Here is a 144,179-nt window from a genome sequence, read left to right on the forward strand (position 1 = left end):
TGACAGGAAACTTATACTTCTTCAACATACGGTGATAAAAATTTTGAAAGAAGTTTCTTGTCTTAAATAACTGAAAGATTATTCCTCAGTAGAAAGACAGATTATACTACATCCCAATAAGATCAACTCAAAGAAGTCAGAGGAAAGAGTTGATAATCGCTTCTGGAAAAAGGTTCCTCCGCACCCATATCAAAACAATTTTGGTTTTAATGAGGAACGACTTCAGAAGGAAGGGAAAGAGTGAATCTCTGCCAAAAGAAACAATCAGGATTTTCCGATAGTTGTTTCAGATGATCACACTAATGTGAATAACAAGGAAGTCCTTAGAATGAGAAAAACTTATGAAAATCTCACTGAAAGAATTAAGAGAGATCTAGCTATCTCCGAGAATTCTCACATTAGTACATTTTCTCCACATGATCACATCTCTAGAGCTGGAAAAGATCATCGTCTTGGGAGAAAATATTTTGGGCAGAAATTCCCTAAAAGGAACATGAACTATGTTTCTGATGTTCACTGTAAGCTGGAAAAAGCTTGCTCCGATGCAACTTAGTTGTATCATATGTTGTGCTTTCTCATCCTTTTGTGCTCATAATCTTGGATGGGAAAGGCACAATAAAACATGAGCACATGTACCTTGTGTAGTTGTTCATAAGAAAAACTCTGTGATAGTATATGGGTTGCTGCAAATCCATGGTAGTCAAAACTGTTCATGTTTATCATGACTTTCCAAAATAGGTGATTATTTAGAATTTTCGGATTTTTAACAATCCTTCCATCTTGAGAATTTCGGACTATGGAAACAAAATATATTCTTTTATATTTTTGGATTTTTCAGAGGTCTTTTGGTCCGAAAGTTGACTCTTTTAAGAGGAGAAACTTTCTCTTGTTTGTATTCAAAACCCTGAGAAATCCTTTTATATATTTATAACCGAGAATGGCCCCAGTAACTCGCAGTGTCTCAAAGACTAATAAGGAGGAAGCTCAGAAGGTTAAGGATTGTCAAGGAATTAATACAGAGAGAATGAAAAAAGGCATTATGTCTAATTATGACTCTGATAGTTTTGTTGGATCACAAGATGAGTCATGTCTGTTGGCTTACAACCTTCAAGATCCAACCAAAACCATCTGGATTCGTTCTGATAGTATGATTGACTATATTCAAGGTTTTGAGGAACTAAGAACCAATCTCATTATAACAGTTCGAAATCAAGATTCGCTCAAGGATAAGATTGAGGAAACAAAAGTTGTTTTAGCTGATATGAAAATTCAAGTTGAAAGACTTGAAAAACAAGAAGTGGTTGCGGACAAGTCCCTGGAGACATGCTTTAAGAGTTTGAACACTGAAGAGACCTCAGTGAACAACAAGAGCACCACTAGAGATTAAGTTATTTGTTGTAATACTTAATCTAGTATAATAGACATCAATTTTTTATTTCTTTCATGGATTGTATTGGTCTATTATGAATAAAACTATTATGAATAAAGTTTGTGATAGTTTTCTGTTTACATAGCATGTACTTAATTGCTTTTATCTTATTGCTATGTATGTTTATGGGATGTTTGATTTCGGTTTTACTACCTTAATATTCGATCTCATATATTGTATGAACCCTCATGGTTTGGGTGACTTTTTGATTTAGCGGGATTAAGTTCTACCCCTAGTAGGTAGGATTTATCAAAGGATTATGAGGGGTTCTAATAGAAACATTATGTGAAAAAGTCACAATATGTTGAATCAGTTTTGGTTTAGCATAAAAGCATATGTGTTTCGATGGTTTTCAACTTTTGCTTGCAATTGTTAAAACCGGTTTTCAACCTTTCTCTGGTAAAGGTTGAGGTGTGTTGTTATTCTTTTGTTCACTCATAAAGATGACAACGTGGTGATATTTCGATATCAATTCTCCTTGGACGAAGATGCAATCATATTGGAGAAGTGGATGCGAAATTTGAGGTAACAATCTTGTTAGTTAATTGGTTTCCCGTTTAAGAAAAGCCTGATTTTATATTATATATATTTGTTGCTTTTGCTTAACAAAATTTTCGGTTCAATTGATATTTATTCCATGATGTATGTGTGGATGTGTGTTTCAATTGGTTCCGGTTAAGAAAAACTATTGTTATCTTGCTTTATTGTGTGGTATCAATTGTTTAGGCTTACAAAATTTCGGTACAATTGATGTGTGTGTGTGTGTGATTCAATTGGTTCCGGTTAAGAAAAACTATTGTTATCTTGCTTTTGTATGGTATCAATCATTTAGGCTTACAAAATTACGGTGCAATTGCGGTGCTTATAATGTCTATGTTGTTTCAATTGTTTCCGGTTGAGGTGAATAATTATGCAAGTTGAATTATTTTGGTTTCTATGAATTATTTATGGCTTAACGAAATAATATGTGTACGGGATGAGTTGTTTAGTCCAATTCGATTCCGGATAAGAAACTAAGTTAATTTTGATCTTAGTTAGACTTATCGAAGTGAGGTTTCGGTTATTCAAGTCTAATCGAATGCCTAAACAAGGAAATGCTAGTTAACTAACCTAGTATTTGGCTTGTTTAAAATTGAAAGGTCTAAGTTTATGGATAATTAGAACCTGATGAGAAAAATGGAGTTTATCTTTATTTTGGTCTTATCGAATTAAGCGGTTGTTTTTAAACAATCGGTTTAGCAAAGGAACTAATATGCTTAGTTGTTTTTGGTTTGCTAAACTAAATTGGAAAAATTGTTTCGGACAATTGTTTACTTGGTAACATATCAAAATAAGACTACTTGTAGTTTCGGTTTTGATATTGGTTATCAGAACATGATATGTGGAACCCTCGTGCCTAACTCTACAGGTTTGCAAGTCTATTCTGAGATTTGTAAGATTCTTTTCGTGTTGTCCTTTATTTTTTTCGTTTCTTTGTCATTTTTGTGACAAAAAGGGGGAGATATATATAGAGTAAGCAGGTGATGCTGGCATTGATATTTTATATTGATTGGCATCGCTAGGGAAAAGAACATTGGTACTTGAATGTTTTTATCTAACGAAATAGTGAAAGCACAGACTAAGGGGGAGTAACATGTCATATGATTGGTATAACAAAGACGTGCGGATTGAATATCTACCTATCTTACTTAGGGGGAGTAATAGCTTTGTTATTATAATGTCAACAACGGCATTTTCAAGGATTGAATGTAAGCAGTTTCACTGTGTTGTTGAATCGGGAATCAAGAGGATTGTAATGAATTATTGTAATTTGTTTATCCATATGATGTAAGAGTTTTGTCACTAAAATTGACAAAGGGGGATATTGTTAGAGCATGGCTCGGTTGAACCCACCAAGCGTTAGTATGTCAAGTTTGGTTGTCATGTTTTAGTGAACCAAAACTCATGTTATGAGTCGCTTGATTATGTACCAGAGTTAAACTTCGTATATCTTAGCTTGAAAGTATTAGGATATGAGACATTACAAGTATTGCGAAGACTTGAAGATGGGAAGAAGCAAGGAGATACAACGACAACAATCATCCTTCCACTTGAGGTTAGTGATATTTGACTTGAACTGTTTCATTCCCTAACGTATCTTTCAAGTCGTGCATATTGAAAACATAACTACGAAGCATATTTGAACTCTAGATAGACATAGTATTAAGGGATATAATACGAGGTTTATTGCTTAACCATTAAACTTTGTAGATAAGACATCGCCATAATCATTTGAATGTTATTGTGATTATGTATGGGTATGAGGTGAGGATTTCATCCTAGGGAACAATGTTTACATGTGTTCTAAGGAAGTAAGTTCATAAACTTGTTTGTGAACCGAAAAGGAAATTGCCAGGTGTTATTGGTTTTGTTATTCATTGCATATCTTATGAACAACCAATATGTGCGATAGAGTATAACCGCTCACAACTTGTTGTGTTCTTGGTAGAACTGTTCACAAAGGCCTGACTTATGTATTGGTATAACTTTTATTAGTAAAACCAATCTTAATTAATCACCTGTGGTATGATCGGATTTTGTATGTCTGACCTTGTAAGGAAAAGGGAACCGATCCTTGTAAGGGAAAGGGAACCGATCCTAGTAAGGGGTGCACTACATCAAAGGGAACCGATCCTTGTATGGGGTGCAACAAAGTTTATAGCAGAAAGGGGAACTGATCCTATGGACATGTGCAACACATATAAGTTAGATACCAATATATATGAGGAACCGATCCTAGTACCTAGTCAACCGATCTTTTGGAAAGCTAGTGTGACTATGCACAGTACTCACATGGAGGTAGAACCGAAACTTGTTTTGGTAGAACCGTAAGCCCATGATTGTGATTGAATGTTGGTTTGATCAATCACATAGTTCTTGAAAGTCAGATGAACCAATTTTAAACTTGTTTGGAAGTGTGGCAAATCGGTTTCAAGGTTGTAAGTGTCAAAGAGAACTTACAAAGTTAAGATGTCGACAAACTTTGAACACATGCTATGAATGTTTATTTCTATAATTGTTCAAAGATATTCCTTAACGGATAAGGGAAGAGAATCCCAGGATCGAAACATAAGTAAGTTAAGAATATTTTAATTAAGGTTATTAATTTCATTTAGGGAAATTACAGAATTAGTAATTTGCATTTACTAATTATATTTTCCGAGAGATTTCGATCATTATTTTTGGACAGAGCATTTCCAGGAATTATGGAAACAGAATTTGTGCTTTAATGAAAATCTTGAGAATATTTTCGGTTTTGGAAATTCTTTGGTGTCAAAACTTCCTTGTCTATAAATACACGAAGTTTTCCTTTCTAGCAAACTAATCCTTCGTAACAACAGACTTCCTCTTTTATCTTTGTTACTGGTGTAGCCACCTATCGGAGAGGAGAGTAATCTAATTAGGTGAAATCTCTTACGGACGCTCGTTTTAAAGTCTTCTTTGGGATTGAGAATCTCTAGCGCGACCCGTTGGTGGGAAACTAGATAATTGCGGTTTATCTTTGTTTTCGATTGATTTGATTGACTAACAGTGGTTGAAATCTGATTGCACCTAGTTTTTTTATTCTTGAGAATCTTCTCTTTTGATATAAGATTCACTCAAACTAGTTCAGAGTTTCGACAAGGATCTTTAGATTATTGTGAGTTCTAAAGACGATCTTGTGATAATCCATTGTTAACAGACTTCGTTCTGTGCGTGATTGATCACAAGAGATTCAAGTGATTGTGTGCAGGTTTTTATTGAAGATTTAAGAAGATTTGAAGACAAAGAAGATATTGAAGATCTGACTTGGGTTTTATAATCTTTGGTGTGCACAATACTTGTTTCGGTAAAAGAGGATCCAATTAATAATCGGTTTATCCTTGTGGTAGATTGGATTGATTAATTGAGTAGATCGGCATCAACACGGTTCTTCGGATTAAAGGTGTTGTTGGCTTAATCTTAAACGATTACCTTTGGGTGATTGAACATAAGATAGATCTAAGGACCTGACGAAGGAGGTTATGTTAAGATAAACGGAAGAGCATTTGTCTGACTCATATCACTTGGTTGAATAGAGTTGATACCAAACAGATTTGTTGTTCCTTTATTGTTTGGAATACGAACCAAAGGAATTGTTCCAATTACGTGACTTATTCATAAGTTGGAGGCGTGGGAATACAGATGGAACTAAGTGAACTATAGGGTTAGTTACTTGGTATCAACTATACGAAGTTAGGTGTAATTTTGTGGAGCGGCTTAATCCTGAGAGTATTCAATTATGGACTAGGTCGCGGGGTTTTTCTGCATTTGCGGTATCCTCGTTAACAAAATCTTGTTGTGTCATTTACTTTTATTTTCCGTATTATAATTGTTTTATTATAATTAAAGTAAATCACACAAACGTTAATTCCTATTTACTTGATAAGCAATCCTATTGTGTTTGGTTAAGTCCGAACTTTTGTATCAAGTAAACATACTTCATTGTTGTATTGTCTCGATCTCGTATCCATAGATGATCACATGAAGTGTGAACCGATTAATTGTATTGTCTTGACTCAGTCCATAGACAATCACTTTCGGAGAAAGGACTTATAGGTAGGAAAAGTTTTAGCTTGAGGTATATTTGGGTACCCTCGCCTTTTCAACCTGGAAATCTCATTTCTCGGGACAAAGCAATTGTTAATGCATTTCCACGAAAAGTGTTCAACTTTCGAAGGATGTTTAACCTTCCAGAAGGCTTTCCAGTTAAAACTATCCTGGATATTGCCTTGCATCATATCTTCTACCATTTTATATGCAGTTTTGACAATGAACTCAACATTTTGAGTAGGGTTCCATCTCATATCATCCTTATTATCCATAAATATTCTATTTTACAAATTCCCTAACTGTTTCTATATCAAAAATGGCAGTAAGCATATTAACATTCCAACCACTAGAGTTTTGGTCAATTAACTGATCCACAGTTTTGACATTGGTTGAATCAAAATCAGACCTCAAAAGATAGTTTTCTATTGGTACCCATCTATCCTTCTGTATATGAACATCACTACCATTCCCAACCTCGCAATAATAGTTATCTCTTATAACATTTAACCCTCTACAGATTCCTTTCCAAACCCATGAACCAGGCTTATCATTAGCAGAATGCACTGGATTACTATCAGGGAAGTTTTTAGGTTTTAGAATTTGAGCCCAAAGAGCATTTGGCTCCTTTATTGTTCTTCGAGCTAACTTAGCTAAAAGGGCAGTATTAAGATGTTTAGTCTTTTTTTTTTATATTAAGACCGCCTTGAACTATGGGTTTAGTGACATTATCCCAACCTTTAAAGTACATTCCCTTAGTATTACCTTTATTATTCTCGAAAAATTTCCTCTAGATTGAATCCAGCCTATCTGTCAGCTTTTTAGGCATTGGAAAAACTGCAAAATGATGACTAGCTAAAGTCCCTTAGAGTGGTTGAACCAAAACAATTCTACCAGGATGGTTCAAATGTTTGCTTTTCCAAGTTGCAAGTCTATTTTCGAAACTAGTTTCTAAGTGCCCAAAAGTTCCATTGAGTCTCTATGAATCACGAGAGGTACATCTAAATACTTTTCGTAAACACTTAACCTTCTTATCTTCAATATACTAACCATAATGTTCTTGACACCACTATCTATTGTTAGACTAAAAGAAACCTCTGGTTTGTCATAATTTATAGACTGGCCTGAATATTTGCTAAATTGTTGCAGAATGGAATCCAGACTCCTAGTACATTTCACATTTTTCTTGGTAAAAACCAAGCAGTTATCTGCAAAAAAAAAAAAAAAAAACAAGTGGCTAACAGAATGAGCAATTTTCGTTACTTTAATACCATGGGTATCACCTTTTGATTCAGCTTGAATTAAAATTTTAGATAAAAATCCATGTAAATGATAAACATATAAGGAGACAAGGGATTTCCCTGTCTAACACCATTTGTTAGGAAGAGCTCTCCTGGAGAACCATTAAGAAGAATTGAAATAGTAACAGTAGTGGAACATTGTTCTATCATAGTGCACCAGTGATCATGGAAGCCCAGTTGCCTAAGGATAGCAATTAGGAAAGGCCGCTCAATTCTATAGAAATCCGTCGACATATTGAGAGCCATAAGTCCTGACTTAGTCATATTTTTCTTAAGAGTATCCACTACTTCATGCACAATAATTATATTATCAGTTATTTGCCTAGAAGATAGAAATGCATCTTGATAGGGGCTTAAAATTTATCTATAACAGTTTTTAGCCTACTGGCCAAGAATTTGGAAATGATTTTATAACTTATATTACTAAGAGTAATGGGCCTAAAGTCCGCATAGCTCTTCGGAGAACTAGTCTTAGGTATTAAAGTAGTAAAACTATGGTTCATTTGTTTTAAGAGATGACCATAAAAAAAAATCTTTAATCATACTTATAGTGTTTGCCCCACCACATCCCACATTTTCTAGTAAAGACCAGGTGGGTAACCATCTGAACCTGGAGAGATCCATGGTTGCATCTTCCAGACAGTATTTTGTATCTCTTCATCACTAGGTATGCTAATCAAATAGATATTTTCTTCCTCAGTTATACATGGATTTAAAACATTAAGCTACACACTTGCATTAGGAGGGTTGGTAGATCTAGTAATCTTAGCAAAATGGTCTTTGAGTTCAGAAGCAATCATACTCCTATCCATTGATCAAATCCCTAAGTTTTTTTGAATGCACTTTGAGTTCTCTTTTTTCTAAACTTCACTTTATCATGAAAATACTTGGTGTTTTGGTCATCAAAGGGCAGCACATCATCCTTAGACTTTTGCATATAGTAGTCCTATTGGACTTTATACCAATGCTTTAGACTATTTTCTAGTCCTTCAATTTGGTCTCTAGGTCTTTTGGCTTGTTGAACATCATATATTTTTCCTTCCAGAGTCTTAATATGAGATTGAATATTACCAAAAATATTTATATTCCACTTTCTAAAGGAAACTTTACATTTCTAGAGAAAGGGCATGCTTATAAGCAAAAGATCCATTCACATCAGTGGACCAGTTATTAGCTCTAAATGCTTCTATATGAATTATCAAACAACTAACATTTGTTAAATCTCATAAATCTCATAGTTTACCATGAGAATTGGAATATGATCGCTTCCTAGACCAACTAAGTGATAAACAATAGCATTAGGAAAGTAGTTTGACCATTCATCATTAACAAGAGCCATATCCAACCTCTATAGAATTAGTGAATTACCACTTCTGCTATTAGACCAAGTATAAATACTTCCTACAAAGTTGATATTAGTTAAGCCTGAAGATTTTTTATGGTCTTTAACGTTATCTAGATGAGTTTGAGACAATGTATTCCCTTCATATTTCTTCTCTCTTCTAATAATGAAATTTAAGTCACCCAATATCATCCAAGGGCAGGGAAACCTAGTTGCTAAGTTATCCAAATAATTATTTTGATTATCCCACCCACTATGAGTTAATGCTCCATACATACAATTCAACAAGTTCTGGCCACTCCCAACATCCATTTTAACAAGCATAATAATGAAATTAAATTTCATATTAATAAAAGATGTATCAATAACATTTTTCCAAAGAGGATATAGACCTCCTGACAAGCCCACGGGGTCAACATAAACAAAATTGGGATAATTGAGACTTCTAGAGTAATTGGTCATTTTCTGACTTTTAATTTTAGACTCAAAGAGAAATATTAAGTCTAATTAGAATATTATTAACTCCCTTAAATGTTGTCTATTAGTCTCATTACCAAAACCATGAACGTTCCAAGCTAGAATCTTCATCCTTGTGCAGTTATACAATTTCTTATTCTTTGTTTAAGAAAATTACAAAATGTAATCAGTGGGCCTAATATAAACTCTTGTTTTTCCTGAATTGAGATAAGCAATACAATGAAAACCAAGGCTTATCTGAGCGGAATCAACTATATGCAAATTCAAATTCAGTCTATAATTAAGAGATAATTGACAAAACAAATACAAATAAGCCATAAATCCAAGTTTTAAGCAAAAGTTATCAGAGAGTTTTACCACCAATTTCTAACGAAGACACTGAAACCATAAAAATAATTTTAGAGATAGAAGCTGAGAAAACTAACAAATTAAAGTGTAAGTAAAGTTTAAATTTAAAGATGGTTATGGGAGAAACCCTAATTTGTTGTACTTACGTATGATTCAATAGCAGGAAGATGGTCAACGGTTCCATTTGGTCCTCTACCCCCATTCTCGACATCTTCCATGTTCAAGTCGCCATCTCCAAGGCTTGTATCACTGATCTCTTGGTAATCACCTCTACCATTAGCAATCACATGAGTTATCTCGCTGATATTTGGTTTATGGTTTTGAGATGAGTTTTGGGAATTGATTTCAAGAAGAATATAGTTATCTTCACGACCTTCGTCTCTGCTCTTTTTATTTTTTTTCTCGGAACTGACCTGTCCTCATCCACTTCATCCAGCCCATTATCCCTTAAGATCTCAGACCCACAGCTTCCTTCAGCTGCATTCTTTTTATTGAGCATTTTTTCTATCATATGGTAGTTTTTAGCATAATACTTCTCAAATGCCGAATTTGTCATCCCAAAAACAAAAATATCTCATGCACGCTCCTCACACATTGCATCATCATGATCAATTACAAAGCAATCTGGGAAAATTTCCGTTGGCTGCCTCAAAATGATACTTGATTCAGACATTTGCTTTGCCGCAGTGAGCAACCAATTCCCCCTTTTAAGTGGTTGACTAAACTCAACCTCAACTTTTGCAGTAACCACTCTTCCTATGATAACAGGCCCTCCTCCACCTTTGTTGACTATTTTCCTCCCAGTGTCTTGACATAATTTATGAATAATACCAATGTCCAAGTGCTCCAGAGATATCCCTTTGAACATAACTGAGAAGACCTGGTGAGTAAACTCATAGTTTTCAACAGGAATCGAGTTATCATATGGTTTCAGAATTACCAAGTGTCCATGGAACTTTTCCATAATAACATTCAAATTATCAGCATTCTTGAATTTGAAGACATATAAATTCCTCCCCATAATATTGGTTACCATTCTCCTATGCCTCCTCTAAATGATTTCACATCTTTTTGAACATTTCCATACTCTACATAATCTTTTGAGATAATCTTTCCTAGAGGCAGTTGAAGTATTTGGTTGCAGCTTCATCTATCTTATCTCCATATATCAAACACCTTCTTATACGTTTAGGTTGTTCCATTCCTAAAGTTAACTCCTTCAGCCTCTTTATAAGAGCTGCCATTTGGAATCTTGAGCTTTCTGACATTCTTGTAGAAAGCACCGCCTCTTTTAAATAAAAGTTGTAAATTTCTTGGGTATATGATATTAGCCTCCATATACCCAAGAATGTGCACCTTTTCAACATGGAACATGTTTGTGACATTAAAAGGTGCCATATTAAACTTCTTGTGCACCTTTTCAACATGCTTCAAATAATTTCTCAGTTGTAAACTTCTTGGCTATATGATATTAGCCTCCAATATGGTTTAAACAATTTCTCGTCTTTATATGGAACGCGCAATTGGGGAATATCAAAACTAATTGGGGATAGATGAAAAAGACGGAAACTGGATCCAAATATCAAATCAGGGTCATCCTAAATCCTAATCTACCCCTCACTAATCAGGTTTAGTGATTAGTAATAATTAGTAAAAATCTTAAGTATTTGTTAAATGATTAGTATGTATTTGTATTTGTATTTGGATGAGTGAGATGAGAGTAGAAAGATGGAAAAAAATTTAAGAGGGAGTTTTTTTTGTTGAATGTGGAGGATGATTGTGCAGAGAGAATTGCTGCTAAGACGTTGAAAATTTGATTTTTTTTTTCTTTGAATCCACCATTGTTGCAGCTGAAATATCTCGGTGTCGGCATTGTATTCAACCGAAAAAACCATGCTGGCATTTGTTGGAAATTTTCATAAATGTTTGTCATTATCCGGGGGGGTAAATTTTCTGGTTTTGATCTTCAAAACTTACTTTTTTTGGTTTTAATCAATCCACTGCCGGCACAATCAGTTAATTCTCGAGCATGCCGGTACCTATGACGGCATAGTATTTTGCTTAAATTTCTATGCCGTCACATGATGAAAAGTATCCAGAAAATTGATTTTTTTCACTTGACTACCGCCATTGATAGGATGTTCTCGAGCATGCCGACATTTAGTTCCGGCATTGAATTCATCAATTCCGGCATGGTCTTCATCACTTCCGGCATGACCTTCATCATTTCCGACATGGTCTTCATGACTTCCGGCATGGCCTTCATCAGTACCGGCATGGTCTTCATCACTTCCGAATGTGAAAAAAGATAAATCGTTTTCAAAGTGAGGAACCGGCAGAGAAGGAGAAGAGAATTTGAAAGAGAGTGGGGAAATTTTAGAATTTGAAAGGGAATGGGGAACATTTGTGTTTCAAAGCTTTAACTCTAAAAGAGATTAATAAGAAGTGGAGATGGAAATGGGGATATGATTTTGTTTTTTGATTTTTATTTTGAGGGAAGGGTACTTTAGTATTTTTGCTCCCAAAAACACCCCTTAACAGACATTATTGATTGGGGAAGTAATTCATATCCCCTAATTAATTTTCATATCCTAATTTCTCCATGCCATATAAACAATTTCTCCATGGCCTTCCGGCATGGCCTTCATCGGTACCTCAACATGTCGTATAAACAATATCTCCATTAGGGTTTTGAAGGGAGTTTCCCATTTTGTTGTGGAAGAAGTAACTTTCATGTTTTGATTTTTTTTTTCTTTTTTGCTAAAAGTTAAAAAAAAAAACTACTTAAATGGAACCAAAACATATTACAATTAACTTCTGGTATTTTTGCTTCCAAAAATCAAAAGATAACAATTTATGCGGAATACAAACAGGCTGTTAGACTTGAGCCCTTTTACTTCGAAAAGCCATTTTGACATGTGATCTTAGGAGTTTGGCCAAGTTTGGTACCCCTCGTACATTGGATGGTCTCCCATTAGAAACTTATCAACATAAAAGTGTAAACTTATCTTGAAACAAACGGCTACAGATATGACACGTTTATCAGGATGAGATATTATTAGGTACAGTATCTAACGGATATGGCATTCTTCTCCTAAATTTGTGCTGCAAGTTCAAGATCAATTAAAACTGCAAACTCCTCTGTTCTGCTTTCATGGCGGATTCAGACAATGAGTCTGGTGGTGACGGTGGTGGTAACAATGAATTTTCTCAGAGGGAACAAGACAGATTCTTGCCTATAGCAAACGTGAGTAGAATAATGAAGAAAGCATTACCAGCAAATGCAAAAATATCAAAAGATGCTAAAGAAACAGTACAAGAATGTGTATCAGAATTTATTAGTTTCATTACAGGTGAAGCATCTGATAAATGTCAAAGAGAGAAAAGAAAAACCATCAATGGTGATGATCTTTTGTGGGCTATGACTACTCTTGGGTTTGAAGAATATGTTGAACCACTCAAAATATACCTTCAGAAATTTCGTGAAATGGAAGGTGAGAAAACTTCTTCTACCACGGGTAGTAGACCTGACAGAGATGGGGGGTCAGGTGGTGGTGGTGGTGGTGGTGGTGGTAATGCTAGTGGGAATTCTATGGGTGGTTTTGATGGAAGTGGTGGAGTTTATGGTGGCGGAAATCAACCAGGTGGTAATAATATGTTGATGATGATGGGTCATCAAGGACAAGTGTATGGTACTGGTTCAATCTATCAAAGTGGCGGCGGAGGTGGCGGCGGCGGCGGCGGTGGGTCCGGGAAAGGAAGATGATTTTCTTCTTTTTTTTTCTTGTTTAGGAGGGGAGAATGCTTCTGAATATATATTTAACTTTAGAGTTAAAACTGTCTAAAGCAGGCTTTTCTTTTCTCTTTGTCCATGAAGCATTTGTTATTTATTTGTAAAATCGTTAAGAAAAGATTGAAGAAAATGAAACATCTGGGAATTTTATATGAAGTGTGAAAATATTGCGGAAGAACAAAATTTTGCAGCTTATGGTTCCACGAAACTAAATGTTTTCATTTGGTTTCTAAGTCATTGCTAATTTTATTTTTGCTAAGGTGGAATAGAAGTAACCATACTTTTGAGGGCGAGGAGTGCAAAGTACAAACAATAAGCTTTTCAACTCACTGCATCCTAAATCCTGGATATACGCTCTCCCTATGGGGAAAGTTCATACCACATTCTTCCCAACTTTCAATACTACAACAACATGGTAGTGTAAAAAGTGGAAATCTAACCAAAACATTGTGATCAGCAATATAAGCATCTGAAGATAGATAGTGTTCTCCAGGTACACTCATTATGTTGTTTTTAATACATCTACTGCTTTCTTTAACTTACTATAGAACCACCGCCCAACCCACCATAACCTGGAGAAGGATCCGTGAAACCCTTCTACAGTTCAAAAGCAGGTCCAAAAAAGAATGGAAAATTAAAACCTCCATAGACAAGGATGAAAACTAAATTTATAAGTTTTAATCTTCAAGCTCAATGATCTTGACCACGGACGAATCACCAACTTTCTGGCAAACAACAACCCGATCATGTGACTTGATAACACCGGAAGCCTTTCCATGATCAAGAGCAACCTTCAAAACTGACTCGTTTGTGGAATTCGTTGACTCAGCCTGCCAATACCAGAATTAAATCATCAGAAGATGGAATGCTAACAAAAAAACGATATTATGTCTGGTTGCAAAGACAACAATAGAAGTCGGAAAAAAAGAACTTACTGGGTGACGAGGATCGGCGAGCATGGGGAAAAGACCTCTTACAATAAGTGATTGTCTTGCCTGCACATCAAGAAAAAGATAACTGATTAGCTTCATCAAAATATTATACTACATGATGTAGCTTGGGTGTTAAAAAATCCTAAGGCTAAACGATAGAGCAAACTAGAAACTAAACTAATTACGAATGATTACCGTGGGTCCTACCTCAAAGGCACCAGTGAAACTCCAACGAAGTTGATTCGTTTTGAGTCGAGGAATAACAACTGACAGCACGGGCATTGTTGGCCTATACTTAGCAATCAATCTGCACTCGCACAAAAAATTCTGCCCTTATGAGTGAAAATTTAACATTAAGAAGAGAAAGAAGCATCACATTACATGAATAAACATGCACTTAAAAGCATTGCCGCACCTAGCAGCCCTTCCAGATGAAGTGAAGCAGATTATAATAGATGCCTTCACCTTAATTGCTGCACGCACCTGAAAAAGAGGTCATAATTTTTGGTCAAACACAAAACCTGCTACAGCCTACAAGCAACTTCCCAAGTAAAACAAAAAAAAGGTTTGCGTTTGCTTCCATATTTGTTTAAGTGAAAGGAGAAATTGCCCAAAAAAAAAATACCGCTGAGGAAGCAATAGACTCCAAGTGGCTCATTGGTTCTCCAACATATTTCACAGTCTTCTTGAAGTATAAGTCCTGGTTGAAAACTTTTTCAGCCTGTAAGTTTAAAGTATTTGCGTCAGTGGCATGTAGTTGATAATAACAAGAGACGAAACCTTTTAAGTGTATGACTATATAGAGGCAATGTAACAGCCGGATTTGAATGATATATATGCAGGTTAGATAGAATAGTGCACAGAATTTTATTGATACATATGCAGGTTAGATAGAATAGTGCATACGACAGAAAATACCGAGAATCAAGTATGTGTACCCCGTATAATAGGTGGAGATGTACAAAATCCTTCAAACTCTATTGGGGTTCCATCAAAAATAAAAAACTCTATTGGGGTTGACTGTTTCAAATGTAAAAACAGTCAAACATGCCAACACATGATCGTAGTGGAGAAACATGAGCAAGGGCTAAACAAGATCAAGCAGAAATAGTTGGCAAGTCAATGCTTTCAAAGTTCAAAAGATAACGAAAAGATAATGAAGAATGTACCTCGGCACAAATTTTTCCAACAATAGAGATGGTCTCAACGGGGTAAAATCCTCGAAGAGTCTCAGCACCAAGAAGGATAGCATCAGTTCCTGCATAAGTAAAAAATAAAAACACAAATTAAGAATAAGTTATGTACTACGAATCAAAGATAGAGGTCCTCGTGTCAAAAAAATAATAATAATGCCAGAGAGCAACTAATAATTTGAAGAAACTCTTTCAGTACAGAGCTATCAAACTCAGACCATCAATTAACTGAGGCTGAATGGTATCATAAATAAAATTTAAAAACTTAGTCAAGACATGCATACGCACCGTCTAATACTGCATTAGCCACATCAGTTGCCTCTGCACGAGTTGGTCTAAGATTGTCCGTCATACTGTCCACAACACGGGTAACCACAGCAGGTTTACCAGCCATATTACACTTGTAAACAGCAGCCTTTTGGAATAAGAACACCTACAAAATGAGAGAACGATTACCATCAATAAGTTAACGGGCAACAACAACTACAAGGGAATCCATGAGAGCTGATTTATTTCTTTCATGTTCAGGTTAAGACTATACCTTCTCTGGTGGTAAATCGATTCCAAGGTTTCCACGCGAAAGGATAATGCCATCAGCTTCTTGGAGGATTTCATCGAAATGAGTTAATCCCTGAAAACATACCATCAAAAACACAGTAAGTTCACATTATGGTGTAATAAAATTTGGTGACATAGGAACTTAATAACGGAACATGTGAGATATAAATAAAAATATAAAATTACGCAAGCAAAAAAAAGATCAACTAACTCACCTCGATGTTTTCGATCTTAGCGAAAATCTGAGTTTGACCGATGTCACCTAAGGTGGAAAGAAACTGGCGAGCCTGCATATTGAAGCAAACATGGTGTCATTCTTTCATAAAGCTCTGGTGCATAAAGGACATGATTAACTAAACCACTCATAGTAGAGACGTGGTTGGTTGACAAACATAGTAAGACAGAATGCAACCTCCATGAAGTCCATGAAGAATTAGAATAAAGTATAAGAATTACTTACTTCACGGACATCTTCAGCATGTCGAGTATATGATAGTGAGAGAAAGTCAATACTGTTTTTGACACCCCATGTGCGTATGACCTGAAATAGTTAAAAATGATGAATTATCATAAAAGATATCTAAAGGATGCAGAAGCATTCACTTAAAAATAGCACAGTATGCCCATAGGAAAAGTTCATGTAATGTGATATATCTAATGAACAAAGTTAAAACATCAGGAAGTGTCACTAATGTTTAACAATGATTTTGCATGTAGCAGAACCTCTCTACATCCTTTGCTATCTACACGAACACAAAATAATTGCAGATAGAATAACACTCACTTCTTTATCTTTCTCAGTCAAGGTTGGCAAATCAATGTGAACCTGAGAGACATGTAAGGTGAACAATGCCCCAGATAAAGTAGCTGAGTTCTTTACGACACAAACAACGTCTGCCCCCTTCACCTCAGATACCTGCCAAAATATAATGATTGATAACCACATTAAGAAAATGATAGAAACAATGTTGAAAAGTATCAAAAAGAAGTTGGCGCCTTGGCTTATTCTTACACTCAACTTGAAAATTTGTACATTACAACTTAAAAAGGTAAGACAGAACCAAGGAAGCAAACATTTAAACTTAGTGCCCAATATAGCCAGGTAACCATTTTTCCAAGTTCTACCTAGCACCTCAGACTTGAAAACCCAAAAATTATCCTCTTAACAAGAACCAACCAATGTCTTACCTCAAGCCAGACAGAAGTAGTTTCACTTCCGGTAAACAGGTATTGACCCATGAAAATTGTGTCTCCTTTCTTCACAGCCTGCATAAAATCCATTTTTTCGTCAAAATACTTTGTAAATACAGAAGATGGTTGCAAGCAAAAAGGGAATGGCAACTAATCATTGTATCTAAAGAGTTGAAAGAAGTGAATTTCCAAAAAGATCTACCTTTGCTAGTCCATCAAAACTGATGGGTAGTATCTCTGAATTGGCTTCTTGATCTTGATTTGGAGTCAAAACAACAAGTCCATCAGCTTTGAGCGAAATGGAACTCTCACTCTTATTAATGACTTGTAACTCTGCCCCAACAGTATCTAACATTACCTGGAAAGAGTAACAAATCCAATAAATGCTCAGACAACAAATTCATTCTAAACCAGTGTTAGGGGAAAAAATCCAACTAACAAGTAAACAACAGAAATATGAACTAAAATCTTACGGCGCAAAGTTTCTTAGTAGCCTTGACAGCAATTTTCAAATTCTCCAAAGTCTCTTGATGGTATTCAGCATCTCCTAAAGAGAAATCGAACCGAGCAACTACAACAATCCAAACACAAAACACCATCAAAATCACATTCGGAAATCCAGCCAACATTAGACCTATAAATTTCATTAATCTAAACTAAAATCTTGGAAAAGACACATGAAATCAGTACTTGATCTTAAAAACAAATTAAACGTACCAGACATTCCAGCTTTGAGACAACCAGAGAGAACTTCAACAGATCTCGATTTCGAACCTAATGTTCCAACGATCCTCGTCATTGCAGAGTAAAAATTCTACAGAAACAAAATTTACATCATTATAAATCTCAAAAAATCAACACAACAACAAAAATAAAAAGCAAGCAAAACCTAATCAAACATTCTACACTGCCGGAAACACCACGGATATAGACAAAAAGGACATCAAGTAAAGTGAAAAACGAAGGATCTCAATACAACGATGATTTCGAACTTACAGTTTTGGATGGTTCAAGGATTGAAGCCATCCTAATAGGTTCCTCGAGAAGTAAGTGTGTTGCATGCATTTTCGATGATTTAGGTTTTCACGAATGATAACTTTTGAAAATTCTGGATCCTAGAGATTGGATTCAGAAAGAGCTGAAGAAAAAGAAGAACTCTGGAGATTTTCAGAGGGTTTTTTCTTTTAGGTTGTTACCACCAGCACCGCTGATATTTGTAGAATTAAGAAATACCAGGAACCAAAAAGAACAAGGAAGAATTGAAAACCGGGACACAACTTCTCGTACGAAATTACCTTTTTTATCTCGGTCGGGTAGACAATATCTTAAGGACCACGCAGAATATCTTGTTGGACAATTCCCGATCCCAGTATTCCTCACGTTTTTACAACCCTGACCCGCACCCCGACCCTAACCCTAGCTCTAACACCATTCTGGTGTGAAAAAAGAAAACAGAATTATGTCAATTCCCCAAAAATGATTGTATAAAGGGGCAGGATCCAATGACATGGTTATATTGATATATCATGACATGGTTTGGCCATTTTTTCCACAAAATCCAAACGACAACGAGTTTGAAGTTAATTTTGTTGGAAAACAATTAATAAAATATGATTTTTAAATTTTTAATAAAAATTATAATTTATTGTTTTCTTTTGTGAATGAAAAACTTATTAGTCCCACACCGTGAAGTTTCCACTTTTTAGTTGTTTTAAGAGACAATATAAGATTTTTAGTCCCACATCGGGGAGTTCTTCTTCTTAAGTTGTATTTGTCAATTATATAAACAAATTCACTACTTTCGTAAAATCCATGGGAAATGGGTTGCTCTATATTTTAGAGGGACCCCCAAGGGAAAATATTTTATATTGTTTTCTTATGCGTTCGCGATTTTCCTTAAGGATTTTTTCGGAGTTGCCAAGCTCCAGTTGAGCATCTACTACATATGCTACTAGTAGGTGTAGTAGGTTGTTTTATCCTGGAGATATCTGTATCACTCTTGAGTGTAGCCGGACGCTAATGTCTTAAGGGCAACGTGTTGAACACGTGACTCACTCTGTTTTTCCAAAGTTTTGCATTGTTGCTGTTGTGGAGATCTGGGGAGCTCGTCCGTTTCATCAAATCGATTACTTCCGTTATAAATGAGCTAAGTATCAATAATTTTTGCTTATTTGATTTTTTCCTTGTTTTGATTATTGCACCCAACAAATTTTTTGACGACATGTTCCACTTATATAGCTCTACATTCCTGCCAAAAACGAGAGTAAATTGTAATAATAGTATAACCATGTCATTGGATCCTACCCCTAAGTCATAAAACTTAAAAGGATGCTTCAAAATAATAATAGTAGCAATAATAATAATACTCAAAAGTATCGAAATTATCAATCTCTAATACTCGTATTACAATTTACTCCCTCCGTCCCGCTATTAGATGATCTAATTGGAGTTTGCACAATTTTTAAGGCAAGTAAGGGAAAAGAGTTTTTTTAATTATTTTTTACAATAATATCCTTATGGATAATAACTTGTAAAATTTAGAAATGAATTATCTCTCAAACTATACCGCGAATATTCGTAAATTTTGTACCATTGAAAAGCATTTTAAAACACCTACGTAACGAGTATAAACATGGATATGAAATTATACAAATTTTTCATACTAATGATTATCATCAAAAGGATAATTTTAGAAATATTCTCTTGTTTAAAGAGATAGGTCAACTAATAGTGGGACAAAAATCTAAACTAAGTAGGTCATCTAATAGCGGGACAGAAGGAGTATTATTTTATCAATTTAAATTTACGCTTGCAATAAAACAAGTGGCATCGAAGGATTTTATTCTAACACATAAATGATGCATGTTGTTCAGGAGACAATTATTATGAGGATAACTACAAGGTTCTTTTGTCAAATCTGGTTCAATTATAAATTTGAACAGAGATTTCTTCTTTTCAAGGGCTTGTTAGTAACGGTGGTTGGCAATTAACGATGTGTGACTCGAAAATTCTGGAGCTCTTGGATAAAAGAGCAAGAATGACCAACACGAATGACATAGTTTAAATTCATTCTTTTCAATCTTTACTCGGCTTGCGAGTGTACTAGCAAGGAGATATTTTTTGAAAGATGTAGCAGATATTGGGCATTGGTCTAATGATGCCTAACCTATTGGTGGCGACCGAAATACAGTCAAATCAAATAATTAATGGAATGGGGTCGTTGGTGATAATATGAATCAAGATACCCTTGATGATTTTAGTTTTAAACATGAAATGATTCACTTGCCATTAAACATGTTGTTCATCTTCTTTGTTATTTGGAGTGAATATTATTTTGCTCTTGTTTTGAAGCATTTCTGTTTGATGATATAGTGTAACATTTTTCATATGACATCAGTTGATTTATTTTTTACCACACTCCTTGTTTCTGGAGCTGACCATAGAGGTGTTTAGATTTTATTTTAAGGTCAAGAATTATCGGCTTTATCTCAATATTTAGTTGTAAGGAAGTACTTTGATATGATTTTTTGACATGTTTTTATCATGTATAAAAAACTTCAGAACTTGGAACTTTAGAAAAAAAAGAATAAAAATGGGACCTCCAGAGTTAGGAAATAAGAGAGACTTATGAATGATTGACATAAAATGCAGGCAAGATATGTATTCGTGATTAGTGCTAGACAAGAGTCCGATTACGAGCCATATTTAGTGCCCATATGGACTATGATGTTTCATCGGACTCATCGGGCCAGGATATTTCTGTTCTAACCCGCTAGCTAGCTCTAACAAGAGGTACAAGGCCAAGTACAGTGAGCCGGGGAGAGGTAGAGCTGTAGAGTTTCGCAGTGGGACCCGCACAAAGGCTTCAAAACCACTAACGCATGCTACCACGTGGGCCCACAGATGTGGAGTCAAGAAGCACACAACAACGTCTTTTGCTTACACCAAAGAAACAAAAGTATTTCTCGTCAAGATCTCAACTTAGGAAAAACTGAGATTCGACCACTTAATCAACCTAACTTTCTGCTCACGTGGTTTATTACGTCACTATTACGGTACCTTCTCATGCTGCTTCTAACTTGTTCAAGTAGGATTTTAGTGAGAATCACTGTTAGCTTAAGATTAAAGTCACTCCTAATTTATAATTAGAAAATCCGAAGTAATACTAACTGATCTGCACCGTTAAATAATAAAATGACCTTTCATAAAATGATGGTTAGGATTGACTTTAGTTACTTGACCCTTACGAATCTAGACCCTTACGAATCTAGGGTGACATATTCTTATGGCATATACTATACTCAACTTTGGCTTTCCATATTAAAAACATCGATCCCATACAGTGCTTGTTCCACCAACAAAAATACTGTTTTCCACGTAACTAGTATAAAAAGACACACAGTAGCATCTTCCATTTGATGTCAAAAAAAAAAATATTCTTGTTTAATTAAGGTTTGGCTGATCCATAGATTTGGAGACTTTTTTAAACTCAGGTAACAATAAACTACTCCAAAATGCATCATTGGTTCTAATCCGTCTCAGAAGTTCCAAAAAATCTACCTCATCAATTAAGAAAAAGACTATCACATTCACGGTTTCTATTCTTACCTTCTTTGTGAAAACAAGACACCGTCATTTAAATGCAAGAATGCAATTGCAAATGATTCTTTATTGGTGAACCAACAGTTTTTTTTTTGAAAATAATGTCATGATATTAAGTGTCATTTTAGATGGGGCGTCGGAAATTTTGCTCCGCTGAATAAAAGGGAAATCCCCCGTTTGTACATATCTTCTTCGTGCTGCCTTGCATGTCGCTTGTGTAGCGTAGTGTATCCCTGTTAGAATACGGGCATCCAACTCAAAACCAATTACCAATGAGTGGAGAGGCCCTAAGAGATTATAAACCTCAAGATCTTAGATAATCCAACCATGTGGGACTAATAATCTCAACACGCCCCTCACGTGTAGCCTCGTTGGGTCTAACACGTGGACAATAAATCGGGTGACGCGGAATAAAGGCGCGGTCAATGACTCGTCGCAAATAGCCTGCTCTGATACCATGTTAAAGAATACGGGCATCCAACTCAAAATCAATTGACAATAAGTGGAGAGGCCCGTAGAGTTGTAAACCGCATGATCATAGATTGCCCAAACAATGTGGGACTAATAACCTCAACAATGTTAGAATACGGGCATCCAACTCAAAACCAATTGGCAATAAGTGGAGAGGCCCATAAAGTTATAAACTGCATGATCATAGATTGCCCAAACAATGTGGGACTGATAACCTCAACATGCTCCCTCACGTGTAGCCTCGTTGGGTCTAACACGTGGACAATAAATCGAGTGACGCGGAGTAAAGGCACGGTCAAATCAAATGACTCGTCGCAAAATAGCCTGCTCTGATACCATGTTAGAATACGGGCATCCAACTCAAAACCAATTGACAATAAGTGGAGAGGCCCTAAGAGATTATAAACCGCAGGATCTTAAATAACTCAACCATGTGGGACTAATAATCTCAACAGTCCCATATATCTAGGTTTGTTGGGGGAACAAGGACCAGGTCCCCAGGATATATTCACACATATCAGGTGCCAGATCTGCACCTTGCTACAGTCGGGACGACATGGCTGGTCCATATTTGGAACATGACATGTCACAACCCTTAATGGTGAAGAGGGGAATGACTTTAGCATTGGGATTGGTAGTGGGGTGAAGATGGGAATGATCAACAATCTGAATTGATTGTCCTAGATCTGGTCCATATTAGTTGTCCCAGTTCTAGAGTTTTCCGCCAGATCTCTAAGTCTAATCATTATCCAGTTTTTGTTTTCTTTTTTCTTTGGGGATTTGATAAAGTATGTGAAATATATTAGATGAAAATATATATGTTTATGAAAAAAATTCTAAAATAGTTTTTCTTTTTACCGTTTTTTTTTAAATGACGGTTTCCATCCGGTTAGGTGATAGATGGCAGTTTTTTCACTTATAAAAAGTCATATTTATCCATGGAACATATCTCTTCAGTGGGAAGGGCGAATAATTCGGCGATCCTGAAAAAGGTGTGACTATCCTGAACCGAACTCGACGAACTTGAAAAGTGTCGTAGAAGATCGATTCTCCGCCGACCAAAAATTTCAAGACAGCTCGGAATGATGAGCCCTGGGAAGTACCTTGACCCCTTTATTAGCTGAATGTGACTGATTGATTAGTATTTATATCGTCATAAATCGGGACGTTCTTGATTGAAACGGGAAACCATTTGTGAAATCCTATTCCACATTTCCGAAACCTGAGATCATGTGATCTAACTGTGAAGATTTTAATGACAGATCCCTTTATGGGGAATGATATAAAGCCTGAAAACGGTGAAACGATCCTAAAGCGAGCTCGACGATTGAGATGATGTACAGTTAAATAACTTCGTTAATTAATCCTCGATAAATTAATAATTTTACAAAAATAATATTTTCTGTCAGTACCTATTTGGGCAAGGATGCTAAATTAATAACCCTGCTAAGAGTTGAAAATTTATAAGTTTCCGATGGGGCTTAACTAATAGCAAAAATTGATAATAATTTTCATAGTACTATACTATGGTGCCTTTTTTAAAATAGAGATCCAAAGTTGGTTGTTTTTTATTCATAATTGTATATTACTGGACTTTATTTTTATTTATTTTTTTGTAATCTCTTTAAAAGTCCTAAGTGATTTTGTTCTAATGTTCTTCATAATCTTATTGTTTTAATTTTAACATCAAAGTATGTACTTCTATACACATAACTAGGTATCACCGGGGCCTTACGGTCCCGGCTCAACCTCTCATTTTACTCGTAAGAATACATACTTTATCCGTAGGGTACACACTTTCAACGATACATTAAAAATGACTACAATTTGGTCAATTATAAAGCGGATAACTTACATCATATTCCAGGTTATTCATATATCAGCGGATAACATCTGTAAACACCTAGTAACATCGTACTAATTGAACCAGTCCATATTTAGGCGCACAGTTCCACCAAAAAATATCTTGAAAAAAATATCACTCATTTGATTTTATCCATCAATATTTATCCCTGGTTAGTTTTAAAACCAATCATCGTTTACTGAAGAACGAAATAGAGAAATCAAAGGAACATATGTATCCATGTTGTCAACTGTAAATTAGGATAGTTTAGTATGTAATTGTCATAACGATGAGAGAGCAACAAATTAGGTGACTTTTTTCTGTACCAAACCCATTTCAATATATTAGAGATGGTGCAGAGCAAAGGGGCTCAAATTCGGTCAACTCCATGAAAAGTTAAAATTTCGGTGCTTTACTTCGAAAGTACAGTATGGTATTACTTTTTAGCAAAACAAAAGTGATTTACTTAACATGTGATTGTTAGACTAATCTAGTCAACATATTTTTCATTCTATTTTTCATCACTATTTGCACAACGTCATATAATAGACTTAATCTTTGTAAACAAAATTTCATCTTTTCTTCCATCAATATTTGCATAATGACATAAAAGGCTTAACTTTTGTATTCAAAAGTTCATTATATCTTTTATCAATATTTTCATACTGACATATAATAGAGTTAACTTTTGAGCAAATATGGGACAGTCAAGGTTCACTGATGATGAGTGCTAAAAAGTGCATATTTTTATATATTTTTCTTGGCATTTAACTCATCTTTTGTGCATTAATTCTACATTTTATCCCATATTATGTGTTTTCGTTGTTTTCAAGAATAAATACTTTTCTTAATTAATTTTGCATTTTTAGGTACTAAATAAATCCTGGTTAACTCACGGAGCAAAAAGAGCAAAGAAACGACAAAAACTCTCGCTAGGAGGAAGCGAAGAATGATGTTTGCAAGAGCCGGATCAACTAGAAGTGGGCTTGAAGAGGAAGAATTGTTCTTAAAGAAGATATGGGATTGGCATACCCAAGACCCAAGACCCTTACCCAAATCCATTTCCATTATCCATACCCATTTCCATGAGAGCCGTCAGATTGGATCCATCTTGTCATCCGACGGTCGCCTCATCATTGTGCATCAAAATCCGAAGCTCCTGTCAAACACTATAGTACCTAACTCCATCTGAAGCCGTCATTTTTGCTGCATTTCCTCATCCTACGGTCGCTCCAATATCTTCCCATCTCACCGTTGGATCCACCTACCATCTTCACATCCGACGCGTTTCCTCGCAAATCATCACCCTTTGCCACACCCGCTCAACACCCTAACTTCCAAACCCATCGACCTCAAGCCAAACACTCCCTTCTCCCCAAACTGTCGACCTCTTCTTCTCTTCCCCAAACTTCCTCTCTTCCATCACCTGCAACCCCTTCACCACCACCATGCCCTGCCACTCCGTACGAACCACCTTCTTCCCCGACCATCACAGAGACGCTGTCTCAACCACCATCACCTCCCCTACCTCATACCCATCTCCCTAGCCTAGTTATTTTCCCCATATCACAACCACTGAAACCCTAGGTTTGGGGTGAGTAAAATAACTCGAACTAGGGAACAATTAGAGCAGCAGAGGCGTCAATTGAAGGCATAGAAGGACCAGAAGAGGCAGAGAAGAAATGGGTCGACCGTTTTGAGTGATTTGTCACATCAAATTAGGTAAAATATCTAACCCTAATTTTGAGAATTTGGGGGAAAACATTGTAAACCCTAATTTTGAATTCTGGGTATAAATAGAAGGTGTGGGTGTGTGTTGTAACCATGCCTGGATTAGCCAGAGCACCACCAAGAGGCCTGGAATAGCCAGGACCTCAACTGTTAATTTTGTTTTCAATATCAGTTCATTTTAATCTTCAGTTGTTTCATCAAATTCATCATGTTCTAGTTTATTTGCTAAGGGGGAGATGAAATCATGATGCTTCTGCTAATTTAATCCAAGCTAGATATTGTGCTTGTTGTGCTGAAATGTTTAGGATAGTCTTAATCAAAGCACTTTAGTTGTGATTAGAACATCCTTTAGGTTGTTAAAACACCTAAGTGGCTTCTCTGTGGGTAGTTGCAGTGTGAGAGCCCCAACTACTACTAGGATTAGAATTATCTTAGTGCCTTTAGCTTCCTTTCTAACCCAACCCTTTGATGAGCAGCAGGCATAGAACCTCCACTGCCATCTAGTTAGTCAGTTGAGCCAAGAAGCTCATTGATAACTTTAAAATGGACAAGAGCAGTATTGAACTGAGATTAACTTAGTCTAGGTGAAATGGTGGAATCTAATCCCTAGTCTTCACCCAAAATCCCTTTTTCCTTTACTGTTTCTTGTTTTTATTTGATTCCCTTTACTTCTTTGTTGTCACTTCACTGCCTTAGGCTCATTGCCTTTGTTTCATTAGCTCACTGCCACTGCTACACTTAGAGATCTAGCTTAGCTAGGAAAACTTCATAACACCCCAAGTCCCTGCGGATTCGACCCGTACTTGTGCACTCACTGCAACAACACCGTGCACTTGCGGTATCACTGTAGGCATCCATTTATTCATCTTATTTACACATCTATATAAGCCTACCAACTGACGTAAACATCATATCCCATAACAATTTTTGCAATATATAAAACCAATAAAGATTAATAATGCAAAATCAATCTTTGTCCTTAGAAGGTAGAATCAATATTTTTCGCACGTATTTACACCAAGAATAGCTACCAAAGGCGTATAAAAAGATTTTCTTAACAAAGAAAAACATATAAAGTCAACAAATACCATGCATCATAGTTCACATAAGATGATTGTGCACATTCAAGAATCTCATAGTAATGCGTACTACTTCCCATTCTTGAACTTCCTTCTTTGTGATTCACCAACAACATTCTTTTAAAAGCTACAAATGAGCTTAGAAGAGTAGTACTCCAAGAATCCAAGTGCCCAAGTCCAAGAGAAGTGGAACAAGTGCGACGAAACGGAGCACAACACTCAAAAACAAGAGACTGGATGAAGGAAAATCTTAACTCATCCAAATTCAGGAATTCTCATATCCATTTTGAAGAGAATTCAAAGAGGAAGAGAATGTAAAAAGAATGAGGTAATTCCGAGTTCGGACAAAGAAGTTACAGCAAAAACAAGTTTACCGAATATCGACGTCTACGGTCAAGTATGCATACCGGTTTGCACAACGAATTTTCATGACCTGAAGCAGTATGCGAACGGGTATGCATACTAAAATCCCTGGATTTTGATTTTAAATGATGGTATGCATACCTGGTATGCGTACCATGAAGTCCAGACATCCCGAACTACTATTTTCAAACTTAAACATTTAAGAACCTTAACCACATATCAAGTTAGGTAGAAATGAACTATAAGCAAGGTACATGGATCATTATAAGTGCTCTAAGCAAATAAAAGCACAAATCTTGCTCAAGTTTATAGACATACCTTTTTAGAAGAATCCAATCGAATTCTACAGCCTTACCGAACATAATTTGTGCGCCCCTATTCTCGTGCTTCCCTCACCGTATACATAGGAGAGCATTCCTTGGTGAGGATGCACTAACAACACACTCAAGTTTTGTTGAGGTGAGAAATGTCTTGCTCACCACAAGTGACTTTTGGATTATCATGAAAGAGATCGCTTTTAGAACCTTTCACATCCAAATCCATCTTTCCAAAGAACTTTTTAAGTTTCAACATCATGGATACTGCCTTCTCCATAGTCATGGAATTTTCTGGGAGATCATTCCTTTTCACACTCAAAACATCATTGACTTTCTTTAGTATCCACTTCTGAGTGCGTTTAGGAACAATCGAAACCTTCTTCCCATTATTCTCTTCTAGAATTCTTGGAAGAGAATTGGATTGACTATTCTTTTGCAAGTTAGTCTTTCTCCAATTGGGAGCATCGGATCTTTTCTTCGTCTTTACGAAGTTATCCTTTTGATAACCATTACGATTGTGAAAAGGATTAGTATGACGTTTATAGGAAAATCTAGGTTTATCACAACACTGATTCCTTTGCCTGAAGGTTGGACAGTTACAACCTGTAACGTTAAGGGGATTAGTCTTAACATATGATCTTGGTATCACAACTTGTTGTGATGACCAAACAAGAACATCATGAAGTTTTTCATTCCTTATATGGAAACGCCATCTCCTTTCCAGATGATCTTTATTTCCGCAATAGTGGAAAACATAAGGAATGTTCTTACCTCGATCAGTATGTGCTGACTTTGGAGGTTGATATACTTTGCTCTTTCGAACCTTAACAGCTGGTGAAGGTATTTCACTTTTTCCATCAGTAAAAACCTTTTGTTGAGAAGAATCACTAGCCTTGACAAATTTTACCTCTTTGCTAATACTTGGAGCATTTATTCCCTTACAGCCCAATCCTCGTGTATCACGATGATTGTTACTTGCTCCTAGCATTGTGGTTAATTTGCTTGAACTAGTATTGAACTTTTTCAAGTCATCTTTCAACATCTTGATTTTATCAAGAGCAGCAGTTAAATCAGCCTCAAGGCATTATCAAGCACGGCGTTCTAGCCTATTAGATTTTTTTTTTGGGTTATCATCTTCAAAGTATAATCTTGGGAATCGGATGTGTACTTCAATTTCCCTGTCTTTGATTTTAATCAGATGCGTACATGCAAGTCTAAACAATTTTTTTTTCTTTACAACATGGGTCTTTTCATTACATTCTATTTGATTCATCACCGTCCTTTTATAATTAGTTGATTCATTTTGTCCTTGTATAATTAGTTGATTAATATGCTTAATAATGATAGAGTGCATCATATAATTTACATGTCACCTGCTGTATCTGCACTTAGATGAATCATATGATGTTTTTCTAGATTTAGATGAAAAGTCATTGCTTTTGTGTTCATCTCTGAATCTATACCCAGTTGCTATGCACTATTGAATATTACTAGAATATGACGGCACGGTTTTGATTTGTCCTTGGTAATGCCGAACATTATAATTAACACCGTGGCTTATTCGTATATTTCATTTTTATTTTTGATACCGAGTTCAACAAATTAAGGCATGTTATCCCATCCATTGAGGACATAAAATACAGAAATAGAGAGTACATATTATTCGACTGTGATAGGTCCAATGGCAAAGCAAATATATGGTCTGCCTGATAGAAAGAATCAGCATGTTAGTGGGTCGATAATTGTGCCAGAAAAATAGGAAGGTTGTGTTGAACTAAGAAAAGTTCAATAGGAGAAGACCAACGCCCCGTCTACCCTTAGCTAAGCATCTATAAGCAGTTACGTATAAAGCAACCAATGTGAAGATCCCAAGGGAAACCCAGTTCGGCTTAAAATAGCCAAAACGGGGCCATAAAATTAAATTTCAATGATAGCATAAGAGACACAATTACATACTTCGTAAGCAATATCTTGCACGTAAGCAAGGTATCTTTTGTGCATCTATAGACAGTGGATGCGCATTTGTCAATTGGAATTGATATCTATACATACGTAAAAAGAAATTTATGTGCAAGTATAAAAACATCTCCGGATACTCTATACCAACTCAAGATAACATTGTATGTTTATTCCTATAAACTAGATGTTGCGCCCGTGCATTGCACGGGCCTAGATATCTTGTTTAGAAAAAACAGTAAAATGCTAAAAATGATAGTATATAATTTGTTTAGTAACTGTGTTCTAAATTAATAGTCATTTCTTAAGCTAATTAACCCCTCTCCTTTTCACAAACCGCATTCTATGAGATAACTGTACAACAGTATCTTCTTGGGAAGCTAAAAAATATACACTTGAGACCAAGGGATGATGAGCAATATTCACATACTACTGCACTACTGTGAACATACTCGCATACATGATAAAATTACTTCATAGATTCTACTAACAAACAGGATCTAATAAAAAAAGAAGCGAGAGACTTATCTTGGCAGTTGAACCCCAATTAGAACCCAAGTAAACTGTGAAACCATTTTTGTTATACTTTGAGCTTATCATACTACTTACCAAGGAATCAAGACGAAGTAACCAAACTACGCAAGTCGAAATGCAGTACGGGGATAAGACTCATCTTGACCTTTAAGCTTGAAGCTAGCGGAGTAGCAATATAAACTGAGAGACTAATATTAATTTTCATAGCTTGAATTAGGTTAGCATTAGTATATCTAACAGGATATGTTTTCTAACGTAGTGAACATTAGATGTACCAATTGTAACCAAATTCGTCTAGGAGCAGCATTCTCTCCTTTTGTAGCATGAAGAGTTGGACGCTTCCTCAACTTCACAAACTGCAATATACACAACAGTCACCAAACATTTACGCACACGGCTAAACTATTAAGAGAATTTTAAACTAATGGTGTATGTTAATATATGGATACTTGGACGGATAAAAGTATGTCACCGGATTCCGTTTAACGTACTTTAATTTTAATATGTTACCTAGCCACAACATGTGGACTTTTGAACCCGTGTAAATATTTTACATCTTATATGTGCGACATAGTTCTCCATCACTTCTTTAACATACTGACAACATGTTAATGGTAAGATCATAGTAATTTTCTGTGAGATTTTCACAAAATAGAAAGAGGGAAATGCATAATCAAATAAAAGAAAAGGATGAGTCAACCACACCAACATAAGAGAAGAGGCTACAATACCAACGCTGAAGAGAAGGAAGAGCCTACTGTATAGCATATCAATTTCAGTGAGTTTGTTGTATACCGTATATGATGCCCGTAAGATGCTTAATCAACTTTACAGGCTACTTTTCAGTGAGTTTGTTGTATACCGTTTTCAGTGAGCAAACTCTACAACAGATCCTATAAATGCTTTCCCCAAACCAAGGTTTAGAGAAACCCACCACCACCGTTCTGAATTAAGAATATTCATGAACCTCATACACGCCGACCATTAGAGAAGCTCACAGTTGGAAATACCTTTTGTGTTCATCGTGAAACCAGCCACTGCTTGTGACCTTGATTCCTATTCATGTTGAAAAATCAATCGCAGTCATGGATTTTATTATCTTATCAAAAACCTGAATCTAAAAGATTTCAAAATCACCAAAACTTCTTCCGTGTAACTGGGATTTTTCTTCCGTCTGCGTATACTTATACGTAAATACCGATTGTAACGTGCTTGATCTCTCGATGTAACGTGCTTGATCTCTCGCAGCACGGCTCCCACGACCACTACGTCACACCATTAGTGATTGTTGTTTAGTTGCAGAGGAAAGTCCTTTTTTTTAGGTTTTTTTTAATCGTTACGCTATCGTTGTCGATTGATTGAGAGGCAAGTTTATGTTTTTCAGGCATGTTTCCGGCTTTAGATTCGGTGGTGTTTTGTTTGCTGGTGTTTCCGGACGTAGTATTGGTGGTAAAATTTATGTTTTTCAGGTATGTTTCCAGTTTTAGATTCGTTGGTGTTTGGTGCCGGTTTTAGATTCGGTGGTGATCGGTGGTATGAAATAATACGAGAATCCTATTGGCTGAAATATCTCTCGATGGGGCCAGAAGCTCTCAAAAGAGAGCTTTGTTAAGCTTTTAACCACAACAGAGGAAAATCACCCGAAACAACCATATTATTAAAATGTAGAGCAGTGCCGCTAAATTTTTTATCTATTTATTTCCTAAAAATATAATCAATGAAAACCATAGGGTGCAATTCTTGAAATGGAATAGCTGGCTTGAAAAGACGTCACAATATCAACCTGCTTCGTACTGGAAAAGGCTACATCCCTTCGTGTTCCATTGGTGCCTGTATTAGCGTTCCCCCTTGTGGCAACAATCATTACTGATGTGCCTGACCCAATAACCAAGAGAGTATCGTCCTAAATGTATAAAGAAGCTTGTTATCAAGATATTAGCATACAAAACATATTTATAAATGCGTATTATTTACAGACCTGCTAATATATGTGAGGTAGTAAGACCTGGATGCATGGGTTCTTGTTGTCTCGCAACAAATATGATGCGCTGATCATTTGTTGTGTCGTATACTTTAATCCCAGGATTTTTAGCCCATGCAATAAGGCGTGTTCTCCACTTCATTGCATGTATTGGACCCTCACCCTGGTGTAAAAAAAAAACACTCATTTAGTGAGCTTATCAATTTTTTCGAACTTAAAATTAAAATGACACCCTATGGATTCAGACAGACCTGGTCACAGTACGTAGCCATTCTTTGTGAATCCACCGTCTACGTCAAAGCTGAGATCGTTCACAGTAAGGGAGAACCCGAACTCATTCACATGTACCTGGCTTCTTCAAACATCCTTAAAAAATTAACTAAACAACCTTACGTAAAAACTAAAGGAAAACAACCAACAAATGGGATTTAATCGAGAAAATTCAGAATCCAAATCAAGAATTTCCCATTTGATATCACCAAATTAAACCAGGGATCAAGATAGTTGGATGATCTATTCAGTCGAATGTTAATAAGAACCAAGTGTTCGAGAGGCGAAAGTTTCGAGACTCGACCCATTTCCTGCCAAACAAAAAAAAAAGACAGGAAGAAGTGAATTGCCATATAACGATTGGTTAGAACCTCCACTGATATTCATCAATGGAGGAGAAATTATACACAAATCAACGACTACAATTGACTGAATACCATCAAAGTTTTTCAATAGGGATGAAAACTGAAAAGCTAACATACTCTTAAGATTTTTTGATACAGATCACACTGAGATCAAAACTAACGTAAAGGCATAATGAAAACAAATGATGAAGAACTAACAAAGAACCATCATTTCTATAAATCCAATCAAGGTGATAGTGAAAATCTATATACAGATTATCATAATCAGAAACCCTCACACAAATTGATAACCCTAAAGATGAAAACCAATCTCCGATCCAAGAACCCCAAACACTCTATACAATCAAAATTCAATCATTTAAGTATCAATTAAAAGATGAATTGAATTAGAGAAAAATAAAAACTCAAAAAGGAAAATCTTTACCTGGATGATAGCTCCTATAAAAGCAATCGTGAGAGTAGAATCGCAACTTGGCAGGCCCGAACATAATTGATTGTGTAACTTGAGATTTGACTACTGGTGAAATCCTAGAAGTATAAACATCTGAGAAAGGAATAAAATAATCTTTGATAATCTAAAGAGAAAGGAGAAGAGAAACGGTTGTGGCATTGAATGGTAAAAACCATGACTTTTGCCGAGGAGAAGAAAAACGCCTCTGATATTGAATGCCAAGAAGAGCAAGAGTGAACAGATCAAAGACAGTATGACGGGTGTGGGGACGTGTAAGAATGGAAGGGTATACTTGCGGTTAAATCATGACCGTTCTTTATATGCTTAAAACACCAATATCCCTTATAATATAGATAATATATAAATTATTTACTACGTTTGATGTTGTAGCTAGATCTGATGTTTTGATGCTAGGTTAGATTATTTTTAGATTCAATTAAGGGATGTTTGAACGTTTTGATGATTGTTGTGTATGATGATATTATTGGTCGATCGTTTTTTTATTTAATTTTTCTTTTTCTGTTTCATATCTTCCATATTCCCCTAACATGTATATGTTGTAATCATCATTTTAAAATGTCTGATTAGTAATTCACATGTTATTTTCCTTTTCTGTCTAAAAACAAAAAATAATATAAAAATAAAATAAATAAATAAATAAATGGAATTCTCTTTGATATACCAATTTGTTTTTGTTTTTGTTTAAAATTGAAATATTGTCTTGGTATTGATCGTCAATGGGGATTACGGCTATCGGAAAAAGTTGTATCTAGTTTCTCGTATTCTTTTTCCTTTTCCTTTTCATCATGTTTTCCCTGTTTTTGGCATATGGGAAATCCCATAATCACAATTGAGTAATTACATTTCACAATATTCCTTCCAAGTTTTTAGTATAATGATTATATTTTAGTTTCATAGTTTATTCGTATGTTACAATTAATTAAAAATAATATATTGATTCATTCATATGGTGTATGGGGGTAAAACATGATTCGAATCTTCTGACCACAATTCACATTTTTTTTCCTCTGGGTCGGTCGATGATCTCCGCGGTTGTAATTCTCCGGAAAAGGAGAGAAGATGGAAAGCCAACCTGGTTCCAGTCCAACCTGGTTCCAGTCCGACCCGGTTCCGGTCCCGAACCAGGCCTGTTCTGTTCTGTTCCAGCCTGTTTTCTGGCCGTGCGCGATGAAAGTTGTTTCGGTTCTGTCTATGTACAACGGGAACCAAAGTTTGACGTATGTAACTAATGGAACATTTATTGGGCTTATTTATTTGTTTTTAGAACATTCTTTTCTCTTAGATAAGTCCATATTATATAAAGGGTCAATTTCAATTTTGAATATGATAATGGTTATAGTTGAATGATGTCTTTTGTTCAATTGGTTATACCAACTCGATTCCAATGTATTTATTTGAGGTTCAGAAGTACTTGGACCATTATTGCGTACTTGATATTGTCTCCCAAATTTGAATGTTCAGTGGGATGTAATCCACTTGCTCAACTATTAAAGAGTCGATATTTTCAAAATACATTGCAAATCAAATCACATGTATCCCAATTTTTGTGGAAGAACTCAAAAAGAGGTGATATGAGTCAGAAAATTTCCATTTATCTACTTCATCCATGATATTAGCGAACTAGTATACGTTGAAGTATAACAACAAGAAAACTATCTTAGTAATTTATTCAACCTAAAGTAAGTGGTTGACATGTGTTGTGAAATTCTCCCGGCCTGTTGAGATAAAGAAATTTCTCAAATTAAGCTAAATGTAGCAAAATTGAAAATGGGAAGAACCCCGAAGTAACGTGGGTTAGACGTACCGACTCATATAAAGCATGTGAAACGGGACATTATCATGAGACAAAGATGTATTTTTGTCTTCGGTAGTAATAACACCAATACACAAGTATCAACCGAGTATGGGATCTGCTAAAATGTAATTGTAGCTCCCATCATAAATGAAAGAGTTGGAAATGCACCTGGAGTTGGAAATGCACCTGGTCATAGGTGTTGGTATATACAATGTAATGTGTGTATCATAGTAGCAACCAATTTTCACATCAATGATAATGGCAACAAGAACTTTGCCATGCCAATTGACTATCTTATTGAGTTGACTAGATCCAATGTCTGCACTTATGGAATGAAAACACGAGACATAAATTCTCTAAAGCACTTGAGATATATTGGGTGACACGTAATATATATTCACTCTAAAGTACTTGAGTTGAATCCCACTTTTATTACGTAATAAGGCCACACCACTTATTAAAACTCTCAAGACCGAAGTGTCTAACTCATAATTGTTTTTCTTCCACTAACTTAAGGAATTTAAACTAGTTGTTGAACTATTTCCTTATAATGTGACTACGAGGATTGGATCATCGAGCACAACACTACTCAAAATTTATTTTCAAGATAGAACAAAGACGTCACAAAATATCTACATGTACCAAGAGATAATCACACCTTGTTAAATTCCAAAGAAACCCACGCAAATGGATGTCATGTGGAACCTCACAGTGATGAGAACGTAATTGAATGCATCTTTTATAGTATCTAATGTATTAGAGAAACTAGTGAGTCAATCTAGTGAAATGTAAATCATTATAGTATTTGGATTATTGAATCCATATAGACCCCGACGATGAAATGTTGGGAATTGACTCATACAGGCTTTGGGCATAACCATAAAGCCACTTTGGTTGTGACATGATGATCCTTTTGAAAGGACTCATACGAACATCAATTTATTTGAGTAAACAAAAACGAGAGAATGATTGATAGAATGCGAAATGACTACATATCTCTCAATAAGTGGTTTCTAAAGTACTAGATGAGTTTCAGTCTCTAGATACATTTTGTTGATGAAGTTCCACAAGCTCGCCTTAGTAGTTCTTCGTCTTCAATTGATGAACGTCGTGAAGTCTAATGCTCAACTACATAATCTATCCTAGTCCGAGAGACATCTATAAGTAGACTAGAAATCAAGAATTATGGTTTTGATCACTAACATTGACAAACAAGCTTGAGATAGCAACGTTTATGAGTTCGACCGAGCAGTGCTCTAACAATCTCCCCCTTTGTCAATTTTAGTGACAAAACTATCAATACATATGGATTACAAAATAAATAAACTTTGTATCTTCTCATCCAAATGCTTGATCTCCTTGGTTCTTCAATATTAATCGAAATCTTCGTCACTTCCAAGTACTCCAATGATTCCAAATGTGTTCAATTCCGCATCATTGTTGTTGAAGATCCGTAGCAATAACAATGAGAAAACAGTTGCTCTCAATCATTGTTATACAGGTCATAATATCATTATACAACATCAAGTTCCAATTGTATCACAACTTTGACAACAATACTATGGTGATATGTATCACTCCCCCTTAGTCAATACTTCATCTCAACATGAAAACCACTCCCCTTTACATAATGATTTGTAAACCATATGTATTTGTGGTGTGAACTACACATTACTTCTCCCCCTTTTTGTCAATATAAATTGGCAAAGGTACGAAAACTAGTGGGATCCTCATGAAATTTTCATAGAGATACTTCATGACCAAAAGAGAACAACGTACTACACCATATTCAGGTTTTTGCAACGTTTGCTTTTTTGGGTTTGCAATTACATGTTGCAGACGATTATACGTTGCACAAAACCAAACATACGTTGCACTAAATCCTAATTACCGAAAAATAAAAAAAAAACTAGGACACGCTAACCTTTATTGATGTAAGTGAGGGCTTAAATGTCTATTGCAACCATATTATCCTCTATTTCTCTTTTGTTTTCTTCTATTTTCATTTTCTTTATCTTATCTCTCAAAATTCTTATCGAGTTCTCCTCTCATTTTTTCTTCTCTTCTAACCCTAAACCTTGATTTCCGAAATCAAACCAAAGCTTTCAGAAATTCAAACCCATTTCTCCTAAACGCTAGTCTCATAAATCAAAACCCATATTTCGGAAATCAAATCCAATCTTTCAATTACCCAAACCCTAGAAATCGATTCTGTAAGACGTGCTTGGTTCCAACCTGAACTTTCCTTCTCTAGTGATGAACTAATAGATCGTGTAGGTATAACCCTAATCTGCTTACTTGTTTTTATTATTATTGCTTTATTTTGACCTAATTTTATGAACAACGTCTTTTGGTAGGGAATATTCTCTAAAGATTTTGCAATTTTCGTTTATGTTTACTGTATTCGGTGGAGTTTTAAAGTATGGGTTTTCTTTTGATTTCTGTTTTGTGGTCATGTGGTGTTCTAAAGATACTGTTTGTATGTGGAGTTGATGGTTTTGCTGGTGAAAGTGGCATGTGTTGTAGCTTTGAGTCCGTGGTATGCTTTATTTTGTAGATGTTGGTAGCAGGTGTTGGTGGTGGGGTTAGTGCTGCAGATTTTTTGCATTTAGTTGGAGGTGGTACCTCATTGCTTGGTGTTTGTGATGAAGCTATGAGTCTGCTATGAGGTTGGGTGGTGGTGGTGGGGATTTGGCAGTAGTTGGTGGTGATTTTTCATTCCTAGGTGTTTATTTCAATGGGTGGAGATTGTTGGTCGCAGTTGGCTGCAAGTGGTTTTTTTTTACTTGTTGTGGTTGTTAATGGTTGTTTTATGTTGAAGCTGGTGGTTCTGTAGCTTTCGGCATGTGGGAAGATATTGGTGTTGTTAATGGTAGCTTTGTGGTGGTGGATGACCGAGCTTCTCAGTGGTGCGGCTATTGCTACTGTAATCATAAAATTTTGCAACCGGCCTTAGAATTACTTTGGTTTCCTTTTCTACTGGTTTGATGTTGGCAGGGTTTTAAGAAAATGGTTGAATTCTTGATATTGTTACAGTAGGTAGTAGCTGCATCCCAAGAGTGCCTGATGTCATGTCAGTGATTTGTTTTATCATCTGTCTTTTCAATGCTGAGATGACTTTTATTGAATTACTGGAACGTCTCCATTGCTACACTGTACATACATTCATGTTATTAGTCTGGTTGTTTATAATATATGTTTTCAGCTTGGGTGCTCTATTCTTAGGTGCTGAAGTTGAACGTTTTACTTTGAACATACACCAAAATGCATGAAAGAACAGAAATCTGAGAGTTATTTTGGGATGTTTGGTATCAGCTATTGGCACTTTCCTCAACTTTGTTTCTTTTTATGATTTGTGGGCTCCTTCAGAAGCAGAGGTCGAATGTGCCGCACTTCGCAAAAATAGAAAAATATGCTTCTCGTGGAACCCTTACTTATTGTGATGGGACTTAGGCAAACTAAACGCATCTGTACTTAATTTCAAACTTTTAGTTTATTTGTTGTGATGTTTGATTTTGATAGTTTCACAGTAAGTCAGACTTTTATTGTTTTATGGATTGCAGGATTCCAAATGAGCATCCTAGCAGAATACATGAGAGAGCTGATCCAATTGATGAGGAGTCGAGTGCTGGGACTAAGGATTACGTTCACCTATGAATTGACATTTATTAAAGGCTTGAAAAGAACTCTAGTTACAACAAGATTATCAGAGACCCCAAGAAGAAATCCTGCGATGCTAGTATTGCTCTCCAGGTCTCAAAGTTAGGCCAGGTCATTCACTTTCCTAGTTCAGGTAAAATCAACTCCCTGCTTCATTCGACAGCTGATTGCCTTGATGTTATTTTATAAGATATTATATTAGATGATCTTGTGATTATTTGATTACTAGCCCCACAAGGTTATTTGCATCTTATGTTTATTTTTTGTTGGCTTGACTCTTAAGCCGGCTTACTGTTGTTTCCGTTTCATTCTATCGTCATGCAGACTTCTTCCACCAACATATTTGTGGTATGGCCGAAGAATATGCTTAAAATGATATGTTCTAGGATATAATGAAGTTCTATTTTTCGGTGGCTAGTGGGGATTTCCTTCATTTGGATTTAATCTCTTGTGATTCAGTGGCACAGTACAAATATATACTGGTGGTGAGTGACGCACAACTGAATGGAACACAAATATATACCCTGTAGTCTTAATTATATATCAAGTGTGCATGTTTTTTTCCCGTCACATGCTTGTTACTGTCGTATCTGGAGTACGGCATAGGAAGGCCTCTTGTTCCTCTGTAGACATCATACATTTTGGAGGTTGAGGTAAAATACTTTCTAAAGTTTTACTTGTTATCATTTCTTCCAACTCGTTATTACCATGATACTTTTGGGAGGGATCAGCTTTTAGAAATTGGGTGTCATAACTAGATCAATCACTTTGTTTATTAGTTTATATATACTATTGCCATGACTGGACAATTATTATGTTTTTACTATCCATACCTAATGGTTTTCATGGACTATAGGGACTAAATGAAACAAAAAGTCAAACGTGGAGATGAGGAATATCCTCATTTCTTTTTGGTGCAGGAAACTTTGGTATGTTTGTCCGTTAATAATCATTTGGAACTTACCAAGCAAACAGCATATTACGTTTATCCCTTAATGAAACAATCCCACCACCATTCTCCAAGATCAACACCATGGTTAGATAACGTAACTTACACTCATTTAATATCCATTTTCATTTATAAAAGAAGTGATATAATTTATTTCACTGTAAGAGTCGTGGTCTTACAGTGAAGTGTGACGTGCATGATGAAAATAAGCGATTCCAGTGGGTTGGGTTTGTAGTTAAGGAGTATGTTGATGATAACCTGACTCTGGTCCTGGGTTGTTCTTGGATTGTGTTTTTTCCTTGCTGTAATTTGTATGTGAAGGGACAAAAATAAATAAATTAACATTGGAAATTACTCTTTTGAATCGTCTCGAACCTGTATCTATAATCCTCTCGAAACTATTATAGATTTTCCTTTTGATTTTGACTGTCTATGTGTTTGAAGGTGACGATTTTTCAAGAGTGCAAGCTAAAAAATGGAAGCTCTTTGCTGAACCTTTTTCGGAAGCGAAGGATCAGCTCAGGGATTGTAGTTTTCAAAAGCGCAAGCTAATTTTAGAGGATTTCAGTCTTCAGGGTACTTCGCTACTTCTCAAACCACTTGCTCTTGTTAATGTTCTCGTTCTATTATTGGTGAATGCAATTCATCTGATTCATTGTCATCTTGATTGTATTTGTATCTATACGTTGGTGATGGAGTAACCTATGGACAAGAAGATCCTTCAATTACCTTGGTGATGGCGCAGCTTAAGGGTTTGTCACTATATCTGACCATAGGAAATGTTTCCCCTAAGAAGTGTTTACCCTAGTAGCTTTGGGGGAAGAAGTTAGTTTTGGCACGTTCTAAATCATAGTATCCCTGTCGGGAATCTTAGTTCTTATCATGATTTTATTTCTATCATTTTTGTTATTTGGTAATCTCATTAGCAATACATATTTTTTGGTAAAGAACCACCGCAGCTGAAATTGGAAATTGGAAATCTGAATACTTGTAAACAATGTGCTCTGTGATTCAGAATTCATAATTTCCTCTTAGAAAGTGTCTCATGACTTTGTTTTACATCTTCTTGCTTCTTGTTGTAGTCTCGATGGGATATTTTGGAAATTCACTCAAGAATAATGAACTTGATGTGTGGAATTAATTTAAAGAAGATATTGCAGAGAAGATGGGCAGAGCATCTGGAATGGAGCTAAAGGTTTGTTATCACCCCTTACTTCTCTTTTTTGATGAATTTGTTGTTGTTAACCCCTGTAAAAATTATTTGATTAATAGACAAACTAACAAGATTCATGAAACTTAACCAAGAATGATGTTCTTGTTGTGCCAATTGATTAAATGTGCTATTTCACTTGGTTGTTTCATTTCATCGGTGGCTTTTGTTCCTGTTTTCCTAAATGTTCGAAAGGGTCTGACTCTTGTTTTGTTTTTGAAATGAATGCAGAATGCTGAATACATGTTCTTGAAGTCGAGCAAAGGTGATATGTTAGGGGAGAGCATTATATATTGAACTTCACCACCAGACAACCAACGTCCGCCAAGTAATTACTCTGTTGAGTTCTTTTTGATTTTATCCTCTGAACCATAAATTAAATTAGTGTCAAGTCTTAGTTCTGTCGATAAACTGTTGAAATTTTATATCAACTCCAAGTAGCATTGTCCTGTACATGCTTCAGACCTTGTTATGAATATTGTAATTAACATGCAGGTTTAAGTATCTATATATCTAGAATGTTCAGAGAGGGTTCTGTAATACAGGATTTTGAAATATACAAATATTGTAATTTTTTTTTTAATTCACGTATTCTACAACGGATATAAGTGTTCTTCAAACCGTTGCTTTTAATTAATTAAGGAACGCTTACATCGGTTGCTTTAGGTCATCTAAGCAACGGATGCGTCAACGTTTCAGAAGTTGCTTAAATAAGCTAAAGCAACGTATATCAACGTTGCCTAAAATTTGTGACGCCGTTTGGGCAACGTACGTAACCGGTGCTGAAATTATTTGCAACGAATATAAACGTGGTAAATCAGGGATTTTGGTGTAGTTAACATATCAACTTGTTTAGATGCAATCATATAGCCGAAACTAAATGCATTCCTCAAGGAGTTTATAAAGATACCAGATAACCCCTACAATATTCCACAACCGCACTCCCCACAAAGATTTGGCAATTAAGCACAAGTTCAATTAAGAACTCTCCCCCATAAAATGTCATTCCCGAAAGAACAACAAGAGTGACCTTACTTTTACAAGAAAAGAAGGATTTATTTGGATATTAACAAATTACATGAAACATGAATTTGTATCCAAAAATCACAATTTAATTAACCACAAGGAAAATGATCAATTCAATTGGCCATGCTCAACATAAGAGAACTTACGGAGCAACACAGTATATACACAAAGATGTAGATAAGGGAAGGACCAATATTGCGGAATAATCAAAGATTCATTCTATTTTTCATCACTATTTGCACAATGACATATAATAGACTTAATCTTTGTAAACAAAAGTTCATCTTTTCTTCCCAATATTTGCATAATGACATAAAAGGCTTAACTTTTGTATTCAAAAGTTCATTCTATCTTTTATCAATATTTTCATACTGACATATAATAAATTTAACTTTTGATCATGAGAAAATATGGGACAGTCAAGGTTCACGGACGTAAACAACATATCCCATAACAATTTTTGCAATATATAAAACCAATAAAGATTAATACTGTAAAATCAATCTTTGTCCTTAGAAGGTAGAATCAATCTTTTTCGCACGTATTTACACCAAGAATAGCTACCAAAGGCGTATAAAAAGATTTTCTTAACAAAGAAAAACATACAAAGTCAACAAATACCATGCATCATAGTTCACATAAGATGATTGTGCACATTCAAGAATCTCAGAGTAATGCGTACTACTTCCCATTCTTGAACTTCCTTCTTTGTGATTCACCAAAAACATTCTTGTAAAAGCTACAAATGAGCTTAGAAGATTAGTACTCAAGAATCCAAGTGCCCAAGTCCAAGAGAAGCGGAACAAGTGCGACGAAACGGAGCACAACACTCAAAAATAAGAGACGGGATAAATACCAATCTTAACTCATCCAAATTCAGGAATTCTCATATCCATTTTGAAGAGAATTCAAATAGGAATAGATTGCAAAAAGAATGAGGTAATTTCGAGTTCGGACGAAGAAGTTACGGCCAAAACAAGTTTACCGAATATCGACGTCTACGGCCAAGTATGCATACCGCTTTGCACAACGAATTTTCATGACCTGGAGCAGTGTGCAAACGGATATGCATACTGAAATCCCTGGATTTTAATTTTAGATGATGGTATGCATACCTGGTATGTGTACCATGAAGTCCAAACATCCCGAACTACTATTTTCAAACCTAAACATTTAAGAACCTTAACCACAGATCAAGTTAGGTAGAAATGAACTATAAGCAAGGTACATGGACCATTATAAGTACTCTAATCAAATAAAAACACAAATCTTTCTCAAGTTTATAGACATACTTTTTTAGAAGAATCCAATCGAATTCTACAGCCTTACCGAACATAGTCTGTGCGCCCCAATTCTCGTGCTTCCCTCACTGTATACATAGCAGGGCATTCCTTGGTGAGGATGCACTAACAACACACTCAAGTTGTGTTGAGGTGAGTAATGTCTTGCTCACCACAAATGACTTTTGGATTATCATGAAAGAGATCGCTTTTAGAACCTTCACATCCAAATCCATCTTTCCATATAACTTTTTAAGTTCCAACATCATGGATACTGCCTTCTGCATAGTCATGAAATTTTCTGGGAGATCATTTCTTTTCACACTCAAAACATCATTGAATTTCTTTGGTATCCACTTCTGAGTGCGTTTAGGAACAATCAGAACCTTCTTCCCATTACTCTCTTCTAGAATTCTTGGAAGATAATCGGATTGACTATTCTTTTGCAAGTTAGTCTTTCTCCAATTGGGAGCATCGGATCTTATCTTCATCTTTACGAAGTTATCCTTTTGATAACCATTACGATTGTGAAAAGGATTAATATGACGTTTATTGGAAAATCTAGGTTTATCACAACACTGATTCCTTTGCCTATAGGTTGGACAGTTACAACCTGTAACGTTAAGGGGATTAGTCTTAACATATGATCTTGGTATCACAACTTATTGTGATGCCCAAACAAGAACATCATGAAGTTTCTCATTCCTTGTACGGAAACGACATCTCCTTTCCAGGTGATCTTTATTTCCGCAATAGTGGCAAACATAAGGAATGTTCTTACCTCGATCACTGTGTGGTGACTTTGGAGGTTGATATACTTTGCTCTTTCAAACCTTAGAAGCTGGTGAAGGTATTTCACTTTTTCCATCAGTGGAAACCTTTTGTTGAGAAGAATCACCAGCCTTGACAAATTTTACCTCTTTGCTAATACTTGGAGCATCTATTCCCTTATAGCCCAATCCTCGTGTATCACGATGATTTTTACTTGCTCCTAGCATTGTGATTAATTTGCTTGAACTAGTATTGAACTTTTTCAAGTCATCTTCCAATATCTTGATTTTATCAAGAGCAGCAGTTAAATCATCCTCAAGGCGTTTTTCTCGAGCGAGATAAGCGCTTTCTCTTTTGGAATCTGAAAGCAGCTCATAGTGTAGGAAGGAATGGTGTTGGTGACAGTGTTAATCATTAGAGATTTACTGCATTGTGTCATAGTTTTACCCCTGTAAATGGATAATATGTTTTTAACTTTGTCTAGAAGATGTGTGAAACATTTCTTCTTGTTTTTTCCAACCAGCAGTGGCATTCCTAAGTACTTCTTTTCTGGATTCATATGAGAAACTTTTAATCTTCTAGACAATATTCTACAGAATCTTAATGGAACATTAGCACTGAAGAACACACTTGACTTTGTGAAATTTACCACTTGCCCAAATGCTGCTCCAAACTCATTAATAATTTCCAGCAGATTGTTAATATTGTAAAGATCAGCATTTGCAATTAGTAGACAATCATCAGCAAAGAATAAATGGGAGATAGAAGGAGCTCCTGGAATAATTTTAATGCCCTCAATCTTCTTTTCATGCTCAACCATAAGCAATTATCTTGAGAAATCCTCCATAGCAATAATGAACAAATAAGGTGATACAGATCACCCTGCCTGATACCCCTTGATGGTTTGTAAGAAGAACAAGGAGCACCATTAATAAGGATAGAAATAGATGTAGTACTGATGCATTGCATTATCATATTACACCACTCTCTGCAAAAAAAACCCATTTTTTCCATCTGTAGATGGGGAAAAATGATTTGCTGGTTTTCACGGAATTGAGGAGACGACCGTGCGGAGGAGACTCCTTGAACCGAGCGAAATGCTTAACCTCACACAGATGCACTGCAAGAAGGGAGTGCTTTAAGTTCGAGAGATCAATCTGTAGGACTCCGGTCTAAACCAAGACAATGGCCGTTCCAGAGTCAATTCGGTCACAAGAGAGGATAGGTTGATCTGTAGGAGGGAAGCTGAGAAATGTATGAGATCAATGGTGATCAAGGACTATTGGTGTGTTGTCTATTTTGCGTGAAAATAGTTTCTAAATGATTAAGTTTACTCAGTTGAGAGTAATTGCTAAGACGATGAGTTCGTGTAGACGAAAGACTGTCTATCGAGAATTGTCTGTTTTACGAAAAACCGTTCGTCCCTCAATCATGATTCAGAGACTTATTTATATTGCGAGAATTGTAAACACCTTGATCCCATGAAATGTGACAGTTATTGGAGTCAAAGAGTGGGGAAATGGAAATCGTGTTGAAACCAGTTGCTCATCATGCGGAGACTTGGTTGGTTTTCCATCCACTACTTTGCTAACTCCTCCAACTGATTGCACGACTTGCTCACATTCTCATCGTGGGTGAACACACGTGCCGTAGGCCGCCAGACCAAAACCTTAGTTAATATCACCCATGCGACACGATTGATGTCTCGTGATTATGGAGTCTGCAAGGCAGACGTGTATTTAGTTAGTCAGTTGCTGACTTCATGGGACGATGAGTCCTTGTATTGCTGAGTCGAACAAATGTTCCGGGATCATGAATTGAACGTGTCCGTTGAGACAAAAGTACAATTGTCGAATAAATGTTGATAGTTAAGGTGAACAAATATTGTTCACTTGATGAATTATTGAATATTGATAGTTGAACCAATATTCCTTAGTCTGAGAAATATTGCTCATTTGAGCAAGTATTGCTCGTTTGATGAATTATTGGTAATAGGACCAAATAAAATATCAATTCAAAATACTGGTAACTGAACCAAGTATAATTAATTGGAATGTTGTTCATGGGATCAATGTAAAATTATTAGTGTTTGAATCTGCTCAGAATTATGTTTTGCAGAGCTTTGGATCCAAAACCCTAATTTGGATCAATTGTTGATCAATTGATGATTCATTGAAAATCAACCACGGAGTGAAGGAGGGACCATCTACATGGGATAATGAGTCGACCATGTAACGCCCAGATGCTCGAGTGAGCAAAATATCTGTGACGGACCGTAAAATTACGCCTTTGGCGCGTTGCCCCGCAGGCCGTAATCTACCCTGGTGCGCCATTGATGAAGCTACGATCTGGGACTCAAAGCTATGCAAATGCACGTCCATTTGCCCTTGCAAGCATGCTCGTGGAGCATGATGCAGCTAACTTAGCTCCCACACCGTTCCAACTTACCCTTGTTCCGCGAAGGGTTTATTAAGAAAACAAAAACTTTCCTAAAACGGCAAAAACGACATTTTGAGGCCCTAAACGATGGAATTTGGCTAAATTCTGGTGACCACGTGGATCAATAGATCGACATGTCTTGATCTTTGGGTTGTTTCTCATCAAAATGGACTCCTCTTGATCTAAATTACGACACTCGGGTTTTTAGCCTATGTCGAACGCCTTGATAGGAAGTATGAGCATCCAGTGAATTGAATGCAACTTTCCTCATCAAGTTTGGCCACAATCATCTCTTGCGTCGAGCTACCGAGCCATATGATATGAGAGGCCAGAATGTCGCAATCATCTCACAATTAGATGATATGAGCGACAAAGTGTTGGACCGGCAATGCTGCAACTCATTGCGGCCGCCTACGTACCCTTCCCTACTCTAAAGGGATCAAGCACAGACCGTAGTTCATCCACGAAAGGACGGAAGCTCTGTCTTAATACAACTCGTTTGCATGGTCATGGCCAAGCAATAATGGTAATGGCTTAGTCCGTATAGGCCGTTCCGTCAAAATGCATCCAAGTGATGAATACTTGGTATGCGGCATGGCATAGTGATGCCCATGCTCAACACGCTCCATTGGTAAGGCTACCTATCTATAAATGAGGCCTAAGCATCATTTATACTCTTCTGGATAAGGTATGAAGCTTACTTGGTACATGGTCCGCATATGTACCTTCAACCAACTATCCCTCCCTATATATGTTAATTTGACATTTTTACAACTCAAATTGGGGAAGGAAAAATCATTCATAAACTCCCCCGGCCATGATGGATGCACCTCACCACTCTGGCCAACAACGATGTATGGCTGTAATTGATGTACATTCAGTTCTGGCTCACAAGCCAGTTTCAATGTCCGGCCATGACGGCTGAACATTTACTGAGCCATGTCCCGTGAATGGCCGTGATGGATGTACTTCCGTCTTTGGCCCATAGGCCACCCCGATGTCCAGCCATGTTGGCTATCCTCTGCCAACCCGATGTCCAGCCATGTTAGTTGTCCTCTGCCAACCCGATGTGCAGCCATGTTGACTCTCCGCTGCAAACCCGATGTTCAGCCATGTTGGCTTTCTGCTGCCAACCCAATCTCCATCCATGTTGGCTGTCCACTGCCAACCCGATGTTCAGCCATGTTGGTTGTGCGCTGCCAACCCGATGTGCAGCCATGTTGGTTGTTCCATTTCTAAGGCCAGCCTGCTCTGGCCTGTTGCACCCATGTGGTACGATATTGGTCATAGACCAATGATCTGCGTATTGCGCCATTTTGGCGCTACTTTGTTCTAGGCCAGCCACCCAACTGGCCTAATGCATCATTTCATACAATATTGGCTCTAGGCCAATGTTCCTCTTAACACGCAACGAAGCTTGAGATGAAGCTTCATCTCAGGCCGTGACGCATCTTTTAGCATGCGCCATTATAAAAACACGGGGTGTTACATTATTCATCCCTTTAAAGAATTTCTTCCCCGAAATTCAAAACAAAAACTATTGTGGAAAATCTCTTCGGTTTGGATTTCTTGAGTAAAAGTCCCATACCAGATGCTCAGAAATCACGGGTTTCTTCAAGTTATTGTGAACAACAATTTAGATCTTATGAGCAACCGTCCCATACCGCCTGCCCAAGAATCCAAAAGTGCACACAACAATACCAAGAATCGCAATTGGCCAGTGCCAATAGGATATCTCGACCAGGTATCCTAGATGGCATCCCATACTACCACCCAGAAATCCCTAAGGTTCACAAGGTTGGTGCCAAAGGTTTGGCACGAGTATAACACAACATGCCACTTCTTTTTGCAGTACTGTGTGGAACAGCTTCCAGTTACCCACCATCCCTGACGGTCATCCAGGTTGCCACTCGTAAGTGGGATGCTAGCCGGCCTAACAACGCACACCGTTGGCAAGTTTCCAACGTGTGGGGATGATCAGTCCCATTGTCTACCCACCGTCCCAGATGGTCTTCCGGATATCCACTCGTAAGTGGGGTGCCACTTAGGCCAGGCAAACTCACAGTACTTAAAAAATCTCAACTTGATTTGCAAAGTAACTGGCATAGCAGTTACAAACTCCTCTTCGCGCAAAAGTTGGCCTACTCTCCAACTTTAAGTTTTCCTTTCTAGGAAAATACTCGCAAATGAGTCCACTTCGCACAATCCCTAGTTTTTTCTCGGAACTTGTTGTGATACCAACTATGACGGACCGGAAAATTACGCCTTTGGCGTGTTGCCCCGCAGGCCGTAATCTCCCCAGGTGCGCCATTGATGAAGCTACGATCCGGGCCTCAAAGCTACGCAAATGCACGTACATTTTCCCTTGCAAGCATGCTCGTGGAGCATGATGCAGCTAACTTATCCCCCACACCGTTCCAACTTACCCTTGTTCCGCGAAGGGTTTATTAAGAAAACAAAAACTTTTCTAAAACAACAAAACGGCCTTTTGAGGCCCTAAACGATGGAATTTGGATGATTTCTAGTGACCATGTGGATCAATAGATCAATATTTCTTGATCTTTGGGTCGTTTCCCATCAAAATGGACTCCTCTTGATCTAAATTACGACACTCGGGTTTTTAGCCTATGTCGAACGCCTTGATAGGAAGTATGAGCATCCAGTGAATGGAATGTAACTTGCCTCATCAAGTTTGGCCACAATCATCTCTTGCGTTGATATACCGAGCCAGATGATATGAGAGGCCAGAATGTCGCAATCATCTCACAATTAGATGATATGAGCGACAAAGTGCTGGACCGGAAATGCTGCAACTCATTGCGGCTGCCTACGTACCCTTCTCTACTCTAAAGGGATCAAACACAGACTGTAGTTCATCCAAGAAAGGACAGAAGCTTAAGCCAACTCGTTTGCATGGTCGTGGCCAAGCAATAATGGTAATGGCCTAGTCCGTATAGGTCGTTCCGTCAAAATGCATCCAAGTGATGAGTACTTGGTATGCGGCATGGCATAGTGATGCCCATGCTTAACACGCTCCATTGGTAAGGCTCCCTATCTATAAATGAGGCCTAAGCATCATTTATACTCTTCCGGCTAAGCTATGAAGCTTACTTGGTACATGGTCCGCATATGTACCTTCAACCAACTATCCCTCCCTATATATGTTAATTTGACATTTTTACAACTCAAATTGGGTGAGGAAAAATCATTCATCAACTCCCCAGGCCATGATGGCTGCACCTCACCACTATGGCTAATAGCGATGTACGACCTTAATGGTTGTACATTCAGTTCTGGCTCACAGGCCAGTTTCAATGTCCGGCCATGAGGGCTTAACATTTACTGAGCCATGTTCCGTGAAGGTCCGTGATGGTTGTACTTCCGTGTTTGTCCCATAGGCCACCCCGATGTCCAGCCATGTTGGCTATCCTCTGCCAAACCGATGTCCAGCCATGTTGGCTGTCCTCTGCCAACCCGATGTGCAGCCATGTTGGTTGTCCGCTGCCAACCCGATGTTCAGCCATGTTGGTTGTCTGCTGCCAACCCGATGTTCAGCCATATTGGTTGTCCACTGCCAACCCGATGTTCAGCCATGTTGGTTGTCTGTTGCCAACCCAATCTCCAGCCATGTTGGCTGTCCACTGCCAACCCGATATTCATCCATGTTGGTTGTCCGCTGCCAACCCGATGTGCAGCCATGTTGGTTGTTCCATTTTTAAGGCCAGCCTGCTCTGGCATGTTGCACCCATGTGGTACGATATTCGTCATAGACCAATGACCTGCGTATTGCGCCATTTTGGCGCTACTTTCTTCTAGGCCAGCCACCCAACTGGCCTAATGCATCATTTCATACAATATTGGCTCTAGGCCAATGTTCCTCTTAACACGCAACGAAGCTTGAGATGATGCTTCATCTCAGGCCATGACGCATCTTTTAGCATGCGCCATTCTAAAAACACGGGGTGTTCCAATATCAAAGTCTCTTGAAAACCAGTTGGTGAAAAGATGATTAAATGCTGGTTTAATCATTTATTCAAATAATGTTCGTCTGAACCTTAGGTGATAAAACCTAATAAATTATGAAGAGATAAAGGACCGACCAAGGGGTCATGAAACGGCCCTGGTTGGTCACGAGATCGACTGTCGATCCTTTTATGAAACTCCAAGTCGTTCAGAAGAGTTCTGGACCTAATGTGTGCAATTGTGCAAATTAGGTCAAATTGTGAAAATACGTGGGACCGGCTCCTTGCAAGCCAAAGAGCCAACCTTGGTCGGTCAAGGTAACATGCTCACGTCTACAAAGTGCCCGCGTCTCAGTCCTGAGAATTTTGATATTTTCTGATGTGCGTTTGAGCAACATTTTGAGAAAATATGAAAAAAATCAAGGATTTTTGCTTAAACTGGGGAAACTTCATAAGATGAAGGAAATAATAATAAAATGAAGGAATCATGAAGTGTGGGACCGGCTATGGCTAAGGCATGTCCGGACGTCCAATGAGCCCTATCCCATGGCATTTTTCCCGATTTTATATTATTTTCATGATTTTAGGGAAATATCATGAATCAAGGAGTTTGTTGAAATCAAGGAGTTTCCATGAGATGAGGGAAACAAATAATATTAATAATAATAAAATAAAGGCGTATGGGACCGGCTTGGGCATGGTCGGCCGACCAGGGCCCGGTCCCGTGAGTCTCCCCTAATTTTATATTATTTTCATGATTTGAAGGAAATATCATGAAATTGAGGGATTTCCATGAGATGATGGAAAAAATAATTAATAAAATAAGGAATTACAAGGTGTGGGATCGGTCACGGCTAGGGCATCGCCGACCGGCTAGTGACCACGTCCCGTGACACCTTTCCTAATTTTATGTAATTTTTGTATAATTGCCTTAATGTGGAGGAAATACCATGAAACGAAGGAGTTTCATAGGATTAAGGAATTTCCATGAGATGATGGAAATAATTAATAAAATAAGGAATTACAAGGTGTGGGACTGGTCACGGCTAGGGCATGGCCGGCCGTCTAGTGACCACGGTCCCGTGACACCTTTTCTAATTTTATGTAATTTTTGTATAATTTCCTTAATGTGAAGGAAATACCATGAAACGAAGGAGTTTCATAGGATTAAGGAATTTCCATGAGATGAAGGAAATAATAATAAAATAATAAGGAATGCAAGGTGTGGGACCGGCCACAACTAGGGAATGACCGGCCGGCTAGTAGGCTTGGTCTCGCACACCTTTCCTAATTATTTATTATTTCCTTGATGTGAAGAAAACACCATAAAACTGCGGACGAAGGAATTTTGTTCAAATGAGCGAATTTTCATGAGATCGAGGAAAATAATAAAAATATGATAAAATATAAAATTGAGCGTGGGACTGGCCACAATACGACCGGCCGGCCGGTGGGCCCAGTCCCCCAGCGCCTTGATTAATATTTTATTATTTATTATTTTCTTCCTATTTTGCATAGGTTCATCGTTCCTTCGTATTTTGGAATGCTCGTTCGTGCATTCAGGTGCTCGTTAGTACATTATTGCTGAGTACACTTGCACCATTTTAGTCGGGGCTTACTCGATAGTGGCTCAGATGCCCGTACGTTGAATATTTATCACTAACCCATGGAATTCTGCTGGGAAGAACCACGAATTGAAGTAATGAAATATTATGAAGAACGTAGAATGTTTATGAATATTCAGTTAATGAATTTAAGGATTAAAAATAATTAACTAATGGCTCTATACTAGCAGGCATGCTGTCTAAGAGCATTAATTATTAGAGGATTGGGTGATATGAGTTAGTTGAAGCGTCATATTTATTATGTATAGTATAGTCAGGGAAAACACGTTGTTGCATCCTGAAGACGTTATCGCTCTATACTAGCAGGAAAGCTGCCTAGGAGCCGTCCAATCATAATGATTCTATACACATGTCTTTTATATGGTCAGGGAAAACATTGTTACATCCTGAAAACGTTATTGCTCTATACTAGAAGGCAAGCTGTTTAGGAGCCGTTCAATCGTTCGATTCTATATAAAAGTAATTACTGAAATTGCTCAGTATTCATGAGATATGTCGTTGCCTCAGTTGAGAGACTGCATATTGACGTATGCTATGAGAGACAATATACTCAATCAGAGGTTCTTGTGGCATGAGCTTTCATGCTTCAATGAAAGACATGAGCCTCAATACTCATCTGATTGTTGGATCAGGAGCATGTACAATTATGGTTTTACGATTTTAGCCTTTGTCGAAAATCCACCATCTACATTAAGTCCCCTGCTTAGTGAGGGACAGTCATGTTCCTCAGTCAGCACTGGATGGTGATTTTTTTTAGTTACAGACGAAATAAGTAATTGAACTTAGTCGTAAGATAGGATGTTACCGGATTTTCGATTGCATGAGCGAACCATGGCTTGAACGAAGATCCCAGTGGTATGATAGAGCATCGTCTAACGAGCGTAAATTGGTGTAGCACCGCTGATTTGGTGATGAAACCTTGGTCGATTTAGGATTCATGGGTCCGGGCCCGGGCCCAAGAAAGGAAATCCGTTTTAGCGCGGACGTTCGTTCGTTCGTTAGTTTAAGAAACAAACAAAATAGACATGAGCCTAATGATAAAAAAAAAATTCTATGAGCTTTCACGAAAAACAAAATTTTATTTTTTAAATATGTGAGATTTCACAAAGTGGGATAAACTCTCATTTCAAAGGTGGATGCTCGTACGAGAGAATTTTTTTTTGAACAGACGTGCGTCTGTTAGTAATAAAATTTTGTTTATGAGCTTTCATGAATTTTTTTATCTTCGAGCTTTCAGAAATCTTTGAAAATATACTCTCGCTTCAAAGACAGATGCTCGCGCGAGGGAGCAAATATATATATATATATATTATTTTTTCAAACTTACGTGAGATTCACGTTAAATATATATATATTTGTAAAACCAATGTTTTGATTTTGAACAACTGTTGAAAGTAGATAATTATACATGGTGAAATAATGTTTGTACGTAAGTTTTCACAATTGTAGAATGGACGTTTGTCCAATTTTTGAAAAACCAATGGATGTTAAAATTCATGTGAGTTGTTCATGGTTTTATGAACATCAAGTCATGATTTTGAATAATGAATTTTGCTTGTATTTAAAGGTTTGAAGGAACAAGCAAGTTTTCGAAATTCTGACGTTATAATCACTACATCTAGTGAAACTGTAAATAGGTAAGAGTTGGATTGTTACCATTTTTGTTGCGTGTTTGTTATTGGTATATCCATGACTCTATGTCTTTCGCCTCAGATAGTGGTGACTTCTGGCTAAAACCACCCTTCTGGCTCTTCCGGCGAACGCTCCAGAAATATTAAGTCAAAGATGAAGACTTCTGCGATGTTCATGCTGAGGTGAATCAACCTTTCAGAGACGCTGGAAAGCTGGTACTTTGTATGTCTCTCGATCATCTGGGAGTCGTACGTGCTAATATATGCTTTCTTGGTATTATCATATGCGGAGAGAAAGCAGGAACGTGATGAAATATCACAGAAAAGAGCTGAAGATGAAAAGCTCCTATAATATCAGTAGAAGCACCGCCGACTTCAGCAAATGAGACTATCGTCCGAAGATGAAGTCAGGATTTGTGTTGATGGTATAGATCCTGATTCAGATGTGGATGAACGAATAATTTCGTCATAATTCGTCATCAGAAAATTCAGAAGTCGGTCTTTCAGTAAAAACGCTGTAGAATCTTCGTTCGATGTCGGATTTTCGCGGTCTACCCATGTTTTTTCATCCTCAGAAGATTTACAAGCTTTAGCAAAGAATCTTTTAGAGTTTTGAGCATGTTTAGGGACAAAAATAGGCGAAACTAGTAAACTTCTAGGAGATTTCCAGAAAATTTTCAGCTGGCATGTAGTCCAATGTTTTGGACACATCTCTTTGATCGTTTTCTCCAATTGTTGTGAATTTTGTATATGTTGTAGAGGACATCCATACGAAGATAATGGTATATGACCCATCCCTAGATTCTTCGCCAATTTCTCCCAGCTTGCTTCTTTGTGCGGGACAGTGTAAAATCATCTCAGACGAGCTTGTTGTAAAACACTCTTGTTGTGTCTTTGGACCATTCGCTTGTGTCTTGAACGGTTGGTGAAGGATTTAAATGTCATTGATTCATTTGATATCAGGACCCCTTGATTGATACATGAGTATGGTGCTTGCAGCCATCTTGTTTCTGTCAGTCGTAGACACATCACTTCTGAAACCCTGGTCACGGGATCATAACTGGGGTTGCTCTCAAGAGGGAGTGGTGTAATGAACATGGTTTCATATCCCGGTGGTAGCATTCCTTCTATGATGAATGATTAGCACATGATAGTCTGGTGTCGCGGGTTTTGGACTGTGAAACAGATCGTCATGATCAGTGGACCGCCAGTCCCCAATATTTTGTTAAATCTCTCCTTTTCGTTTTCTCTTCTTCTGACAAGACTTGGATAGAGGACCCAGGTATAAAAATTGATGTAAGTACCTAGGTGGTCGAAGTTGGATGTACATTGATGAAGTACTTAGTGGAAAGACCTGGTGGACACCGATCGACTGTGGAAGTTATGAATCCCGTCTAAGAATTGTTGCTTGCATGTTGTGTGGAAGCTGTAGGAACCTCATACGACGCCGGAATTCGATGCTTGACCCAACTTTTGAAGCTAAGAGACTGAGTTATCACATGAGAAAAGAATCACTCAATTTGGAGTTGTATAGGTCATCCGACGAAGCGTGCACATTTGTAATTTGTAATCCCGTACAAATTTTCAGATTCCATGAACTTGAGTGTGGAGGCCATATTTTTCAGCTCGTATGTCTGATTGATGCGCCCTTTTGGTATGTTGTAGAAGAGACATAGACGAACATCTTTTGTTGAGGAAGTATTGTCCCATTCCTCACTAATTGGTACGTTTTTGTAAACCCATGGGTTGAAGTATGTTGTATCTCATTTGTAGAGGTGATGAGAACATCTTGTAGAAGACTTGGGATTGTTCCCTCCTGTTGTGCAAGCTTCTGGAAGACTTTCATGTGAACATCATTCATGTCTACACACCTTGATATGAATCATTAGTGCTTGGAGAAGTCCGATCCATCGAGTAACACTTCAGAGAACGGATAGTTGATGAAGCTGGTCATGAGGATGTTGCCCCTGAGACCGTAGTTGATGCTGGATTACGATAGAATTTTCTCCAGAAATGCTTGTTGATGCCGATACTATGGTCGGAGTTGCTCCAGAGACCAAAAAGTCTAGATCTATGATTATCGACATAGTCTTTACTCCTTCATCCAGTGAGCCTTTACATTCACGAACTAATTGACGAGTTTAGAATCCTTAAGATGAGGGTGTAGGGTTTAACCCAAATTCTCCCGAACCTTTACTGTGAAGTGCCTTGTCAGAGAATCGATGTTGTTGTGGTAGATAGCAAAGGCAGTTTCCATTCTGGATGTGATCGGTGAAGAGAAGAAGTTCCTCAGTTGTGCAGGGGCTTGTGATGTAGAGAGACCCGTTGATGAAGTTTCATGGAATCACATCAGGTTGCAATAACTTGTTATGTGGATAATATTTATTAAAATAGAATTGATTTCTCCAATAAGATCAAGTCCTCGGTGTATGTTGGAGGAGTTTGTGCCATCCATGGATGAATGATGTTGCATATGCTTACGTAGTCTTATCATGGGATAAATTTAGTTAAACTTTGATCGTGCTGGTGTTGAATCAGTGCGTCATCATCGAGATGTTTGTGCTGAAGCTATAGGCGCCATTATAGAAGGTGTACTCTCTGATTGGGAGTACAATTTGAAGGCTTCTTAGATGCTTGAGCGTTGAAGCGTCATATCCCTTAAGATCTTAGGTTTGATCATCTCGGTCCTGAGTATCTTCTGTTGATTCAGCACTCCTTTCGTTGCAGTAGTGGGATTCAACATTTGTGTAGACATCAGAGCTTTCTGATTTTGTGGCACACATGAACACTCCTGCAAGGATACGTCCAAAGTGTTCTTTGCCAGGCTTGGACATCATCTCAGTAATGAATGTCTTAGTGTTCGATTCGGAGAAATGTCAAATTCAACCACATGGTAAAATACTAATGCGGTGAAGCTACCATTCGTCTTGCAATAGCAGAGTTGCTAGCATATTAAGTCCCCATGCTAGGATAACATGTGAGGAAATACATGAAATAGACATGGGAGGAATGAGACTTTCCTGAGTGCGGAACCTGTTGATGAATGTCTATGCATCTTTGTAGGTTCTTGCTTCAACCTCGTCAAAGTTCGAAATTCCTCCAAGTGCTCTGATGACGGAATACTCGCCAAATCTTCTGGATCAGAACTTTCTTCGTTGGAGAGATGTGAAACCAAAGGTGCTTTGTCAGTAGCCATCTATTCAGCATGAATCCACGCTCGTCTGAAGAACATGTCATATCCTGGATCTTCCTGATTATGTGAAACTTGTTTTCTGCGTAGGTTGAACTTATGTTGATATAGCCATAAGTATTTCCGAGCGTTCCTTCAAGGTCTCTGATTGAGATAGATCACAAGTAGCTTCTTATCAAGTGACGCTTGCGGCTCTAAGGGTTTTCAGTAAAATGATGTTGATGGTGGTGTCAGCATCGATCAACATTCATCCGAATTCATTTCCTCTGATATGGTATGTGGTAAGCAGTCCTCAGTCGTGCATCTCCTTTTCTGTGGATGAAGGTTCAAGGAGTATTTCCGGGATGGACAGACGTCTGACACAATGTAATTCGGTGTTGTGAATATGTTTTTCCTTTGTGCCTTAGACAGATAGAGAAATTTCACAGATATGCCCGATCAACGGTTGAACTGCTTCTTTGAATGGTTGTTCAGAATGTAAAGGTTCTGACTGAGAGGATTATTATGTACTCCTTCAGTCCCCGGTTGAAGCTATTAGGGATCAACCTTCTCTTTGAAGATGTGCTTCAAAATATTGCAGTTACTTGTTGGATGATCGATGAACCTATGAAGGCGACAGTACCCGAGATTCTCCATTTCTTCTTCAGTTGGCTCTCTTCTGATGAAAAACAATTTGATTGCACCATCTTGAACCCATACTTTAAGTAACTCGATCACTCCTTCATGAGAAGAGAGAAGTTTGAGTTTTTCAGACCATTTCCCCGTTCGTTGATGCCGGGTCGAGGTTTGTGCATTTTAGGATTGGTTATCTTTCCTTTGTGGAGGATCCTGGAGAAATGGAGAAGCATGCCTGTGTTGTTGTGCCTCGGTTTTTCTTTTACTTCCTTCAGCAACAACGTTCATGGAAGGATGGAGGTTTAGTTTCGGATTGGAAGAATACCCATTTTTCCTTATACCCTTGCAAACTTCTTTATTCTGGAATGACTCAGATTGGCTGAGTAGAGCAGCAGCCGACCGGTCAGTTGCTTCGGCTACGATACGAGAATGTAAATCCTCTAAAAGGGATTTATAAAATGGAATTATCCCTTCAATGTAAGAGTCTTGATTGAAGCGTGCCAAAATGGACGGGTCTTATTTATGAATTCGTGAGAATTGTTCCGAGCTTTCGTGAACGTCCAAGCTAGACTGGTGGAGCCTTTTGCGCTTAACATGGGTGTGGACTTTGTCTTCATAATCGTTGGTGAAGGTATGGATCTTAGAAAAGAAATCAACACCAGTGGTAACATAGGAAGGATTACCAGCACCATTCTTTTTAGAACGATCATATGTTGGTTCCCTTGATAACTGATCTGTAAGAACTTTCAAAAGGGAGAACACCTCGTTCTGTATCTTAACAATTTCCGCTTGATTTGTTACATCATTTAGGATTTTCATCAGATTAGCAATGGTGGTTTTGCTTTGAGTGTTCATAGACTCTGTGGGGGCTTGAGCAGGCCAGCCGAGTTTAGTACTAATTGAAAGAAATTCGCCATTAGGAGATAATAGATTGAGATTGGATGTTTCTGAGACCTCCCCATAATCAACCATCTTTGATGAAATTGTGAGTTGCAACCGAGAGAATGATCTCCCACTGTGGTCGCCAATCTGTAGATGGGGGAAAACGATTTGCTGGTTTTCACGAAATAGAGGATATGACCGTACGGAGGAGACTCCTTGAACCGAGCAAAATGCTTAACCTCACACAGATGCACTGCAAGAAGGGAGTGCTTTAAGTTCGAGAGATCAATCTGTAGGACTTCGGCCTAAACCAAGACAATGGTCGTTCCAGAGTCAATTCGATCACAAGAGAGGATGGGTCGATCCGTAGGAGGGAAGCTGAGAAATGTGTGAGATCAATGGTGATCAAGGATTATTGGTGTGTTGTGTATTTTGTGCGAAAATAGTTTCTGAATGATTGAGTTTACTCAGTTGAGAGTAATTCCTAAGACGATGAGTTCGTGTAGACGAAAGACTGTCTATTGAGAATTGTCTGTTTTACGAAAAACCGTCCATCCCTTAATCATGATTCAGAGACTTAGTTATATCGCTAGAATTGTAAACACCTTGATCCCATGAAGTGTGACAGTTGTTGGAGTCAAAGAGTGGGGAAATGAAAATCGTGTTAAAACCAGTTGCTAATAATGCGGAGACTTGGTTGGTTTTCCATCCACTACTTTGCTAACTCCTTCAACTGATTGCACGACTTGCTCACATTCTCATCGTGGGTGAACACACGTGCCGTAGGCTGCCATACCAAAACCCTAGTTAATATCCCCCATGTGACACGATTGATGTCTCGTGATTGTGGAGTCTGCAAGGCAGACATGTATTTAGTTAGTCAGTTACTGACTTCATGGGACGATGAGTCCTTGTATTGTTGTACGTGTCCGTTGAGACAAAAGTACAATTGTCAAATAAATGTTGATAGTTAAGGTGAACAAATATTGGTCACTTGATGAATTGTTGAATATTGATAGTTGAACCAATATTCCTTAGTCTGAGCAAGTATTGCTCATTTGAGCAAGTATTGCTCGTTTGATGAATTATTGGTAATAGGACCAAATAAAATATCAATTCAAAATACTGGTAACTGAACCGAGTATAATTAATTGGAATGTTGATCATGGGATCAATGTAAAATTATTAGTGTTTGAATCTGCTCAGAATTATGTTTTGCAGAGCTTTGGATCCAAAACCCTAATTTTGATCAAATGTTGATCAATTGATGATTCATTGAAAATCAACCACGGAGTGAAGGAGGGACCGGATACATGGGATAATGAGTCGACCATGTAACGCCCAGATGCTCGAGTGAGTAAAATATCAAAGTCTCTTGAAGACCAGTTGGTGAAAAGATGATTAAATGCTGGTCTAATCATTTATTCAAATAATGTTCGTCTGAACCTTAGGTGATAAAACCTAATAAATTATGAAGAGATGAAGGACCGACCAAGGGGTCATGAAACTGGCCCTGGTTGGTCACGAGATCGACTGACGATCCTTTTATGAAACTCCAAGTCGTTCGGAAGAGTTTTGGACCTAATGTGTGTAATTGTGCAAATTAGGTCAAATTGTGAAAATGCGTGGGACCAGCTCCTTGCAAGCCAAATATCCAACCTTGGTCGGTCAAGGTAACTTGCTCACGTCGCCAAAGTGCCCGCGTCTCAGTCCTGAGAATTTTGATATTTTCTGATGTGCGTTTGAGCAACATTTTGAAAAAATATGAAGAAATCAAGGATTTTTGCTAAAACTGGGGAAACTTCATAAGATGAAGGAAATAATAATAATAAAATGAAGGAATCATGAAATGTGGGACCGACTATGGCCAAGGCATGGCCGTCCGGCCAATGAGCCCGGTCCCATGGCACTTTTCCTGATTTTATATTATTTTCATGATTTTATGGAAATATCTTTTTTTTTTTTTGAAAAAAAACAAAAAAATTTATTAATAATAAACAAAGAATTACAAAAGTTGATACAAGCCAGAAATGGACAACAAGCCCCAGGCCCAATAACGGAAAAAGCAAAACCAATAAAAACCGACCAATAACAAGGCCCAAGGTGAACTCACATAACATTTTTTCATTCAAACCTGTAGTAAGTAGACTCTGGCCATTCCATCCTAAGCATATTGGAAGGTCTAGCTGAGAACTTCATCACCTGTCCCTTTGGAAGATGAACACCTTTTTTAGCAAAAAAGCTGCTGAAAAGTTCACTTCCCTGTAGACATGGTTAAAGTGAATATGTTTTAGTTTTGCACTAACAAACTTCCATCTGTTCCATACAAACCAAGATAATTTATTCTTCATGAAAGCTGAAATAGCAGCAGTGGAATCAGAGTTAATAATAATCTTCTCCTTTTGATTTAACACAACCCATTCCATAGCACATAAGGCCCCCATAATCTTAGCAATAAAGTTTGTAGAAATTCCCAAACCACCAGATTCAGCTGTTATGAAACTTCCACTGTTATCTTTGACAATAAACCCATACCCAGCATTCCCAGGGTTCCCTCTTGAAGCACCATCACAACAGAATAATAGATTTTCTGGTTCAGGAAGTAAGAAAAAGCATTTTATAGCCTTTGTAGTTTTAACTTTTCTACAACCTATATCAAAGTATTTAAGAATCTGAAGGTCATAAGATGTATTATGCATGAAACCTTTAAGTCTGTTCTCACAATCATGAACCATTCTAGAAATCTTAATTTTGGTTTTTTCACTGTCAGGCAGGATATTATCAAAGAAGACTATATTCCTGGTAAACCATATATCTACCATGATATTAAAAGCTGCTATATACCATAATTCCTGAACAACTGAACTCTTATGCTTGCAGAGATTGATAACATCATCAAAGGATTTTGAGTTTTTGAAAGCAAAGATATTACCAATCCAATTCCATAGAATTTGGCCATAGTTGCAATCCCACAAAATATGACTCATGGTATCTTGATTTTTATGACAAAGAAAGCATCTGGAAGCAATAACCATACCTCTTTTAGTATCATTTTCATCAGTATTCCCAGCTCCCATTGTAATTTTCCAGATATTACTTGAAGTAGAAGGATGCACGCAAGAGTTCCAAATTTTCTTATACCACTTCAGTTTAGGCCGTTTCTTTTTGATGATATTTATAGCACTAGAGACTGAAAATTCACCATCTTGAGTTGCTGTCCACACTAGTTTATCAGAAGTAGAAGAAAGTAATGGGAGATCATCTGTTGAAAAGAAAGTGAGCATTTCTTCAGGAATATTCCATGAATTATTAACAATCAACTGTTTAACCTTCATATTAATGTTCTGCTGAATGTATTCATTTCTAGGAAAGTATTTACTAATACTTGCATCCAATATCCAGGAGTCATTCCAAAGAGAGATATCCTCACCATTACCAACAAGCCATCTTGTGTTTTCCTCAAAATCTTGAAGAACCCATTTAATACCTGGACAGATAGATGATTGCTTATAGTAAGAAATCCATAAACCATTTTTATCCTTATATTTGGCTAAGAAAAAATTAGCCCAGTCTTCATTTGATTTAAGAATTCTCCATAATAATTTCATCAGTAAGGCCTTATTGATATCTTCAAATTTTCTAATTCCCAGACCTCCCTCTTCCAATGGAACACAAACTTTATCCCAAGCAATAGTGATATATTTCTTTTCATCAGCATTCCCACTCCATAAGAAATTTCTCAGAATTCTTTCACAAGCTAAAATGATCTTTTTTGGCCATCTATATATAGACATGTTATACAAGGGTATGCTGCTAAGAACAAATTTAATAAGAGTTAACCTAGCTTGAAAGTTTAAGAGCTTGCCAATCCAAGTAGCCAGTCTTTTTTGCAATATCTCTACAAATGACCACAAATGTTCAGTTTTAACTTTACCTTGAAATAGAAGTACACCCAAATACTTGTCAAGGAAAACAAAAAGTTTCATATCCATGTACTCTGTAATCTGAGTTTGTCTTATATCAGAAGTCCCATCAATAAATTTTTTACTCTTGGCAGCACTAACAATTTGACCAGAAGCACTTTGGTATTCATATCGCAGATGTTTAAGGTTTACCAGAGTTTGTTTACACCCATTGCAGAAGATAAAGATATCATCAGCAAAGAATAAATGAGATGGAAATATACCTTTTCTAATGACCATAGGATGAATTTTCCTCTCCTGAATCAATTGAGATAATTTTCTACTTAGAGAATCAGCAACCAAAACATAAAGGATTGGAGATAGAGGATCTCCCTGCTTCACTCCCCTTCCAACACCAAAATACCCAATAGGACCACCATTCAGCATTATAGAGATTTTTGTAGTTTTAAGCAAGACCAATCTCCAATTAATGAATTTCTCTGAGAAACCATACTTCTTCATAACAACAGTTAAAAAATCCCAGCTTATAGTGTCATATGCTTAAGTTATGTCAAGTTTTAGCCCTACATTCCCTCCTCTTTTTTTGATGTTCATTTCATTTACTAGTTCAGAAGCCAAGAGAACTTGCTCGTGGATATTCCTCCCTTTAATGAAGGCACATTGTTGTGGAGAAATAAGCTTATGTAGTAAGCTACTCATTCTTATAGTAATAATCTTTGTAAAAATCTTGAAACAAAAATTACTTAATCCAGTTGGTCTGAATTGAGTTGCTCTTTTTGCACCTTGAGTCTTTGGAAGAAGCACAAGAAAATTAGAGTTTAAGCCAGAAGGAATTACTTGCTTGCTCCAGCAGAATTGAATTGCTTTCACCAGATCTTATTTAATAACATTCCAAGTTTCTCTATAGAATATGCCTGTAAACCCATCTGGTCCAGGTGCACTATCCTGATTTAAACCAAAAACTGCATCTTTAATCTCTTCTAAAGTAGGAATCTGATCAAGCATTTGATTATCTTCTGAACTGATATTATTGGGAATTGCTGTTAAGATACTGTCAGAAATAAGAACAGGAGATGCTGCAAATTTTCCTTGAAAGTGGTTAAGAAGAATGTTTCTTATATTTTGCTGACTTGTAACAATGGCTCCAGAATCATCTTCAATCTCAGAAATAATATTTTTAGCATGTCTCGTTTGATGGAAGTATGAAAAAAATCAGTATTAGCATCACCATATTTGATCCAGTTGATTCTTGCTTTTTGGCTCAGCATAGTATGATAATTTTGAGCAGCAATATCTCTGACACCCCTTGCTATGATATAATTATTTAATAGTTCAATATTACTTGGATCAGCATCAGAAAGAATATTGGTCCCAGTTACCTTGTCTTCTGCTTGTTTCAATTTGATGTGAACATTTACAAAAACTTCCCAGTTTCATTTTTTAAGAATTATCTTCAATCTCTTCAGCTTATTCATGAAAATGAAAATGGGATACAAAGAATCTGTTCATTCCATGACTCAGTAATTAATCTCAAAAAATCAGGGTGTGAAATCCACATCTTCTGAAATCTGAAAGGTGAATTGGTAGGTTTTTGTATATCAGAAGAAGTACCAATAAGACAACTGTGATCAGAGATTCCCCTTGAAGTAACATGATATTTCCATCCATTATATATATTTAACCATTGTTGATTGTATAGAGCCCTATCAAGATTACAGAGAATTCTTTTTTTTTCCACATCTACCATTTGACCAAGAGTATTGCAATCCACTTTTAGGATCTTGAAGAAGACCACATTGATCAATCCACTCATTAAATTCATTCATGGTTGTTGTTAGAGGACTTCTGCCACCTTTTTTTTTCATTTATAGAAGTAATTGTATTAAAATCTCCTAAGATCAACCAAGGTTTATTTAGATTGCTTATATTAATTAGATCCTCCCATAATTCTCTTCTATTAGCTGTAAGAACATCTGCATGAATACCAGTGACTAACCCCCCCTCCCCCCCAATCTCTATAGTAATACATTTTCTAGAAGAAAAAACAAATGTAGGATGAGAAATGGAACAATTCCAAAAAAAACCAAATGTTTGCTTTCCTACTATCAAAAGTATTGTGAATTATTTTATGATGCATACCTGGAAGCTTTATTCTGTTTTTTGCATTGAAATGAATTTTAGGCTCTGCAATCCACACTAAGGAGGGATTTATTTGTTTAACTAAAGAAATAAGTTTATCTTTGGCCTTAACTCTCTTAAGGCCTCTTAGATTCCAAAAAATTGTCCTCATTGAGGCTTTTGGGGAGAATTCCCCTTAGAAGACAAAACCCTTTCTTTGCTAGTTTTCCTAGTTACAGGAGCAGGCTTAGTAGGCTTTGCTGGAGCCTTTTTCTTTTCAGTAATAATTTTCTTTGTAACTATTTTAGGACTAGTAGGATCATTTCTCAAAATGATAACAAGAGGAGTAAGTGTATTACTAAGAAGTAAGTATGAATTACTAACCTCTTTAATTTCACCATCTTCAGAACTTGAGTCACTAGAGTCTTCAGTGATGATAGGCTGGTTCACTTGAGATGCAGTAATTGTGACTTGAGCATTAATGTCAGAACATTGTATCTCTTTGACTACCCCACTAGATTCACCAATATGTTTTTGAGATTCTAATGTAGCAAGCGGAGGAAAATCACCATTGTATTCAGTAGTATTATCTTGCAATAAATGAAATCTCCCAGAAGATACATCTTGATGAGATGAAGTTGAAGCAGAAGAAGTATTAATTGAAACTCTGTCCTTGTTGGTCTCAGAAGGAGTAGAACCACAAATATCAAAACCTATTTGTTGAGATTGTAACTTTTTTAGCTTCCATTGTTTTTTTGGCTTAGAAATAAACCCATCAGCAAAAGTAGTTTGAGAATTCTCTTTTCGTTTAGTTCTACACTCAATAACAAAGTGGCCTAGAGACTTGCAGTGGCTACAAAACTTTGGTTTATTTGGGGCTTGAATTGGCTGTTCAAATTTACCATATTTAGAATTAACCCAAATAGAATTTGGAATGGATTTAGAGATATCAATTTCTACTAAAACACAAGCATAATAACCCACTACTCTTTTTAGAGTAATTTCATCAACTTTAATTGCTCTTCCAAGAATACTACCCATTTGCATTAGAATGCTTTCCTTCCAGTATTCAATACTCAACCCAGGAAAGATAACCCACACATAAGCAGAAGTAGTTTTTTGAGCTGCAGGATTAAAATTTGGTTCCCAAGACCTAATACACAAAATTTGTGTATCAACTTTCCAAAATCCTTGCCAGATATGATTTATATCTTCCAAATTATCAAGTTTAATTATAAAGAAACTTTTTCCTAAAGGAATAAACTGAACCTTACCTTTGAGCTGCCATTGTTTGAGTAAAGCTTCAGAAACAGTATTCATCTTAAGTTTGACCAGATCCAATCTTCCGATTAGACTGAATTTCCATTCATCCAGACATTCATCAATAACTTCATCAGGGATAAAGAAAGAAGGAGAGTTCTCTTCTGCAGAATTCATATTTGGAACCCTAAAATCGATTCTTTCAGAGTCACAAGTATCTTCAGAATTACCTACCAAATGATTCCCAAAGTTTTCAGACATGATTTAGAATTTAAAAAACAGATCCACCATATTGATTAACTTCAATCATCAGGAAAAATGATTACTATCAAGATTAATGAGACCGAGTTACGAGAAAACTGAAAATTTATTACTGAGTTGCTCTCCGATTTAATCGCTGAGTCAATCGCACTGATTCGCAGAGCTATCTTTTCTCTAGATGGTATTCACCAAATTACTATGATCTTTACTCATTTTAGGGAAATATCATGAAATCAAGGAGTTTGTTGAAATCAAGGAGTTTCCTTGAAGTGAAGGAGTTTCCATGAGACAAATAATATTAATAATAATAAAATAATGGCGTGTGTGACCAACTTGGGCATGGTCGGCCGACCAGGGCCCGGTCCCGTGAGTCTCTCCTAATTTTATATTATTTTCATGATTTGAAGGAAATATCATGAAATTGAGGGATTTCCATGAGATGATGGAAATAATAATTAATAAAATAAGGAATTACAAGGTGTGGGACCGGTCATAGCTAGGGCATCGCCGGCCGTCTAGTGACCACGGTCCCGTGACAGCTTTCCTAATTTTATGTAATTTTTGTATAATTTCCTTAATGGGAAGGAAATACCATGAAACGAAGGAGTTTCATCGGATTAAGGAATTTCCATGAGATGATGGAAATAATTAATAAAATAAGGAATTACAAGGTGTGGGACTGGTCACGACTAGGGCATGGCCGTCCGACTAGTGACTACGGTCTCGTGACACCTTTCCTAATTTTATGTAATTTTTGTATAATTTCCTTAATGTGAAGGAAATACCATGAAACGAAGGAGTTTCATAGGATTAAGGAATTTCCATGAGATGAAGGTGTAGATGGGGAAAAACGATTTGCTGGTTTTTAAGAAATTGAGGAGACGACCGTACGGAGGAGACTCCTCGAACCGAGTGAAATGTTAAACCTCGCACAGATGCACCGCTGCAAAGGGGGTGCTTTAGATTCGAGAGATCAATCTGTAGTACTCCATCCTAAATCAAGACAATGACCGTTCGAGAGTAAATTTGGTCACAAGAGAGGATGGGTTGATCTGTAGGAGGGAAGCTGGGAAATGTGTGGAATCAATGGTAATCAAAGATTATGGGTATGTGAATTTTGAATATCATAAGCTCTGAATGATTGAAATTTCTCAATTGAGAGTAGTTGCTCAATTGATGAGTTGATGATCTCGTGTTGTCGATGAGACATGAGATTGATGATACTATTGATGCTGATGATGCCGATGATTCAATCATGATTCGGAGACTTATTTATATTGTTGGAATTTTAGACACCATGATTCCATGAAGTGTGACAGTTGATGGAATCAAGGAGTGGGGAAGTGGAGATCGTGTTTGAAACCAGTTGCTCAACGTGTGGAGACTTGATCGATTTTCCACCCACTACCTCGTGAATTCCTTCAACTGATTGCATGACTTTCTCACATTCCATCGTGTGTTTGAACATACGTGCCGTAGAACGCCAGACCAAAACCCTAAGTGATATCCTCCCCAAGTGACACGATTGACGTCTCGTGGTTTGTTAATCAATCGACGACTTCGTGGTTTGATGGGACGATGAGTCCATGTAATTGCTGAGTTGAACATGATGTTCTGAAACTCATGAATTGAATATGTCATGAGACAGAGGTAAAGTTCTTACGATGAAGTGATCAAGTATTGCTCATTCGATGGATCGTTGAACATTAGTTGAATATTGATTGTTGAGCCAATATTCCTTGGTTTGAGCAAATATTTATCATCTGAGCAAGTGTTGCTCATGTGATGAATTGTTAAATATTTGATCGTCTGAGCATGTGTTGCTCATCTGATGGATTATTGGCAGCGTACCAAAAATATTAATTAGGATACTCGTCGTTGAACCGAGCATAATTAATAAAATTAATGACTATGAGGTGTCGTGAAATTATTAGGATTGGAATCTGGGAAGATGATCCTTGGATTCAGAAACCCTAATTTGATCAATTGATGATCAATTCATGGTTCGTCATAAGTTTAACCATGGGACGAAGGAGGGAGCGACTACATGGGACCGTGGATCAAACATGTAGTGTCCATATGCTCACGTGAGCAAATACAAAGAACTCCTGAAGAGTTGACGATTTGTTGATGAAAGAATGATTAGATGCTGGTTTAATCATTTATTCGAAAATGCTCGTCTGAGCCTTAGGTGAGAAAACCTAATTAATTATGACGAGGTGAGGGACCGGCCATGGAGTCATGAAACCAGCCCTGGTTTTTCATGTGACCGCCTGACGATCACTTCATGAAAATACAAAGTGTTTGGAAGAGTTTTAGACCTAATACGAGCAATTGTGCAAATTAGGTCAAAACTGTGAAAATTGATGGGATCGGCTTCCGTGAGCCAAATAGCCAATCTTGGTCGGTCAAGATAGCGTGCTCGTGTCCCCAAGGGGTCCGCGTCTCAGTCCTGAGAATTTTGATATTTTCTGGCGTGCAATTGAGCATCCATTCGAGAAAATATGCCAAAATTAGGGTTTCGACGAAACTGAGGAAAACACCATGAGATGATGAAAAATAATTATAAAATAAGGAATGAGGAGGCGTGGGACTGCCGTGGTCAAGGCATGGTCGGCCGGTCGTGACCAAGGTCCTGTGGTGCCTTTTCCTTAATTTTATAATATTTTGATGATTTTATGAAAAACTCATGAATTTTGAGAAATTTGATGAATTTAGGGAGTTTCCATGAATTGAAGGAGTTTTCATGAGTTCATGGAAGCAAAAAACATTAAAATAATAAAAACAAGGGCGTGTGGGACCGTGGAAGGCATGGACGGCCGGCTGGGGCCGGTCCCACGAGTTTCCCTAATTTTTGTGTATTTTTATGTATTTTTGATGAATTGAGGGAATTTTTCCTAATTTGAGAGAAATACCATGAAATCAAGGAATTTGATGAATTCAAGGAAAACTAATAATAAAATAATAAAACAAAGGGTCCTGTAGGACCGGCTAGGGCATGGCCGGCCGGCCAAGGCCCGGTCCCACAAGTTTTCATAATTTATTTTATTTTATTATTATTTGATGATTTGTGCAAAAATACCATGAAATCAAGGAGTTTTTTCATGAAATTAGAGAAATAATAATAATAATAAAATAATAAGGAACCGTGGGGTGTGGGGCCGGTTGGGACCAAGGCATGGCCGGTTGGCCAATGGTCACGCCCCACACTCCTTTCCTTAATTTTATATTATTTTTTATGGATTTATGGAAGTACCATGAAACCGATGAGTTTCCTCGAGACGAAGGAGATTTGATAAAATGAGAGAATTTTCATCAAATCATGGAAAATAATAAAAATGCATTAAAAATATAAAACTGGCGTGGGATTGACCATGACACGGTCGTTTGGTCGTGTGTCCGTGCTCCCAGCACCCTGGTCAATATTTTTAATTATTTATTATTTTCTTCTCTATTTTGCATAGGTTCATCGTGTCGTTGTATTTTTGAAATACTCGTTCGTGCGGTGACTGTTAGTGTATCGTCATTGAATACACTTTCACCATTTGAATCGGGGCTTACTTAGAGGTAGCTCAGACTCCCGGTTGTTGATTATTTATTACTAATTGTGGAATTCGGCGGAGAATAATTCACAAAACTGAGTAATAAGATGTTTATTATTAATTCATAAGATCAACTGAGGATTCGACTACGAATTCAGAATAATAAAGTGACCATTACCATTTCATGGGATCGTAGATTCGACCATAGGATCAGAGTAATTAAGATTTATCTATTACCATTTATGAGACCAGTTGTGGATTCGATCATGAAATCGGAGTAATGAGATAATATAGTTATTGCTATTCTATGAGATCAAGCCGTGGATTCGATCATAGAATCGGAGCAATTGTTTATTTCCATTCCATGGGACCAGTCGTGGATTCGACCATGGAATATGAGCAATAATAGATTATTCTGGGAATTCAGTAGTGAATGTCACGACAGAATTAATCTTAATTAGGAATAATTAACTTTGTGGCTCTATACTAGCAGAGAAAGCTATCCAGGAGCATTAATTATCCCGATATGAGCTTGTCGGTAAGTCATATCCTTTATATAGTCAGGGTAAACTTGTTGTTTGTTCCTGAAGACGTTATCGCTCTATACTAGCAGAGCAAGCTGTCTAGGAGCCGTCCATCTCGTGATACTATATAGAAATAATCACTGAAAGTATTTAGTATTCATGAGATATGTTGTTGTCCAGTCGTGAGACTACATATCTACATGTACTCTGAGAGAAAGTACTCTCCGTTGAGAATTCGATGAGAGACCCATGTCTCGATACTCACGTCTGATTGCTGAATCAGAGCTTCGTATAATTATGAGTTTACGATTTTATCCTTTGTCGAAAATCCACCATCTACAGAAGGAAATAATAATAAAATAATAAGGAATGCAAGGTGCGGGACCGGCCATAACTAGGCATGACCGGACAGTTAGTAGGCTTGGTTCCGCACACCTTTCCTAATTATTTATTATTTCCTTGATATGAAGAAAACACCATAAAACTGTGGAGTTTCCTTGAAACGAATGAATTTTGTTCAAATGAGGGAATTTTCATGAGATCAAGGAAAATAATAAAAAATATGACAAAATATAAAATTGGGCGTGGGACTGGCCACGACACGACCGGCCGGCCGATGGGCCCAGTCCCCCAGCGCCTTGATTAATATTTTATTATTTATTATTTTCTTCCTATTTTGCATAGGTTCATCGTTCCTTCGTATTTTGGAATGCTCGTTCGTGCATTCAGGTGCTCGTTAGTGCATTATTGCTGAGTACACTTGCACCATTTTAGTCGGGGCTTACTCGATAGTGGCTCAGATGCCCGTACGTTGAATATTTATCACTAACCCATGGAATTCTGCTGGGAAGAACCACGAATTGAAGTAATGAAATATTATGAAGAACGTAGAATGTTTCTTAATATTCAGATAATGAATTTAAGGATTAGAAATAATTAACTGATGGCTCTATACTAGCAGGCATGCTGTCTAGGAGCATTAATTATTAGAGGATTGGGTGATATGAGCTAGTTGAAGCGTCATATTTATTATGTATAGTATAGTCAGGGAAAACACGTTATTGCATCCTGAAGACGTTATCGCTCTATACTAGCATGCAAGCTGTCTAGGAGCCGTCCAATCATAATGATTCTATACATATGTCTTTTATATAGTCAGGGAAAACATTGTTACATCCTGAAAACGTTATTGCTCTATACTAGAAGGCAAGCTGTCTAGGAGCCGTCCAATCGTTCGATTCTATATAAAAGTAATTACTGAAATTGCTCAGCATTCATGAGATATGACGTTGCCTCAGTTGAGAGACCGCGTATTCACGTATGCTCTGAGAGACAATATACTCAGTCAGAGATTCTTGTGGCATGAGCTTTCATGCTTCAATGAGAGACATAAGCCTCAATACTCATCTGATTGCTGGATCAGGAGCATGTACAATTATGGTTTTACGATTTTAGCCTTTGTCGAAAATCCACCATCTACATTAAGTCAAAAGCCTTTGACATATCAAGCTTTAAAGCAAGAAAGTTTTGCTTTTCCTTTTTATTCTTCATTATTTGAATTATTTCTTGAGCTAGTTGAATATTGTTAGAGATATGTCTTCCTGGTACATAAGCAACTTGTAGACGAGATATGATATTGTTCATTACCTTCTTCAACCTTGTAGAGAGAATCTTTGAGATGATCTTGTAAGAAGTATTGCAAAGAGCAATTGGCCTTAAATCAGAAGGAAATTGTTTGTTCTTTGTCTTTGGAATAAGAGATATATTAGTGTTGTTTAATTTGGCCTCACCATATTAATCACATCATTACCTACAATTTCCCAATGAGAATGAAAAAATCATGGTGGGAAACCATCTGGGCCTGGAGATTTCCATGGCTTCATGGCTTTAAGAGCTTTCCAAATTTCACTAGGTTCTGGAACTTTAATTAAATCCAGATTTTCAGAGGCAGTGATAACTTGTGGGATATTTTGAAGAAGAGCTTCATTTTTTGCTGGTAAAGATGTTGTATGTGTGCACTATAATGCTGAATAAGTAAATTCTCCAAATCACTTCTACTTGAACACCAATTTCCATTACTGCCTTTCAAAGCTTCAATGTTGTTCATAGATCTCCTTCTATTTGCATTTGTATGATGATATTTAGTATTCCTGTTAAGTAAAACTGGTCTCTTGCTTTTTGCCCCCAGAACTCACTTTATATTTGGTGCCAGTGCTCTATCTCTTGCTCCAACTGTTGAACTTGCATAGTACTGTTATCATGTGGCTGAGAATGTTGTTGACTGCCTCAAGTTATTGATGAAGGAGATGTAAATTGCTTTGAATATCACCAAACTTAGATCTATTCCATTTAGAAATATATCTTCTAGCAATGACTAGCTTTCTTGAGAACTGGAAAGCACATGAACCTTGCAATTGATTACTCCAAGCAGCAACTACTTCAGCTTTTGGAGAGTCATCCCTTTCATAACACTGGAAGTATTTCCAGTTTCTTCTCTTATCACTTTGCATAAAAACAATATCCAATAAGATGGGACAGTGATCAGACCCCACTTGAGGTAGATGAAGAAGTTTTGAGTCAGGAAAACTAAGAATCCAATATGCATTATTCAGTGTTCTATCCAATCTAGATCTTCTAACACCAGTACCATGCACATTACTAGACCAAGTAAAAGATCTCCCTGAATAACCCATGTCTCCCAAACCAGCATCATGTATCATATTTATATAAGAGGAATCTCTTGAAGTATTGACAAGATGCATAAGCATCTTATCTCTTGAGGTATCTTATCAATACCTCTTGAAGTATTTGAAGCAGGAACTTGAGTAGATAGCCTATTTTCATTATTGAAGACCAAATTTAAGTCACCAATAACCACCCATGGCTGGTTGATAGTATGACTTAAATCCCTTATGTAAGACCATTGCTTTTCTTTATGGTTTGGATAAGAAGATCCATACATGCAAGTGAGAATCCATTCTGGCTTAGATGGATCATCATGAACCAAATAGTTAATTATCCAAGTATCTGCATTAACAACTTTAAACTGGAAGCCATCTTTCCATAAGAGAATGAGACCACCAGCTAAACCTACAGATGATATGAGTTTATTGTTTGGGTATTTAAAAGGCCTAATCAATTTATGCATCTTATCAATACCTAGTTTAGTTTCTGAGATAAAAATAATATCAGGGTCATATCTACTAAGTAAATCTTTGAGATAATCCCTAGTGGTTTTACTATTAAAACCCTGACAATTCCAATCTAAGACTCTCATGTTCAGACAATTAAGTAAAGCTGGAGAGTATCTAGAGAAATGTACTAACCTAAGTAAACTTAAGGAGAAATAGCAATAAGAGTAAATGCAGAAAGGGTTATCATAAAAAAACAAGAATAAAGGATAGAAAGTTACGCTGAGTGCAAAGCTCCTTTGATCCTGTGTGGCATTCAACCTTGAAACAACAACATTTTCCTTATGAACCTCCATTTCAGCAGTTTCCATGAATTCAACTTGAGAATTATTAATACAAGTATGATCATTACCATTGCCAATACCAGCATGGTCAGCTAGGGTAGGTTAAGTAAGAGATAGGTTATTACCAGAAGACTGGTTAGGTTGGTTTCTAGCACTTTTATTAAGTCTTCCATCATCTGCATCTTGCTCAGCAGCTTCATTGCCATCAACAACGTACTCAACTTCTCCCTCCTTATCAATTGCTTCACCATCTGCAACACCAGCATCATTCTTTTTCTTACAATGTTCCTTATATTCTTCCACAGTCACGGCTCTTTCACTAAGAGCTAAAGCTATCGATTCACAATTCTCTTTGTCATGCTGAAAAGTATAGCACTCCTTACAAAGACTGTGCGGCTGCTTAACCCAGTGATACTTAATCCACACTACTTCTTCAAAGTTTGAATTCCACCATTCTCCCCTTTTCATTGGTTTATTAAAATCCATTTCAATGCGAGCAATAATCATATTTCCAGATCTAGGTCTGCAATTTTTTGGTTCAGTGGATATCTTTTTTCCCAGATCTTCTATAGCTTCACTTATAACATCTACATGATGATGCTCGAGGAGTAAACCTTTGAATTGAACATTCCATGCTTGTTTGGTGAAGGTGTAGTCCTGGTAAGGGATAGCTGTGGTGTAAACTTGAAGAGCAAGTAAACACCTTTGAACGTTCCATGGGGACTTTTTCAGAACATCATTCATTGTCTTCTCAAAATTTAAACTTGCAGACATACAGATGATTCCCAACAACTCTGACCTCTCTTTTTTTGTAAATATTCCAAAGAAAATTCAACTCCTCTTTAACATCCCCAGTTTCAATCTCTAGCTCCTTTATAATAAGCTTCCCGAACAAGCTATTAGACCACTCTTCATCAGCAGCACTAATGTGTTTCGAAGATCCAATCACTCCTCTAACAGAGTTACCCGAAGTTTTCCTAATGGTGGTGTTTTTCATCTTCATAGTGATGTCGGAAACTTTGTTGCTGCTACTAGTGTTCATTCTTTTTCTCACGCAAACTAGATTTTTAGGGTTTCTCAAGCTTGAATGATATATGAAACTTCTCTGGTTGTTCCTACTTATATTGAGACTAGGATAAAGAATAATAAAGATAATATTATTCTGTTTTCTAAATAGGGTAGAAGAAATCTCCAGATAAGATTTTCGCATATTCCGTTATAAATGATATAATGAGCAACATGCACATTCCTTATTTTGTTGAACATAATAACCAAATTAGAGAAAGTTATTATTTTGCAGCAATCATGTTGAATAAACTCCGAGATGTACGTAACATTCCTAAACTCAAGGCATGAGAAGGTGGAAATTTTTGAATTTTGAATTTCCCTAAAGGTCAACGGGTAAAGGATCGGTGGACAACTCAGTGCTCTAATGGTTTTTGGATCCTAACTAAGAAGAGAATGTTGATCATACTGGTATATACTGAACTTTTCTATGATAATATTTGGTAAAACTACCAGATCAAACAAAACTGTCGAGTTATGCAATATTGCAATTTTTGGCAAAACTGCCATTATAAGGAAAAAAATGCTGATTTCAAAGATCCAAAACTGAATGAATCCCATTCCAATGATCAAACGAGCCCTGCAAATATTAAGAACTCATGGTTACAAACACTCTCAAAGACTTTAAAAGAGGATAATAGAAAAGATACAACTAAAAATCAAGTTTTGCTAAGTCAAGCAAATAAAGAAATCAGAAAACAACCAAAACGATATTAAGAGAAGTACAAATCACATGATCTTAATCAGAAGAGGAACAAGCTAACAAAGTAATAGAACACATTAAAATATATAGATGAAATCAATAGAAATAGAGAGAAGAAAAAAAAATTAAGCCGAGTTGACTCATAATCGCCCGATTCGCAGAGCTTCGAAGGAGAATAATACAACTTGTTAACAATCTTATACCAAGATTATCTTTAGTCCAATAAATGATTCACTAAATCACCAAATTACACAGATGAAGTGATATTTATAGTACTTGAATGCTTAGTACAAAGTTAGACTTAAAGGAGAATAATTTTGCCTATGAATTAGATACTTATTATTAATACCAAAATCTATAGACTATTAAGACATATTAAAATTATATGCAGACTCAAAATTTAAATCATATTTATCAATGCCAATATTTAAGAAGATATAATATGCAGATTCAATATGAATTATGTTTAGAAGATTAAGGCTTAACGTACCAACTGGACTATCAACTTAAGAATAATAACACAGTTGATAATAGTTTTTGAGTAATTAAGTTGGTAGCAAATTTATACTAGATTGTATTTGGAAAATTGAGTTTGACTGTCTAGTTGATTCTCTAGAAAGTATATTGGAGTAAGTCCTCTCAGATTGCCAAACGAATTGTTGGGTGTGGTTGTTAGACCCCCGCATTTTCAATTGGTATCAGAGTAGGCAAACACATTAAAGACCTTATAAGTCTGTGTTTGTAGCAATCTGTGTTCTGAGGACCTAAGAAGTATCTCACAAGATAATGCATATTGATATTCCTTCCAAAGATTTTGATTACAACAAAAATCTTGGGTTTGCCTTAAAGGATAGCTCCTTAGTAGATTCTTCTGAATCCTGAGGGAAAAATAAGATTTGTGAGCTTGTGTCAGAATCCGAAATGGAACTCACCAGATCATTAAAAAAATCTGCTGACCTTCAAGTTTCTAAAATCAAGACTCTTGAAGAAAAGAATGATCAGATTATTGATAAATTTGAGAAATCTCTTGAAAGGGAACATGAACTCTACACCTTCATTGAATCTCTCTATAACAATATCGAAAATTTGGTTCAAAAACCTACTTTACAGCGTGAAAAAATTAGTTCACTTGAAGATATTGTTAGAGAAGATTCAATTAGAGAAAAGCGTTTAGTCAAGGCTCATTCATCAGAAATAAACAGTTATCGTGTTTAAAAAGAGAAACTTGTTGCATCTCTTCAATTTTCCCGAGAACAGTGTAACGCCTTGAAGAAGGAAAACTATGTCTTGATGATTAAGTCATCCTCTTCATCTTCCTCTGATACTCACAAGGTTTTACCTGGTGTAAAGAAAAATTCATCCAAGGAATTACCTACTGTGAATCACTTGCAAAATTTTCATGTGGAAGAAAAAGTTTTGGGTCAAGGCAATCATGTCTCAAATCCGCGATGTTGTTCCTTCTGTGGGAAAAAGAATCACTATGCTCTTCATTGTTTTGCCAGGAAGAAACAAATCTCTGATCTCCATAATTTGTTTCTTTCTACTGTCAACGGAGTAAATCTTCTGACGGCGTCTTCAATGAATTTTTTTTCTAAAGAAAACCAGAATTCTTATAAAAATGATCTCTCATCTATAAATCATCACAGGTTGTATGTTCTCTATTATGGCATAAGCTCTTGTGCCACTAATGAACACTTTCCCTATGCTCATAGAACAAGTCTGGCAAGTATAGGTCAAGAAAATGGAAATCCTCCAACTTCTCTCCTCTGGAACCGATATCTAGAGGTCCTAGACTCAGTCCTCAGAAAATTCCTTCTGATGGACTATTGAAAGGGTCTATGAAAAATTCTTCTGGAATAAGTTATAATCAATGGAAATAAGGTAATACACAGTTGAAATATTCAAAAAACTTGTACAACCCTTCTCCCATGTTTCGTACTGAGATCACTTCTCAATCCTTTACCTGACTCTAGGTAACCTCATCCTTGAATCTATCTTGAGAGGTACAAGGATGATGATTATGGGAGTCCCAAGATTTGTTATATATTTTTTTGTGTTGTTTTTCTTTTGTTAATCAATCTGAGTTGTGCAATCCTGCTATCATGGCTCATGCTCTAATTTAAAGATTATTGAGTTATATTAACAAACATTGTGTCTGTCTTATTGGATTCTTTCTTAATCCATCTTTCTCTTGTGAACGGTCCGTGTTCTTCTCCTGCAAGTTCATAGGGTTTCCTTGATGATAAGTGTATTCTCTTTATACATATATATCCTATATTGTATTAATCCATCCGTAACATTTATATGGACAACTCTGCAAAATCTCAAGAGATTGTGCATCTTGATATGGAGGAAGACACTCAAGGACCTGAGTCGATTCAACAGCTGGTTCTAAAGAAGATGCTTGCAAGGAAAGAACACAATTCCTGGATTGGTGAGTCTGTCAAGGATTTAACTCGTTTTCAGAATGATTCAAAGGTCGAGTTTTCAAATCTCCAACTACAAATAAACCAACTCTTAGATGGTCAATCCAGAATCCTTGCAAACCAAAATATTCTGATACGGAAACAGAAAAAGCTCATCATGGATTGTGTCAAAGCTAGATGAAAAGGCGAGGGTACCCAAATAAACCTCAAGATAAAACTTTTCCTGCCTATAAGTCCTTTCTCCGGAAGTGATTGTCTATGGACAGAGTCGAGACAATACAACTAATCGGTTCACACTTCATGTGATCGTCCATGGATACGAGATTGAGACAATACAACAATGAAGTATGTTTACTTGATACAAAGGTTCGGACTTAACTAAACACAATAGGATTGCTTATCAAGTAAATAGGAATTAACATTTGTGTAGTTTACTTTAATTATAATAAAACAATTACAATGCGGAAAATAAAAGTAAATGACACAAAAGGATTTTGTTAACGAGGAAACCGCAAATACAGAAAAACCCCGGGACCTTGTCCAGAATTGAATACTCTCAGGATTAAGCCACTACACAAAATTACACCAACTTCGTATAGTTGAGACCAAGCAACTAAACCTATAGTTCACCTAGTTCCGTCTGTATTCCTACGCCTCCAACTTATAAATAAGTCACGTACTTGGAACAATTCCTTTGGTCCGTATTCCAAACAGCGAAGGAACAACATATCTGTTTGGTATCAACTCTCTTCAACCAAGTGATATGAGTCAAACAAAGGCTCTTCCGTTTATCTTAACATAAACTCCTTCGTCAGGTCCTTAGATCTATCTTATGTTCAACTACCGAAGTAATCGTTTAAGATTAATCCAACAACACTCTTAATCCAAAGAATTGTGTTGATGCCGATCTACTCAATTAATCAATCCAATCTACCACAAGGATAAACCGATTATTAATTGGATCCTCTTTTACCAAAACAAGTATTGTGCACACCAAAGATTATAAAACCCAAGTCAGATCTTCAATATCTTCTTTGTCTTCAAATCTTCTTAAATCTTCAATAAAAACCTGCACACAATCACTTGAATCTCTTGTGATCAATCATGCACAGGACGAAGTCTGTTAACAATGGATTATCACAAGATCGTCTTTAGAACTAACAACAGTCTAAAGATCCCTGTCGAAACTCTGAACTATTTTGAGTGAATCTTATATCAGAATAGAAGATTCTCAAGAATAAACAAACTAGGTGCAATCAGATTTCAACCATCGTTAGTCAATCAAATCAATAAAAACAAAAGATAAACCGCAATTATCTTGTTTCCCACCAACGGTACACGCTAGAGCTTCTCAATCCCAAAGAAGACTTTAAACTGAGCGGTCGTAAGAGATTTCGCCTAATTAGGTTACTCTCCTCTCCGAATAGACGGCTACACCAGTAACAACAACAAAAGTGGAAGTCTGTTGTTACGAAGGATTAGTTTGCTAGAAAGGCAAACTTCAAGTATTTATAGACAAGGAATTTTGGACACCAAGGAATTTCCACAACCGAAAATATTCTCAAGATATTCAATAAAGCATAAATTCGGTTTTCACAATTCCTGGAAATGCTCTGTCTAAAAATAATGATCGAAATCTCTCGGAAAATCTAATTAGTAAATGCACATTACTAATTCTGGAATTTCCCTACAAAATGAACTTAATAACCTTAATTAAAAGATTCTTAACTTACTTGTGTTTCGATCCTGGAATTCTCTTCCCTTAGCCGTTAAGGAATATCTTTGAACAATTAAAGAAATAAACATTCACAGCACATGTTCAAAGTATGTCGACATCCTTACTTTGTAAGTTTTCTTTCACACATACAACCTTGAAACCGATTTGCCACACTTCCAAACAAGTTTAAATTGGTTCATCTGAATTTCAAGAACTATGCGATTGATCAAACCAACATTCAATCAAAATCATGGGTTTAACGGTTCTACCAAAACAAGTTTCGGTTCTACCTCCATGTGAGTACTGTGCATAGTCACACTAGCTTTCCAAAATTCGGTTGACTAGGTACTAGGATCGGTTCCCCACATATATATGGTATCTAACTTATATGTGTTGCACATGTCCATAGGATCGGTTACCCTTTGCCTAAAAACGTGTTGCACATGTCCATAGGATCGGTTCCTCTTTCTGCTATAAACCTTGCTGCACCCCATACAAGGATCGGTTCCCCTTTGTGATGTACTGCACGTCTTACTAGGATCGGTTCCCCTTTCCCATATTTGGTTAGACAAAACATAAACCCGATCATACCATCTCAGGTGATTACTTAAGATCGGTTTCACTAATAAAAGTCATACCAATACATAAGTCAGGCCTTTGTGAATAGTTCTACCAAGAACACAAACAAGTTGTGAGCGGTTATACTCAATCACACATATTGGTTGTTCATAAGATATGCAATGAATCACGAAACCAATAACTCCTGGCAATTACCTTTTCGGTTCACAAACAGGTTTATGAACTTACTTCCTTGGAACGCATGAAAACATTGTTCCCTAGGATGAAATCCTCACCTCATACCCATACATAATCACAATTGCATTCAAATGATTATGGCAATGTCTTATCTACAAAGTTTAATGGTTAAGCAATAAACCTCGTATTGTATTCCTTAAATACTATGTCTATCTAGAGTTCAAATATGCTTTGCAGTTATGTTTTCAATATGCACGACTTGAAAGATACGTTAGGGAATGAAACAGTTCAAGTCAAATATCACTAACCTCAAGTGGAAGGATGATTGTTGTCCTTATAGATCCTTGCTTATTCACATCTTCAAGACTTCACAATACTTGTAATGTCTCATATCCTAATACTTTCAAGCTAACCTATACGAAGTCGACTCTAGTACATAATCAAGCGACTCTTAACATGAGTTTTGATTCACTAAAATATGACAACCAAACTTGACATACCAACGCTTGGCGGGTTCAACCGAGCCATGCTCTAACAATCTCCCCCTTTGTCAATTTTAGTGACAAAACTCTTACATCATACGGATAAACAAATTACAAGAATTCATTACAAATCCGCTTGATTCCCGATTCAACAGCGCAGTAAAACTGCTTACATTCAATCCTTGAAAATGTCATTATAATAACAAAGCTATTACTCCCCATAAGAAAGACAGGTAGATATTCAATCCGCACGTCTTTGTTATACCAATTCATATGACATGTTAGTCCCCCTTAGTCTGTGCTTTCACTCTTTCGTTAGATAAACGTTCAAGCACCAATGTTCTTTTCTTTAGCGATACCAATCAATATAAAATCAATGCCAGTATCACCTGTTTACTCCATATATTTCTCCCCCTTTTTGTCACAAAAATGACAAAGAAACGAAAAAATAAAGGACAACACGAAAAGAATCTAACAAATCTCAAAATAGACTTCCAAACCTGTAGAGTTAGGCACGAGGGTTCCACACACCAATATCAAAACCGAAACTACAAGTAGTTTTATTTTGATGTGTTATCAAGGAAACAATTGTCCGAAACAATTTTTCCAATTTAGTTTATTAAACCAAAATCAACTAATCCCTTTAGTCCCTTTGCTAAACCGATTGTTCAAAAACAATCGCTTAATTCGATAAGACCAAAATAAAGATAAACTCTATTTTTCTCATCAGGTTCTAATTATCCATAAACTTAGACCTTTCCATTTTAAACAAGACAAGTACTAGGTTAGTTAACTAGCATTTCTTGTTAAAGCATTCGGTTAGACTTGAATAACCGAAACCTCACTTCGATAAGTCTAACTAAGATAAGAATTAACTTAGTTTCTCTTATCCGGAATCGAATTGGTCTAAACAACTCATCTCGCACACCTTTTATTTCGTTAAGCCATAAATAATTCATACAAACCAAAATAAATCAACTTGCATAATTATTCATCTCAACCGGAAGCAATTGAGACAACATAGACATTAAAAGCACCGCAATTGCACCGAAATTTTGTAAGCCTAAACAATTGATACCACACAATAAAGCAAGATAACAATAGTTTTTCTTAACCAAAACCAATTGAATCACACATCCACACATACATCATGGAATAAACATCAATTGTACCGAAATTTTGTTAAGCAAAAGCAACAAATATATATAATATAAACTCAAGCTTTTCTTGAACATGAAAACAATTAACTAACAAGATTGTTACCTCAAATTTCGTATCCACTTCCCCAATATGTTTGCATCTTCGTCCAGGGAGAATTGATATCGAAATATCATCACGTTGTCATCCTTATGCATAAACAAGAGAATAACAACAACCCTCAACCTTTACCAGAGAAAGGTTGAAAATCGGTTTTAACAATTGCAAGCAAGAGTTGAAAACCGTCGAAACACATATGCTTTTATGCTAAACCAAAACTGATTCAACATATTGTGACTTTTTCACATATTGTTTCTACCAGAACCCCTCATGATTCTTTGATAAAGCCTACCAACATGGGCTAGAACTTAATCCTGCTAAATCAAAAAGTCACCCAAACCATAAGGGTTTACAATATATGAGATCGAATATTAAGGTAGTATAACCGAAATCAAACATCCCATAAACATACATAACAATAAGATAAAAGCATTCAAGCACAGGATATGTAAACCGAAAACTATCACAAGAAAAATTACCAATCAAATAATTTTATTCATAATAGTTTTATTCATTAGTAGACCAATACAATCAATGAACGAAATCAAAAATTGATGTCTATTATTCTAGATTAAGCAAAACAGTAAATAACTTAATCTCTATTAACCTTCAGATAGGTGTTTTCAAAGATCATCTTCAATTTCCTCAAAATTTTCAGGATCTTCATCAACAACATCTCGACTGATATCTCGGATTCTGCACACAGTACCTTGGTTATGTTCACAGTCTAAAGCATTAACCTTTCAATTAATGTTGCTAGCATACTCCCTATTACCGATTCCAAGTTTAATCAATTTCCTTCGGTTACGGATAACGGTTCTTAGTAATGCTGCTTGTCTATGATGAGTTTCGATGGTACTGAGGAAGACTTGTCGTAGGTTGATAATATCAACCTTAGCATCCAAACTGTTTTGGACAAGAAGATGAGTCATATCTTCCTTTTCATCATTGATAGTTTTCACAACCAGATTTCTTGAAGGTATTATCAAGATGAACACTTTCCTTAGAAGTCATTCCACTCAAGGCTTTCATAAGTTTTGCTTGGGATCTGGTTTGAGAATACATCCTTTTGTATAAGTTCTCAGACACGTTGAGTACAAATACTTGAAATACCTTTAATACATTCCAAACATAGATATCAGCCTTATATAAATAAGCCTGACAAGATTTGAAAAGATTTTCGCATCTAATGTGTTATAGAAACACAATATTCTCCACGGAACATGTCTCCAAAATCGGTATCAAGATATACTTCAAGATTACTAACTTATCCTTTTACACAAGTTGTTGTAAGACAACCTTTCTACATATAAAGATGTTTTAAGTATCCTTAAGGTAGATTGTGTAATCTCTCTATGTTGAATAAGAGATATTAGTAGGATACCAGATGCCCAGGTATATGTGCTTCCTTACATCCAAAGATTGGGCATTGTAAGGACGCACAATCCAATGCGGTTATGCACTGAGATAAGGATATTCCTCTCATATACCTCACGAGGATATCTTCCTCCCTTTTGAACATCATGTTCGTCTTCGTGGGTTCTGAACCCATCCTCTTTGTTAGGAAAATTACGAGATGCAATTTCCTCAATTACATCTTGTGCCCAGGATGGTATGTTCCTTGAACTTGAATCCATTTTGTCTAGATCTGCCAGTCGGCAGTTTGTTAATGTCTTTTGTTCAAGACGCTCTATATGTCCTCTTAAGGTATCCATCCCTTGCTGGAAATGTTTTTCTAAACACTGGTTTAGATATACCTCTCGACATATTACAGTAAGAAGTTTCTAAATAAAGACCTTATTCCTTAACTGTGAATGTTCTAGCGACTGAGAAAGAATTTCACACTCAGTAATCTGTTGATGAACTTCATTGCACAAGGCCAATTTTTGTTCCATATTATTTGAAGACTGAGTGTTTCTCGCTTTTCTTAACATATTCTTATATTTAGTTGAACAATAAGTTATGTGACATCATCTATATTGTCAATGGTTTTTCCCTTTTCTGAATAATTTTCAGCATGCTTGAAAAATCTTTCCAACACCTTACGAAATTCAGATCTTGGGAATGCCAGTGAATCGAATCTCTTTTCAGACAATCTTTCACTAGGAATTGGAGTCGGATCCGAAACAAGTTTCTTGAGTTTCGGAATCATTCTTTTCTGATCAGGAACCTGATTCGCAATCAAGTTATTAGTCATAGACTTTTTCTTTGATTTTCGAAAAGACTTTCCAGACCAATTTCCATTGGTTTTCTTTGAGATCTTATTCTCATTATCTTGACTTACGTTAACTGAATCATGCTTTGGATTCATTCTTATAGGTTGGATCGCACCAAAAACAGATTGTTAGATTTTTTCATGTTTGCCTGCTCTGATACCAATTGAAAAGGCGAGGGTACCCAAATATACCTCAAGCTAAAACTTTTCCTACTTATAATTCCTTTCTCCGAAAGTGATTGTCTATGGACACAGTCGAGACAATACAACTAATCGGTTCACACTTCGTGTGATCGTCTATGGATACGAGATCGAGACAATACAACAACGAAGTATGTTTACTTGATACAAAGGTTCGGACTTAACCAAACACAGTAGGATTGCTTATCAAGTAAATAGGAATTAACGTTTGTGTAATTTACTTTAATTATAATAAAACAATCATAATGCGGAAAATAAAAGTAAATGACACAACAAGATTTTGTTAACGAAGAAACCACAAATGCAGAAAAACCCCGGGACCTTGTCCAGAATTGAATACTCTCAGGATTAAGCCACTACACAAAATTACACCAACTTCCTATAGTTGAGACCAAGCAACTAAACCTATAGTTCACCTAGTTCCGTCTGTATTCCTACGCCTCCAACTTATAAATAAGTCACGTACTTGGAACAATTCCTTTGGTTCGTATTCCAAACAGTAAAGGAACAACAAATCTGTTTGGTATCAACTCTCTTCAACCAAGTGATATGAGTCAAACAAAGGATCTTCCGTTTATCTTAACATAAACTCCTTCGTAAGGTCCTTAGATCTATCTTATGTTCAACTACCGAAGTAATCGTTTAAGATTAAGCCAACAACACTCTTAATCCAAAGAATTGTGTTGATGCCGATCTACTCAATTAATCAATCCAATCTACCACAAGGATAAACCGATTATTAATTGGATCCTCTTTTATCAAAATAAGTATTGTGCACACCAAAGATTATAAAACCCAAGTCAGATCTTCAATATCTTCTTTGTCTTCAAATCTTCTTAAATCTTCAATAAAAACCTGCACACAATCACTTGAATCTCTTGTGATCAATCACGCACAGAACGGAGTTTGTTAACAATAGATTACCACAAGATCGTCTTTAGAACTAACAACAGTCTAAAGATCCCTGTCGAAACTTTGAACTAGTTTGAGTGAATCTTATATCAGAAGAAAAGATTCTCAAGAATAAACAATCTAGGTGCAATCAGATTACAACCACCGTTAGTCAATCAAATCAATGAAAACAAAAGATAAACCGCAACTATCTAGTTTCCCACCAACGGTACACGCTAGAGCTTCTCAATCCCAAATAAGACTTTAAACTGAGCGGTCGTAAGAGATTTCGCCTAATTAGGTTACTCTCCTCTCTGAATAGGCGGCTACACCAGTAACAACGACAAAAGAGGAAGTCTGTTGTTACGAAGGATTAGTTTGCTAGAAAGGCAAACTTCAACTATTTATAGACAAGGAAATTTGGACACCAAGGAATTTCCAAAACCGAAAATATTCTCAAGATATTTATTAAAGCACAAATTCGGTTTTCACAATTCCTGGAAATGCTCTGTCCAAAAATAATGATCGAAATCTCTCGGAAAATCTAATTAGTAAATGCACATTACTAATTCTTGAAATCCCTACAAAATGAAATTAATAACCTTAATTAACAGATTCTTAACTTACTTATGTTTCGATCCTGGGATTCTCTTCCCTTAGCCATTAAGGAATATCTTTGAACATCTAAAGAAATAAACATTCACAACGCATGTTCAAAGTATGTTGACATCCTTATTTTGTAAGTTCTCTTTCACACTTACAACCTTGAAACCGATTTGCCACATTTCCAAACAAGTTTAGAATTGGTTCATCTGACTTTCAAGAACTATGCGATTGATCAAACCAACATTCAATCACAATCATGTGTTTAACGGTTCTACCAAAGCAAGTTTCGGTTCTACCTCCATGTGAATACTTTGCATAGTCACACTAGCTTTCCAAAATTCAGTTGACTAGGTACTAGGATCGGTTCCCCACATATATTTGGTATATAACTTATATGTGTTGCACATGTCCATAGGATCGGTTACCCTTTGCCTAAAAACGTGTTGCACATGTCCATAGGATCGGTTCCCCTTTCTGTTGTAAACCTTGTTGCACCCCATACAAGGATCAGTTCCCCTTTGTGATGTACTTCACCTCTTACTAGGATCGGTTCCCCTTTCCCATAATTGGTCAGACAAAACATAAACCCGATCATACCATCTCAGGTGATTACTTAAGATCGGATTCACTAATAAAAGTCATACCAATACATAAGTCAGGCCTTTATGAATAGTTCTACCAAGAACACAAACAAGTTGTGAGCGGTTATGCTCAATCACACATATTGGTTATTCATAAGATATGCAATGAATCACGAAACCAAAAACTCCTGGCAATTACCTTTTCGGTTCACAAACAGGTTTATGAACTTACTTCCTTGGAACGCATGAAAACATTGTTCCCTAGGATGAAATCCTCACCTCATACCCATACATAATCACAATAGCATTCAAATGATTATGGCAATGTCTTATCTACAAAGTTTAATGGTTAAGCAATAAACCTCGTATTGTATTCCTTAAATACTATGTCTATCTAGAGTTCAAATATGCTTCGCAGTTATGTTTTCAATATGCACGACTTGAAATATACGTTAGGGAATGAAACAGTTCAAGTCAAATATCACTAACCTCAAGTGGAAGGATGATTGTTGTCCTTGTAGATCCTTGCTTATTTACATCTTCAAGACTTCACAATACTTGTAATGTCTCATATCCTAATACTTTCAAGCTAACCTATACGAAGTTGACTCTAGTACATAATCAAGCGACTCTTAACATGAGTTTTGATTCAATAAAATATGACAACCAAACTTGACATACCAACGCTTGGCGGGTTCAACCGAGCCATGCTCTAACACTAGACAACTTGCTCGAGTTGTTTACCGGAAAGTGTGTGTTCCAACTCACGAACATGGTGTGTCTACGGTCAAGAGAATAAAGGAAATCAGTGATACCTTCTATGATGGATTCATCGAAAGGTATGAGGTTCTTAAAGAACTTTGATGTTTTATGTCTAGTAAATCTTCTTATGAGAATTTATTTCTTGTGTTTTTAGAAGAATAACTAGGGTTTGGAATAGGCATTATTGTGAGTACACATAGCTATCTCCAACATTTCCATCTTCATGTTTTTAGATTTATTTATTTAAATTCTAAGTTTTTTGGAAGATGATTTTTGCAATTTTAATCTTTATGATTTTATATATTGCAAATTGTTATGGGATATGTTGTTTATGTCCGTGAACCTGTGACTGTCCCATACTTGTTCAAAAGTTATCTCTATTATGTCGGTATGAAAGTATTGATAAAAGATAGAATGAACTTTTGACTTACAAAATTTAAAGCCTTTTATGTCATTATTTGATGGAAGAAAGGATAAAACTTTTGTTTACAAGGATTATGTCTATTGTATGTCATTGTGCAAATAGTGATGGAAAATAGAATGAATCCTTGTGTATTCCGCAGTATTGGTCGATCTCCGATCCACATTTTTGTGCACATACTGTGTTGCTCCGTAAGTTCTCTTATGTCGAGCATGACCAATTGAGTTGATCATTTTTGTGATTGATTCAATTGAGATTTTTTGGATACAAATTCATGTTTTCAAGTGATTTGGTTATGTCCAAAGAAATCCTTATTTTCTTGTAAAAGCAAAGTCGCCTTTGTTGTTCTTTCGAGAATGACATTTTATGGGGGAGAGTTCTTTTTGAACTTGTGCTTAAGTGCCAAATATTTTTGGGGAGTGCGGCTGTGGAATATTATAGGGGCTATCTTGTATCTTTATAAACTCCTTGATGAATGCATTTATCTTCGGCTTTATGATTGCATCTAAATAAGTTGGTATGCTATTCTCTTTTGGTCATGAAGTATCTCTATGAAAATTTCATGAGGATCCCACTAGTTTTTGTACCTTTGCCAATTTATATTGACAAAAAGGGGGAGAATTAATGTGTAGTTTCATACTACAAATACATATGGTTTACGGATCATTATGTAAGGGGGAGTGGTTTTCATGTTGAGATGAAGTATTGACTAAGGGGGAGTGATACATATCACCATAGTATTGTTGTCAAAGTTGTGATACAATTGAACTTTGATGTTGTGTAATAATACTATGACATTGTATAACAATGATTGAGAGCATTTGTTTTCTCATTGTTATCGCTACGGATCTTCAACAACTATGATGCCAAGTTGAACACTTTTAGAATCATGGAGTACTTGGAAGTGACAAAGTTTTCGAGTCGTGTTGAAGATTCCAAGGAGATTAAACATTTGGATGAGAAGCTACAAATTTTTATTTATTTTTTAATCCATATGTATTGATAGTTTTCACTAAAATTGACAAAGACGGAGATTGTTAGAGTACTGCTCGGTCGAACTCGCATGCGTTTCTGTCTTAAGCATGTTTTTCAATGTTAGTGATCAAAAATATAAGTCTTGATTTTTATCCTATTTATAGATGTCTCGGACTAGGACATAAATTGTGTAGTTGAGCTTAGTTTTCACGACGTTCATCATTTGAAGACGAAGAACTACTAAGAGGATCTTGTGGAACTTCATCGACAAAAGGTATATGAAGACTTAAACTCATCTATCACTTGGAAAGTCTATTTCTACTCTATCTCCTATATTGAGACATAAGTCGTATTACGATATAGTTTTCTATATACACATTTGAGATTTCGAGCTTAGTTTAACTTGCTTACATATTTCTCGAAATATGTATTGGAAAGCTTTCGCTTCGACCAAGTTCATCTTATAACATATGAAAATTTCCGAGTAACATCTTACATCGTTTGTGTGATACAATCATTTGGTGTTGTCTTGGAATGTTTCGTAATGATTATTTCAATAACTTGAAAATTGCTTTGATGCTAATAGTGTGTGAAAACGGCTATTGTCATCCTCTTAAGAAAGTTTCAATGATTAAAATAAGATTTTAGAACACTTAACCATTATTGGATATATCATGTTGTGCACTCTTGCACATATGTAATACATGTCCAGGAACCATAGTATGCGCACCCGTTTACGTACCTGTTGGTTTGAGAAATCCGTGAACCCAAGTATGCATACCCGTTTGCGTACTGGCGTACAGGTTCATGTCCGAGAATTTCTGTTGGGATTTGAAGTTCGCGTACCCGTTTGCGTACTGGCGTAACTCAATCTTAGTCCGGGTATTTCAAGTACGCGTACCCGTTTGCATACTTGAAGGTTAAAGTTCTAAAATCGGTTTTAAACATGAACACAAACATTTATATAATAAGGAATGCAATCGTTGCAAACCGTGGCTATAATGTTCATGATTGATTCGAGTGAATCAAACTGATTTTGCTTCAATTGTGTTCTTGTATAATTCTATGAGAATATATCAATTGAACAACTCTTTAACTAGTTTCATTTGAGTCATTTGAACTAGTTATGGTTAAGATGAATAAGGTTGATATGAGAGTAATCATATGGCTAACCTCGGTTAACTATTTGTGAACCAACATGGTGTACACATTTAGGTACGGTTAGATAAACCTAAATGAGAGTACATTTCATTTGTGTGTAACAAGCTAAGTTCGATCTAACGTTTGAAATATATTAGCTTGGTTGAATCAGGTTTTTCATCTAACGGTGAATATTGAATGCTTTGTTACCAAGGTAACTTGGATTGCAAACCCTGATTTGAAAACTATATAAAGGAGAACTCTAGCAACTGGGAAACCTAATCCCCACACTTCCTGTGTGTTACTAGTTTCATAACTAGAGTCGATTCTCCTTTAACCTTAGGTTTCTATCGAGACCCTGTAGGTTAACGACTTCAAAGACTTCATTGGGATTGTGAAGCCAGACCCAACTATTTTCTTTGTAGTTGCGTGTTCTGATCATGCCCGATTTTATCGTATGGAGTGCAATTGAAATAATTGACTCAAGATTAATCTCTCTGATAGGCAAGATAAAAGTAATCACAAACATCTTCGTCTCATCGTTTGTAATTCCACAATATCTTGTTTTGCTACCATACGATTAAGATTATTGTGAGGTGATTGATAATACTAGGCTGTTCTTCGGGAATATAAGTCCGGTTTATCAGTTGGTTTATGTTCACCTTGATTTATCAAAAGACGGAACAAAAACTCTTGGGTATTTCTGTGGGAGACAGATTTATTCAATCTATAGACTTTTCTGTGTGAGACAGATCTGTTTATCAAGTCTTCGACTTTGAGACGTAGCAATTCTTGGTTGTGGGTGAGATCAACTAAGGGAATCAAGTGTGTAGTATCCTGCTGGGATCAGAGACGTAAGGAACGCAACTGTACCTTAAATCAGTGTGAGATTGATTAGGGTTCAACTACAGTCCAGTCCGAAGTTAATTGGTAGTAGGCTAGAGTGTAGCGGCTTAATACAGTGTGGTGTTCAATCTGGACTAGGTCCCGGGGTTTTTCTGCATTTGCGGTTTCCTCGTTAACAAAATTCTGGTGTCTGTGTTATTTCTTTTCCGCATTATATTTTGTTATATAATTGAAATATCACAGGTTGTGCATTAAGTTCAATCAATTAGAATATCCGACCTTTGGTTGTTGATTTAAATTGATTGACATTTGAACATTGGTCTTTGGTACCGTTCAAGTTACTCCTCTTATATTCAATCAGGCTCCCATATTTCTATTTGCTGATTACAGATTTAATTAAGAGTTAGAGATATTAAACTCTTTGATATACTTTTCTCTAGATTGATTCTGGTTGTCTAGTTGATTCTCTAGAAAGTATATTGGAGTAAGTCCTCTCAGATTTCCAAACGAATTGTTGGGTGTGGTTGTTAGACCCCACGCATTTTCAATAAGTAGACTAGAAATCAAGACCTATAGTTTTGATCACTAACATTGACGAACAAGCTTGAGATAGAAACGCTTGCGAGTTCGACCGAGCAGTACTCTAACAATCTCCCCCTTTGTCAATTTTTGGACAAAACTATCAATACATATGGATTACAAGATAAATAAACTTTGTTGCTTCTCATACATTTGCTTGATCTCATTGGTTCTTCAACATTACTCGAAATCTTCGTCACTTCCAAGTACTCCAATGATTCCAAATGTGTTCAATTTTGCATCATTGTTGTTGAAGATCTGTAGCAATAGCAATGAGAAAACAGTTGCTCTCAATCATTGTTATACAGTGTCATAGTATCATTATACAACATCAAAGTCCAATTTTATCACAACTTTGACAACAATACTATGGTGATATGTATCACTCCCCCTTAGTCAATACTTCATCTCAACATGAAAATCACTCCCCCTTACATAATGGTCCGTCAACCATATGTATTTTTAGTGTGAAATACACATTCATTCTCCCCCTTTTTGTCAATATAAATTGGCAAAGGTACGAAAACTAGTAGGATCCTCATGAAATTTTCATAGAGATACTTCATGACCAAAAGAGAACAACATATCAACTTGTTTAGATGCAATCATATAGCCGAAACTAAATGCATTCATCAAGGAGTTTATAAAGATACAAGATAACCCCTACAATATTCCACAGTCGCACTCCCCACAAAGATTTGGCAATTAAGCACAAGTTCAATTAAGAATTCTCCCCCATAAAATGTCATTACCTAAAGAACAACAAGACCGACCTTACTTTTACAAGAAAAGAAGGATTTATTTGTATATTAACAAATTACATGAAACATGAATTTGTATCCAAAAATGACAATTGAATTAACCACAAGGAAAATGATCAATTCAATTGGCCATGCTCAACATAAGAGAACTTACGGAGCAATACAGTATATACACAAAGACGTGGATCATGGAAGGACCAATACTGCAGAATAATCAAAGATTCATTCTACTTTTCATCACTATTTTCACGATGACATATAATAGACAATGTTTGTAAACAAAATTTCATCCTTTCTTCCATCAATATTTGCATAATGACATAAAATGCTTAACTTTTGTATTCAAAAGTTCATTCTATATTTTATCAATATTTTCATACTGACATATAATACAGTTAACTTTTGAGCAAATATGGGACAGTCAAGGTTCATGGACGTAAACAACATATCCCATAACAATTTTTGCAATATATAAAACCAATAAAGATTAATACTGGAAAATTAATCTTTGTCCTTAGAAGGTAGAATCAATCTTTTTCGCACGTATTTACACCAAGAATAGCTACCAAAGTCGTATAAAAATATTTTCTTAACAAAAAAAAACATACAAAGTCAACAAAGATCATGCATCATAGTTAACATAAGATGATTGTGCACATTCAAGAATCTCATAGTAATGCATACTACTGCCCATTCTTGAACTTCCTTATTTGTGATTCACCAACAACATTCTTGTAAAAGCTACAAATGAGCTTAGAAGAGTAGTACTTCAAGAATCCAAGTGCCCAAGTCCAAGAGAAGTGGAACAAGTGCGACGAAACGGAGCACAACACTCAAAAACAAGAGACGGGATAAATTCGAACCTTAACTCATCCAAATTCAGGAATTCTCATATTCATTTTGAATAGAATTCAAAGAGTAAGAGAATGAAAAAAGAATGACGTAATTCTGAGTTCGGACGAAGAAGATACGACCAAAACAAGGTTACCGAATATCGACGTCTACAGTCAAGTATGCATACCGGTTTGCAGACGAATTTTCATGACCTGGAGAAGTATGCAAACGGGTATGCGTACTAAAATCCCTGGATTTTGATTTTAAATGATGGTATGCATACTTGGTATGTGTACCATGAAGTACAAACATCCCGAACTACTATTTTCAAACCTAAACATTTAAGAACCTTAACCACAGATAAAGTTAGGTAGAAATGAACTATAAGAAAGGTACATGGATCATTATAAGTACTATACTAAAATAAAAACACAAATCTTGCTCAAGTTTATAGACATACCTTTTTAGAAGAATCCAATCGAATTGTACAACCTTACCGAACATAATCTGTGCGCCCCAATTCTCGTGGAGTTAAGTATTCTAAACTCTTATTTCAATCATTGAAACTTTCTTAGAGGATGATAATAGACGTTTTCACACACTATTAGCATCAAAGAAATTTTCAAGTTATTGAAATAATCATAAAGAAACATTCCAAGTCTTCACCAAATTATTGTATCACACAAACCATGTAAGATGTTACTCGGCGATTTTCACATGATCAAGATGAACTTGATTGAAGCGAAAGCTTACAACACATATTCCGAGAAATATGTAAGCGAGTTAAACTCAGCTCGAATCTGAAATGTGTATTATAGAAAACTATATCGTAACACGACTTATGTTTCAATATAGGAGATAGAGTAGAAATAGACTTTCCAAGTGATAGATGAGTTTCAGTCTCCACATACCTTTTGTTGATGAAGTTCCACAAGATTGTCTTAGTAGTTCTTCGTCTTCAATTGATGAACGCCGTGAAGTATAATGCTCAACTACACATCTATCCTAGTCCGAGACATCTATAAGTAGACTAGAAATCAAGACTTATAGTTTTGATCACTAACATTGACAAACAATCTTGAGATAGCAACGCTTGCGAGTTCGACCGAGCAGTGCTCTAACAAGTGTGCTTTGTACGTTCATGAAAAACATCATTATGAGCAATGTGAATAGCAGCCTTATTGTCACAACACAATGGAGTTGGTTCTGATAAATGAACTATCATATCTTCAAGAAGCCATCTCATCCAAACTGACTCAGAGGTTGAATGAGCGAGAGCTCGATACTCATCCTCGGCACTAGAACGAGAAACTACAATCTGTTTCTTACTACGCCAAGAGATCAAAGAATAACCTAGAAATAAGCAATATCCTATAGTTGAACATCTATATGTTATCCGTTAACCTTTCACATCTAGTCCACGAACGTCCGTGTCTTTCTTGGGAGTTTTTAGGGTTTCCATAACAAGGGTGTCCTTCTCTTGTTCTTAAACATATATATATATATTATATTGTTTTTTCTTTCCTAATTAAAAAAAATGGAGAACTCCTCAAGACCTAAAGAAGTGGTGAATCTTGAGATGGAAGAAGATAATAAAGGATGTGATTCAGTTCAAGAACTTGTCTTGAAAAAGATGATTGAAAGGAAAAAGTACAACTCCTGGATTGGAAAATATGTCAAGGATTTAATTCTTTTTCAGAATGACTCTAAGGTCTAATTTGCAAATCTTCAACAGCAAATAAATCAGCTTATTGATGGTCAGACCAAAATCATTGATACTCAAAAGATCTTGATCAGGAATCAGAAGAAACTCATCATGGATTTTGTCAAAGCTAGGCATGTTGCCCGCATTGTTGATCAGAAAGTTAATGTTCTAACTCATGAAATGGAGTATTTACGGTCAAAAGAATCAAGGATATCAGTGATCCCTTTTATGATGGACCCTTTCAAAGGTATGATGTTATTAAAGAAACTTGATTTTTGTTTAGGAAACTTCTTATGAGAATTTATTCTTGTGTTTTAAGAAGGATAACTAGGGTTTGGAATAGCAATTATTGTGAGTACATATAGCTATTGCCAATGATTTTCATCTTGCAATGTTTTTGGATTTATTTATTTAAATTCTAAAGTTTATTTGGAAGATGATTTTGCAGTATTAAACTTTATTGGTTTTATATTGCAAAAATTGTTATGGGAGTGTTTGCGTCCGTGAACTATGATTGTCCCATATATGTCAAAAGATAAGCCTATTATGTAATTATGTAAATATTGATGGAATATAGGATGAACTTTTGATTGCAAATATTACGTCTATTATATGTCTTTATGCAAATATTGATGAAAAATAGAATGAATCTTTGAATATTTCGCAGTATTGATCTTTCCTTGATCCACTTCTATGTGAAAGCACTGTGTGGCTCCGTAAGTTCTCTTATGGTGAGCATTTCCGATTAAATTAATCATGGGTTCTCTTGTGGTTAATTTAATTGAGTTTTCTGGATACAAATTCATGTTTCATGTAATTTGTTAATGTCCAAAGAAATCCTTCTTTTCTTGTAAAAGAAAGGTTGCTCTTGTTGTTCTCTAGGGAATGACATTTTATGGGGAGAGTTCTTAATTGAACTTGTGCTTAATTGCCAAATATTTATGGGGAGTGAGGCTGTGGAATATTGTAGGAGTTTTCTTGTATGTTTATAAACTCCTTGATGAATACACTAAGTTTCGACTATGTGAAATCATCGAAACAAAGTTGATATGTTCTCTTTTAGTCATGAAGTATCTCTATGAGAATTTCATTATGATCCCACTAGTTTTCGTACCTTTGACAAAAGGGGGGGGGGAAATTAATGTGTAATTCAAACTACGAATACATATGGTTTACGGATTATTATGTAAGGGGTAGTGGTTTTCATGTGAGATGAAGTATTGACTAAGAGGGAGTGATACATGTCACCATAGTATTGTTGTCAAAGTTGTGATACAATTGGACTTTGATGTTATGTAATAATACTATGTGTTGATGGTGGTTTTCAGTTCAGGGTTAGAATCGTAAAACCCTATATTTAGCGTTGTCATCCTGCAAAGGAATAAAGGCCATTTAAAAGTAATGAGTGTCCATGCATCTTTTACTTACATATGTATTGAGCAATTCAACATATTTATGAAATTTATTTAGAATGGTGGTGAAGCAACAACCCCTGATATTTTGTAAATTTTAATCCAATGCATTATTCACTAATGCATTGCCAGCCTAGAATTTTCCTATGCAATGTTCCCAGTCGAACTCTCAATATTGGCATGACATGACGACTCATGTTCGCTCGCAGCATAGTAACATGAATCTCCCGAAGTGTCAATATTGAGACCTGCATGAAAACACTCACATAGGCCACACCACTCTCTATAAAGAAATCAGTGTGTTTACACACTTTTTAATTAAAATTTAGCGCGATCAAACACGTTTAAATTCCTTAAAGAAAATCTAGACTGTTCATATCAGTCTCAAAAGTGATCACGGCCACACCATTTGGCCGCGCGATTCAACAAGCCTAGATTACTCCTAGCGGAACTATGCAATCACAGTAGTGACCACCGGCGGGCCCACTAATGCCCTAGTCGACCGAGTCCTATTTAGTTCATTCACAAGCACTTCAAACGCTAACCGAAACATGGGTGTTCGCGGTACTTGAAAATAAGACCGGCAAATACGGTCTCAAAAAACATCATGACCGTTGTAGATGGTGGATTTTCGACAAAGGATAAATTCGTAAACTCATAATTATACGAAGCTCTGATTCAACAATCAGACGTGAGTATCGAGACACGGGTCTCTCATCGAATTCTCAACAGAGAGTACTTTCTCTCAGAGTACATGTAGATATGTAGTCTCACGACTGGACAACGACATATCTCATGAATACTGAATACTTTCAGTGATTATTTCTATATAGAATCACGAGATGGACGGCTCCTAGACAACTTGCTCTGCTAGTATAGAGCGATAACGTCTTCAGGAACAAACAACAAGTTTACCCTGACTATATAAAGGATATGACTTACCGGCAAGCTCATATCGGGATAATTAATGCTCCTAGACAGCTTGCTCTGCTAGTATAGAGCCACAAAGTTAATTATTCCTAATTACAATTGCTCCTATTCAATGGTCGAATCCACGACTGGTCCCATGGAATGGCAATAACGATTGTTCTGATTCTATGATCGAATCCACGACTTGATCTCATAGAATAACAATAACTATATTATCTCATTACTCTGATTTCATGATCGAATCCACAACTGGTCTCATAAATGGTAATAGATAAATCTTAATTACTCTGATTCTATGGTCGAATCTACGATCCCATGGAATGGTAATGCTCACTTTATTATTCTGAATTCGTAGTCGAATCCTCAGCTGATCCTATGAATTGATAATAAACATCTTATTGCTCAGTTTTGTGAATTATTCTTCATCGAATTCCACAATTAGTAATAAATAATCAACAACCGGGCGTCTGAGCTACCTCTAAGTAATCCCCAATTCAAATGGTGAAGGTGTATTCAACGACGATACACTAACAGTCACCGCACGAACGAGTATTTCAAAAATACAACGAAACCATGAACCTATGCAAAATAGAGAAGAAAATAATAAATATTGATCAGGGTGCTGGAAGCACGGACACACGACCGACCGACCGTGTCGTGGTCAATCCCACGCCAGTTTTATATTTTTAATGCATTTTATTATTTTCCATGATTTGATGAAAATTCTCTCATTTTATCAAATCTCCTTCGTCTCGAGGAAACTCATCGGTTTCATGGTACTTCCATAAAAAATAATATAAAATTAAGGAAAGGAGTGTGGGGCGTGACCATTGGCCAACCGGCCATGCCTTGGTCCCAACCGGCCCCACACCCCACGGTTCCTTATTATTTTATTATTATTATTATTATTTCTCTAATTTCATGAAAAAACTCCTTGATTTCATGGTATTTTTGCACAAATCATCAAATAATAATAAAATAAATTATGAAAACTTGTGGGACCGGGCCTTGGCCGGCCGGCCATGCCCTAGCCGGTCCTACAGGACCCTTTGTTTTATTATTTTATTATTAGTTTTCCTTGAATTCATCAAATTCCTTGATTTCATGGTATTTCTCTCAAATTAGGAAAAATTTCCTCAAATCATCAAAAATACCTAAAAAATATTAAAAAATTATGAAAAACTCGTGGGACCGGTCCATAGCCAGCCGACCATGCCTCCACGGTCCCACACGCCCTTGTTTTATTATTTTAATATTTTTTGTTTCCCTGAACTCATGAAAACTCCTTCAATTCATGGAAACTCCCTAAATTCATCAAATTTCTCAAAATTCATGAATTTTTCATAAAATCATCAAAATATTATAAAATTAAGGAAAAGGCACCACGGGACCGTGATCACGACTGGATGACCATGCCTTGACCATGGCGGTCCCACGCCTCCTCATTCCTTATTTTATAATCATTTTTCATCATCTCATGGTGTTTTCCTCAGTTTCGTCGAAACCCTAATTTTGGCATATTTTCTCGAATGGATGCTCAATTGCACGCCAGAAAATATCAAAATTCTCAGGACTGAGACGCCGACGCCTTAGGGACACGAGCACGCTATTTCGACTGACCAAGATTGGCTCTTTGGATCACGGAATCCGGTCCCATCAATTTTCACAGTTTTGACCTAATTTACACAATTGCTCGTATTAGGTCCAAAACTCTTCCAAACACTTTGGATTTTCATGAAGTGATCGTCAGGCGGTCAAGTGACAACCCAGGGCCGGTTTCATGACTACATGGTCGGTCCCTCGCCTCGTCATAATTAATTAGGTTTTCTCGCCTAAGGCTCAGACGAGCATTTTCGAATAAATGATTAAACCAACATTTGATCATTCCTTCGCCAACAAATCGTCAAATCTTCAGGAGTTCTTTGTATTTTCTCACGTGAGCATATGGACACTATATGGTTGATCCTCGGTCCCATGTAGTCGCTCCCTCCTTCGCCCCATGGTTAAAATTCTGACGAACCATGAATTGATCATCAGTTGATCAAATTAGGGTTTTTGAATCCAAGGATCATCATTCCTGATTCCAACCTTAATAATTTTACGACGACCTCATGGTCATTAATTTTATTAATTATGCTCGGCTCAACGACCAGTATTCTAATTAATATTTCTGGTACGCTGCCAATAATCCATCAGATGAGCAACACATGCTCAGACGATCAAATATTCAACAATTCATCACATGAGCAACACTTGCTCAGATGATAAATATTTGCTCAAACCAAGGAATATTGGTTCAACAATCAATATTCAACGATCCATCGAATGAGAAATACTTGCTCGCTTCATCGTAAGAACTATACCTCTGTCTAATGACATGTTCAACTCACGAGTTTCAGAACATCATGTTCAACTCACGAGTTTCAGAACATCATGTTCAACTCAGCAACTACATGGACTCATCGTCCCATCAAACAATGAAGTCATCAATTGACTAACAAACCACGAGACGTCAATCATGTCACTTGGGGGGATATCACTTAGGGTTTTGGTCTGGTGGTCTACGGCACGTGTGTTCAAACACTCGATGGAATGTGAGCAAGTCGTGCAATCAGTTGAAGGAATTCACGAGGTAGTGGGTGAAAAATCGACCAAGTCTCCACACGTTGAGCAACTGGTTTCAAACACGATCTTCACTTCCCCACTCCTTGATTCCATCAACTGTCACACTTCACGGAATCATGGTGTCTAAAATTCCAGCAATATAAATAAGTCTCTAAATCATGATTGAAGGATCAACATCAACAATATCATCAATCTCACGTCTCATAGACAACACGAGATCATCAATTCATCAATTGAGCAACTACTCTCAATTGAGCAATTTCAATCACTCAGAGCTTATCGTATTCAGAATTCACACACCCACAATCTTTGATTACCATTGATTCCACACATTTTCAGCTTCCCTCCTACAGATCAACCCATCCTCTCTTGTGACCGAATTTACTCTGGAACGGTCATTGTCTTGATTTAGGCCGGAGTACTACATATTGATCTCTCGAATCTAAAGCAACCCCTTTGCAGCGGTGCATCTGTGTGAGGTTTAACATTTCGCTCGGTTCGAGGAGTCTCCTCCGTACGGTCGTCTCCTCAATTCCTTAAAAACCGGCAAATCGTTTTTCCCCATATATAGATTGGCGACCACAGTGGGAGATCATTCTCTCGGTTTCTATCTCACAATTTCACAAGATGGTTGATCTCAGGTCGGGTTCAGTTACGAATCCTAACACAAACCGTGCTAGGACTAGCAACAACAACAATCAGAATATCCCGGAGACAATTCCGACCCCCAACACCGATGGTGGTGACATTACTCCTCCTCATGCCAAAAGTCATCCACTGTCCGGACGACACCCTGAAGAAGTCATAGGAGATCCACCACCTACCATTGCTGATCTTATCAAAGCGCAGGAGACTCTTTCAAAGAATCAGACCGACATGGCTGCTACACAGAAGGAGCTGTGTAATTATCTCAAAACTCTTACTGACAAGATGTCAGAGAGGACTCAAGAGAATGGAAAGGAGAAGGATAAATCCTCAGACGACGAACCTGAAGTAATTCTAATCCATACAGTGGAAGACGACGAAGTCCGCAAAACTGCTGCAGACAACTCATCAGCGAACGGATCATCGAACTTCATTACTCGCGAGGATCTGGAGCACCTCTTGGAGAACCGTGGAAAAGACAAGACATCGCATGACCATCGTCATCAACCTCCTTATCCGTTCGCTACGCAGAGGATTCCACTCCCCAAAGGTTACGTTTCTCCAACTTTCACCTTGTATGATGGAACTGGCAATGCTCGGGAACATGTCTCTCGTTTTCTCGAAGCCCTGGGAGAACATGAACATAATCATGTCGTTCGTCTCAAGGAATTCTCAAAATATCTGAACGGCAGAGCATACACCTGGTATAACAACATCGCACCAGGGACTATCAACAATTGGGGAGAAATGGTTAACGCATTCTACAGGAAATACTTCTTCGTGTCAGAACAAGTCATCCTCGCAGACCTTGGAAGGATGTTTCAGAGGGTCAGTGAAAATCGCAATGATTATGTGAAAATGTTCAGAGTCCAAGCTTTGGATTGTCATGACCCAAACGTCACGGAGCAACAACTGGTGGACTTGTGCATCAATGACATGCTCCCGGTCTACAGGGCCTTGCTAGAAAACCTTCGATTCCAGACTTTCTCAGAGCTTCACGAAGCTGCGAAGATGTCGGCAACCACTGCACCCACTCTTTTGGAAAGAGCAAAGTCTACAAAGACCGAGGATTCAAAAGACACTCGAGGAAGCAGGCGCTTGATCAACAAGCAGTACAACCTGCAAACTTCAACAAATGCTGTCGCGGAAGGGAGTAAGCGAAAAGCAGAACCACAACACAAGCAGATTTCCTCCACCCCCTCAAAGGAACACAAGAAGGAGAATTCGAAAATCCCTCCTCACCATACGGAAGATCCAGAAGCACCTGATTTTCCTTGTTCAATGGAAGAAGTTAATGAACTACTCGATGCATGGATTCAAGATGGTGAAATAAAATTACCTTATGTCAAGAAGGAACCAACTGAAGAGGCCATGGAAAATCCTCGGTATTGTCGTTTCCATAGATACGTCAGCTATCCCGCGAGTGATTGCAAAATTTTGAAGCGCATATTCAAAGAAAAGGTCGAATCAGGAGAGCTCAAACTGGGGACTGAGGGAATGCACAAAAAAACCCTCCCATTCAGAACTTTTACCATCTCTGAACCTCCTGTCAAGGAAATGGTCTAATCTCTGATCGAACATGTCTGCGAGTTGTTGTATATTTCGAAAGCTCAAAGGAAAGACATGTTTGCTGCACTGAACCACATCGTGTATGGAAAACGTCTGCTGATCCAAGAAATGTATGACTGGGGACTGCTCACCACAGTGCACATTAAAGGAAATGAGTTCAAGAGGGCGTTCGTCGATGTTAGTACCGCTGTCAACATCATCCCTTTGAAAACTCTCAGAGATGCCGGTATTACTCGACAGGAAGCCACCCATGCTCCCATAGCAATTAGGTACCACAAAGGAATCTCCAGAGACGCATACAGCTTCATCACTATCAAAGTTACGGAAAGATTGATCTGCACTGAGGCCAAGTTTTTCATAATCCGGGAAGACCCTGGGTACGACATGGTCCTTAGAATAACTTGGATTCATGCCGGAAGGATAACGATACCTTCAACACATCCTGTCATCGACGAGGATTCCGAGTCGGGAGACGAAGCAGAGGACGCACCACCGTTTGAGCATCTGGAAGAAGTAACCGCTCTGATGGGACTTACGCAGGAACTTGGATAAAATCCGCACACCTTTGTCAGAAGGTTTCGAGCTCAGGCAAGTCTTATTCCTCCTCATGCTCCAATATTACCAATGTTCAAATACGCTACTATGGTCCAGGGACTTCTCCCCGTGAACAATTTAGCAGTCATCAAAAGCTATGAGTGGGTAACTTCACCTCAGCAATATTACACTCAATGGTTGGGTTCAGAACTTACTCAAATCGGTCACTCCATCGAGAGATTGCTGAAGACCTGGTTAAGCATGATCAACACTATGATGGATACTCTCTTCCGCGCGAGTGTCCATATGTGCCACAATCGTGGAATTCCGTCAAATAGGGAATTCCGAATCAGCGGAAGATATTCAAGGCACGATCGACCAAACCTAACAAGTTTCATGAAGGGGACCATGTTCTTAAAGCGGTTCAGCACGGTCTTCATTCTACAAGGAACTCCAATTGGGAAGGACCATTCATGGTCGCTAAGTCCGTGGCTGGAGGATACTACAAATTGACCAACACAGATGACAAAACCCTACCAGTAATTCACGAAAATTGGCTCAAGGCGTTTATCTGAAATTATTGGACATTTAAGGTATTGGGCGTTCGAAGCATTCATGGCGTTTGGATTTAATATTTAGGATTTTCTTTCATTTGTATTTTAATTCCTCCAAAACATTTGCAATACTTGCAATCAGTATTTGAATTCAGCAATTTATCAAAATTCAATTCATATTTCATAAAAGAAAATCTTTATCAAATCTACAAGAAAATCCTTAACCATCAGTCAATCCAAAACGTCTAAATATCAAAACCCAAGTATAAACCTCACATCTCTCAGAAGTTCAGAAGTTCAAGAGATCAGCAAGAAAAGGCTTTCGCTCATCAGCATCCTTCAAGATTTGCAAAGCCGCCCTCTCCTTGTTCAATTCCTCGGTCAGCTTGGCAATCTTGTCCTCCTTCTCCTTCACATCATCATTGGGAAAGGGTATGTTCTTTTCACATGAATCCTTGATAACGTTTATTTGCTTACGAAGCCATTTCACGTTGAGGCCAAGTCTTTCTGAATTCTCCAAGTTAAACTCCCAATCAAAGAGTATATATAGAGTCACGGTATTCCTGGGTCTCGTATGCATATCACTCACGACACGCAAGCTAACGCCTACTTGCATGGTTAAAGCATAAGCACGCCCAGGGTTCCTGTCAACGATCATGTGGCCAAACTTCTTCCATATCGTCTCGTACAAGCGTGCATATCCAATGGGAACGCTGAATCCGCCGACCAATTCATGATACGGGAGTGAAGTGCTAAAGGGAGGATCGAAAGCAACCCCTGAAGTGTTAAAGGGAGGAATTCACGAGGTAGTGGGTGAAAAATCGACCAAGTCTCCACACGTTGAGCAACTGGTTTCAAACACAATCTCCACTTCCCCACTCCTTGATTCCATCAACTATCACACTTCATGGAATCATGGTGTCTAAAATTCCAGTAATATAAATAAGTCTCTAAATCATGACTGAAGGATCAACATCAACAGTATCATCAATCTCACGTCTCATCGACAACACGAGATCATCAATTCATCAATTGAGCAACTACTCTCGATTGAGCAATTTCAATCACTCAGAGCTTATCGTATTCAGAATTCACACACCCACAATCTTTGATTACCATTGATTCCACATATTTCTCAGATTCCCTCCTACAGATCAACCCATCCTCTCTTGTGACCGAATTTACTCTGGAACGGTCATTGTCTTGATTTAGGCCGGAGTACTACAGATTGATCTCTCGAATCTAAAGAACCCCCTTTGCAGCGGTGCATTTGTGTGAGGTTTAACATTTAACTCGGTTCGAGGAGTCTCCTTCGTACGGTCGTCTCCTCAATTCCTTAAAAACCGGCAAATCGTTTTCCCCCATCTACAATTGTCCAACTTAGCCAGCCTAGTTGGACGGCTTAGATCGCATCTTGAACGATCAAAAAGGCACTGGCGTGTTCACCGGCGACCCACCTTTGCACATGGTCGATCGACCTGCTCACAGCAAGCCAAGAGCGTATGGAATCGTTCGCCCAAAGAAGGGTGAACGCGCTGCTTTGAAACCCTAATTGGTGTTTGCGGCAGTATATTACTGCCGCAAATCGATCATGACCATCCATCTTCGCCGTCCGAATCGAGTGGCTTAGATCTAATTTTAGATGGCCTAGGAGATGTCACCATGCTCGCCGGCAACCCATCTTTACACATGGTCGATCGACCTGTTCGAACTAGCACTTAATGCCTCGAATCGCTCGCCCAAAGAGGGTTGTCCGCGTGGCCCCTAAACCCTAAAATTGCGTCAACAGAAATACATAACTGCCGCAAATCATCTCGTCCATCCAACTTCGCCAGCCTAGTTGGATGATGTAGATTTATTTTTAGAAAACTAACAAAGTAGCATTGTGATCACCGGACATCCCTCCTCCACAGGGAGTGATCGACCAATAGACAGCTCGACCATAATGTCCTCAAACGATTACCCAAAGATGGTCGGTCGTGCTACTTTTAAGACGCTCAATCCGTGACTGATTCGATCGATCTCAAAAACAGCGATGCTTCTAGCACATCGATTATTTTCAGCTGCTTCCTTAAAAGCGATGCTTCATACACATCGATTATAAGCGATGTCTTATAAATATTGGTTTCACAAATAATTTATTATTTGACCTAAAAGCAGTGTGTGCTGCTTTCAGCGACGAGTCTCACGACTCGACCCACTTACTCGAGACATCAAACATGTCACAAACTGGGGGATGGTCACTGGGGTATTGTTCTGGCGGTTTACAGCGTACGGCATGCAATTCTCCCATTACGACAAAGTGTCAGGAAAGACAGACGGTTAACAATAATGAGAGTAGTGGGTGAACATGTGATCAGTCTTCCCTCATAACGGAAACACGATGATCACCATCTTCTGCACAACCCCACTTCTTCATTACTTAACTTCCTCCACTTCCTACGAGATCAGGGTGTGCTCGAATATGACTTGTATAAATAGGATTTCAACCTATTTCAAAAGACACAAGTGTTATCAACACAAGTAGCCAGAAACCATTTTCTGATACAGGTCATAAAACATCCACACCTTCATAATTCAACATTCTAATCTCAGACACCTTCTTCGCTTCCCTCCCTAAGATCAAACTTTCTCCTTCACCTTGTGACTAAATTAAATCTGGAACGACCATTTCTTGGTTTAGGCCAGAGTCTTACAGATTAATCTATCGAATCTAAAAGTACTCCCTTGCAGTGCATTTGTTTAGGGTTTGAATTCGTTTCTCATCAACACACCCAAATTTATCAAAAACAACAGAATCAGTTTTTATCCCAAAACACTATGACACTGTATGATTAAGAGCTACTATTTTCTCATTGTTATAGCTATGGATCTTCAACAACTATGATGCTGAGTTGAACACGTTCAGAATCACTGGAGTACTTGGAAGCGACGAAGATTTCGAGTAATGTTCAAGAACCAAGGAAAACAAGCATTTGGATCAAAATCTACAAAGTTTATTTATTTTGTAATCCATATGTATTGATAGTTTTTCACTAAAATTGACAAAGGGGGAGATTGTTAGAGCACTGCTCGGTCGAACTCACAAGCGTTTCTATCTCAAGCTTGTTTGTCAAGTTTAGTTGCCAAAACTATAAGTCTTGATTTCTAGTATACTTATAGCTAAGTCTCGGATTAGGATAGAAAGTGTAGTTGAGCATTAGACTTCACGACGTTCATTGATTGAAGACGAAGAACTACTAAGCGGATCTTGTGGAACTTCATCAACAAAAGGTATGTGGAGACTTGAACTCATCTATCACTCAAAAGTTATCTACTTTATCTCCTATTTGAGAAAAAAGTCGTATAGATGTATAGACTTCAATTGTACACATTTGTTATTTCGAGCTGGGTTTAACTCGCTTACATATTTCTCGAAATATGTGTTGGTAAGCTTTCGCTTTAACCAAGTTCATCTTATATTCTTGACGAAAGTAAAAAGATGATCATGTGAAAATCGTCTGATTTGTGTGAGACTGTCATTTGATGTAAACTCGGAATGTTTCATATTGATCATTCGATCACTTGAAAATTTCTTTGAAGCTAGTAGTTTGTGTGAGACAACTATTTTCATCTTTTAAGAATGTTTCAATGATTGAAATGGGAGTTTAGAACTATTAACCATGGTTGGATATAGCACAGTATGCTTGTATGCTAACTGTTGCAAGTTATTCCAAGTCTGTAAACCATAGTGTGCATACCCGTATGCGTACTGGTTGGTTTAATGAAAGTCCAGGAACTTAGTATGCACACCCGTATGCGTACTGGCATAATGTTCATGTCCGGAAAATTCAACTGAGTTTGGAAGGTATGCGTACCCGTTCGCATACTGGCAAACCCAAACTTAGTCTGGTCACTTAGGTATGCATACCCGTTTGCATACTTGAGTAGGTTATGTTCTAAAATCGATTTTTTCATGAACTAATACATTTATATATTAAGGAATGCAATCTTTTGCAAACCGTGGCTATAATGTTCATCAATTGATTCGAGTGAATCAAAATCTATTTTGCTTCAATTGTGTCATATATACTTTTATGAGAATATAAACAATTGAACAACTGTATAACTAGTTTCATTTAAGTCATTTGAACTAGTTATGGTTAACATGAACAAGGTTGATATGAAGGTGTTCATATGGCTAACTTTGGTTAACTATTGTTGAGCCAACAAGGTGTACACGTTTTGGTACGGTTACTCATATCTAAATGAAGTCACTTATCATTTGTGTGTAACAAGCTAAGTTCGATCTAACGGTTGAAATATAGCTTGAGTCTAATCAGGTTTTCATCTAACGGTGAATATTGATTGCTTTGTTACCAAGGTTGAAAAATCGGGGGTCTAAAGACCTCACCCAATATTTCTCTTAGCAATCTGTATGGACTAACTCCAGTATACTTTCAAGAGAATCAACTAGACAGTCAGACTCAATCTTAATAAAAAGTATATCAAAGAGTTATATCTCAATCTCTCGATTCAATCCGTAATCAAACAAATAGGAATTTGCGAGCCTGATTAAATACAAGAGAAATAACTTGAACGGTACCAAAGACCAATGTTCAAGGATCAATCAATTTCAATCAACAACCAAAGGTTGGATTTACCAATTGATCGACTCAACGCATAACCTGTGATATTTCAATTATATAACAAAATATAATGCGGAAAAGAAATAACACAGACACCAGAAGTTTTGTTAACGAGGAAACCGCAAATGCAGAAAAATCCCGGGACCTAGTCCAGATTTGAACACCACACTGTATTAATCCGCTACATACATTAGCCTACTACCAATGAACTTTGGTCTGGAATGTAGTTGAGCCCTAATCAATCTCACACTGATCAAGGTGCAGTCGCGTTCCTTACGTCTCTGATCCCAGCAGGACACTACGCACTTGATTCCCTAAGCTGATCTCACCAACAACTAAGAGTTCCTACGACCCAAAGTTTAAGACTTGATAAACAAATCTGTATCACACAGAAAGTCTATTGAATAGATAAAATTTTTCTCCCACAGATATACCTACGAGTTTTTGTTCCGTCTTTTGATAAACCAAGGTGAACATGAACCAATTGATAATCCGGACTTATATTCCCGAAGAAAAACCTAGTATTATCAATCACCTCACAATAATCTTAATAGATTAACGAAACAAGATATTGTGGAATCACAAACGATGAGACGAAGGTGTTTGTGACTACTTTTCTATCTTGCCTATCAGAGATATAAATCTCAAGCCTGAAAAGGCGAGGGAACCCAAATATACCTCAGGCTAAAACTTTTCCTACCTATAAGTCCTTTCTCCGAAAGTGATTGTCTATGGACAGAGTCGAGACAATACAACTAATCGGTTCACACTTCGTGTGATCGTCTATGGATACGAGATCGAGATAATACAACAACGAAGTATGTTTACTTGATACAAAGGTTCGGACTTAACCAAATACAATAGGATTGCTTATCAAGTAAATAGGAATTAACCTTTGTGCGATTTACTTTAATTATAATAAAACAATTATAATGCGGAAAATAAAAGTAAATGACACAACAAGATTTTGTGAACGAGGAAACCGCAAATGCAGAAAAACCCTGAGACCTTGTCCAGAATTGAATACTCTCAGGATTAAGCTGCTACACAAAATTACACTAACTTCGTATAGTTGAGACCACGCAACTAAACTTATAGTTCACCTAGTTCCGAATGTATTCCTACGCCTCCAACTTATAAATTAGTCACGTACTTGGAACAATTCCTTTGGTTCGTATTCCAAACAGTAAAGGAACAACAATTATCTTTGGTATCGACTCTTATTCAACCAAGTGATATGAGTCGGACAAAGGCTCTTCACTTTATCTTAACATAAACTTCTTCGTCAAGTCCTTAGATCTATCTTATGTTCAATTACCGAAGTAATCGTTTAAGATTAAGCCAAGAACACTCTTAATCCAAAGAATTGTGTTGATGCCGATCTACTCAATTAATAAATCCAATCTACCAAAAGGATAAACCGATTATTAATTGGATCCTCTTTTACCAAAACAAGTATTGTGCACACCAAAAATTATAAAACCCAAGTGAAATCTTCAATATCTTCTTTGTCTTCAAATCTTCTTAAATCTTAAATAAAAACCTGCACACAATCACTTGAATCTCTTATGATCAATCACGCACAGAACGGAGTCTGTTAACAATGGATTATCACAAGATCGTCTTTAGAACTAACAACAGTTTAAAGATCCCTGACGAAACTCTAAACTAGTTTGAGTGAATCTTATATCAGAAGAGAAAATTCTCAAGAATAAACAAACTAGGTTCAATCAGATTTCAACCACCGTTATTCAATCAAATCAATCAAAACAAAAGATAAACCGCAATTATCTAGTTTCCCACAGGCGGCTACACCAGTAACAACAACAAAAGAGGAAGTCTGTTGTTATGAAGGATTAGTTTGCTAGAATGGCAAACTTCAAGTATTTATAGACAAGGAAGTTTGGACACCAAGGAATTTCCAAAACCGAAAATATTCTCAAGATATTCATTAAAGCACAAATTCAGTTTTCATAATTCCTGGAAATGCTCTTTCCAAAATAATGATCGAAATATCTCGGAAAATCTAATTAGTAAATGCACATTACTAATTCTGGAATTTCCCTACAAAATGAAATTAATAACCTTAATTAAAAGATTCTTAACTTACTTATGTTTCGATCCTGGGATTCTCTTCCCTTAGCCGTTAAGGAATATCTTTGAACAATTAAAGAAATAAACATTCATAGCACGTGTTCAAAGTATGTCGACATCCTTACTTTGTAATTTCTCTTTCGCACTTACAACCTTGAAACCGATTTTCCACACTTCCAAACAAGTTTAGAATTGGTTCATATGAATTTCAAGAACTATGTGATTGATCAAACCAACATTCAATCACAATCATGGGTTTAACGGTTCTACCAAAACAAGTTTCGGTTCTACCTCCATGTGAGTACTGTGCATAGTCACACTAGCTTTCTAAAATTCGGTTGACTAGGTACTAGGATCGGTTCCCCACATATATATGGTATCTAACTTATATATGTTGCACATGTCCATAGGATCGATTCCCCTTTGCCTAAAAATGTGTTGCACATGTCCATAAGATCGGTTCCCCTTTATGCTATAAACCCTGCTGCACCCCATACAAGGATCGGTTCCCCTTTGTGATGTACTACACCTCTTACTAGGATCGGTTCCCTTTTCCCATATTTGGTCAGACAACACACAAACCCGATCATACCATCTCAGGTGATTACTTAAGATCGGTTTCACTAATAAAAGTCATACCAATACATAAGTCAGGCCTTTGTGAATAGTTGTACCAATAACACAAACAAGTTGTGAGTGGTTATACTCAATCACACATATTGGTTGTTCATAAGATATGCAATGAATAACAAAACTAATAACACCTGGCAATTTCCTTTTCGGTTCACAAACAAGTTTATGAACTTATTTCCTTAGAACACATGAAAACATTGTTCCCTAGGATGAAATCCTCACCTCATACCCATACATAATCACAATAGCATTCAAATGATTACGGTGATGTCTTATCTACAAAGTATAATGGTTAAGCAATTAACCTCGTATTTTATTCCTTAATACTATGTCTATCTAGAGTTAAAATATGCTTCGCAGTTATGTTTTCAATATGCACGACTTGAAAGATACGTTAGGGAATTGAACAGTTCAAGTCAAATATCACTAACCTCAAGTGGAAGGATGATTGTTGTCGTTGTAGATCCTTGCTTCTTCACATCTTCAAGACTTCGCAATACTTGTAATGTCCCATATCCTAATACTTTCAAGCTGACCTATACGAAGTTGACTCTAGTACATAATCAAGCGACTCTTAACATGAGTTTTGATTCACTAAAATATGACAACCAAACTTGACATACCAACGCTTGGTGGGTTCAACCTAGCTATGCTCTAACAATATCCCCCTTTCTCAATTTTAGTGACAAGACTCTTACATTATATGGATAAAAAAATTAAAGAATTCATTACACATCCGCTTGATTCCCGATTCAACAACACAGTAAAACTGCTTACATTCAATCCTTGAAAATGTCGTTGTTGACATTATAATAACAAATCTAATACTCCCCCTAAGGAAGATAGGTAGATATTCAATCCGTACGTCTTTGTTATACCAATTCATATGACATGTTACTCCCCCTTAGCCTGTGATTTCACTCTTTCGTTAGATAAACGTTCAAGCACCATTGTTCTTTTCCTTAGCGATACCAATCAATATAAAATCAATGCTAGTATCACCTGTTTACTCCATATTTTCTCCCCCTTTTTGTCACAAAAATGACAAAGAAACGAAAAAATAAAGGACAACACGAAAAGAATCTTACAAATCTCAATGAACTTGCAACCTGTAGAGTTAGGCACGAGGGTTCCACACATCATGTTCTGATAACCAATATCAAAACCGAAACTACAAGTAGTTTTATTTTGATATGTTATTAAGGAAACAATTGTCCGAAACAATTTTTCCAATTTAGTTTAGCAAACCAAAAATCAACTAAGAACTTTAGTCCCTTTGCTAAACCAATTGTTCAAAAACAATCGCTTAATTCGATAAGACCAAAATAAAGATAAACTCTATTTTTCTCATCAGGTTCTAATTATCCATAAACTTAGACCTTTCAATTTTAAACAAGACAAGTACTAGGTTTGTTAACTAGCATTTCTTGTTAAGGCATTCGATTAGACTTGAATAACCGAAACCTCACTTCGATAAGTCTAACTAAGATAAGAATTAACTTAGTTTCTCCGGAATCGAATTGGACTAAACAACTCATCCCGTACACCTTTTATTTCGTTAAGCCATAAAAATTCATACAAACCAAAATAAATCAACTTGCATAATTATTCATCTCAACCGGAAGCAATTGAAACAACATAGATATTAAAATCACCGCAATTGCACCGAAATTTTGTAAGCCTAAACAATTGATACCATACAAAAGCAAGATAACAATAGTTTTTCTTAACCGGAACAAATTGAATCACACACAACATCAATTGTACCAAAATTTTGTAAGCCTAAACAATTGATACCACACAATAAAGCAAGATAACAATAGTTTTTCTTAACCAGAACCAATTGAATCACACATCCACACACACGTCATGGAATAAATATCAATTGTACCGAAATTTTGTTAAGCAAAAGCAACAAATATATATAATATAAACTCAGGCTTTTCTTAAACAGGAAAACAATTAACTAACAATATTGTTACCTCAAATTTCGCATCCACTTCTCCAATATGTTTGCATCTTCGTCCAGGGTGCTATCAAAATATGATCACATTGTCATCCTTATGCATAAACAAAAGAATAACAACAACCGTCAACCTTTACCAGAGAAAGGTTGAAAATCGGTTTTAACAATTGCAATCAAGAGTTGAAAACCGTCGAAACACATATGCTTTTATGCTAAACCAAAACCGATTCAACATATTGTGACTTTTTCACATATTGTTTCTATCAGAACCCCTCATGATTATTTGATAAATCCTACCAACATGGGCTAGAACTTAATCCTGCTAAACCAAAAAGTCACCCAAACCATAAGGGTTCACAATATATGAGATCGAACATTAAGGTAGTAAAACCGAAATCAAACATCCCATCAACATACATTGCAATACGATAAAAACATTCAAGCACATGCTATGTAAACCGAAAACTATCACAGGAAAAATTACCAATCAAATAATTTTATTCAAAATAGATTTATTCATCAATAGACCAATACAATCAATGAAAGAAATCAAAAATTGATGTCTATTAAACTAGGTCAAGTTTTACAGTATATAACTTAATCTCTAGTGGTGCTCTTGTTGTTCACTGAGGTCTCTTCAGTGTTCAAACTTTTAAAGCATGTCACAAGGAACTTTTCCGCAACCACTTTATGTTTTATAAGATCTTCCATTTGAAGCTTCAAGTTAGCAAGATCACTTTTTGCCTCCTCCAAACTTTCTTTCAGTCCATCTCGGTCTTGCATCAAGGAGAAAAAACTTCTTATGAGTTCATCAAACCCATGCATAACTTCATGCATACCATCAGTGGAGAACTACTTGGTAGAATCTGAATCATCAATCGCAGAGAGACTTATTTCTTGTTGAGATATATCAGAGTTATGATCAGGCACGTTTATCGAGATAATCTTTTTGATTCTTCGATAAGGGACAAACCCTTGATAGTTTCTTACTTTTCGTGCTTCCCTTCTATCACTCCTTGTAACACTACGAGTTATGGGAGACATCCTTATCAAGGAAAGACAATAAACCTAAAAGAAGGTTTTGAAACAGGATTTTTCGAAAATATACACAAATATGTTTTCGAACTTCTCTTTTTATTGCATAGTGGAACCGAAAGATATTCTATAAATATTTTTTATTACCGAAAATGCGAACTACCATTAACAAGTGCCCGTTTTTTTATGTGCTTTTCTCATCCAAAATTAAGAGCACAGATAGGGATGAGAGTGCAAAATTTCGATACAATCTAAGTTGCATCGGAGTAAGCTTTTTCCAGCTTACAGTGAATATCAGAAACATAGTTCATGTTTCTTTTAGGGAATTTCTGCCCAAAATATTTTCTCCCAAGACAATGATCTTTTCTAACTCTAGAGATATGATCATGTGGAGAAAATGTACTAATGTGAAAATTCTCGGAGATAGCTAAATCTCTCTTAATTCTTTCAATGAGATTTTCATAAGATTTTGTCATTCTAAGGACTTCCTTATTATTCACATTAGTGTGATCATCTGAAACAACTATCGAAAATTCCTGATTGTTTCTTTTGGCAGAGATTCGCTCTTTCCCTTCCTTCTGGAGTCGTTCCTCATCAAAACCAGAATTGTTTCGATATGGGTGCGGAGGAACCTTTTTCCAGAAGCGATTATCAACTCTTTCCTCTGACTCATTTGAGTTGATCTTATCAGGATGTGGTATAATCTGTCTTTCCACTGAAGAATGATCTTTCATTTTTTTAAGACACGAAACTTCCTTAAAAAATTTTACCACTGTATGTTGAAGAAGTATAAGTTTCCTGTCAAGTAACTAAAAATTGTATTCCTTACAATCACCACAGAATCGGTTCGAAGTTTCCTTTGGACAAGATTTCGTTTGATCATCAGTAGATCTAGAAGCTAGTTTCTCATCCTCTTCTAACTTGATGTAGTTGAGCAAACTACCATCATCTTGATCTGTTTCAGATGTGATTAAACCGGTTTTATCACTGTCTGTAAAATTCGAGCAAGGACTTTTAGTTTCCTCATCAGAAGAAATCACAACAACATCATTAGTCAGAATCATAGGATGTGTCTCTTTATCTGTAAGAGATTTACCAAGAGCTTCTAGTTTGACAGCAAGATCCAATTTCTCTTTGGCTAGACAATTCAGTTGAATGTCTTTTTCTCTGATCTCCTGTTTAAGAAGATTTGACTCTGTCTTTAAAATAAGTACTTTAGAAGACAGAGACTGTATAGGCTTTAGGAGTTTTACCAACTCTTTATCAGCATCTTCTCTATCATCAGAGATAGACATAGATGTTTTCGTAACTCCAGGGTCATGAGTCAACGAAGTAGTAACATCTTCAACTTTTGAGTATTTAGACTCTTGCATAATGTTAACTGAATCGGACATTAGATTCAATTCTTATAGGTTGGATTGCACCAAACACAGATTGTTAGATCTTTTCGTGTTTGCCTGCTCTGATACTAATTGAAAAGGCGAGGGTACCCAAATATAACTCAAGCTAAAACTTTTCCTACCTATAAGTCCTTTCTCAAAAAGTAATTGTCTATGGACAGACACGAGACAATACAACTAATCGGTTCACACTTCGTGTGATCGTCTATGGATACGAGATCGAGACAATACAACAGTGAAGTATGTTTACTTGATACAAAGGTTCGGACTTAGCCAAACACAATAGAATTGCTTATCAAGTAAAAATGAATTAACGTTTGTGCAATTTACTTTAATTATAATAAAACAATTATAATGCAGAAAATAAAAGTAAATGACACAGCAAGATTTTGTTAACGAGGAAACCGCAAATGCAGAAAAACCCCGGGACCTTGTCCAGAATTGAATACTCTCAGGATTAAGCCGCTACACAAAATTACACCAAATTCGTATAGTTGAGACCAAGAGACTAAACCTATAGTTCACCTAGTTTTGTATGTATTCCTACGCCTCCAACTTATAAATAAGTCATGTACTTGGAACAATTCCTTTGGTTCATATTCCAAACAATAAAGGAACAACAAATCTGTTTGGTATCAACTCTTATTCAACCAAGTGATATGAGTCGGACAAAGGCTCTTCCGTTTATCTTAACATAAATGTTAGAGCATTGCTCGTTCGAACTCGCATGTGTTGCTATCTCAAGCATGTTTGTCAATGTTAGTGATCAAAACTATATGTCTTGATTTCTAGTATACTTATCACTAAGTCTCGGTCTAGGATAGTTAGGAATAGTTGAGCTCCAGACTCCATGGAGATTATCTTGCAAAGACCAAGAACTACTTAAGGAACCGGTGGAACTTTATCCGACCAAAAGTTATGTGGAGACTTGAACTCATCTTGTCACTCAAAAGTCTATCTACTCTATCTCCTACTCTTGAGACAAAATTCGTATAAGTATGATAGTTTTCATACATACACATTTGCTATTTCGATCCGAGTTTACTCGCCTATCTTTTTCTTAAAATACGTGTTGGTAAGCTTTTTCTTTAACCATCTTCATCTTTGCCCGTGATGAAAGTCATGATGACATTTCAATCTTGAAAATAGCTTTGATGACGATAGTCGATTCTTTATGTCTAACGAATGTTATAACATTATAGAAGAATGTTTCAATGATTAAAATGTATAGTTGAGAATATGTAACCACCTATGGATGTAAGCATATAGTGTGTTCGCACATTAGTGTATAAATCCATGTGCCGGAAACCAATTGCGCGCATATGTGTGCATGCAGTATTGGTGAAGGAGACAGGTTGGGTACGCATACCCGTACGCGTACTGGCGGAAGTTCACGTCCGTGAAATTCTGCTGAGTTTGAAATTTACGAACTCAAAAACCAGTCACCTTAGGTACGCGTACTGGTGGAACTTTTTCACCCGAAAAAGTCTACCGAGTTTGGAAACTAAAACCAACTCAAATCCGGTAGCTAAGGTACGCATACCCATACGCGTACCCAAGCTAGTTATTTCTCAAATTGGTAGTTCATGGATTTAAAACAATAAATTATAAGGAATACAATCTTTGCAAACCGTGGGTATATTGTTCATGAATTGATTCAAATGAATCAAACCGATTTTGTTTCAATTGTGTCTATGTATAAAGACCTAAGCAATTGAACAACTCTTGAACTAGTTCTTATGAGTCATTTGAACTAGTTATGAGAAAGATGAATATGGTTAATATGAAAGCACTCATATGGCTAACCATTGGTCAACCATTTGTGAACTAACCAATGTACACGTTTAGGTATGGTTACTCAAACCTAAATGAATACATTTTATTTGTGTATGACAAGCTAAGTTTCGATCTAACGGTTGTAAGATATTAGCTAAGATAAATCAGGTTTTTCATCTAACGGTGATTATTGAATGCTTTGTTACCAAGGTAACTTAGATTGCAAACCCTGATTTGAAAACTATATAAGGAGACGTATAGCAACTGTGCAAAACTAATCCCCACACCTCATGTATGATAGTAGTTTGTTTGCTAGAGTCGATTCTCCTTTAATCGTAGGTTTTTTCTTGAGACCCTTTCGATTAACGACTTAAAGACTTCATTGGGATTGTGAAGCCAGACGAAACTACTTCTGTTGTAGTTGAGCGATCTGATCTTGCCATTTTATATCGTACAAGTTCAATTGAATAATTGGCTTGAGATTATATCTCCGGTAGGGCAAGATAAAAAGAAATCACAAACATCTTCGTCTCATCGTTTGTGATTCCGCAATATCTAGTTTCGCTACCATACGATTTAGATTATTGTGAGGTGATTGATAATACTAGGATGTTCTTTGGGAATATAAGTCCGGTTTATCAATTGGTTCTTGTTCACCTCAAAAGACAGAACAAAACTTTTAGGTTTATCTATGGGAGACAGATTTATCTATCCTTGCAGACTTTTCTGTGTGATACATATTTGTTTACTAAAGTCTTCGACTTTGGGTCGTAGTAACTCTTGGTTGTGGGTGAGATCAACTAAGGGAATCAAGTGCGTAGTATCCTGCTGGGATCAGAGACGTAAGGAGCGCAATTGTACCTTGAATCAGTGTGAGATTGATTAGGGTTCAACTACAGTCCAAACCGAAGTTAGTTTGTAGTAGGCTAGTGTATGTAGCGGCTTAATACAGTGTGGTGTTCAATCTGGACTAGGTCCCGGGGTTTTTCTGCATTTACGGTTTCCTCGTTAACAAAATTTCTGGTGTCTGTGTTATTTCTATTCCGCATTATATTTTGTTATATAATTGAAATATCACAGGTTGTGCGTTTGTATCGATCAATTGTGAAATCCAACCTTTGGTTGCTGATTGGAAATTGATTGATCCTTGGATATTGGTATTTGGTACCATCCAAGTTTATTATCCTTGTATTTGATAAAGACTCGCAGATTTCTATTTGCTTGAGTAAAATCAAATCAAGAGAGAGATATTAACTCCTTGATATACTTTTCTCTAGATTGAGTCTGACTGTCTAGTTGATTCTCTAGAAAGTATATTGGAGTTAGTCCATACAGATTGCTAATCGAAATATTGGGTGAGGTTGTTAGACCCCCGCATTTTCAATTGGTATCAGAGCATGCAAACACGTTCAAGACCTCAAAAGTCTGTGTTTGAAGCGATCTGACTCTATGGACAGAGGTGTTATCTCTATTAACGTACCACCAGTCTTCGATGGCTCTAATTACTTATGGTGGAAAATTATTATGCGAGCGTTTCTTCAAGCGCGTGATTTTCAATCATGGGTATATGTTGTTAATGGCTATGAAGCTCCCGTTATTGCAGTAGGTAGCGTTGGCGAATACGATGCTGCTGAGATACTTGCTGCAAAGCAAAACTCTGACGGTCTGAATGCCATCATACATGCTATTACCCCAAATCTTCAGCACCATGTGTCAAATTTCACTAGGTCTAAAGATGCGTGGGATATCTTAGAAATCGTATTCGAAAGAAATACCAGTGAAAAGGAAGCTAGGCTTCAAAACCTTAATTCCGATTGGGAAAACCTTCGTATGGAAGATGAGGATTCATTTGATGAGTTTAATCACAAAGTGTCTGAAATTTTTAATGCATCTTTTGCATTGGGTAAGACTATTCCTGAAAAGGACATTGTGATGAAAATTCTCAGATCGCTGCCATCTAGATACGATTCTAAGAAGCATGCCATCGTTGAGGGAAATAACCTTGATACACATTCCAGAAACTCTCTGATAGGAAAGTTAAAAATTCTTGATCTTGACACTCGCAGAACAATTGCGTTCAATGCTATGACCAAAACAAGTGTATCCTCTCACTTGTCTTGGGATGATGAATGTTGCTCAAATCATGTTGATCGTGATAAATCACTGATAATCAGAAAGGTCAAGGATTTGATAAAGAGGAAGGATAGGTGTGATGAATATCCATCCTCAGTTTTTGCTTCAGATGATTCAATTGAAAAAGATTATCTCTCCTCTTCAACTTCTGATTCAGAACTTGAGTATGACACAAAGTTTCTTGATCTCTTGAATAAAGAGATTCTTCAAGAAAACCTTCATTTAAAGGCTTCCTTGAAGCAAGTAGAATCATCGCTCCTGGTGAAAAATATTGAGATAGAGCGTATTAATAATAAGTTCGTAAAAACCATGTCTCTAAGGAAGAAGAGATTGATACTCCCAAATATGACTTGCAAAGGTTATCTGGAAGCTCTGACAAAATTGCAGCAATGTTATTTGGTCAGAGATCCTTTGGAAACACTAATGATTTAGGATTCAAAAGCAAAACTCAAAGCTCAAAGTTTTCCTTTCCAACTAATCAAGGAACAACGATTATTGGTTGTTGTGCTAAACAGAAAAACTCACATAAAGACGAAAAATCCTCATTGATTTGTTCTTTTTGTGGACATTCTTTTTCGAGATTCAGAAGGAGCAATAAGAAAATCACCAAACTTCAAGAGAACATGCAGAAAATGAGTCTAAGTCTTGAAAACCAAGATCTTTTAAAGAAATCGAGATCTAGAAGAGGTAAGAAATATGTTTACACAACAAACAGTGATAAGCCACGAAAAAATAAGAGGTGTGAGCATAAAGCTCACTCAGTCACCAACTAATGATGGTGACGTTCACATCCTCATTTTTAGCTTGGGAAAGATGGGGATTGGACTAAAAAATGGCTCAAGTCGTTGTGATTATAAATCTTTTTATATTTGTTAAGAAAATATTCTTCTAAAAAGATGGAAAGCGGATAACAAATCTTGAAAGACTTATTCAATGTCTTTTTAGGGTTTTTGAGTTCATAAATCCGTGAATTATTTCTTTATCCTTCCCTTCTCATTCTTTGTCATAAGATACAGTCTCATGGCTCCTGTAACTAGAAGGATCATAAAAAGAGATGCAGTTAAAGCAGTTAATGTGCGTCTTTGTGAAGGAATCTCTTCCTCAAGGATAAAGAAAGCAAATGGAGAAGGTTCTTCCTCTAACTGTCTCTTATCTGTTTGTCATTATGGTAATAATTTTAGAGGCATGGTGAAAGATTTCATCAACAAGAGAAATGATTTAAAATCTCAAATCGTTTCCTCTTTGGAAAAGATAACTCACTATGAACTAATTTTGTCTCTAACCAAGAACACCTTGTGTGAACTAAAAAGAGAACTTAGTGAGTTAACTGACATTTCTGAAGATATAGAGGAATTGAATGATCCCATAATCAATACTTTCTTCAATAATGAGAAGGAATTCCCATTAGATGCTCTGAGAAAGCTCTATAATGTCTAGAAAGTCTTCTTATGAGAAGTTATTTTTTATATTTTAGGAAGAATAACTAGAGTTTGGAATAGCCATTATTGTGAGTACACATAGCTATGTCCATCGTTCTTCATCTTTATTTTTTAGGTTTATTTATTTAAAATTCTAAAAAATCGTTTGGAAGATGATTTTTGCAGTATTAATCTTTATGGTTTTATATATTGCAATATGTTATGGGATATGCGTGTTTGCGTCCGTGAACTATTATTGTCCCATATGATGTCAAAAGTTATCTCTTTTATATGTCGATATGCGAGTATTGATATAAGATCGATGAACTTTTGACAAACAAAAGTTAAGCCTATTATGTAAATTATTGATGGAAGATAGGATAAAATCTTTTGTTTACAAGGATTATGTCTATTGTATGTCATTCTGCAAATAGTGATGGAAAATAGAATGAATCCTTGTATATGCTGCAGTATTGATCATTCCTTGATCCATATTTTATGTGCATACTGCAATGCTCTATAAGTTTTTCTTGTGTTGAGCATAAGACGATTGAGTAAATCATTCTTTTATGGTGAACTTAGTCGTAGCTCCGTAAGCTCTCTTATGTCGAGCATTTCCAACTAGATTAATCATAGATTCGTTTGTGGTTATTTTGGTTGTGTATTCCGATTAAATTAATCATGGGTTCTCTTGTGGTTAGTTTAATTGAGAATTTTGGATATAAAAAATCATTTCTTATGGTTTTTGGTGTCCAATAAAATCCTTCTTTTCTTGTAAAAGTAAGGTCGCTCTTGTTGTTCTCTTGGGAATGAAATCAAATGGGTAGAGTTCTTTTGAACTTGCGCTTAATTTCCATATCTTTGTGGGGAGTGCGGCTGTGGAATTATTTAGGGGTTATCTTGTATCTTTATAAACTCCTTGATGAATGCATTTAGCCTCGGCTTTATGATTGCATCTAAACAAGTTGATATGTAGTTTTCTTTGGTCTTGAAACGTCTTCCTGGAAATTTCATTAGGATCCCGTTTTCGTATCTTTGCCAATTTTATTGACAAAAAGGGGGAGAATTAATGTGTAGTTCACACTATAAATACATATGATTTAGTGCTTTACGGGTCATTATGTAAGGGGGAGTGGTTTTCATGTTGAGACGAAAGTATTGACTAAGGGGGAGTGATACATATCACCATAGTATTGTTGTCGAAGTTGTGATATGAGAACTTTGATGCTGTGTAATAATACTATGACACTGTATAACAATGATCGAGAGCTTTTGTTTTCTCATTGTTATGGCTACGGAACTTCAACAACTATGATGTTGAATTGAACATCTATGGAATCATGGGAGTACTTGGAAAAGACGAATTTTTCAAGTAACGTTGAAGCACCAAGGAGATCAAGCATGTGGACGAGAAGCTACAAAGTTTTATTTATTTTCTAATCCATATGTATTGATAGTTGTGTCCTAAAATTGACAAAGGGGGAGATTGTTAGAGCATTGCTGGGTCGAACTCACATGCGTTGCTATCTCAAGCATGTTTTTCAATGTTAGTGATCAAAACTATATGTCTTGATTTCTAGTATACTTATGACTAAGTCTCGGACTAGGATAGTTAGGAATAGTTGAGATCCAGACTCCATGGCGATTATCTTGCAAAGACGAAGAACTACTCAAGGAACCGGTGGAACTTCATCTGAGCAAAAAGTATGTGGAGACTTGAAATCATCTTGTCACTCAAAAGTCTATCTACTTTATCTCCCACTCTTGAGAAAAAAGTCGTATAAGTATGATAGTTTTCATACATACACATTTGCTATTTCGAGCCGAGTTTACTCGCCTATCTTTTTCTCGAAATACATGTTGGTAAGCTTTTTCTTTAACCATCTTCATCTTTACCCGTGACGAAAGTCATGATGACGTTTCAATCTTGAAAATAGTTTTGATGACGATAGTCGATTCTTTATGTCTAACGACTGTTATAACGTTATAGAAGAATATTTCAATGATTGAAATGTAGAGTTGAGAATATGTAACCACCTATGGATGTAAGCATATAGTGTGTTCGCACATTAGTGTATAAATACATGTGCCGAAAACCAAGTGCGTGCATATGTGTGCATGCGATATTGGTGAAGGAGACAGGTTGGGTACGCGCACTGGCGGAAGTTCACGTCAGAGAAATTCTTATGAGTTTGAAGTTTACGAACTCAAAAACCAGCCACCTTAGGTACGCGTACTGGCGGAACTTTTTCACCCGAAAAAGTCTGCCGAGTTTGGAAACTAAAACCAACTCAAATCCGGTAGCTAAGGTACGCATACCCGTACGCGTACCCAAGCTAGTTATTTCTCAAATCGGTAGTTCTTGGACTTAAAACAATAAATTATAAGGAATGATATCTTTGCAAACCGTGGGTATATTTTTCATGAATTGATTCAAATGAATCAAACCGATTTTTTTTCAATTGTGTCTATGTATAAATACCTAAGCAATTGAACAACTCTTGAACTAGTTCTTATGAGTCATTTAAACTAGTTATGAGAAAGATGAATACGGTTAATATGAAAGCACTCATATGGCTAACCGTTGGTCAACCATTTGTGAACCAACCAATGTAAACGTTTAGGTACGGTAACTCAAACCTAAATGAATACATTTCATTTGTGTGTGAGAATCTAAGTTTCGATCTAACAGTTGAAAGATATTAGCTTGGATAAATCAGGTTTTTCATCTAACGGTGATTATTGAATGCTTTGTTACCAAGGTAACTTAGATTGCAAACCCTGATTTGAAAACTATATAAGGAGACGTCTAGCAACTGTGCAAAAATAATCCCCACACCTCCTGTGTGATACTAGTTGGTTTGCTAGATTCGATTCTCCTTTAATCGTAGGTTTCTTCTCGAGACCCCATCGATTAACGACTTAAAAACTTCATTGGGATTGTGAAGCCAGACGAAACTACTTCTCTTGTAGTTGAGCGATCTGATCTTGCCATTTTCTGTCGTACGAGTTCAATTGAATAATTGACTTGAGATTATATCTCCGGTAGGGCAAGATAAAAAGAAATCACAAACATCTTCGTCTCATCGTTTGTGATTCCGCAGTATCTAGTTTTGCTACCATACGATTTAGATTATTGTCAGGTGATTGATAATACCAGGCTGTTCTTCGGGAATATAAGTCCGGTTTATCAATTGGTTCTTTTTCACCTCAAAAGACAGAAAAAAACTTTTAGGTTTATCTGTGGGAGACAGATTTATCTATCCTTGTACACTTTGGGTCGTAGCAACTCTTTGTTGTGGGTGAGATCATCTTAGAGAATCAAGTGCATAGTATCCTGCTGGGATCAGAGACGTAAGGAGCACAATTGTACCTTGAATCAGTGTGAGATTGATTAGGGTTCAACTACAGTCCAGACCGAAGTTAGTTTGTAGTAGGCTGGTGTCTGTAGCGGCTTAATAGAGTGTGGTGTTCAATCTGGACTAGGTCCCGAGGTTTTTCTGCATTTGCGGTTTCCTCGTTAACAAAATGTCTGGTGTCTGTGTTATTTCTATTCCGCATTATATTTTGTTATATAATTGAAATATCACAGGTTGTACATTTGTATCGATCAATTGTGAAATCCAACCTTTGGTTGTTGATTGGAAATTGATTGATCCTTGGATATTGGTCTTTGGTACCATCCAAGTTTATTATCCTTGTATTTGATAAAGACTCGCAGATTTCTATTTGCTTGAGTAAAATCAAATCAAGAGAGAGATATTAACTCCTCGATATACTTTTCTCTAGATTGAGTCTGACTGTCTAGTTGATTCTCTAGAAAGTATATTGGAGTTAGTCCATACAGATTGCTAATCGAAATATTGGGTGAGGTTGTTAGACCCCCGAATTTTCAATAAACTCCTTCGTCAGGTCCTTAGATCTATCTTATGTTCAATTACCGAAGTAATCGTTTAATATTAAGCCAACAACACTCTTAATCCAAAGAACTGTGTTGATGCTGATCTACTCAATTAATCAATCCAATCTACCACAAGGATAAACCGATTATTAATTGAATCCTCTTTTACCAAAACAAGTATTGTGCACACCAAAGATTATAAAACCCAAGTCAGATCTTCAATATCTTCTTTGTCTTCAAATCTTCTTAAATCTTCAATAAAAACCTGCACACAATCATTTGAATCTCTTGTGATCAATCACGCATAGAACGGAGTCTGTTAACAATGGATTATCACATGATCGTCTTTAGAACTAACAACAGTCTAAAGATCCATGTTGAAACTCTGAACTATTTTGAGTGAATCTTATATCATAAGAGAAGATTCTCAAGAATAAACAAACTAGGTGCAATCAGATTTCAACCACCGTTAGTCAATCAAATCAATGAAAACAAAAGATAAACCGCAATTATCTAGTTTCCCACCAACAGTACACGCTAGAGCTTCTCAATCCCAAAGAAGACTTTAAACTGAGCGGCCGTAAGAGATTTCGCCTAATTAGGTTGCTCTCCTATCCGAATAGGCGGCTACACCAGTAACAACAACAAAAGAGGAAGTATGTTGTTACGAAGGATTAGTTTGCTAGAAAGGCAAACTTCAACTATTTATAGACAAGGAAGTTTGGACACCAAGGAATTTCCAAAACCGAAAATATTCTCAAGATATTCATTAAAGCACAAATTCGGTTTTCATAATTCCTGGAAATGCTCTGTCCAAAAATAATGATCGAGATCTCTCGGAAAATCTAATTAGTAAATGCACATTACTAATTCTGGAATTTCCCTATAAAATGGAATTAATAACCTTAATTAAAAGATTCTTAACTTACTTATGTTTCGATCCTGGGATTCTCCTCCCTTAGTTTTGAAGGAATATCTTTGAACAATTAAAGAAATAAACATTCATAGCACGTTTTCAAAGTATGTCGACATCCTTACTTTGTAAGTTCTCTTTCACACTTACAACCTTGAAACCGATTTTCCACACTTCCAAACAAGTTTAGAATTGGTTCATTTGACTTTCAAGAACTATGCGATTGATCAAACCAACATTCAATCACAATCATGGGTTTAACGATTCTACCAAAACAAGTTTCGGTTCTACCTCCATGTGAGTACTGTGCATAGTCACACTAGCTTTCCAAAATTCGGTTGACTGGGTACTAGGATCGGTTCCCCACATATATATGGTATCTAACTTATATATGTTGCACATGTCCATAGGATCGGTTCCCCTTTGGCTAAAAACGTGTTGCACATGTCCATAAGATCGGTTCCTCTTTCTGCTATAAACCTTGTTGCACCTCATTCAAGGATCAGTTCCCCTTTGTGATGTAGTGCACCTCTTACTAGGATCGGTTCCCCTTTCCCATATTTGGTCAGACAAAACACAAACCTGATCATTCCATCTCAGGTGATTACTTAAGATCGGTTTAACTAATAAAAGTCATACCAATACATAAGTCAGGCCTTTGTGAATAGTTCTAACAAGAACACAAACAAGTTGTGAGCGGTTATGCTCAATCACATATATTGGTTATTCATAAGATATGCAATGAATAACAAAACCAATAACACCTGGAAATTTCCTTTTCGGTTCACAAACAGGTTTATGAACTTACTTCCTCAGAACACATGAAAACATTGTTCCCTAGGATGAAATCCTCACCTCATACCCATACATAATCACAGTAGCATTCAAATGATTATGGCGATGTATTATCTACAAAGTCTAATGGTTAAGCAATAAACATCGTATTGTATTCCTTAAATACTATGTCTATCTAGAGTTCAAATATGCTTCGCAGTTATGTTTCAATATGCACGACTTGAAAGATACGTTAGGGAATGAAACAGTTCAAGTCAAATATCACTAACCTCAAGTGAAAGGATGATTATTGTCGTTGTAGCTCCTTGCTTCTTCACATCTTCAAGACTTCGCAATACTTGTAATGTCTCATATCCTAATACTTTCAAGCTAACCTATACGAAGTTGACTCTAGTACATAATCAAGCGACTCTTAACATGAGTTTTGATTCACTAAAATATGACAACCAAACTTGACATACCAACGCTTGGTGGGTTCAACCGAGCCATGCTCCAGCAAAGCCAATCTCATGATTGTACTCAATCACGATAGAAAACAACAAGATCAGATCATGCAACTACAGAGAAAATAGTTGGGTCTGGATTCACAATCCTAATGAAGTCTTTAAGTTGTTAACCTACAGGATTTCGTGAAAAACCTAAGGTTAAAGGAGAATCAACTCTAGCTATGCAACTAGTATCACATAGGAGGTGTGGGGATTAGGTTTCCCAGTTGCTAGAGTTATCCTTTATATAGATTTCAAATCAGGGTTTGCAATCTAAGTTACCTTGGTAACAAAGCATTCAATATTCACCTTTAGATAAAAAACTGATTAGATTCAAGCTAATATCTTTCAACCGTTAGAACTTAGCTTGTTATACACAAATGAAATGCACCTTCATTTAGGTTTGAGTAACCGTACCTAAACGTGTACACCTAGTCGATTCGAAAATAGTTAACCAATGGTTAGCCATATGAGCACTTTCATATTAACCTTATGCATCTTTACCATAACTAGTTTAAATGACTCAAATGAACTAGTTAGAGAGTTGTTCAACTGCTTAGATCTCATAAAAGAATACATGACACAATCGAAGCAAATCTATTTTGATTCACTCGAATCAATTCATGAACATTATAGCCACGGTTTGCAAAGATTGCATTCCTTAATATATAAATGTTTTAGTTCATGAACAAACCGATTTTAGAAAGTAACCTGCTTAGGTATGCAAACGGGTACGCATACTTAAGTGACCGGATTGAGTTTGTTTTTACTTCCAAACTCCAGCAGAAATTCACGGATGTGAAACTCCCGTACGCATACTCACTCGGATTTCCAACAACCGTCGGTACGCGTACGGGTACGCATACTTTAGGTTCCCGGTTTTGGACTTTTACACAAATGTGAGAACACACTATGTTTATATCCAAACATGGTTACTTGTTCTAAACTCTCATTTCAATCATTGAAACTTTCTTAAAGGATGTTAAAATAGTTGTTATTCACAAACTATTTTCATCAAAACGATTTTCAAGTTATTAAAATAATCAACATGACTTTCGTCACGAGTAAAGATGAACTTGGCCAAAGCGAAAGCTTACCAACACATATTTCGAGAAATATATAAGCGAGATAGACTCGGCTCGAAATAGAAAATGTGTATAATTGAAGTCTATATAGCAATACGACTTTTGTCTCAATTAAGAGATATAATAGATAGACTTTTGAGTGATAGATAAATTCAAGTCTCCACATACCTTTTGTTGATGAAGTTCCAAAAGTTCCCTTGAGTTTTCTTCGTCTTCATTCGATGAACGCCGTGGAGTCTAAAGCTCAACTACACTTACTATCCTAATCCGAGACTTAGCTATAAGTAGACTAGAAATCAAGACTTATAATTTTGGCAACTAAACTTGACAAACACGCTTGAGATAGCAACGCTTGCGAGTTCGACCGAGCAATGCTCTAACAAAGGTAACATTGATTGCAAACCCTGATTTGAAGACTGTATGAGGTAGAACTCTAGCAACTGGGAAACCTAATCCCCACACCTCCTGTGTGATACTAGTTGCGACTAGAGTCGATTCTCCTTTAACCTTAGGTTTTTCCAAAACCTTGTAGGTTAACGACTTAAAGACTTCATTGGGAATGTGAATCCAGACCCAACTATTTTCTATGTAGTTGAGCGTTCTGACCTTGTTGTTTTCTATCGTATTGAGTACTATCTTCTTTAAGATTTGCTCGAGATTTAATCTTCGATATGCAAGATAAAAAGTAGTCACAAACATCTTCGTCTCATCGTTTGTGATTCCACAATATCTTGTTTCGCTACCATACAATTAAGATTATTGTGAGGTGATTGATATTACTAGGTTGTTCTTTGGGAATATAAGTCTGATGTATCAATTGATTCCTGTTCACCTTGATTTATCAAAAGACGGACAAAACTCATAGGTATTTCTGTGGGAGACAGATTTATCTATTCAATAGACTTTTCTGTGTGAGATAGATTGGTTTATCAAGTCTTCGACTTTGGGTCAGAGCTATTAGAGCACTGCTCAGTCGAACTCGCATGTGTTGCTATCTCAAGCATGTTTTTCAATGTTAGTGATCGAAACTATAAGTCTTGGTTTCTAGCCTATTTATAGATGTCTCGGACTAGGACATAGATTGTGTAGTTGAGTTTAAATCGCTTACATATTCCTCGGAATATGTGTTGGTAAGCTTTCTCTTCAATCAAGTTCATCTTGATCATGTGAAAATCGACGAGTAACATCTTACATGGTTTGTGTGATATAATCATTTGGTGTAGACTTGGAATATTTCATTATGATTATTTCAATAGCTTGAAAATTGCTTTGATGCTAATAGTGTGTGAAAACGGCTATTGTCATCCTCTAAGAAAGTTTCAATGATTGAAATAAGAGTTTAGAAAACTTAACCATCATTGGATTATAAAAATATTGTGCATTCTTGCATGTTTGTGATCCATGACCGGAACTAAAGTATGCATACCCGTATGCGTACTTGAAGTTGTGAAATTCCATGTACCAAGTACATATACCGGTACTCATACTTGCGTATGGTATATGTCCAGGAAATTTCTGCTGGGTTTTGGAAGTGTACTAACTATGCGTACCCGTTTGCATACTGGCGAACACAAACCCAGACCGACTACTTAAGTATGTGTACCCGTTTGCATACTTGAGTGGTTAAAGTTCTAAAATCGGTTGGCTCATGAACTAATACATTTATATATTAAGGAATGCATTCTTTGCAAACCGTGGCTATAATGTTCATGAATTGATTCGAGTGAAGCAAACTGATTTTGCTTCAATTGTGTTTTTGTATACTTCTATGAGAATATAGCAATTGAACAACTCTTTAACTAGTTTCATTTGAGTTATTTGAACTAGTTATGGTTAAGATGAATAAGGTTGATATGAGAGTATTCATATAGCTAACTCGGTTAACTACGGTTGAACCAACATGGTGTACACGTTTAGGTACTACATAAACCTAAATGAGGGTACATTTCATTTGTGTATAACAAAATAAGTTTGATCTAACGGTTGGAAGATATTAGCTTGAATCTAATCAGGTTTTCATCTAACTGTGAATATTGAATGCTTTGTTACCAAGTGTTTATGGGTGAAAACTGTTTCTACTGGTTTTGATAATTTTGGGTGTGTGTGGATGAGAAACGAATCTTAACCCTAAACAAATGCACTGCACGAGAGTGCTTTTGATTCGAGAGATCAATCTATACAATTCTGGCCTAAACCAAGAAATGGTCGTTCCAGACTTGCTTCGGTCACAAAGTGAAGGAGATGGGGTTGATCTTAGGGAGGGAAGCGAAGAAGGTGTTGATATTGTGAAGGTGTTGGCTGTTTATGACTTGTATCATAATATCAAACTGGCTTGCAATAATGTAAGCTATCAGTTCTGGGTGTTTTCTGGATACTGATGACAACACTTGGTTTTCTCTGTGTCGTTTGGAAATAGGTGAAGGACCTATTTATACAAGTCATTGAGCGCAACTCTCATCTCGTAGGAAATGGAGGAGGTGATGTGATGGAGTAGTGGGGTCGTGTAGGAGTGGTGATTGTCACGCGATCACACCTTTGCCCACTTCCCTCATCACTGTTAACCGTCCACCTTTTCCTGACACGTTCTCGTAATGGCGCGTTGCACGCTGTAAACCGCCAGACCAATACCCCAGTAAGTATCCCCCAGTTTGTGACATGCTTGATATCTCGAATGAGTGGATCGTGGGACCACTGCAGGAATAACATACGGTGCTAAGTTAAATAACTAAGTTATTTAAGAAATTGATATTCATGAAATATCGTGTATGCTCGATGCATGTAATGCATCGAAAACAATCAATATGTATGAAGTATTACTGTTTTAAAGCTTAACCGAATAAGTCGCGGATTAAACGTCTTAAAATAGCATCACGTCCAACCATCTTCGAGTGATTGTTTGGAGGCCGCATGGGCGAGCCATCCCTTGGTCGATCACTCCTTGTGGAAGAGTGGCAGACGGTGATCATCGAGGAGCTTCATTAGTCTCCTAACTTTAAACCTAGGTTGTCCGACCAAGCTGGCAAAGTTGGACGGACGAGATGGTTTACGGCATACATTTGCGACCGTTGATGGAATTTTAGGGTTTTTAAGAGGTGCGCAAGCATACCTCTTTGGCTTGATCGAACTCAAGCATGGGCGTTAATTTTGGTGGGACCGACCGGGCATGCGTGTAGACGGCCTGCCGGCAAGCATGTCTACGCCTCTCGGTTTCACAAAGATTCGAACTAGGCCGCTCAATTTTATCGGCAAAGATGAGTGGTCGTGATCGATTTGCGACAGAAATCCATTGTCGCAAAGGATTGAAGGACGCGTGGCATGCCACCTTCGGGCATGCGTTTCGAGGCGCTTGGCCATAGTTCGCCTAGGCCGGTCGGTCACACGCACAGGTGGGCCCGCGGTGATCACGTCAACATCCTTGGGACCTCTTGAGTCTATATCTACACCCTCTGTTTAGGCTGGCGAAGATGGATGGACGCGATCGAACTACGACAGATATGCATCGCTGCAAACCCTAATTAGGGTTTTTAAATAGTCACGCACGCGTGACTTTGGCCAAACGGTTTGGTGAGCTATGCTTCTCCTTTGGAGAGACCAATCGTGTGGGGCCCATGTCGGCTGACGGTGAACATGTGTGCACCTTCCTGATGGTCCTAGGCGCGATCTAAGCCATCCAAATATGCTGGCTAAGTTGGATGGTTGTGATTGTTTTAAGACGCTGGTGGAATTTCCGCGACACTTTAAAGCATCACGCCAGCCATGTTTCGAGCAAACGTTCATTGCTCCATGGCTTTGCCGTGAGAAAACCAATCGGGTAGGTGAGGAGTGGGTCGGCAACGTGTGCGTTAGCGCTTCCCTGATCATTCGCGGGACGATCTAAGCCGTCCAACCAGGCTGGCGAAGTTGGAAAGTTGTGACATTTTTAAGACTGACCTGATCAGTCTCGCTCGTTCGAGACTTTCCCAAAACAACATGGCCACCCTATTTTAGGGCTGGCGTTCGGCAGGCATTGGGAGTATAGCTTGGTGTTCGACCGGCTAGGGCATAAGCGGGCCCGTCGGTGGTCATCACGGTGATCGCCTGCTCCTGCTAGGGTTCGTCTAGGCTGGTTAAATCATGCGGTCAACTTGCGTGGACGTGATCATTTCTGAGACTGATACGGACACTCCAGGTTTCCCTTAGGAAATTAAATATGCTATATCGGGCTAATATAAGCACGCCGATACGAGATTCTATTCGTTAGAGAATGGTGTAGCATGTACGGGTATTTCGTGCATATCTCACTATTGACACTTGGAGATTCATGTTACTCTGCTGAGAGTAACACTCAGTCATCATGCCACACCAATAATGAGAGTTCTGCTGAGAACAACACAGGAAATACTAGGCAAATCATGCATTAATTAATAATGCTATAAATTCACATAATATTTTGGATTGTTGCTACATGCACCATTTTGGGTGAGTTTTGTATATTTATTGAATTGCTTCAAATAAATAAAGCGAGAGGTTTTCTACGCTCATTGCTTATCAAATGGCTTTATCCTTTGCAGGATGTCAGCACACGGCTTTATCCTTTGTAGGATGTCAGCACATTTAATTTGGTTTTATAATTTTACCCCTGAACTAAAATCCACCATCGACATTAAGTCCCATGCCTAGCACATAATGGTTGCATTATTGTGGGGTAGGCATGAGATGGTGACAAATAAAGATAAAACTTATGAGACAAAGTTAGATGTTACCAGGAGAGATGGTTCGTCCTGTCCTTGGAACATGTCACGTTCAAGAGGCGTCCAGGTAAGCGTTCCCCTAGCATGATGTCGGTTTATGTCATAATCCTCGACTCTGATGTGGACGATCCCTATCACGAGGAATATCCTTAAAAGGATGCTGATGCAGTTTCTGAAAAGATGTTGAAGCATCTCCCAAAGAGAACGTTGATGTAGCTTCCGTAAGGCGTGTTGTAGCGGCTTCTGGAGAGAGCGTTGAAGCGGCTTCTGGAGCAAACATCGAACCAGATCCTGGAGAGAGTGTTGAAGCAGCTTATGAAGCGAACGTCGAGGCGGACCCTGGAGAGAACGTTGAAGCGGCTTCCTATGAAGAGATAATTGAAGAGGCTTCTCCTGGCGAGCGTTGAAGCATCTTCTGAAGCGAACGTCGAAGCGGTTTCTGGAGAGAGCGTTGAAGAAGCTTCTGGAGGGAGACTCCCGGAGAGAGCGTTGAAGCGGCTTCTTCTTCAGTTTAATTCTCCCTTGCGAATTACGTGCTCCTTGATTGACCATCTCTCTTGTGTTGAAGAAGTCCTTGAGTGACGACGAAGGAATTTCATGTTGAACCTCAGTCCCCAAGCGTGATTTATATGGTTCTATCTTGTATGGTCGGTGAGTTTACCATAATAAAGATATCTCCATCTCTCATCCGTGACTATATTACTTCTTCATGGCAAAATAAAATATGCAGAAGTTCGGATTACCTCTGTCCGTAGTGGTTGTTGCTATGGTGAAGCTCGAGCACTGGTATCAACAAACGAACAACGGTTCTTAGCTGCAGCTGTGATCAGAAGAGACTGGCAGGAAGAGGCGTGATATCTACGGGCACGAGGGAGAAGCTAATGATGGAACTGATATCTTCCTTGATGTTTCCTCATGGAATGAAAAAGAGGGAGACACTCCCCTGCCCACGAGTATCCATTGAGCCTTCGACTTGATGGACGTTGTCACGCTGGGTTCATGAGGCCGTCTTTACATATGTGTTGCGTTTTATAGACGTCCAGGAATATCACCGGTGTTTGACAATACGTCTGCTCTCTTGAGTATATCCTCGTCTTTGGACATCTTGGAATCATAATGATAGCGTGCTTGCATCTCTCTAAATTCACCATCTTTGAGATAGGAAGTGCTAAGCAGTCCCCAGTCACACTCCTCTGCCATTATCACCTTTGGATCGTGTCTTTGAGGAGTAGGGAAGTTCCTTCATGTGAATGACTTAACTAATAGGATCTGCAAATATGATGAAGATCTTTTCATGGAGAATCTATATGTACCTCTTAAGTCCCAGGTGCAATCTCTTTTGGTAATGAAACTACTTCTTCTACAGGAGCCGAAATTCTGAAAGCATCTCTCATTGATGTTGCGGACATCGCTATCTTCATGAGGCTGCTCCCTTGAGGTGTCGGCTTCAGTAGATCTGAAGATGTCCCGCGCTCGCTCTCGTCCGGGATGACATAATAGGCGAACCCTTTATGATGATTTGGAGATGACAATATTCGTTGAATCTTCCGAAACACTTCCTGTTGTAGTGCGGTCCAGACGAAACTTGCTCCTTTCTTCAGCAAGGGGGTGAATGAAGCAACAAGCTGGGATAAACCAGTATAAAACGTCGAATGTAGTTCACCTTGCCCATGAAGCCTTGGAATTCCTTCACAGTTCGCGAAGGCGGCGTCGTGAGGATAACTTGGGTCTTGGATGGGTCCACTTTGATTCCCTCAGCACTCACCTGGAATCCCAGAAATTTGCCTGAAGAAACGCCGAAAGCGCATTTCAAAGGACTCATCTTCAACTTGTATTCACGTCACTCGAACACTTGTCGTAAGACTCCTGTGTGGGCCGCTCGAGTTTTTGATTTGACTACTATATCATCCACGTAGTCTTCAACTTGCTTATGTATCACGTCGTGGAAGATTGCCATGTTGATACGTTGCACCGGCATTCTTTAAACCAAATGGCATTACAGTATAATAAAAATTTCCGAGAGGAGTTCGAAAAGCTGTCTTACTCGCGTCATGCTCATACATCCTTATCTGATTGTAGCCGTTATATCCATCCATGAAGGAGAACACGCCGTGTCCGCTGGTGGCATCCACTAACATGTCGATGTTAGGTAAAGGAAAATCATCTTTGGGGAAGCATCTTTTCAAGTCTCTGAAACCCACACAACACCTGATCTGTCCATTTTTCTTTTTTTACCGGAACCACATTAGCCAACCAAGTTGGATGATGAATGGGTTTGATGAAGCCAGCAGCTAGAAACTTCTGAATCTCAGTCTCGATTTGCTCTTCTACCTCGTGTATGAACTGCCTTGGAGACTGTTTAACCGGCTTGGATCCAGGTATGATATGTAGATGATGAGTGACCAATTTTTCATCTAAACCGGGGATTTCTTCATACGTCCAAGTGAATATGTCCTGGTACTCTTTGAGAGGTTCCACGAGCTTCGTGCGTTCACCCGTACACAAGGTTGAGCTGATGGAGATAAGCCTAGGAGATTCCTCATTCCCGATGTTAACGATTTCGAGCTCATCAGTTGTGGAGTTGGTGCCATCTTGCAGCTGTCGTGGAGCATCTATCACTTCTTCTTGTGGCTCGTCGTTGTTGTAGCATTTCGTTGGGAGGAGAGACTGGGTAACAGTCTCCCCTGCTAATTGCCAACAGCAGCGTCGGTACACGGTTTTCCCTTTCTGATCACGGCTCGCCAAAAAAGTTCGCTCCCTCTTAGTGTGAGCGTGGGTCGTGGCTTCACATGATGAAGAAGAATTGGTACGTCTTGTCAGCAAAGATGCATCATGGGACTTAGCCTTCAATGATGCAAGTCGGTCCTCTTCCTGGATTGACGCCCACGTGGGGAGTGGGGTGCAATGAACTTTGTCTGATTCTTCCTGCAGAGCTTCTCTTGGTTCAACAATTCCGCTCTACATATTGGTGCGTAAGGAGACAATGATGTAGGAATACGAACGACTTCTTTATTCAGCATAGTCTTCAGGCATTGGTGATACGTCGAGGGGACGATCCTATTGTCATGAATCCATGGTCTCCCCAGTATCATATGGTAGTCCGGCTCCCTTTCTATGACTTCGAATTTCACCTTTGATTGGACGGGCCCTACAGATAAATTCAGATTGACATACACGTACGTGTTGGTTTGGTTTCCTTCAAAGTTTGTCATCGTGGTAGGCTGTCGCACGATCTTGCTTGGGCGAACCTTGGCCGTCCTGAGTGACTTGAGAGTAATCACATTCGAAGATGCTCCCGTGTCGATGAGATCCCTTTTGAAATCTGAATCCTTGATGCGTGCAGTAACGTGTAGGGCCCGGTTATGACCTTTTTCCGCCATCATGTCTTCTTCTGTAAATGTGACATTATTCACAGACATCTCTGGTGTTTTCGAGGATTCTGGACGCAAAGGAGTTAAATGCGCGTCTAGGGATATCTGGTTGGTCGCAGCAAACGTCTCCGCCCGCTGATTCTTCGAGAGGGGTAAAAGTTAGCATAAACTTTCTACTAGAAAAGATGCTTCCTGGTCCACCAGCCTCTGGTACATAGTGAAACTATTGAATTGAGGAGGATCGTTGTGAGGATCAGTCCCCAGTGTGGAAATCTCTGTGACAGGAGAACCGCTCATATCTGATGTCATCTTGATGAGGAGATCAAGTATGTTGTTTATTGTTTTTTGATCAGGTCCAAGTTCTTCGTGTGAATCTCCTGCACCCGTGCTAACTCGATCAATGTTGGGATTCTTCTGGTTATACCACCAGATATACCGTTGGGAAAAGTGGCATCTTCATTGGAAGAACTTCGACCGGAATCTGAAGTTGTTGGGGGAGTCCTAAGACCAACCATTTTGAAAATCAGCGAAGAAATTGACTTCACAACCGAGAGATTAATCTCCCACTGTGGTCGCCAATTGTTTATGGGTGAAAACTGTTTCCACTGGTTTTGATAATTTTGGGTGTGTGTGGATGAGAAACGAATCTAAACCCTAAAAAAATGCACTGCACGGGAGTGCTTTTGATTCGAGAGATCAATCTATACAATTCTGGCCTAAACCAAGAAATGGCCATTCCAGACTTGCTTCGGTCACAAAGTGAAGGAGATGGGGTTGATCTTAGGGAGGGAAGCGAAGAAGGTGTTGATATTGTGAAGGTGTTGGCTTTTTATGACTTGTATCAGAATATCGAACTGGCTTGCAATAATGTAAGCTATCAGTTCTGGGTGTTTTCTGCATACTGATGACAACACTTGGTTTTCTCTGTGTCGTTTGGAAATAGGTGAAGGACCTATTTATACTAGTCATTGAGCGCAACCCTCATCTCATAGGAAGTGGAGGAGGTGAAGTGATGGAGTAGTGGGGTCGTGTAGGAGTCGTGATTGTCACACGATCACACCTTTGCCCACTTCCCTCATCACTGTTAACCGTCGACCTTTTCCTGACACGTTCTCGTAATGGCGCGTTGCACGCTGCACGCTGTAAACCGCCAGACCAATACCCCAGTAAGTATCCCCCAGTTTGTGACATGCTTGATGTCTCGAATGAGTGGATCGTGGGACCACTACAGGAAATAGCATACGGTGCTAAGTTAAATAACTAAGTTATTTAAGAAATTGATATTCATGAAATATCGTGTATGCTCGATGCATGTAATGCATCGAAAACAATCAATATGTATGAAGCATTGCTGTTTTGAAGCTTAATAGAATAAGTCGCGGATTAAGCGTCTTATAATAGCATCACGTCCAACCATCTTCGAGTGATCGTTTAGAGGCCGCATGGGCGAGCCATCCCCTAGTCGATCACTCCCGTGGAAGAGTGGCAGACGGTGATCATCGAGGTGCTTCATTAGTCGCCTAACTTTTAACCTAGGTTGTCCGACCAAGCTGGCAAAGTTGGACGGACGAGATGGTTTACGGCATACATTTCCGATTGTTGATGGAATTTTAGGGTTTTTAAGAGGTGCGCTAGCATACCTCTTTGGCTTGATCGAACTCAAGCATGGGCGTTAATTTTGGTGGGACCGACCGGGCATACGTGTAGACGGCCTGCCGGCGAGCGTGTCTACGCCTCTCGGTTTCACAAAGATTCGATCTAGGCCGCTCAATTTCACCGGCAAAGATGAGTGGTCATGATCGATTTGCGACAGAAATCCATTGCCGCAAAGGATTGAAGGCCGCGTGGCATGCCACCTTCGGGCGTGCGTTTCGAGGCGCTTGGCCATAGTTCGCCTAGGCCGGTCGGTCACACGCACAGGTGGGCCCGCGGTGATCACGTCAACATCCTTGGGACCTCTTGAGTCTATATCTACACCCTCTGTTTAGGCTGGCGAAGATGGATGGACGCGATCGAACTACGACAGATATGCATTGCCGCAAACCCTAATTATGGTTTTTGAATAGTCACGCACGCGTGACTTTGGCCAAACGGGCTGGCGAGCTATGCTTCTCCTTTGGAGAGACCGATCGTGTGGGGCCCACGTTGGGCTGACGGTGAACATGTGTGCACCTTCATGATGGTCCTAGGCGCGATCTAAGCCATCCAAATATGCTGGATAAGTTGGATGGTTGTGATCGTTTTAAGACGCTAGTGGAATTTCCGCTACCCTTTAAAGCATCACGCCGGCCATGTTTTGAGCAAACGTTCATTGCTCCATGGCTTTGCCGTGAGAAAACCGATCGGGTAGGTGAGGAGTGGGTCCGCCAACGTGTGCGTTAGCGCTTCCCTGATCATTCGCGGTACGATCTAAGCCGTCCAACCAGGCTGGCGAAGTTGGACGGTTGTGACATTTTTAAGACTGACCTGATCAGTATCGCTCGTTCGATCCTTTCCCAAAACAACATGGCCACCCTATTTTAGGGCTGGCGTTCGGCGGGCGTTGTGAGTATAGCGTGGTGTTCGACCGACTAGGGCATAAGCGGGCCCGCCGGTGGTCATCACGGTGATCGCCTGCTCCTGCTAGGGTTCGTCTAGGCTGGTTAAATCATGCGGTCAACTTGCGTGGCCCTGATCGTTTCTGAGACTAATACGGACAGTCCAGATTTCCCTTAGGAAATTAAATATGCTCGATCGGGCTAATATAAGCACGCCGATACGAGATTCTCTTTGTATGAGAATGGTGTAGGCTGTACGGGTATTTCGTGCATACCTCACTATTGACACTTGGAGATTCATGTTACTCTACTGAGAGTAATACTCGGTCATCATGTCGCACCAATAATGAGAGTTCTGCTGAGAACAACACATGAAATACTAGGCAAATCATGCATTAATTAATAATGCTATAAATTCACGGAATATTTGGGATTGTTGCTACATGCACCATTCTGGGTGAATTTTGTATATTTGTTGAATTGCTTCAAATAAATAAAGCGAGAGGTTTTCTACGCTCATCGCTTATCAAATGGCTTTATCCTTTGCAGGATGTCAGCACATTAAATTTGGTTTTACAATTTTAGCCCTGAACTAAAATCCACCATCAACACCAAGGTAACTTAGATTGCAAACCATGATTTGAAAACTATATAAAGGAGAACTCTAGCAACTGGGAAACCTAATCCCCACACCTCCTGTGTGATACTAGTTGTATAAGCTAGAGTTGATTCTCCTTTAACCTTAGGTTTTTCACGAAACCCTGTAGGTTAACGACTTGAAGACTTCATTGGGATTGTGAAGCCAGACCCAACTATTTTCTCTGTAGTTGTGTGATCTGATCTTGATGTTTCTATCGTGTTTGAGTAATACCTTCTTTAAGATTGGCTCGAGATTTAATCTCTGATAGGCAAGATAAAAAGTAGTCACAAACATCTTCTTCTCATCGTTTGTGATTCCACAATATCTTGTTTCGCTACCATACGATTAAGATTATTGTGAGGTGATTGATATTTCTAGGTTGTTCTTCGGGAATATGAGTCTGGTATATCAATTGGTTCTTGTTCACCTTGATTTATCAAAAGACGGAACAAAACTCGTAGGTATTTATGTGGGAGACAGATTTATCTATTCCTATATACTTTTCTGTGTGAGACAGATTTGTTTATCAAGTCTTCGATTTTGGGTAGTAGTAACTATTGGTTGTGGGTGAGATCATCTAAGGGAATCAAGTGCGTAGTATCCTGCTGGAATCAGATACGTAAGGAGCGCAACTGTACCTTGAATCAATGTGAGATTGATTAGGTTTCAACTACAGTCCAGTCCGAAGTTCATTGGTAGTAGGCTAGTGTCTGTAGCGGCTTAATAAAGTGTGGTGTTCAAATCTGGACTAGGTCCCAAAGTTTTTCTGCATTTGTGGTTTCCTCGTTAACAAAAATTATGGTGTCTGTGTTATTTCTTTTCTGCATTGCATTTTCTTATATAATTGAAATATCACAGGTTGTGCGTTGAATCGATCAATTGGGAAATCCAACATTTGGTTGTTGATTGATCCTTAAACGTTGGTCTTTGGTAACGTTCAAGTTAATTCTTTTATATTCAATCGGGCTCGCAAAATTATATTTGCTGATTGCAGATTGAATTTGAGAAAGAGAGATACAAAACTCTTTGATATACTTTTCTCTAGATTGAGTCTGAATGTCTAGTTGATTCTCTTGAAAGTATATTGGAGTTTGTCTATTCATATTGCCAAACGAATTGTTCGGTATGGTTGTTAGACCCCCACTTTTTCAATTGGTATCATAGCAGGAAAACCCTATAAACCTAACTAGTTTATGTTTGACTGATCCCTAATGTTTGTCCTCATGGGAAATTTCTTTAGGAAACTGTAGGATCAGAATCTCATAACAATTATGTCTCAGCGAAATTATCAATGGTATGCACAAAAGCGTCGCAGAACAATTTCAGAAACGACGTCAGCAAGGATCATGAGAAAGATGTGATAGTCTCGCGAAAATTAGAAAGCTTGCGAAGTCAACATTTGTAAGGTTGCGAGAATGTCGCAAACCATATCCGAAAATAACGGACAGATTAGCTGTCATCCACTATGTATTTCCCTTATAAATAGTCATTCGAGTTGTAAAGGAAAGAGAGAGATCTTTTGAGTGAGAGACAAGTAAATAGGAGAGAGAAAGTTCAGAACAAAGATCATTCTTGATTTCTTTATTTTCCTTGTAAGAACATTCAGAATTTAATCAATAAAATTAAGAGCATAAACCTAAAATGAGCTGATCAACAATGAAATCATATGAGGGGTGTAGTGTAGGATTTCCTGCAACTACATAATGGCGCTAGAAATAGGGAGATTGAAGATCGAAAGTTGAAGACTGTTGATTGAGAAGATTCAAATCAACAAAGTGATTAAACAAATCAGTGAATCAGTTAGAGGAAAGATGAATAGAATTAATGAAAATGGCAAAAAATTGGAGTGTAATATGATAACAAAAAGCTTGGCTAATGAATTCCATGAAAACATCAAAGGAAGAATACATAAACGAAATTTGAAGGAAAGAAAATTATGGCGGTAGAAAAAACTTCACCTTTGAAAGATTGGGAAAAGCAAAGAATTGTGTTCATGGCAGAAGAAATACCAAAAGAAAATTTGAACCATACATCTCCGTTGGTCATCACAGTGCCTATTACACGAAAAGAGAAGGATACAGCAATAAAATCCACAGGAGAATGGATGTTGAACAGAACTTTAATTGATACAGGAAGTTCAGTTGATATAATATTTTATCATGCATTCCGGGGAATGGGATTTAAAGATGAAGAAATGTCCAATTCAACATATTTTGTTCACGGCTTTGGAAAATCCACAACAAAACCTAAAGGAGAAATAGTGGTACGAATTCCACTTGGACAAATCGAAACACATGTGACATTGTGCGTGGTGGATATGGAATCGCCATATAATATGTTATTAGGAAGATCATGGATACATGCGATAAAATTTGTGGTATCAACGTTGCATCAATGTATTAAATTCCCCACTCCAATTGGAATAGGTGAAATCAGAGGAGATGTTGACATTGCGAAATTATGTCATAAAATTGAAGTAAGGAGTTATGAAGAACAAGCAAAAAGGAAGCAAAGAAGGAAGAAGAATTTAGAGTATATATGATAAGGGCAAAAAAAGGCAAAGGAATACCCAGCGAAATTTCGGAAGAAGGAGAAGGACCCATAAAAGCAATTAAAGAACCCACACCAATGGGAGAACCTAAACCCAGTTACACTGCCGCAGAACCAACAAAAGAAAGAAATGTTGAGACTGTAGAGGAGCCTTTAATGTTGAGAATTGGAACCAAAATGGATATAGAAGAAGAAGAAGAAGAAAGAACTGTCAACTTACTGCGAGAATATAAAGATATTTTCGCAGGAAACATGGATGAGATACCAGGAATAGATCCAACAATTGCTTGCCACAGACTAGAGATTAACAAAAATGTGAGACCATTTAAACAGAGAATAAGAAAAATCGCAACAACTTACCATTCCCAAATAGAAGAAGAATTACAGAAAATGTTGGAGGCAGGAATTATAAGAGAAGCTAAATACCCAGAATGGATAGCGAATATGGTCATTGTCCCAAAGAAAAACAAGGGAATCAGGATTTGCATAGATTTCACTGATTTGAACAAAGCTTGCCCTAAAGATAGTTTTCCGTTACCCGATATTCCTCAAATGGTGGAATCTGCAGTGGGAAATGATAGGGTATCATCTTTAGATGGGTACAAAGGGTATAACCAAATTCCTCTCGCTGAAGAAGATCAAGAACATACTGCTTTCTTTGCCCCTAGAGGTTTATATCATTACACGAAAATGCCGTTTGGTTTGCGAAATGCGGGAGCAACATATCAAAGAATGGTAGAGAAGGTGTTCGCAAAATGGATACACAAAACATTAGAAGTATACGTGGACGACATGTTGGTAAATAGTAAAGAAGCTAAAGACCATGTACAAGACTTGAGGGAGATTTTTGAACAAAGGCGGCAGTATAACATTAAATTGAATCCCGAGAAGTGTACTATTAGAGTTGCATCGGAAAAAATTTTAGGCTACATTGTATCAAAGAAAGGAATACAGGTTGATCCAGAAAAAGTGCAAGCAGTTCGTGACATGCCAACACCAGCAACAATAAAATATGTACAGAAGTTGAATGGTCTTCTAGCTTCGCTGCGGAGATTCATTTCGCGATCATCAGACAAATGTAAATATTTTTTCGATATACTCAAGAAGGGTGCGAAATTTAAATGGAGTGATGAATGTGAAAAGGCTTTTCAAGGAATCAAAGAACATCTTATGAATACAACTATTTTACAAAAGGCAGAACCAGGAGAAGAATTATTGATTTATCTTGCGACAACGTCGCATGCATTAAGTGTTGTGTTATTGCGAGTAGGCGCAGGAGTGGAGAAACCCATTTATTACATTAACAAAACTTTTAATACCACAGAGAAGAATTATTCAAAGATTGAAAAGTTAATCTTAGCATTAGTTTATGCATCATTTAAGCTCCGCATATACTTTCAAGCACACAAGATAAAGGTATTAACAAAAGTACCAATTGAATCAGTGATGAAGAATTCTAAAAGATCAGGAAGGGTAGAGAGATGGAATGCACAAGTAGGCCATTTTGATATTAAATATGAAGTTTTGTCTTCACCAAAATCACAAGTTGTTGCGGATTTCTTGGCAGAATTTCCTTTAGAAGAAGATGAAGCAGTAGAAGAAATGATGGATGTAGAAGACGAACATGGAGATCCAAAAGATTTATTAACAGAACCAAATAGATGGGAAATACTGGTAGATGGATCATCAAATGGAGAAGGAAATGGAGTTGGAATTGTTTTAATTTCGCCAGAAGGAATAAAGATGGCTTTTTCATTCAGATTGGAATTTGCATCCACTAATAATGAAACAGAATATGAAGCTGTGATACATGCATTAAAATTCGCAATAGAAATGAAACTAGAAAATGCCAGGATCACTAGTGATTCGCAGCTAGTTATTCGCCAAATAAAAGGAGTATACTACAAATGAACCATCCTGAAGAAATACAAGAAGCTGGTTGAAGAATTGTCAGCGAAAATCCCAAAAATAAAATGGAGGCACATTTCAAGAAAGGATAATAGACTCGCAGACGCTTTTGCTTTCATCTCAAGTATGACAGATCCAACTGCGAGATGCATAAAAAACAAACACTTCTGTCACCATCAATCAAAAAGAAGAGGAAGATGTGGATGTGATGATAGATAATAATGAAAAGAAGAACAAATAAATAATGTCGCAGACTGGAGAATGGAACTTCACATATTTGGCGAAAGGAGAAACACCAAGAAATAGATTGGAAACACACAAGTTAAAAAGCCGAGCAACGAATTATGAATTAAGAGATGGGTTGTATACCGAAAATCCTTTAGTGGACCATCACTCAGATGTTTGACACGAGAGGAAGGAGAAAAGGTGCTGAAAATGTTACATAGTGGAGATGCTGGCAATCATAGTGGAGGAAGATCTTTGGCACATAGAGCAAAAATGCAAGGTTATTACTGGCCATACATGCATGAAGATGCAAAACAAATATCAAGACGTTGCGAAGATTGTCAGCGGCATGGAAAGAAATACATGCACCAGGAGCACCATTGTCATCTTCAACCAGTGTGTGGCCCTTTGGAAAATGGGGCTTAGACATTGTGGGGCCATTTTTACCAGGAACTGGACAAAGAAGATACTTAATAGTCGCAACAGATTATTTCACAAAATGGACAGAAGTGAAGGCAGTACAACATATTCGCGACAAAGATATCTTTACATTCATATTCGAAAATATCATTTGCAGATTTGGAATTCTGCACAGTTGGTATCTGATAATGGGAAACAGTTTGAGGGGCAGAACATAGAAATGTTACTTAATGCATTCAAGATAAAATGTGGAAAGTCCACTCCTATCCACAAGCTAATGGGCAAGTAGAAGCAACAATAAAACAATTGCAGATATATTAAAGAAGAAATTGGAAGGACATCACAGATCATGGTGCGAACAAGTACATAATGCAGTATGGGCTTATAATACAACTAGAAGAGAAGCTACTGGAATGTCACCTTTTTGTTTAACATACGGAGTTGAAGCGGTGTTACCAACAGAAGTTGTTATTCCGACAACAAAAAGAGAAGCTTGGGAGAAAAATCTTAGTGCGGGTTTAATTTAAACAAACTTGATGAATTAGAAGAAAAAGAGAAAAACTTTACAACATATGGAGAATTATCAGCGAAGATTAGCTCGAGAATATAATAAACGTGTCAAAATACGTGAATTTCAACCAGGAGATTTAGTTCTGCGAGAAACACCAATATATCAGCGAGAAAATGGTGGAAAATTAGCGAAAAAATGGGATGGACCTTACATCATTAAGGAGATAGTTGGAACAGGAGCTTATAGATTAATGGATCCAGAAGGAAGAGATGTTGGTCATAGATTAGACAGACCATGGAACAGGTTGTACTTGAAAAATATTATCCGTAAGAAGCTTTGAGAAGTTATGAATTCTGAAAGAATAATTGCAGATTATCATCAAAACAAGATCATGATGTGCGAAATTTTCGCAGAGAACAATGACATAAAAGAAAGGGGCGAACCTTTATGGCGTACACCCTAGTTCGCGAATAAAATTTCGCAAGAGGCAAATGTAAGACCTAAAGTACGTCATATTAGGGGGTACCTGTTACATGGCT

The 144,179-nt window shown here is 37.3% G+C and overlaps 5 protein-coding genes and 1 long non-coding RNA gene across 10 annotated transcripts; 2 read left to right on the forward strand and 4 right to left on the reverse strand.

Moving 5' to 3' along the window:
• Positions 1-12,542: 12,542 nt before the first annotated feature.
• LOC113313556 (nuclear transcription factor Y subunit B-3-like) lies at positions 12,543-13,481 on the forward strand. Its single transcript, XM_026562345.1, has one exon. It carries the CDS (start codon positions 12,660-12,662, stop codon positions 13,269-13,271), a length of 612 nt encoding a protein of 203 aa, XP_026418130.1. The 5' UTR covers positions 12,543-12,659; the 3' UTR covers positions 13,272-13,481.
• Positions 13,482-13,595: 114 nt separating this feature from the next.
• LOC113313555 (pyruvate kinase 1, cytosolic) lies at positions 13,596-18,423 on the reverse strand. 2 transcript variants are annotated; one of them, XM_026562343.1, is made up of 16 exons: positions 18,169-18,423; positions 17,890-17,986; positions 17,646-17,743; positions 17,375-17,530; positions 17,170-17,247; positions 16,766-16,897; positions 16,442-16,522; positions 16,197-16,268; positions 15,965-16,054; positions 15,712-15,856; positions 15,400-15,488; positions 14,856-14,951; positions 14,646-14,713; positions 14,426-14,537; positions 14,234-14,293; positions 13,596-14,128 (listed from the first exon to the last, which is right to left on the reverse strand). In XM_026562343.1, exons 1-16 carry the CDS (start codon positions 18,235-18,237, stop codon positions 13,976-13,978), a joined length of 1,596 nt encoding a protein of 531 aa, XP_026418128.1. In that variant the 5' UTR covers positions 18,238-18,423; the 3' UTR covers positions 13,596-13,975. The 2 variants fall into 2 exon arrangements, with proteins under 2 accessions (XP_026418128.1, XP_026418129.1); XM_026562344.1 differs by having other exon boundaries at positions 14,438-14,537; positions 18,169-18,421.
• Positions 18,424-31,700: 13,277 nt separating this feature from the next.
• On the reverse strand, positions 31,701-33,438 carry LOC113313651 (vacuolar protein sorting-associated protein 41 homolog). Of its 2 annotated transcripts, none has more exons than XM_026562444.1 (4): positions 33,109-33,438; positions 32,301-32,630; positions 32,074-32,212; positions 31,701-31,971 (listed from the first exon to the last, which is right to left on the reverse strand). In XM_026562444.1, the coding sequence occupies exons 2-4, from the start codon at positions 32,319-32,321 to the stop codon at positions 31,904-31,906; spliced, it is 228 nt and encodes a 75-aa protein (XP_026418229.1). In that variant the 5' UTR covers positions 32,322-32,630; positions 33,109-33,438; the 3' UTR covers positions 31,701-31,903. The 2 variants fall into 2 exon arrangements, with proteins under 2 accessions (XP_026418229.1, XP_026418228.1); XM_026562443.1 differs by having other exon boundaries at positions 32,047-32,212; positions 33,109-33,435.
• A 3,539-nt stretch (positions 33,439-36,977) lies between these two features.
• LOC113314127 lies at positions 36,978-41,353 on the forward strand. Of its 3 annotated transcripts, XR_003342284.1 has the most exons (6): positions 36,978-37,228; positions 38,515-38,744; positions 38,936-39,264; positions 40,005-40,136; positions 40,643-40,755; positions 41,002-41,353. It is a non-coding gene; the product is annotated as an uncharacterized LOC113314127 (long non-coding RNA). The 3 variants fall into 3 exon arrangements; XR_003342282.1 differs by having other exon boundaries at positions 38,936-40,136; XR_003342283.1 differs by having other exon boundaries at positions 36,978-37,224; positions 38,936-40,136.
• Positions 41,354-60,389: 19,036 nt separating this feature from the next.
• Positions 60,390-62,540, reverse strand: LOC113312772. The gene has a single exon (XM_026561506.1). The coding sequence runs from the start codon at positions 62,538-62,540 to the stop codon at positions 60,390-60,392; it is 2,151 nt and encodes a 716-aa protein (XP_026417291.1).
• Positions 62,541-64,400: 1,860 nt separating this feature from the next.
• Positions 64,401-65,753, reverse strand: LOC113312773. The gene has a single exon (XM_026561507.1). The coding sequence runs from the start codon at positions 65,751-65,753 to the stop codon at positions 64,401-64,403; it is 1,353 nt and encodes a 450-aa protein (XP_026417292.1).
• Positions 65,754-144,179: the final 78,426 nt, after the last annotated feature.

This window comes from Papaver somniferum, chromosome 9, assembly GCF_003573695.1.
Source record: "Papaver somniferum cultivar HN1 chromosome 9, ASM357369v1, whole genome shotgun sequence".
Taxonomy (NCBI): domain Eukaryota; kingdom Viridiplantae; phylum Streptophyta; class Magnoliopsida; order Ranunculales; family Papaveraceae; genus Papaver; species Papaver somniferum.

Excerpts from the sequence above, each read along its gene's own strand:
- LOC113313556 (XM_026562345.1), top strand. The coding sequence starts at position 12,660 with ATGGCGGATTCAGACAATGAGTCTGGTGGTGACGGTGGTGGTAACAAT.
- LOC113313555 (XM_026562343.1), bottom strand. The coding sequence starts at position 18,237 with ATGCATGCAACACACTTACTTCTCGAGGAACCTATTAGGATGGCTTCA. Across the intron at positions 16,055-16,196 it reads CTAAGATCGAAAACATCGAG|GGATTAACTCATTTCGATGA; the intron begins GTGAGTTAGTTG and ends GTATGTTTTCAG. Across the intron at positions 14,952-15,399 it reads TTGGAAAAATTTGTGCCGAG|GCTGAAAAAGTTTTCAACCA; the intron begins GTACATTCTTCA and ends TTAAACTTACAG.
- LOC113313651 (XM_026562443.1), bottom strand. The coding sequence starts at position 32,321 with ATGGCTACGTACTGTGACCAG. Across the intron at positions 32,213-32,300 it reads TGGCTACGTACTGTGACCAG|GGTGAGGGTCCAATACATGC; the intron begins GTCTGTCTGAAT and ends TTTTTACACCAG. Across the intron at positions 31,972-32,046 it reads TACCTCACATATATTAGCAG|GACGATACTCTCTTGGTTAT; the intron begins GTCTGTAAATAA and ends TTATACATTTAG.
- LOC113312772 (XM_026561506.1), bottom strand. The coding sequence starts at position 62,540 with ATGCTGAATGGTGGTCCTATTGGGTATTTTGGTGTTGGAAGGGGAGTG.
- LOC113312773 (XM_026561507.1), bottom strand. The coding sequence starts at position 65,753 with ATGTCTGAAAACTTTGGGAATCATTTGGTAGGTAATTCTGAAGATACT.